The sequence below is a fragment of the Hordeum vulgare genome, chromosome 2H (genome assembly GCF_904849725.1).
Source record: "Hordeum vulgare subsp. vulgare chromosome 2H, MorexV3_pseudomolecules_assembly, whole genome shotgun sequence".
In the NCBI taxonomy this organism is placed as follows: domain Eukaryota; kingdom Viridiplantae; phylum Streptophyta; class Magnoliopsida; order Poales; family Poaceae; genus Hordeum; species Hordeum vulgare.
In genome coordinates, this window is record NC_058519.1 from 271,826,343 (window position 1) to 271,970,521 (window position 144,179).

Consider the following 144,179-nt stretch of genomic DNA (forward strand, 5'->3'; position numbering starts at 1 on the left):
CAAACAAGTCTTACAAGCTAGCGAAAGATTAAAATTGTTTGAGTACACACAGATGGAAAGGTAAAAGGCACATGGCCTGACTACCTACAGATCCTACCTAGGGCCCGATCGTAGCTGGGACACCAGCTACTCGTCGTCGTCAACGTCTAGATAGAACCCACCATTAGGGTCCTTAACAACCTCTGCAACAATTTATTATGCAAACGTGAGTACAAAAGTACTCATCAAGACTTTAGAATAATCTACCTACTCATGTAATGTATCAACAAGGAGTTGTGGGGTTTCATGCAGAAAGCCAGCTTTTGACTCTTGGCTAGACAAAGCTACATTTTTAAATAATTTTGAGAACTTTGTTTTCTCGCACACGAGTCCACTAACTCCACAACAATACTCCATCATGGAATCATTCCGTCACCCTACGGAAATGCCATCCACGACACTCACACTTATCTAGACATTTTTATGAGTAGCCATTATAGTTATCTATGAACAACATATGTCTCCAAGTAGTCCATATCCGCGGACGTGGCTATTCGAATAGATCATAACCATGCAGGGGTGTACTTCTTCACACACGCTCTCGCCACTTATCGCTATGTGCACGTCATGGACCTCGGCAACCTTCAAGCGGAAGCCCAGCGAGGGAGTCGGCCACGACCGTTAACCACACTAATACCTAGTCAAGGTTTATCGCCTATCTGAGGGTAACCCGCACGGAAGTCGGGCCGAGGTTTCCGTCACGGCCCCAAACAATGTGCGCAGGGTTCCCAAGCCCACCATCCGGGTGCCACTTGGTACACCGTGCCACTGCCTACCGCAACATAGCCCACCTCTAAGGTCAGCACTATGCACCGCCTCGAGCATGCCTATAAACACCAGAAACTACTTGCAACTCCTGGACCGAGTACTAAGCAATTAATAAGTCGAGAGGGTAAATTAAGTATCTCAATGTGTGGTAGTATCTAGTCTTGGATTACATACATGGAACTCAGTTCCAAAGGACGGTTCCAATGAAACAACCCGCCATGTACTCCTACATAGCCTTTCACCGGTACCTTTACCAAATCAGGTTCAACACACAACCTTTATTAACTGAACACATTCTCACGATCCTGTTCATCACCCAGATGACAGACCATACACAACTCTAAGCATAGCATGCATAGCAGGATAAGGCACATCATGGCTCAAGCATCTACCAGGTATGCTAGGTTGCAAGGTTCAGCTAATTACCGTGACAAGGACAGGTCATGCAAAGGGAGTGGGATCAACTAACGTGGTAAAAGCATTGAAAGAATTTTGACCTAATGCAATAAGTAAGAGCAGGAGCGAGAACATGGGATTTATCGGGATGATCAAAATGGTTGCTTGCCTTGTTGCTCAGCAGAGGGGTGATATCCGCCAGTCGGATAATCAGTCGTATCCGAAGGGGCGGGGCCTACCGAATAACAACATACAAATATTAACAATCATATGCAACAATCATGGTGCAAGATCATGGCATGAAAAGAAAGGTGATAAGACTCAATATGTTTGGTGAAACCTTAGTTTGCATCTGGTTTGAAATCCAAATTCAAATATTATTAGAAATGGCCTATTCATCTTAATTATTTAATTTATTTGACGTGATGCTGTTTCATAACTTTGTTTTTCTTGCATGAAAGTAGCACCCATTGTGTTCATTGGATTTTTCTGATCAATTTGCATATATTATTTGTCTCATTTGGAGTTATATTAAATATTCTATGAATTTCCAAAGTTTTGCAATTATTCTAGAATTATATTAAAATCAGAATTAGATTTATTGCATCAGCATGACATCAGCAGGTCAGCTAGCCATTGAAAGTCAAACCTCACTAGTGGGACCCACTGGTCAGTGACTCTGGCCAGTTTTAGATTAAGTTTAAACTTAAATATCTAATTCACAGAGCTGGACCCACATGTCAGTGACTATTTAACTGTTAATATAATTATTATTTTTATTTTGACAGAACTTAATTAGTTTGGGGGTTGGCCCCACTTGCCACAGGCTCAGGGGAGTCAACCCCACCGGCGGCGAGGCTCCGGCGACCACCAGAACGGCGGAGGGCCTCGGGTTTGCTATTCCGGTGACCAAACGAATGGCGCAGGGCACCAGGCGATCGGCCACTCGATCACAGCTCCATTTTAGCAAAGAAGAGGGGCTAACACCACCGGAGATGACGCTGGCGATGAGCCCAGCGGCTGCCGGAGTTCGGGCACCATCAGGATCATAGCTACAGGGCCTATCACGCACGGGGTTGGGCTCGTACAACACCTACACGATGCACTGAAGCTAACGGTGGCCTCAGAATGACCAGCTGATCACCAGAGGGCTACCGACGAAGAGGTCCCGCAGCGGATCTCGTCGGGCTCCGGTGGAATCGGGGCCTAGAGCTCGGGACCGAAGGGGAACATGAGGGGGAAAGCACCCTGAGCTCACAGGGAGTGCAGAGGCGACGAGAGTAGGCTCGGGGATGGTCTGAGGAGGGAGAAGGACAGCGGCGAGCTCCGGGGATCCAAGGAGGAAGACGACGGCGACAACTCGATGCAGGGCTCGAGGGCTTGCGTGGCTCACTGGGAAGCTTCAGGGGGTCGAGGCTGTTCTTCTGCGAGGTTCAGACAAGTCGGAGGAGGTTTGGAGCGACGGGGAGCTCGAGCTTGAGCTTGCTCCAATGGCGGCCGAGAGGGGAAGAGGCACAAGGGCGAATGAGGAAGGGGAGAGGATGGGAACGAGCTCGGGGAGGCTTATCCTCCCTCTCCATCTCATCCGGGCGAGCCAGGCACGCTCACAGGTGCGTGGCCGCGCCGGAGGGAGTGGCGGCCACCTCCTGCTCCGACTCGCGAAGGAGGAAGACGACAGAAGGGGAGGAGATGGGCCTGGGCCAAGGTGAGCGTCTAATAACCCCTTTTCCATTTTTTTCCTCTTTTATATTTCTCTTAAAACATTTCTGATATGGTTTTGTTTTATTTTTGTCTCCAAACTATTCCTAAACTAGTTTGAAACATGCTGAAATGTTATTTGGAATATTTCCAAATATATATAAAAGTTTCAACATGTCTTAAAAATTTGAAATATTTGAAATCAATTATATAGTTGATTTCAGTAGCTTTTACCTTTAATTTAAAATGCCAAAAGCACTTTGAAAATATATCTTACCCCTGATATTTTGTTTTCAAAATTTATGAGAAATGATGAGCTTTTCTAATGGCCATTTTGGAATATTTAATTTTCCAACAAAATTGAAAAGCTTTTGAATATAGAGTTGCTAGGGTTTGCTTTGGTTTTCTTTGCTTTGCTTTTGATTTCATTTCATTTTCTTGGATGCAATGAAGAAGACATGAGCACAAACTTGCTATACTCTAATAGGGATCAGGGATGTGACACTCGAAAACCATTGTGATCCCCTATACTTGTGGGTTATCAGTCATCTACTTCATTCTCTGGTTTTTGGGAGCATATCATTGCTAGTGTCATATCATTGTTGGCCCCCAAGATCAATCTATGGAGATCAACATCTACGAGAGGGGGGAATGCGTCTACATACCCTTGTAGATCGCTAAGCGGAAGCATATATAACACGGTTTATGTATTCAAACATTTTCGCGATCCAATCACGATCCGTCCCGTGATCTCATCATGATCCATCCCGTAATCCCATCACGATCCATCCTGATGTAGTGCCAAAGGGACAACACCTCCATGTTCAACACACATACAACTCGATGACGATCCCCACCTCCTTGATCCAACAAGCGAGTGGTGGAGAGGTAGATGAGTTCTCCATCAGCACGACAGCATGGCAGTGGCGGTGGTGGAGCTGTTCCGACAGGGCTTCGCCAAGCAATACCGAAACCGATCTAGTGGAGAAAAATGAACAATGGGAGAGACAAGGGTTGCGCCATGGGAGAGTCCCGAGCCCCCTTGTGCCTCTCCACATATATATAGGCGTGGGAGGGGCTGATGGCTTGCCCTCCACGCCCCTAGGGTATTTGGTTAAGGGGGGCTGGTGGCTTGCTCTCCATGTCCCCGGCCCCTTTGTGCCTCTCCACCTTTCATATAGTCCTTAATTTCCTTCCCCACCGATCACTATCCCCCTGTTTTAGGGATCTCGATCTTATCCTTGTGGAGAGTAGTAAAATTTCTATGCTTGTAGATCATGAAAAGAATGTTGTAGGTGATGGTCATATTGTTAAATTCATTCATGATGCTACTGAAAATTATTATGAGAGAGGATCATATGCTTTTACGTATTGCAATAATATCAAGTTTCCCCTCTATGTGTTGAAATTTTTGAAGCTATGCTTATTTTGCCTTCCTATGCTAGATGATTCTTGATACAATAAGTTGTTTGTTCACAAAATCCCTATGCATAGGAAGTGGGTTAGACTTAAATGTGTTAGTCATATGCTTCATGATTCTCCCGTTATGTTTCAATTCTTATCTTCTATGTCAGGATCATTGAAATCATCATGCCTAGCTTGAAAGGCATTAAAGAAAACTGCTTGTTGGGAGACAACCCAATATGCATCCATACTGTTTTTGTGTGTTCACATGATTAAGCTACTGTATTAATCATGTTTTATTGCCTTAGTTTCAATAAAGTGTCAAGTAAATCCTTTATGATTAGTTTGGGTCATACTTGTTTGATCATGCTGAAAAAGACAGAAACTTTGCTCTCACGAAATTATTTTTCATTCCCATCCAGAGAGATATATTGAGCAGATTCTTTTTTTCTGCTGATTTATATACAAATTGCCTTAATTGTCATAATTTTTTAAGAATTGTTGGAGGTGCAGAAGTATGGTTATCATTTAGATGATTACTGACTGTTCTGTTCTTGACAGATTCTGTTTTCAATGCATAGTTTGTTTGTCTTAGTGTTTCCGTAGATTATATTAAGTGATATAAATTGTGGAAATGATAAGATACAGTAGTAATTGTGTGGGAACATTTATGAATATTGTCTTGACAGTACCAAATGAATGATTTGTCTTCATTATACTAACCCATCTCACGAAGTTCCTTTAAGTTTTGTGTTGTGAAGTTCTCAAGTTTTGGGTAAAGTTCGGATGGACAAAGGAACAAGGAGTGGCAAGAGACTAAGTCTGGGTATGCCCAAGGCATCCCAATCCATATTCAAGGATACCAAAAATCCTAATCTTGGGGATGCCCTAGGAAGGCATCTCCTCTTTCGTCTTCAATCCATCGGTAACTTTACTTGGGGCTATACTTTTATTCACCACATGATATGTGTTTTGCTGGGAGCATCATTTTATTTTATTAGTACTTGATATCGGTTATTTATATTAATGTTTTGCATCATTTAGTTCAATAAAAATGTCAAGGATAGCCTTTACCATGCTTAATTTGCAAGTTTAGGAGTTGATGTTCCAAAACAGAAAGTTTGCTTGTAGTGCAAACATTCCCTAGAATTTTTTGTATGTCTGAATAACTTGAAATTTGGACACACTATGATCTTATAAATTCTCTACATCGTGGAATTTTTTAAGATTTTGTGGAGTCAATTAAGTATGGATCTTTCTGCATTCTTCACAAACTATTTTGTTTAGGCAGATTGCTATTATGTTTGGATTGTTCGCATATGTTTGCTTGTTTAATGATTCCATTTGAGGATGGGAGTTTTAAATATGCAGAGGCATTTAGTATTCAATGTCAAATAATGATTTTAGTTATTTTCTACAGTAGAGGATGATAAAGTTTTGCATTGATTTATACAAACATATCTCACGAGTTCTTGATTGAGTTTTGTGCGGATGAAGTTTTTAAGATTTCGGAAACCGTCATATGAGAGGAATTAAGGAGACACAAAAAGCTCAATCTTGGGGATGCCCAAGTCATCCCCAATCCATATTTCAAGAAGTCCCAAGCGTCTAAGCTTGGGGATGCCCCGGTTGGCATCCCACCTTTCTTCTACAACAATTATCGGTTAGTATCGGTTGAACCTAAGTTCTTGCTTATTCACATGTTTCGTGCTATACTTGAAGTTTTTTTATTTTGTTTGAATAAGGTACTTAGGATCTGAAATTCTTAGATGGGAGAGTCTTCACATAGCCCAATAATTATTCAACTACTCATTGAGCTTCACTTATATCTTGTGGAGTATTTGTCTTTTGCTCTAGTGCTTCACTTATATCTTTGTAGAGCATTCAAATGGTTTTATTTTATAGAAATAGTTGAAATCTCATGCTTCACTTATATTATTTTGAGAGTCTTAAACAGCATGTTAATTTTCTTAGGTTATGAATCTAGTGCTAATATGATGGGCATCCAAGAGGGATATAATAAAAACTTTCATATAGAGTGCATCGAATACTATGAGAAGTTTGATTCTTTGCATATAGTTATGAGATATAAAGATGGTGATATTAGAGTCATGCTAGCGAGTACTTATGGATTGGTAGAAATGCTAGTGGTAGAGTTTTTTATTCCCGTAGCATGCACGTATGGTGAACCGCTATGCAAGGAAGTCGGAGCATGATGTTTTTATTGATTGTCATCCTTTGTGTGGCGGTCGGGATCGCGCGATGGTTAACTCCTACCAACCCTTCCCCTAGGAGCATGCGTCTAGCACTTTGTTTTGATTACTAATAAAACATTCACAACAAGTATGTGAGTTCTCAATGACTAATGTGAGTCCATGGCCATTTTGGAATATTTAATTTTCCAACAAAATTGAAAAGCTTTTGAATATAGAGTTGCTAGGGTTTGCTTTGGTTTTCTTTGCTTTGCTTTTGATTTCATTTCATTTTCTTGGATGCAATGAAGAAGACATGAGCACAAACTTGCTATACTCTAATAGGGATCAGGGATGTGACACTCGAAAACCATTGTGATCCCCTATACTTGTGGGTTATCAGTCATCTACTTCATTCTCTGGTTTTTGGGAGCATATCATTGCTAGTGTCATATCATTGTTGGCCCCCAAGATCAATCTATGGAGATCAACATCTACGAGAGGGGGGAATGCGTCTACATACCCTTGTAGATCGCTAAGCGGAAGCATATATAACACGGTTTATGTATTCAAACATTTTCGCGATCCAATCACGATCCGTCCCGTGATCTCATCATGATCCATCCCGTAATCCCATCACGATCCATCCTGATGTAGTGCCAAAGGGACAACACCTCCATGTTCAACACACATACAACTCGATGACGATCCCCACCTCCTTGATCCAACAAGCGAGTGGTGGAGAGGTAGATGAGTTCTCCATCAGCACGACAGCATGGCAGTGGCGGTGGTGGAGCTGTTCCGATAGGGCTTCGCCAAGCAATACCGAAACCGATCTAGTGGAGAAAAATGAACAATGGGAGAGACAAGGGTTGCGCCATGGGAGAGTCCCGAGCCCCCTTGTGCCTCTCCACATATATATAGGCGTGGGAGGGGCTGATGGCTTGCCCTCCACGCCCCTAGGGTATTTGGTTAAGGGGGGCTGGTGGCTTGCTCTCCATGTCCCCGGCCCCTTTGTGCCTCTCCACCTTTCATATAGTCCTTAATTTCCTTCCCCACCGATCACTATCCCCCTGTTTTAGGGATCTCGATCTTATCCTTTTGGGATATGATCCAATTCATTTTAAGGGGGGGTCTTGATGCGCCTAGACTAGGGTTATGGGACTTTCCCCACTACCCTCGTCTATCTGGGTCCCCATGCCGGTGGGACCCACTCCGGAACCTTCTAGAACCTTCCTGGTACAATACCAAAAAATCCTAAACATTTTCCGGAACCCTGAATATGAATTACCATATATAAATATTTACCTCCGGACCATTCTGGAGCTCCTCGTGACGTCCGGGATCTCATATGGGGCTCCAAACAACCATCAGTTACCATCACACATAAATCAATAATAACCATTTATCACCGAACCTTAAGTGTGCAGACCCTGTGGGTTCGAGAACTATGAAGACATGACCTGGGACACTCTCTGGTCAATAACCAATAGCGGGACCTGGGTGCCCATACTGGCTCCTACATATTCTAGGAAGATCTTTATCGGTCAAACCACGATGTCAAGGATCCATTCAATCCCGTATACTCTTCCCTTTATCCATCAGTATGTTACTTGCCTGAAATTTGATTGCCAGTATCTCCATACCTAGTTCAATATCGTTATCGGCAAATCTCTTTACTCATTCCGTAATACAAGATACCATCACTAAATCCTTAGTCATATTGCTTTCCAGCTCATTGAGATGTTGTATTAACGAGTGGGCCCTAGAGATACCTCTCCATCATATGGGGTGACAAATCCCAGCCTCGATTCACGGCAACCCAACAAACACCTTTCGAGATACATGTAGAGCACCTTTATAGTCACCCTGTTACATTCTGACGTTTGATACACACGAGGCATTCCTCCGGTGCCTGGGAGTTGCATGATCCCATGGTTATAGAAACGAATACTTGACATACAGAAAACAATAGCAATAAACTCACACGATCACATGCTATGTTTATAGTATGGGTCTTGTCCTTCGGACCATTCTCCTAATGATGTGACCGCGTTATCAAATGAGAACTCATGTCTATGGTGAGGAACCTTGACCATCTTTGATCAACGAGCTAGTCCTTAGAGGCTCAATAGGGACAGTGTGTTGTCTATGTACCCACACATGTATTTGAGTTTCCAATCAATACAATTATAGAATGGATAATAAACTATTATCATGAACAAGGAGACATAATAATAACTAATTTATTATAGCCTCTAGGGAATATTTCCAATAGTCGCCCACTTGCACTAGAGTCAATAATCTAGTTCACCTCACTATGTGATTCACACCCAATGAGTTCTGGGGTTTTATCATGTTTTACTTGTGAGAGAGGTTTTAGTCAACGTGTATGAACCTTCCGATCCCTGTGTCCTTTGTAAATACCTATATCATATTGTGGATGCTGCTACCACGCTCCATTTGGAACTATTCTAAAGGACTGCTCCATTATACGAATCCAGTTTTCTACTCAGAGTCATCCGGATTGGTGTGAAGGCTTGCATCAACGTAACCCTTTACGATGAACTCTTTTATCACCTCCATAATCGAGAAACATTTCCTTAGTCCTCAAGTTACTAAGGATAATTTTGACCGTTGTCCAGTGATCCATTCCTGGATCACTCTTGTACCCCTTGAGAGACTTATGGCAAGGCACACATCAGGTGCGGTACAGAACATGGCATACTGCATATCCTACGGCTAAGGCATAGGGGACGACCTTCGTCTTTTCTCTTTCTTCTATCGTGGACGAGTTTTGAGTCTTACTAAAATTCACACCTTACAATATAGGCAAGAACTCCTTCTTTCACTGATCTATTTTGAATTCCTTCAAAATCTTGTCAAGGTACGTATTCATTGAAAGTTTTGTCAAGCGTCTTGATCTATGTGTGTAGATCTTGATGCTCAATGTTCAAGTAGCTTAATGCGGGGTTTCCTTTGAAAAACACCTTTCAAACAACCATATATGCTTCACAGCAAACTGATACATCCCAAACGTATCTATAATTTCTTCTTGCTCCACGATCTTTTGGGTGCCATTTTATATGTTTTCCTACACTTTTATATCTATTTACACGTATTTGGACTAACCTACTAACTCAGTGCACCAAGTACCGGTTTCTGTCTGCTGATGTCTGTTTGGAGGGGCTTTTAACCAAATTTCTAGAGCCCCAAAAATCCCGAGAAAAATATATATAAATCAGCGTGAAGAAAGCTTCCAGATCACCGAAGATGGGCCAGAGGGGAGCTAGGGCCTGCCCAAGCGACCACCCTGCACGGCCTGGCCCCTCGTTGCGCCCACAGGCCGCCTGGGTTGGCCCCACCTCCTCAGACGCCCTCCTTCGGCATATATTTACCCCTCCGATTGGAAACCCTTCAATCATATCCAGAATCGTTAATTTCTCCATTGTTCGGCCGCCGCAGCGCTTCCGAGATCGGGAGCATCAGGAGACCTCTTCTCGGCACCGTTCCGGAGGGAGGATTGACCTCTGGGAGCTTCTTCACCGCCATGGATGCTTCCCGGACGTGTCGTGTGTAGTCCTTCTTGGACCATGAGTCCATGATCAGTCAGTATGTGATGTCTTCTCTCCAATCTTGTGCTTCCATGATTAGCCCTTGTCAGCTGCCCTACATGATCAGGGCATCTATGTAATTTTCTTGCTATTGCTATGCTCGGTTTGCTGGGATCCGATGGATTATGAGATTATGTTCAGATTGTTATGAGTTATATATTTGATTGTACTTTTATATGTTCTTTAGTGATTCGTGCATGTCCTCCGTTGCTCTTTATTGCTTTGGCCGAGTGGTAGATTGTAACTCCAAGAGGGAGTGTTATGCATGATTGTGGGTTCATGCCCCCTGATGTCTAGCTTGAGTGACAGAAACATGAGACTAGGGATGTGTTGTTGACACTAGGGAGAAAACAACGGTGCTTGTGACCATGGTTGCAAGGATTGTTTACCTTACGCATAGTTCGTTAATGCACTTGTCCGTTGCTTTGAGTTTACACTTCGGGTGGGGCTTGCAACTTAATACCAGGGAGATGTTCTAGATAGATATCTCAAGGTGGATGATTAGTAAGTAGATGCTGATGAAAAACGGTCTACTTGTCTTGGCATACTTCCCATTTCTATTGAGCCTCTAACTTTCAAGTAGCATAATTACCATTGCGGTGCGTTCATAATTCTGTCAATTGTCGAACCGTAATTTGTTTACTCATGCATAGTTGTTTATCATCTATTGGGAGAGAGACATCACCAGTGAACATCATGTGACTCAGGTCCATATCACTGTCGGGACCCCGATCCTAAGTCATAAGAACCCATCTTGTAACACATCACATCACTTTGCGGCCTCACGCACGGTAAACTCAATGGCTGCCACCTTACCTTGGCCGGGACTGTTTGCGTCTTTTGGCTCACGTATATGAATATGTTGCTAGCGTTCAAACGACAAAGAACCCGGGTCGACATGACTAGTTATAAACCCAAGCGGTACATCCGTACAGGGACAGGCATACATAACCCAGCAAGGCAGGTGTCGATCAACAACGTGTGTAGACGAGTCGTAGCAAGCTACAAGGACTCCATTACACCGCGTGACATTTCCCCAAGGGGACACACACAACAGCAAAGAAGGATACACGCCGGTCAATCAATGTGTCTAGAACAGTAGCAAGCTACCAAGGCTCGATAGAAGCACAAAGAGGCATTTCCATGTAAAGAGTACTACTAAAGGCACACAACTAGGTGTCGAATCCCACACATATAATGCATTTCATAACATACACACAATATGCACGATATGTGTAGATACAACATGGCATCACAACATAACTCTATGACTCAAGCTTTTATTAAGGACTCATAAGAATCAACATAGTGTGATATTACAAACAGGGGTCTCGTGACCCGACACTCAAGTCATACAAACAACACGCAGAAGCAAATCATGTCTGGGTACAGACATCTACTAAAAGTGGCTGGAAGAGCCTAAAAAGCTACTACGACCCTACCAAAGGAGCCAGACCTCTGTCTGGGATTCCCAAGATATTCCGGTCAACATCAAACACATCGCGTAGAAACCTTTAAGCAGACTAAATCTTCTCTGCAAAACATAAATAAAGCAACCGTGAGTACAAAGGTACTCAGCAAGACTTACATCAGAACTATCTACATATGCATCATGTTTCAATGGAAGATTCGTGGGGTTTGATTGCAGCAAGCCAGCTTTGACTCTTGGCTAACCTGTACTATGACTACAAGTTCTTTCTTTGAGGTGGGATAGCGCACACGAGTCCACATATTCACTAATTCAGTACACCACTATGGATCCACTCTCGTCTCCCTACGAGAAAGCCTTCCATAGCACTCACATTTATCTTGCATGTTTTACAGTATCCATTTAACTTGTCTATGTACCACATAATGTTTCCAAGTAGTCCATATCCGAGGACGCGGCTATTCGAACATATTGATTCACCCCTGAAGGGGTATACTTCTTCACACATGCTCTCACCAGTTATCACCATGTGCACGTCATGCATCTCGTCAACCTTCAAGCGGAAGCACTGGCGTGGGTGTCGGCCACGACTGTTAACCACACAAGACCCTAGTCCAGGTTTATCGCCTATTTTAGACTGAACCCGCAAGGAAGTCCGGCCGAGGTTTCCTCTACGGCCCCAAACGATGTGCGCAGGGTTCCCAAGCCCACCATCCGGGTGCCACTTGGTACACCGTGCCACTGTGTATCTACCGCAGAGAAGCCTACCCCGTCAGGCAGAGCTAAACACGCCCGCCAACACTTTTCCTACAAACACCAGAAACTAATTGCAACTCCTGGACGGGGATCTAGGCAATTAATAAGCCGAGCGGGGTCATATTTCAGGGCCCAATGCATGGTAGTATCTTGTCTTGGATAACATACACAGAACTCAGTTCTTAAGGACGGTCCCAATGAGACAACCCACCATGTAATCCTACATGGCCTCTCATCGCTACCTTTACCAAATCGAATTCACACTTCTACTCTCACACTATAGGACATGAACACAACCATTCCGATTCATCATCCCTATGGATCAGACCCAACACGACTCTAAGCATAGCAGGCATTGTAAGCAAGCATGGATGAGTAAGCACAACAAGGCTCAAGCAGTTACTACTCATGCTAAGTGGTTTCAACTATTTACTATGACAAAATCAGGTCATGTAGAGGAATGGGTTCAACTACCGATAACATGTACGGTTGAATCGTGTTTGTCCTAATGCAGTAAAAGAGAGCAGGAGCGAGAGAGTGGGTTTATATCAATATGCTCAAGGGGGGTTTGCTTGCCTGACATGTCTGAAGATAGCAATGAGTCTTCATCAATGCAACGATCACATCGTCGGAAACATCGTCTACCAAGAGGGAACAACACCGGCAAACAAGGAAGAACAACAATTACTTCACGGGAATGCAACACTATGATGCATGCTCAAGACATGAAATGAAAGGTGGCATGGCTAATGTGGCTATCATTTCTTAAGTTGAAGTTGGTTTGAACTAGGATTCAAACATCACTTCAAGTTGGGTATTTTTCCAAGTACCCTTATAATTGATTCGACCTGACGCTCATAACAAATTGTTCCAACATGCATGGGGTTAGTATTTTGAGGTACTAATTTGCATTGACCAATGTTTGGTCATAACAATTGAAGTGGAATTGAAATAAGTATCAAATTCCATCTCCAAACTAAATATGAAATTTATCCTATTCACCATTTTGCCTATTTGGTGATGTTATTTTTTCAGACATGCATGAAAATGCCATATTCAGATTCTTTGGATTTTTCTGATCCTTTTTCATATATAAATTATTTCCATCAGACTTACAGATTATTTTCTATGATTTTTAGAAGTTTTAGAATTTTTTTGGAATTATAATAAATCAGAAAAGCTATTACTCCGTCAGGCTGATGTCAACCCTGCGTCAGCAGGTCAACCAGCCGGTCCAGGTCAAACCTGACCAGTGGGGCCCACTGGTCAGTGACCGAGAGGCTAAGCCCGCGCTGACCAGCCCCTAATTGGGGTTTGACCAGGCGTGGGGCCCTCTGGCAGCGTCTCAGGGGAGAGTGGTCAGTGGCTAATGGCTGGCCACGTCGGCCCCCACTGGAGGGTGGTCACCAGCGACCAAGCCCGCGGCGAGGGCTCGCCGGAGTTGCTCTAAAATGGCCTACGGGGCTCGGTTGGATCCGCAGAAGGCACTGGGGTGAAGCCCAGGCTCGACCGCATCGAGAGGGGGAGGAGCTGGACCAAATGGTCGCCGGAATCGACGCCGGCGACGAGGTCGGCGGCGGCTGCGGCTCGGGCGTCGTCGGGAGTGGGGTTGCGGGACACTGGCAAGCTGGGAGAGGGGCTCTACGGCATCTACAGAGCTCGAGGAGCTCATTTCTGAGCTCGGTCTCGCGAACGGGGTACCACAGCGACGGCAACGACATGGCCGGCGACGAGGACCTTCGGGCTCCGACGGCTAACGGGGTTAGAGGAGGGGAATGGCATCGGGAAGAGGGGGAATGGATTCAGAAGCTCACGGCGGATCCCTTTGAAGAGACGGGGTGGTCGGAGGGGCTCGGTGGCAGCAGATCGACGGCGGCGACCGACGGCTGGAGATGGGGAAGATGGTGACGAAGGCGATGACAAGGGGCCTCCGGGCTTGATTCTGTTGACGAGGAGGAGCAGGGCGTCGAGGCGGTCCTTCTGAGCTCCTCGGAGAGGCGAGGGGAGGCTGGAGAGGTGCCGGTAAGCTCGAGCCGAACTCGGCCATGGCGGAAGGAAGAAGAACAGAGGGGGATAGATAAGGGAGAGAGAGAGGGAGGGGCTCGATTTAGATGGCTCTCCCAACCTTATCCCACTCAGCAGGGCGGCGGGGAGCCAGGCAGGCAGGTGGCGTGGAGCCCTTGGCCATGCACCATGGCGAGCTTCTCCTCTGCCTTCTGGCAGGAGGAAGAAGACGCCTGAGCTAGTGGTGGGCTGGCCCAGACGACAGGTAAGTTTTTTTTTCTCTATTCTTTTCTGTTTTGCTATTTCTAACATTTGTTTTATTTGTTTTGGCTCCAACTAATTCAAAGAAAATAGCTAAACAACTCTGGGATGTTATTTGGAATATTTCCAACCCGTGTGAAGTTTTCAACATTTTATAAAACTTGGAAGTATTTGAAATCAATTAATTAATTGATTTCAGTGGCTTTTGAGTTTAAAATAACATGCCAAAAGTATTTTTAAAAAGAAAACCAATCCTGAATTGTGTTTTCCAAGATTTGTCAAAAATGATGGACTTTTATGGAGGCCATTTTGGGTTCATTGATTTGTCACCACTTTGAATTGTTTTGCATATAGAGTTGCTAGGGTTTTTCTCTTGTTTTTCCATTTCACTTCTAATGCAAGAATGAAGATATGAGCACAACCTTGCTATTCATCAAAGGGGTAACTAGGGATGTGACAATCACCACCATTGCTTAGACCTCCATCATTTACTGCTTTCATTTACTTTTCCTTTGCAATCACTATCACTATTCCCGCTTGTGTTTTGATCCTTTGCAAACTACAAGGCCAGAGAGATTGACAACCTCTCTCTACTCGTTGGGAGCAAAGGTACTTGTTGTGTGTGCAGGTCCACGTCTTCTTCTAGCGCCAGGGCAGCGGACACCTACTTTTCGATCCTCAGAGTCCTCCTGGTTCGATAAACCTTACAGTCTCCGTGTAAGGGAAACTTGTTGCTGACTACATCTCCACCTTCCCCTTGGGGTAACCAACGAGGGGTGAGAAGTATATTCATGAACTCATCATCAAGAAAGTTTCTGGCGCCATTGTCGGGGACTGCAGTCTTCAAGATAGGGGAGTTGCACACTATCTTTTACCTTTGCTTTTTTGTCTTGTTAGTTTTCTTTCTAGTTTCTTCCTTAGAGACTTATACCAAAAACCACAAAAAAATAGTTGCTTTGTTCTTGCTTGTTGCTGCTTCTATGGGTTCCACTGAAACCACCAAGTTGTGTGACTTCACTAGTCACAACAACAATGATTTTATCTGCACTCCTATTGCTGCTCCCTCCACTGGGCTACCTCCTATGAGATTAAACCTTCTTTACTGAACCTTGTTATGAAAGATCAATTCTCGGTGCTGGAGATGATGCTAGTTTGCACTTGAAAAAATTTGTTGAGCTTTGTGATATTTAAAAATATAAAGAAGTAGATGGTTATATTGTTAAAGTTAAGCTTTTTCCTTTCTCCTTGAGAGGAGGAGCTAAAGTGTGGCTTCAATCTTTGCCTAGGAATAGCATAGATTCTTGGGATAAGTGCAAAGATGCTTTTATTGGGAAGTATTACGCGCCTGCTAAGATTATCCAGTTAAGAAGTAACATTATGAATTTTAGGCAACTAGATAATCAACACGTTGCTCAAGCTTGGGAACATATGAAATCTCTTGTTAATAATTGCCCTAAACATGGTTTGAGTACTCGGATGGTTATCCAAACTTTCTATGCAGGATTGAACTTTACCTCACGGAATCTGTTGGACTCGGCCGCGGGAGGAACCTTTATGTCAACTACACTTGGTGCTGCCACAAATCTATTGGATGAGATGATGACAAATTATTCTCAATGGCACACCAAGAGAGCTCCAATAGGTAGGAAGGTAAACTCTGTTGAGGAGATCTCCTCCCTTAATGACAAGGTTGACATGATCATGACTTTACTCATTAAGCAATCTCCTGTCGATCCTCATGATGTTCCTTTAAATTATTTGGTTGCTCAAGAAAGAGAGAAAGTTGATGTTAATTTTATCTCTAGGAAAAACTTTCATAATAATGCTTATAGGAGTAATTTTGGTAGTAACCCTAGACCGTTCCCATCCAACAACTATGGGAACAACAACAATTATCCTAGCACCAAAAGCTCCACTTATGAATTAGCAAGCATGCTTAAAGACTTCATCACTTCTCAAAAAGCCTCAACAATACTGTAGAAGAGAAATTAGAAAAATTAGATAGTCTCTCTTTGAAGGTGGACAACATAGCTCATGATGTAGAGATGCTTAAAATTAGAACTTCCCCCTTGAGGAAAGGAAAACCACACCCATGAATGCTACCCAAGTCCAAATTAAGGAGAACATAAGAATGCTAGCCAAACTTAAGGATAGATGGGCTAGAGAAAAAGAAGAGGAAGATAGGATTAAGAGCCTTCCTACACATACTACCATTTCTACTATACAAGTTGTTGAGGATCACAAAACATTTAGCACCCGTCACACCCCTAGTCCCAATGGACCTATTAATGGTGATGCTAATACCTCAACTATAGGACAAAGAAGTTCCTTTGAATTTAGAGACTACGAAAAGAATGAGTTAAGATGACATTACCACCACTTTCATTAATGGTAGTAATCTTGATTTTGATAATTGTAGTCTTTCCGAAGTTATTGCCTTTTTGCAAAGAATGGCTAAAGACCCCCACACTAGTACACTCAATATTGCCTTCACCGAGCATATTACCAATGCTCTTATAGAATCTAGGGAGGAGAAGCTCAAGCTAGAGACTTCTATTCATAGGAAACTAGAAGATGTTTGGGATCCTATGGTCAAGATTAAATTGAATAATATCTCTTGCTTTGCTTTATGTCATGTTGGAGCTGGTGTCTCCGTTACGCCCAAAAGAATGTATCATATGCTTGATTTGAAACCTTATGATCAATGTTCTTTTGGTGTTCGTCTTGTTGATTCTTCCATAAAGAAACCTTTAGGGAGAATTGATTATGTTCTTATTGTTGTCAATGATAATTATGTGCCAGTTGATTTTCTTATTATGGACATTGAGTGTGATCCCTCATGTAAAATTATTTTGGGACATCCTTTTCTCTGCACCGTTGGTGCTATCATTGACATGAAAGAAGGGACCATTAGATTCCAATTTCCCCTTAAAAATGGAATGGAACACTTCCCTCGATAGAAGATTAAGTTACCTTATGAGTCCGTTATTCGGGCAACTTATTCTTATGGAGTTGATAATACTTGATCTTTTGCATCATCCCTAGCTCAAAGGCATAAATGAAAGCGCTTGTTGGGAGGCAACCAATTTGTTTTTACTTTCAGTTTTAGTTGTCTTGATGCTTGTTACAACTTTAGGAACATCATTATATCTTTATTTTCAAGCTTTGTGCCAAGTTTTAGCGTCCGATTGCAAGAAAGTTCAAAAGTTGTGACATGTTGTCCAGACACAGATTCTGTCTGCTTGGCGGATAAATTCGCCAAGAATCACCATATCATCTTTTTGATATTTATTGTTTTGACAGTACACTCTATATAATTGTCTTTCTGGCATCTTTTCTGAGTGTTTTGATTTGAGTTGCAAAAGTGCCCCGAAAAAATTATTTACTACCTGTTGTTCTGTTTTTTACAGATTCTGCCACGTTTTGGGTTTTATCATTTTGCAAATCTTAAGCTTGCTTTTCCTTTGCAAAAACCTTTTGGCAATCATGAGAAACAGTAGCGTTTCATGAAAATCATTATTTCCCGTAGATAATGAATAATTTATCATGGGTACTAATCACTCTAATCAGCTTATGATGAGTTTCATATGAAGGGAGTTTTCAAGTATGCGATGGAAGATGATGAAAGAAGATCCAGGAGTGTCAAGCGCTGAAGCATGGGGATACCCCCATGCACACCAAAGAAATATTCAAGGAGACTCGAGCATCTAATTTGGGGATGCCCCCGTGCATCCCCTTCTCTATCAACAATCATCAGTTCGTCCATCTCCATGCTATATTTTTATCACTTCATATGTTATGTGCTATGGTTGGAGTGTCCCGCTCTTTACTTTTTAGTTTTTCTTAGTTTTTCTTGCTGTTCATAACAAATCGGAACCTAGCCTTCCTTCTTTGGGAGAAAAACACGCTCCATTCCACTCTAGAACACAACATAGGTTTTCATGCTTATCTTTATTGTGTGTTCTCTATCGTCACATAGCTGCTGTCATGCTTAGCTCTTAACTTTCATGCTATATCTTTTCAAGAGCATTTATTTAGGTTGCGTTTGGAACTCTCTTGAGTTATCATGCTTATCTTGTTAAGAGAGTTGGCTCGTTGCACTGAGTTGTGTGTCTTGCATGAGTAGGTAATTGAGGTTGCTATTTAAGTATAGTAGTAACTTGCAATAGTTTTGAGGTATTGATTTGAGTAATGTTTGTACTATTGCTGCCAAGAGCTTGAGCCTATTAGTGAAATCCTCGTGTTTTTCAAAAACTAAAATATTAGTTGAGAACTCTAGCTACTAGATTGATCGCTAACTTGTGGAGGGGTCGGAATATATATAGTACCCTCACGTTACCATCGGTCGAGGATGCGCAAGGATAACCAAACCCCCAAACACTCCTCCTCGGACTAATGTGAGTATTCGATTGTTGGCACTTCCACCATCCATGTTTTGCTAGCCTCTTCGGTACTGTGCATTGCCCTTTCTCACCTTGAGAGTTGGTGCAAACTTCTCCGGTGCATCCAAACCCTTGGCATGATACGCTTTGTCATCATAAGCCTCATTATATATTTCCTGAAAACAGCCACCATGCCTACCTATTAAGGCATTTTCATAGCCTTTCCGAGATACATTGCCATGCAACATTCACCATCCCATGACTTGATCTTCATGTCATACATGCTTTTGCTTGCTCGAGCAGCCGCATGCTAGTTGGGCCTTTCCCTTATTATTGCTACATGACGCGCTAGTTTCATTGCATATCCTGCTACACTCGCAGAGGCATACATTTGCATACCTCATGATAGTTTTCATTTGTCTTTATGTTGAGTACTTCTTATAAAGTGTGGAGATCTTCTTTTTATTCTTGTAAAACATAGAGTGTTGCCCTTAAGTGAGGAAAATATCGCAAAGAGGACAAATGAAAAGATCCCAAAGAGGACAATGAGAGATAAAAAAAAGAGCCAAAGAGGCCACAAAAAAATAAAAATAAAAAAGAAAGAAAAAGGAAATAAAAAGAGAGAAGGGGGCAACACTATTATTCCTGTTGAAAGATCCACACTCGTACTCCATTGTGATATTTGTACTACATAGAGATTATCATTCATGCATAACTATGTGGGGACTATTATACTATAGAACTTGGCTTGTATATTCCAATTATGAGCCTCCTCAAATGAGCTCTAGGACTTCATGAGCAAGCAAGTTGGACGCACCCCCACTAATTCCATTGGAGAGTTTACCTTAGCTCCTATGTGCATCCATTGCATGGAAATCCCTACTCCTCACATCATATCTATCATTTGACTTTCTCTCGCCTATGGTTGTCCTCATTGATGTGAGCCTTTCATACTTTTTTTTCTTCCTTCCCCATCATTATTCTATTTTCCATCCTAAGTGCCAACATATCTTTCTTGCTCTCATCCATTGCATGAGTGCTCAATGTCGAAAGGGAGAGGATCATTTTGACTTGCGCGTGACTAGTGGTGTGGGGATGAGTCAAAATAAGATTTCGATGGAGATCAAGTGTGAGGTTTAGTAGATTGAGTTCTCAATTAAAAAGTATATTTTTATGCTCTAAACCCATCTCCCATTTCTTGCACGCAAACACCATTTGGAGACATTCGAGTCACGGACAGCGAGAGCTCTTGCACCTTTATGTTCTTACTTTGCTAATTTCAATACTAGATATAGACTCTTTCTTGTTATTGTCTTGACTTGAATTGCATATCTTACTTGCTTTACTTTGAAGTTCTTATATGTGTGTTAGTATGTCACCACAGGAATTGTTGTGTTATTATTTACCTACTCGAGGACGAGCAAGAATTAAGCTTGGGGATGTTGATATGTCCCAAACGTATCTATAATTTCTGCTTGCTCCATGATCTTTTGGGTGCCATTATTATATGTTTTGCTACACTTTTATATCTTTTTACACATATTTGGACTAACCTACTAACTCAGTGCACCCAGTGCCAGTTTCTGTCTGCTGATGTCTTTTTTGCAGTGGCTTTTACCAAAATTTCCAGAGCCCCAGAAATCCCGAGAAAAATATATAAAATTCAGCATGACAGAAGCTTCCAGATCACCGAAGATGGGCCAGAGGGGAGCCACGAGCTCCCGAGGTGGCCACCGTGCATGGCCTGGCCCCTGGCCGCGCCCACATGCCGCCTAGGTTGGCGCCACCTCCTCTGACGCCCTTCTTTGGCCTATATTTACTCATCCGATCAGAAATCCTTCAATCATATCCAGAATCACGAATTTCTCCATCGTTCCGCTACCGCAGCGCTTCCGAGATCGGGAGCATTAGGAGACCTCTTCTCGGCACCCTGCCGGAGGGAGCATTGACCTCCGGGAGCTTCTCCACCGCCATGGGCGCTTCCCGGACGTGCTGTGAGTTGTCCTCCTTGGACCATGATTCCATGACCAGTAGCTAAGTGATGTCTTCTCTCCAATCTTGTGCTTCCATAATTAGCCCTTGTGAGCTGCTCTACATGATCAAGGCATCTATGTTATTTTCCTGCTATTGCTATGCTCGGTTTGCTAGGGTCTGACGGATTATGAGATTATGTTTAGATTGTTATGAATTATATATTTGATTATCCTTTTATATTATGTTCTTTAGTGATTCATGCATGTTCTTCGTTGCTCTTTATTGCTTTGGCCGAGTAGTAGATTGTAACTCCAAGAGGGAGTGTTACGCATGATTGTGGGTTCATGCCCCCAGATGTCTAGCTTGAGTGACAGAAACATGAGACTAGGGGATGTGTTGTTGCCACCAGGGAGAAAACAACGGTGTTTGTGACCATGGTTGAACGGATTGTTTACCTTACGCGTTGTTCGTTAATGTAGTCGTCCGTTGCTTTGAGTTTACACTTTGGGTGGGGCTCACAACTTAATAGCAGTGAGATGTTCTCGATAGATATCTCAAGGTGGATGATTAGTAAGTAGATGCTGATGAATAAATGGTCTACTTGTCTTGCGTACTACCCATGACTATTGAGCCTCTAACTTTCAAGTAGCATTATTAGCATTGCGGTGCGTTTATAATTCTATCAATTGCCCAGCTGTAATTTGTTTACCCGTGCATAGTTGTTTATCGTCTTTTGGGAGAGAGAACATCATGTGAGTCCGGTCCATATCACCCCCATTTCTTACACCTCCATCATTTACTGCTTTCATTTACTTTTTTGTTGCAATCACTATCACTATTCCCGCCTCTTTTTTGAAGCTTTGCAAACTACAAGGCCAGAGAGATGGACAACTCTCTGTACTCGTTGGGAGCAAAGTTATTTGTTGTGTGTGCAGGTCCATGTCTTCTATTAGCACCAGGGCAGAGGACACCTACTTGTTGATCCTCAGAGTCCTCCTGGTTCGATAAACCTTACAGTCTCCGTGAAAGGGAAACTTGCTGTTGACTACATCTCCACTTTCCACTTGGGGTAACCAACAAGGGGCGAGAACTATATTCATCAACTCGTCAACACAATCCTACATAATTTAAAATAAACAATATGTCAACCACATATAATCATCAGAAACTTTGTATATGTCAACAATATCTCCTACTCACTTTCTTGGAAATACAAGTTTCTCATAAACTTTGTATAAACCCAAAAGCTTTGATCATATCATCATAGCATAAATTCCAACTCCGAGATGCTTTCTCCAGTCCATAGAAGGATTGTTAGAGCTTCCATACTTGCTAGCATCCTCGGGATCAACAAAACCTACTGGTCGTATCACATACAACCTGTCCTCAAGGAAACCGTCGAGGAAACAATGTTCTGACATCCATCTGGAAGATTTCATAATAGAAAAATGCAGCAACTGCTAACATAATTCCAATAGACTTTAGCATCGCTACGAGTGAGAAAGTCTCGTCATAGTCAACTCGTTGAACTTGCCGGAATCCTCTTTGCGACAAGTCGAGCTTTCTAAATGGTGACATTCACCATCGTCATCTGTCTTCCTTTTAAAGATCCATCTGAACTTAATAGCCTTACGACCATAAAATAGTTCTTCCAAAGTCCACCATCGCTTTCATGCGCTCCTGCCATATGACGGAATCCGAGCCCACCATCGCTTCTTCATAGATCGTAGTTTCATTGTTGTCCAAAAACATAACCTCCAAGACAGGATTACCATACCACTCTGGAGAAGAACGTTTGTTTGTCAACCTACTAGGTTCAATAGTAACTTGATCTGAAGCTTCCTGATCATCATCATTGGCTTCCTCTTCTATTTAGTGTAGGTGCGACATGAACAACTTCATACGCCTCGCTACACTCTGTTTGAAGTGACGGTTGATCAACCTCATCATGTTCCACCATCCTCCCACTCAATTCTTTTGAGAGAAACTCTTTCTCAAGAAAGGACCCGTTTTTCAGCAACAAATACTTTGCTTTCAGATCTGAGATAGGAGGCATACCCAACTGTTTTGGGTATCCTATGAAGATGCATTTATCCGCTTTGGATTTGAGCTTATCATGTTGAAGCCCTTTGACATAAGCATCGTAGCCCCAATCTTTCAGAAAGGCAAGCTCAGGTTTCTCCAAACTATAGTTCATACGGTGTCATCTCAATGGAATTACAGGGAATGTGGTTGTCTCTAATGCCTAACCCCAAACGATAGTGGTAATTCGATAAGATACATCATAGTATGCACCATATCCAATATGGCTCGACTAATACGTTTGGACATACCATCACACTATGTTGTTCGAGGTGGCATGAGTTGCAAAATAATTTCCACATTGTATACCAAACTCGCAACTCAGATATTCATCTCTACGATCATATCATAGACATTTCATCCTCTTGTCACGACGATCTTCAACTTCAATCTTAAATTTCTTGAACTTTTCAATAATTCAGACTCGTGATTCATCAATTAAATACACCTGTATCTACTCAAATCATCGTTGAAGTAAGAAGCATAATGATATCCACTGCGTGCTTCATCACTCATTGGACTGCATACAACAAAATGTATTATTTCCAATAAGTCACTTTCTCATTCCATCTCACTCGAAATGAGGCCTTCAGCCATATTGCCCATGTGGCATGGTTTGCATGTCTCAAGTGATTTGAAATCAATTGAGTCCAAAAGATCCATCTGCATGGAGCTTCTTCATGCATTCTATACCAATATGACTTAAGCGGTAGTGCCACAAGTAAGTCGTACTATCATTACTACTTTTTATATTTTGGCATCAATATTATGAGCATGTGTATCACTACGAACGAGATTCAATAAACCATTCATATCAGGCACAAGATCATTGGAGGTATTATTCAAGTAAATACAGTAACCATTATTCTCTTTAAATGACTAACAATATTGCAATAAACATGATCGAATCATATTCATGCTCAATGCAAACACGAAATAACACTTACGTTTAACACTAATCCTGAAGGTAGAGGGAGCGTGCGATGGTGATCTCATCAACCTTGGAAACACTTCCAACACACATTGTCACCTCGCCTTTAGCAACTAAACCATAGCTTTTATTCCATAGCTTTTATTTTGAGTTACTAACATTTAGCAACTGAACCGGTATCTAATACCCAGGTTCTACTAGGAGTACTAGTAAAGTAAACATCAATAACACATATATCTAATATACTTCCATTGACGTTGTTAGCCTTCTTATCTACCAAGTGTCTAGGGCAGTTCCACCTCAATGATCATTCCCCTCATCATATAAGCACACAGTCTCGGGTTTAGCTTCAACCTTGGGTTTCTTCATTAGAGTGACAACTGATTTGTCATTCTTGAAGTTTCCCTTCTTTCTGTTGCCCTTCTTGAAACTGGTGGCTTCACTAACCATCAATACTTGATGCTACCTCTTGATCTCTACCTTCGCGGTTTAAAACATCACGAATAGCTCAAGGATAATCTTCTCCATCCCTGGTATGCTATAGTTCAACACGAAGCTCAGTAGCTTGGTGGCATTGACTTTTGAGAACAATGCCAATCACTATCTCATCTGGAAGATCAACTCCGACTCAATTCAAGTGATTGTAGCACCCAGACAATATGAGCACATGCTCAATGACTGAGCATTTCTCCTTTTCTTTGAACGCAACGAATCTTGTCGGAGGTTTCATACCTCTTAACATGGGAACGAGCCTGTAATCTTAATTTCAGCTCTTGGAACATCTCATGTGTTCTGTGACATTCAAAATGTCTTGGGTGCCTCAGTTCTAAGACGTAAATCATGACACACTAAACTATCATGTAGTAACCAAAAAGTGTATGTCAGATGTTCGCAAGATCCAGAGACGACGCTTGGGGTAGATCACCGAGCGGTGCATTAAGGACATAAGCCTTCTGCACAGCAATGAGGACAATCCTTAGTTTATGGACCCAGTTCGCATAATTTCTCTATGATCTTTCAACTTAGTTTTGTCTAGGAACATATAAAAAACAGGGGAGCTACAACACAAGCTTATCATCTGCAACATAATTTTCAGAGACATTTTTGACTATGTGCATGAGAATGAGTTCAATTAATCATATTGTTAAAGAACTCCCACTCAGATTGACATCCCTCTGGTCATTAGAATGGTACATGCTCCAAATTCACCAACCCATGTCCGATCATCATGTGATATGAGGTGGTTTCAATGGTGAACATCTCCATGTTGATTGTATCTAGTATATGACACATGTTTGACCTTTCGGTCTCCTGTGTTCCGAGGCCATGTTTATACATGCTAGGCTCGTCAAGTTTAACCTGAGTGTTCCATGTGTGCAAAACTGTCTTGCACTCTTTGCATGTGAACATAGAGTCTATCACATTCGATCATCACGTGGAGTCTCGAAATGACGAACTGACGCAACGGTGCATAGTCGGGGAGAACACAATTTTATCTTGAAATTTTAGTGAGGGATCACCTTACAATTCTACCGTACTAAGAAAAACAAGGTGCATAAATAGGATTAACATCACATGCAAATCATAAGTGACATGATATGGCCATGAACTTGGGCCTTTTTATCTCCATCTTCAAAACACCGGCATGATCTTCATCGTCACCAGCACCACACCATGATCTCCATCATTGTGTCTCCATCGAGGTTGTCGCACAAAGCATGCTTGTACTACTATTGCTACCATTTAGCGATAAAGTAAAGCATTACATAGCACTTAATGAGTCACATGAATGTCATACAATAATTAAGGACAACCCTATAGCTCATGCCAGTTGGCGTAGCATCGACATGCAAGTCGATATTAACTATTACTACATGATCATCTCATACATCAAATATATATCATTATGTCTTTGGCCATATCATATCACAAAATACCTGGAAAAACAAGTTAGACGTCCTCTAATTTGTTGTTGCATGTTTTACGTGGTTTCTATGGGTATCTAGCAAGAACGCTTCCTACCTATGCAAAAACCACAACGGTGATATGCAAGTTGCCATTTAACCTTCTACAAGGACCGCCACTATCGAATCCGATTCAACTAATGTGGGAGAGACACACACCCGCCAGCGGTCTTTATGCAACAAGTTGCATGTCAATTGATGGAACCAGTCTCTCATACGTGGACGAGTAAACTTCGTCCGGGCCACTTCATCCCACAATACTGCTGAACCAAGAAAAGACTAAGGAAGGAAGCTATCTGAATATCAGCGCCCACAAAGCTATCTAAATACCAGCGCCCACAAACTCCTTTGTTTTCTACTCGTGATTTCATCTACGCATAGACCTAGCTCTAATACCACTGTTGGGGAACATCGCATGGGAAACAAAAAAAATCCTACGCTCACCAAGATCAATCCATGGACATCAACATCTATAAGAGGGGGAGTGCATGTACATACCGCTGTAGATCGCTAAGCGCAAGCATATATAACGCGGTGGATTAGTCGAACGTCTTTGCGATCCAATCACGATCCGTCCCGCGATCTCATCACGATCATCCAGCGATCCCATCACGATCTGTCGCGATCAAGTGCCGAACGGATGACACCTCCGTGTTCAGCACGCGTACAGCTCGAGGACGATCTCCACCTTGTTGATCCAGCAAGCGAGTGGTGGATAGGTAGATGAGTTCTCCGTCAGCACAAAAACATGGTGGCGGTGGTGGTGGAGCTGTTCCGACAGGGCTTCGGCAAGCAATACTGAAAACGATCTAGTGGAGAAAAACTAATCTATGGGAGAGACAAGGCTGTGCCATGGGGGAGTCCCAAGCCGCCTTGCGCCTCCCCACCTTTATATTGGCATGGGAGGGGCTGGTGGCTTGCCCTCCAAGACACTAGGGTCATTGGTCTCGGGGGGAGGAAGGAAATCCTTCATTTCCTTACCCACCGATCACTATCCCCCTTTTTTAGAGATCTCGATCATATTCTTTCAGGATATGATACTATTCCTTTTAAGGCAGATCTTGATGTGCCTAGACCAGGGTTGGGGTACTTTCCTGACTACCCATGTTCACGTGGGTGCCCATGCTGGTGGCCCCACTCCGAAACCTTCTAGAACCTTCCCGATCAATACCTAAAAATCCAGAACATTTTCTGGAACCTTGAATATGATTTCCCATATATAAATCTTTACATTGGGACCATTCTGGAGCTCCTCGTGACGTTTGGGATCTCATTTGGGACTCCAAACAACCTTCGGTTATCACCACATATAACTCATTAATACCCAATCATCACCGAACCTTAAGTGTGCAGACCATGCGGTTCGAGAACTATGCAGACATGACATGAGACACTCTTTGGTCAATAATTAATAGCGGGAACTAGATGCCCATATTGGTTCCTACATATTCTACGAATATCTTTATCGGTCGAACCACGATCTCAAGGATTCATTCAATCCCATATACTCTTCCCTTTGTCCATCTGTATGTTACTTGCCCGAGATTCAATCGCCGGTATCTCCACACCTAGTTCAATCTCGTTTTTCGCAAGTCTCTTTACTCGTTCCATAATACAAGATCCCGTGCCTAACTCCTTAGTCACATTGCTTGCAAGCTCATTGTGATGTTGTACTATCGAGTGGGCCCTAGGGATACCTCTCCGTCATCCGGAGTGACAAATCCCGGTCTCGATTAATGTCAACCCAACAAACACCTTCAGAGATACCTATAGAGCACCTTTATAGTCACTCAGTTACATTGTGACATTTGATACACACACGGCATTCCTCCGGTGCCCGGGAGTTGCATGATCTCATGGTCACAGAAACATATACTTGACATACACAAAATAGTAGCAATAAACTGACACGATTACATGCTACGTTTATAGTTTGGGTATTGTCCATCACATCATTATCCTAATGATGTGATCCAGTTATCAAATGACAACTCATGTCTATGGTCAGGAAATCTTGACCATATTTGATCAACGAGCTAGTACTTAGAGGCTTCACTAGGGATAGTGTGTTCTCTATGTACCCACACATGTATTTGAGTTTCCAATCAACAGAATTATAGGATGGATAATAAGTGATTAACATGAACAAGGAAATATAATAATAAGTAATGTATCATTGCCTATAGGGCATATTTCGAACAATCATTTGGAAGAGGAGATCCTCTTGATCATGGTCATATCTGCCACTATCTTCCATAGCTTAACTAATCCAGAAGAAAGATAAAACCATTTAGTATTCAAATTAGAATGCTTTCAATAAGGAAATTAGAATGCATTCAATAAGAAAATGGTCCATAACTTAACTAATACATCTCGAATAATCCAGTTAATGTATCATCGACTATTATCAAGAATACATCTTGAATATTATCATATAATATCACTAATACAACTCGAATATTATCGAATACTCCAGTTGACTCGCGGTTCGTGATCAAACTGATCACTCAAAGAGCTACCGCTTTACTGAGCCACGGGCGGTGGACACACAAAGAGAAGGAACCATCACAGGATCATAGCTCGTGTGAGATCCCTGAAGAACCTTCCAAGTATTGGAAAACCTGACGTCAAACCCAACCACGTAGGGATGGACGTTCCCATCCTCCTCCGTGACACGGCAACATGCCTCCTCCTTGGGGTCCGGCTGCCTCCGCGCCGATAGTGGCCCATGGGACCGCCACCAAAGAATATTCGGGTCGACGATGAGACCCGTATTCCTCACCAACGTGCATGCCCCGGAATATAGGACCTGCCAGTGCGTGCCCGACGGAGCCTAGTCCCGGACATGGCACCTCTCAAGCTGGTTGTCGCCGCCGATTCCACGATGAGGATGCTGGTCGGGCATCGTCGACTATATAGTAGATACTCATATTTAATAAACTTTAAATTTTTCCGAATAAGATATTAACATGTTTGGAATACATGAAAAACAAATTGAGCGTTTTCATGCATTTAATGATTGTTGAGCTAAATGATAATTAAAACAACTTAAACAATTAAAACAAAAAGAAACTAGCACTAAATCTACAAAGGACAAAAAGTTCTATTTTGTTTAAAATGAAAATTCAATTAATCCTGAAAAAACTCAGATTAAACCTACTGACAAAACAATCTAGTGCAAAACAACAATAAAAAGATTCACTAAAAATCTATTTTAAACTGAAGTTAAACTCACAAGTGGGACCCACTATCTATGACTTACTTAATTAGACAAGTTTTAATTTAACTAATCTAGTTAAGTAGCTAACATGGGCCAAGTAGTTAGTGTCTATTAGTTTAAATAATTAATTTTTAATTCAGTTTTACTTAATTTGAAGGTTCAACTGGTCAGTTGGGCCCGTGGGACCCACTAGCTATGACCCAGGGGTGATCCCAGGCCATCCACATTGGTGACCGGAGCCGGAGTAACTCCGGCGAGCCAAAACTGCAACGGAGTGGCTCGGGCCTTGCTGAAAATTGGCTACGAGCCACCAAATCGCCCGTGAGGGGTCGTGTTCGGACGACCGTGCCATCCTGCGTCAATCAGTGGCACTGGTTGGATCGGGGGCGGCCGGAATCGTCGCCAACAACGAGCTGCAGTGGCGCGTGTTCGAGTGAGTTCAAGGGCGAGGCTGCGGGGAATGCAAAAGCTTGCGAGGGTAGCAACGGGGCAACAATGGAGCCGCGACGACCATGGCACCGCCCCTCTCGGGCACCCCTGGGCACGGCGAAGGGGGCGAACAACATCCCAATAGAGAGGGGTAACAAGGCGGAGGTTCTCTGTGGGACCACACGAGGGCTCATCGGTGGTTTAGGAGTAGCAAGGGCGGCAAATTCGTCGGAGAGGAGCCGTCAGGCCAGAGGTTGAAGAAGACGTGAGCGGCTATGCGGGCAGCCTAGCGTCATCAATCTGAATCTTCTACCGGGCGGTAGCTACGAACCTGGACTAAAGGTACTTTAGTCCCGGTTCGTGGCTGCAACCGGGATTAAAGGGTGGCCTTTAGTCCCGTTTCTAGCCACGGGCAGGAGAAAAGGTCTGTTTTCGGTGCCAAATTAAGCGCGGGCAGGAGGACCTTTAGTCCCGGTTGGTTGTGGCAACCGAGACTAAAGGTTTTTTTATGATTTCTGTTTTTGTTTTTTTCTTTATTGTTTTTACTTTTCTTTCTCCTTACAGCCAAATATTTTGGGTTTTTGGGTGATTCTTTTTGCTTTAGGTCAAGAAAATTCTAAACTTTCTCTTCGTGTCAGTTGTTTTCAAATTTGAATTCTTTGAAATTTGTGTGAATCACTAGTTTTTGAATAACTATAGTTTAAAATTAGATTTTGAGTGATTTTTTTCCTACTGTTTAATATTAGAGCGCTTTATTACTATGTCCAGTTTGGGAATTTTTTGGATATTTTAAATAGGTGTTTTAATCAAAAAAGATTATGTTTAGCTCTTTTAGTTTTATACCCTTTTTCCCTTCATTTTACTTATTTGACAAATTAAATTTTACACATTGAAATTAATTCTTGTAAAAGACGTAACAATTATGAACTAAACCAAATGAGTTGATTCAAATTTTTGTTGATTCATCTTGAAGATTTCTCTCAACTATATAGTATCATTTTGAGAAGAAATTGCATAATTAATTTGGCACTTATTAATTTGAAAAGAACTACAAATGAACTCTGAAATGTTTGAAATTTAGCATGGTATCATAATTTCACCCACATAGCATGTGCTAATAAGTTGAGATGGTTACAACAAAAACTGGATGCACTTCGTGTACAAACTAGACAATCTGTTTCGAAATATCACGGTTTTGGACGAATACTCAAGTGTTACAAAGGCATTTCCTTTTTAAAGATTATTTCAACACAAGACTTTTTGTGCATTAGATATGCACCATTCAAAGCCACCTTATCAATTTTCAACCCTTTCCGACTTCATTTACTCTTTTTCATGCATCTAATTATTTTTTGAGCTCAATGACCCTGTAATTGAAAATCACTACAAATGAACGCCAAAAATGTTGAATATGGCATGGTTTCATCATTTCACCACATAACATGTGCTAAAAAGGTTAGAGGGTTACGGTAAAAATTGGATATGCACTTCGTATACAAACTCGACAATCTCTTTCGAAGTATCACGGTTTTAGACGAATACTCATCTATTACAAAGGCATTTCATTTTTTAAGTTATTTCCACCCCAGAATTTTTGTGGGTTCAATATGAATCATTCAAAGCCACCTCATCAATTTTCAACCATTTCTTACTTCATTTGCTATTTTCATGCATTTAATGACTTTTTTGAGCTAAATGACCCTGAAATTGAAAATCACTACAAATGAACTCTAAAAATGTTGAAATTTGGCATGGTATCATCATTTCACCCACATAGCATGTGTTGAAAAGTTGAGAGGGTTACGACAAAAACTAGATGCACTACGTGTACAAATTGGACAATCTCTTTCGAAGTATCATGATTTCGGACGAATACTCATATGTTACAAAAGAATTTCATTTTTAAGATTATTTCAACTCCAGACTTCTGGTGCGTTCAGTGTGCACCATTCAAAGCTAACTCATCAATTTTGAACCCTTTCTAACTTCATTTTCTATTTTCAAGCATTTAATGATTTTTTAAAGCTAAATGACCATGAAATTGAAAATCACTACAAATTAACTCTGAAAAGCTTGAAATTTGCCATGGTATCATCATTTCACCCACATAGCTTGTGCTAAAAAGTTGAGAGAGTCACGGCAAAAACTGGATGCACTTCGTGTACAAACTAAACCATCTCTTTTGAAGTATCAAGGTTTTACAGGAATACTCATCTACTATAAGTGCAATTCATTTTTAAGCTTATTTCAACTCCAGAATTTTTGTGCGTTCAATATGCACCACTAAAATCCACCTCATCACTTTTCAACCCTTTCTGACCTCATTTGCTATTTTCATGCATTTAATGATTTTTTCGGAGCTAAAGGACCCTAAAATTGAAAATGATTACAAATGAACTCTAAAAAGGTTGAAGTTTGGTATGGTATCATCATTTCTCGCACATATCATGTGCTACAAAGTTGAGAGGGTTACGGAAAATGCCCAAATGCCAAAACACATATGTACCCCAACTCTTACAAAGGTTCCCTCCAATTTGTCCAAAGTGTGACTTTCCACCTATAAGTCCACAAACTCACATCCCAGAGTAGGATCTTGGGGAATAATCTTTTTTTCTTCGTGTGTGTCCCTTTACGCCGTAACCATGGACAATTTTCATCATTTTATAGGATGCTTGGGTCAGTCTTCACTTCGAAAGGAGGAATTTCATGAAACTTTTCATAATTTTCTGACATGTCTGTCTTCTCCTCCACTCCCATGATGTTTCTTTTCCAAGAAAAAACTATATGGCACTTTGGCTCATCGTATGATGTATTTTCTTCCTTATCTTTTCTTTTCTCAGTTTGGTAGACATGTCCTTCACATAGAAAATCTATGCCACATCATTGGCTAGGACAAATAGTTCATTTGTGTACCTAAGATTGTTGACATCCATTATTGTCATTCCGTACCATGGTTCTTCCTTTAACCCACCTCATGTGAGATTGCCCAAAGGGATCTCTAAATCACGTCCATAGTTAAATTCCCAAATCTCCTCTATGTAACCATAATGTGTGTCCTTTGCCATATTGGTGTTTACCGCATAAAGCGGACACTACTATTTTGATTGGTGTGCTTTTTATCTTGGGCGATCATGTAAAATGTATTCCCATTTTTCTCGTACCCTTGGACAGTCAATAGAGACGAAGATGGTGTCCTAGACAACAAATATAGGTTATCTCTATCAGTGTTGTTACCGATGAGATATGTTTGCAACCAATCGCCGAAAGTCCCCATGTGTTCACGTAGAATCCAATCGTCACACTCCACCGGGTGTTTGGAGCATAGAGCATTGCACGAGCTAATCTACGGATGAGAGATGAAAGGACAAATTTGCTAACCTTTGTGAACAATTCGATAGATGGGGTGCCTCAAATCTTGACAAATCTTGGCAGGAATGGAGGATGAGCTTGAGCAAGGGGAAGAGAACAAAGGAGAGAAAGGAGGAAAGAGAGAAAGGAGAGCTTGGGTTCGGGCTGGACGAAGCACAATATATAGTGATACCTTAAGTCCCGGTTGCTGATACAAACCGGGACTAGAGAGGGATATCTAGTCCCGGTTGGTAGCACCAACAGGGACTAAAGGTGATTGGAGGGGCCCGGGCCTGATACAACCCTGTCACGCCCCCTTTAGTCCCGGTTGGTAACACCACTCGGGACTAGAGGTCACAAATGAACCGGGACTAAAGTCTAGGCGTTGGAACCGGGACTTGTGGTCACATTAGTCCCGATCCAAAACTCAACCGGGACTAATGATGTGGATCAATCGCCTATTTTCTACTAGTGAAGAACAATGCGTGCATCTAAGCTACATAACAATACACCTAAGATATACATGCCTTTACTGAGTCCATATACGATTTGCTTTTGCATGTGAAATACTCGCTTCTCACATTTAGTTTACTACTAGTATATGTAGTTCTAGCTTTTTAATGAGTAGATGGCATCTATACTTTTGAAATATTTGCATGCTATGTGGGGAATGCATGATCTAAATTTACACAGATTTGGAGATAAGCTAGATATATGGATTATCTAGAGAGAAAATATTTTATTTTTGTTGGTAACATGTGCAAATACACTATAATACTTCTAGTACATGCAAACCCAGGTCTTGACTCGGGACCATATGCACTTTATTTTAATTGGCCTCATAAATGGATGTACGGGTTAGCTAGAACTATATGTGTACCACGTGCCCCCTTTAAATAGTACTTCACATGCAAAATATTAGTTTCTCCAGTATCTAATTATTTGTTGATAATGCATGGGTCTTTATATATATTTTGTACGTGCAGTCTATTTGGGATACATTTGGTTGGTAAATATAATACCATTTACAATATAGTGGCATTTTGACTATATATCACCAACTAGGAATATTACTTTCCATGCATATGTCAGGATTTGAGGGATGTTGGATTATCTGCAATACTTACAGTGATGGAGTATTTGCAATGTTTGACATCATACTTTATGCTCATAAGTTTTTCTAGAGTGTTTTCTATATTCTACCATATTTTATACTCCTACGACATTGGAGTAATTTCTATCCATATGGGGGATTATCTTATGACATGTTGGTTAACTTCCTACATGCCACAATATTAAACTAGTTTTCTTGTAGTCCTGGACATATCATATACGGATATGTGACTAAGTGAAACTTGTCAAACATTTAAAGGTTTTGGATTTCATATGCATGAGAATATTTATCAAGTTTCACTTCATGTGTATTATTACTAGCATCATGTAGCAACTACGTGCCCATGTGTAGCATAACCAAATGAAGTAAGGATACCGGTGATGTACCCTCGCATGGAGAGCTCGTGCTCCGGAGCGCGCTATAGTGCCAATCCGCACTGTAGCCGCTCCCTAATCCAACTCCCCAACACCCTAGATCCTCCCCCTCGTGTCCCCCAAGACACCCTCGGCATCCGTGACATGGAAAACTCTCGCCCCCTCCTCTCTCTCCCACTCCTGGCCTCCCATCACACACATGCCGGCCGCCCGAGAGCGCCAATGGGCGACCTCGCATGCACGAGCCCATAGCTATCCCTCGCTCCCTCTCTTCCTTTTTCTGTACACATGCCATGCCCACGAACTCCTTAGACATGCCTCTGAGCTCCCTCGTGGCCCCTAGCCTCTACCGTGCCATGACCATGGACGCCGTCCATAGAGTGCTCATGCACCGGCCATTTGAGCCAGCCCCAAGCTCCCCTCCACACTCCCTTCTCTCCCTGTCCCTCCCTTGAACCTCCCAAATCACCCCATTTCCTTGACCAGAGCCCATTCGGCTGCTTCTGCTCAAGTTCGAGCTCCCCGATGCCTCCCTCCTCCTCCAAGCAGCACCAGGATCCTTCGTGCATCGTCGCAAGCCCCTCCCGCGCTTCATTTTCCTCTCTCGAAGCCAGATTCCATAATGGCTGATGTCTCAGTCAACCGTGACCTCCCACGGGACCTAATACCACCAGATGGATGTCGGGCTCCCTCCCGAGCACTCTCGTTATCAGAGCAACGCCGGAGATGAACTGTGTCGCCGGGGCGACACCGACGCACACTCGGCCACAACCTCCCTTGTCTCTGCTCTACTGTGTGGGAGGGGAGGATGAACCTGACAGGAAGAGCTCGCCCCTAAGCGATTGTGACCCCCTTTGGTTAAGTGGAGATGGGTTCTGCCTATGACCGCCTTCCCGCAGTGGAAGCGTACTCCATAGAGTACGTCTTCGATGTAGCCCTCCGTAGACGCGCGATGGAGTTGTTGGGCCGGCCGAGTGCACCTAGCTGCTATCTTCTGACCGTTGCATGGTTAAGCCTTTTGGTAAATTCTTTGAATTTTTCTTTTTCCATTGCAAAAAAAGCTCACAATAAATTCTAGGAAACTCCAAATTTGATGATTCAAATTTCTACATTCTGCTAAAAATGCAACCAATTATTTGGTGCAACTTCCATAGTTTTCCACCCCATGTTTCTGTCTTGTTTAAATTCAAATTCAAATTTGAACTACAAGGAGGCTCTTTGCAAAAATCCTAGAACCTTCGAATCATCTCCAAAAGAAGTGATTCAAACTCCTAGATGTCTATAAAATCATTACCTATTTACCTAGCCATGGTTACCATTTTTTACCATGCATTGATACTACTGGATCAAATAAATACCTCCTTTTCCCATTTAGTTCATCTTAGTAAAGTCATAGGAAAATCATCCGAAGTCCAAATCTAATGCAACCACTTTCTAAAATATTATAAAATCATGTCCTATTTGATGAGTTCATTCACTCATTTTTGTTAAAATAGTTTCCATAGACTTATTATAAAATATTTAATCCCCCCATTTCCACCTTTTGAAAATAATTGCTGATCCAACTCAAGTAGTACCACTTTAGGTATTTTTATTATGAAGAGACGTGTCCAAGAAAAATAAACCTCCTAATTATATAGCACTTTCATTTTCTACTTGTTGTGTTGCTTATTATGGTTGTTTCCGACGGTTGTTGATGAGGTATACGAAGTGCTCGGAGTTGGACCAGAAGCTTGTGATGTCCCTGAAGACCTTGCTGAGCTAGGAAAACAACCCTTTGACCTTGACTATGAAACCATTTTATGCATGTCATGTAGCTCTTTATTCCGTCGCATGGAATCATGATGAATCATTGACCGCCGTGGTAGGTGACCTCCGTTACTTTCCTCATTGGTACTTGCACTGAGCATGACCCTACCTTCCTATGAAGGTTGTGCGGGTGGGAAGTAGTTAGGATGCTAAGTAGTTTCTACGCAAGTGGGATGGGAATATGCATGGTGTAGGAAAAGAAATAATTTCGCATGGTGTAGGATGGGAATATGCATGGTCTAAGTAGTTTCTACGCAAGTCACTCTCTTGATATGGGGTCGCGGAAGGTCGGGCGACCATGGGCTGCTTTTACAGACACCGGGCACAGTGTTGTGCCACCTCAGGGATGGTACGATCTTGAGCGAGTCTTGTATGATGTATATAATGAGGACGTGGGCTAACGAGTAGACTCATTGTTTAGTGTCACTAGGGGAAAGGCATTGTTCGGGACCATAGCTCGGGTATGTAATATACCACGAGTCGTGGATGACATGGATGTTCCCGGAGTCTTGTGGGTAATGTGTTGTAGCGCCTAATATGCGATCCTATCCTTATTTTCGCATGAGGGCCTACATAGGGATAGAAGCACATCTTGTCATTTTGCAAGAATGGATATCGTTACAAGTACATGTACATATGAGATGAGTATATGGAATTTGCTTACACTGACCACAAGCTACAACATGAACAACACAATACCACAATATATTCAATCACCGCATAGAAGAGCAGGGTTCGACTACGGATGAGAACAAATGGTAAAAGAACGACGTCCATCCTTGCTATCCCAGGCTGTCGGCCTAGAACCCATCCCAGAGCGATGAAGAAAAAGAATAAGAAACTCCAAACTGAAAAATCGTCGCGCTCATGTCAAAGTATCGCTTTACCTATAAATCAACTATTGTTTTAGTAACCTATGAGACACATGGACTCATCAATCTCATTTCGAAAGGTATCATGACTAGCAAAGCTTAATGGGTGTGGTATGGTTAAGTGGGGAGGCTGCAGCAATCAACTAAGCGTTTATTTGAGTGGCTACCCTGAAGTGATCCTAAACTCCGACTTACGTCAAACATAATCCCATCGTGTCCTCTTTCGGATGAATAACTGATGAGAAGATAGAGTCACGGTTATGCACACAATTGGCAAGTTTTAATTAAGTTTACTTCAAGTTAGCTATGACCGGATGTTAAACAAAGTTTCCAAGTTTCCACATAACCGCGGGCATGGCTCTCCGAAAGTTTTAGACCTGTAGGGGTGCTCCAACTAGTCCATCACAACTACCACAAGCTACGTCGGAAACCTCGACCATAGAAAACCCGTGATCTCCTCGGATACCTCGTGGAAAATGTCAACCTCGAGATATCCCAAAGTATCCTCAGAATTCCTCGCAGAAGATGTTCGAGAAAGGTAAAACCATTCCAGCAAGGCCACCCGGTGTATCGATGATCCTGATAGGTGCCGCGTATCTCGTTCTCAGGCCACGACGGATGAGAGATGCGTACATTGTCCTGATAGAAGTCACTCAAGTTGCCCCTAGTTGGCCCCGCACAATGCTCTATAACTACCAGCACCGTCAGCACTAGCCCTCCCTGTATTATGTTGAATTACTCCTCGTGTGCATGACACCCTATGTTTTTCAGTATTATTATGTTGGCAAAATATAGTACCAATGTTGGGCCTTTCCGGGCTAGTTTTATCCCAAAACGAAAGTCAAGGGGGTCCCGATAACACCCCAAGCATGTTAGGAGCGCTCGATTATGGAACATAACTCTGTTACAGAAGTAACTAGGGAGCAAAATATGGAACAAAACACCAGGCTAGAAGTCCAAGCCTTCCACCATTTACCAAATATATAGGTGCATTAAATTAAATAGCAATAGTATGGTGATATAACAAGGAACCCATGTTTTCATATGGAAGCAAGTGCACCTGCAACTAGCAATGTTATAAGAAGGTTGACCAAGCGGTAACATAGCAAAGCAGGGGTTTGCTCGGTTGTGGAAGGGATCAGAAGCTTTTCATGGCAATGTTGGGAGCCTTATTAAACAGGTGGTAGGAAGCAAGACATAATGAAAGAACAAGGCAACTAGCATGGAATGCCATAGTAATGGTATCGAGGGAAATGATCATCTTGCCTGTGACCCCGCTTGGAAGAAGAACGAATCCATGAAGCAGAGGAACCACATAGTCCAATGAATCCCCACACTCTAACACGGTTGCGGAAATCTATCGAGAAGAAGCAACCAGGAAACAAGAATCAACACACAATAACACCACCACATATGCAAGACAAGATGCACAAACAAATATGATGCACATTAAGTGAAGCTCAGTATGCAGCTCGTTGCATATTGGGGAAACTCCATATTTGAATTATTTAGTTCACTCCCGTTTAGGTACACAACAATATTAAATGTTGTTTAACATGGCAAGAGGTGAATCACAATAAAGTACAGTATCTAGGCATTTTAAATGATGTCGAAAACAACATATAACATTTCCGAAATTACTTCAGATCTGAACTAAACACATTTTATATTTCTTAAACAACAAAATAAAGTGTACCATGTGATTCTACACGTTATTCCAGTCGATTTACATATATAGATCATTTAAAAAAGAGCTACAGTCAAAATGATATGAGCAACACAAGATCATATGCTACGAATGCAAAATGCATGCAAATGACAGCCACAACATGTTACAACATGGATGCAACGAGATATTATGAAGCTACATGATATTCCACACAAGTTTAAATCAGGACGAAACAACAAATAACAATTCTGGAAAGTCGCCGTATGTAAATTAAGATTAGGTACTGTTCTACGTATAACACAATTTTGGAGTTGGTAAACATCAAAATAAATTCTACCATGCCATTCTACACATTTTTCTAGACAAGTTTCATTTGTGGAACGTTTTAGTCGGAGCTACGGTTAATTAGTTACGAATTAAACCATTTTAACACGGCATTTACGCAAATTAAATGGAAACAACAAGTTAAATAATTTTAACATGGTTAAAATTGGATATTGTGAAAATACACTAAATTCTAAGAATTTTTTCATGTACAAAGTTTTTACATGCGACGCAAGGGTATTATGCTTTGAAATAAATCATTTTGATATGGCATCACAAAAGCCAATGCAAAGAGTAGGTTAAACAATTTTAAACATGCATGAAAGTGGGATATTATTAATCTACTTGAATTTTTGGACATTTTATATCTCTAATTGATTTTAATCTCGTGCATGGTTACTTAGTTATTAGCAAATTGAAAATATGCATTTTTCTGTAATTGCAGAAATTCATGGATAATTGGATAAATTCGCGAGGACTGGAAAAATGTTCATGGGCCGAAATAGAGGACGACCGAGGGGGTTCAAACGACGCATGATAACTATGATGTCCACTCAGCATCAAATATACAAAAGAGGGGGTGTATCTCACCCATGGGCTCGGCCCATTTGGCTGCTGCAGGGACGAGGCCGGCATGCGGAAGTGGCTGGGTGTGAAGCGTTTGCAGCCCATGCGAGAAAACCGGCCAGGCCGGGTCTGGCGCGGCGGATGTTGGGCCACGACTGGGCTGGAAGTTTACGCTGGCTGCCGGCACGCGTGGCCCATGCGAGGTCAACGCGTGAGGGGTCAGGGCATCGTCTTCTCCAACATTTAGAATAGGCATCCATGGCAGCTTTGATGATGGTACAATAATGACGACATGCGAGATCTGCAGTAGGGCTTCAAGGGAGCAGATCGGCCGCAACTTGCTCTGGACGGATCTAGCAAGGGATGATGCAGGGAAGCAGGCGGTGGCTCCGGTGGGGCACAGATGGCGGCAGGGTGCACTGCCACAGTGGCTCGGGGCAACGACATGGTGTCGGACTTACAGGTGATCCCCGAGGCCGAGGCTTGGAGGAGCGCGGGGTCGCCGGCAGGCGCGGCCGACGGTGAGGGGTCCCGATGCCCGACCGGCGCAGGCAGCAAGGTTTGGCGTAGATGGTGGCTGCGGGCAAAGTCTGGGTTGGCTGTGGTCGCGGGTGCGGTCCAATTCGGGCCCGGGGAGAGCCAGGCCTGGGCCTAGTAGGCTCACTCGAGGTGGGAGGCAACCGATATGAACGGGAAGCGCCACTTGGCGGCGGCGCTGGTGGCTGGGTGGCGCGGAGCCCGAGGTAGATGGAGCTAGGGTTGGCTGAAATGGGCGAGGGGGTCTATTTAAAGGCAAAAGGGCTAGGGTTTGGGGTTTTTAGTTTGATTTTTGACGGTTTGATGGTAATCCGACGGCTCCGAACGTGAGGGGTGGCTAGGTGGGCTGGGTAGGTTGTGTAGAAGGTGTGTGGGCTGAGATGAGAGGAAGAATGGTGGCCGATGACATGAGTTTAAAAACCGAAAATCGTCCTACGAATAAACCGATGACGGTACCACTACGGACGACTGTTTGGGTATCAAATAGACTCTGATTGTGATGAAATTTGGCACACGGCCTAACTACACTATAACAAGACCGAACGCCAACTTTGAACCCAATCGAAGAAAGTATATACATACTTTGAAAAACAATATTTAAATTATGTCGCGGGAGTGTGTGTGTGGTTGGTCTCTAAACGGTCAACGACAAAAACAGAGAGAACCAACAACTAATAATGGGTGCATGTTTTGAAAACCGATGGCAACGAAGTGCCGATGCAATGCGGATGATGCACGTGATGCAATGATGAATGCGACAACCAAACAGATCACTCGGCGACAACGGATTAAAAGGGGAATCTTCTACAGCGTGGTGTCAGGGCTGTTACAACTCCCCTACACTAACAAGATATCTTGACCCGAGATCTAAGAATGAAAAGAGGAAGAGAAAGAGGAAAGGAAGACATAAAACTTAGTTGCTTCTTTGACAAACAAGTGAAACCAACGATTTTCGAAAGTTGCAAAGAGATGAAGAATGACATGAGAAACAATCAAGAATTCAAAAGAAATTTCCGCAACACTTCGGTAGGAAATAGAGGCAAAACTGATAAGATGGAGAGAATAGACAAGAGGACACAACACTCTGGTTAAATGAATAAGCAAAGAAAGAACATGATCTTGACAAAATAAAATGATGGGTTGAAGAGAGCAACATCACAAAGAATCCGGAAGAAGAGAATAGAAAACTAGATCTTTGGAGGGAAATGAACGAAGAAGAAAAGCCAATTACTTCCACAATGAATTTGACAAGCATGCTTACAAGAATAATAGGGCAAAGTTGTTGGCAAGTAACAACGAAAAGAACAATCTTGGAGTGGACTTATGAAAACCATTTCAAAATTATGAGGTGACAACCATCCACTAACAAAACAAAGATTGCTTGGATGTAATAAGAGAGGCAAACTTCTTTCACCAAGAGGATACATTGAGAACTTGGATCAACGATAATCACCATAGCAGCAACAATCCTTAGAGTTTTTTTAAGTTGCCCAAGATATCTCAATGGAAGAAAGATGGGTTTAATTATATCATTCTTGAAACAAAATCTCTTCGAGACTCCTCATGAACCAAGAATGCTATAACACCACCTTGAAGGATAATGGAGGAAGATTTGCACTTTGAATGCAAGAGAATGGATACTTGAGGTACTCTAGAAGAATCTTGAAGAATACTTCTAGAAAGAATTAAATCCTTGAAGTACCTCCATGGAGAGCCGCTGGAAAAAAATAATGATGAATAGAAATGAAGGATGAAAAATAATAAGATTGAGGCCTTGCCAGGATTTAGATGAAGCTTCACGAAGAAATACTTGAGAAAACCTTGGAACTCGAGAAAAAGAAAGGATAAACAACTTCGAATCAAGATTTGGCATCATGAACGACTTCGGAAGAATGATTGAAATCACATTTGTAAACAAGAATAAGAATTATGTTACGCCTATCCTTCATCAAGTTAAATTGATGACAAGCAACGGATTTATCATACCAATTATTGTACTTGCGAAGATTGAGGAAAGATATGGGCACAAAATTGAAAAAGTCTTGGAAGAAACACCGGTAACAATTTGGAACGAAAGAGGATAATAAAAATGAACTAGGCTACATGAGGACAAGAGACCATGATTCGAATAGAGAATGCTTGAACAAGACACCAGTAAGAATTTGATGGATGAATGAAGATATACGAAAATGAAGAGATCATGATCCACCTAGAATAAAACTTGAATGAGGCACCAGAATAATTGAGACATGAACGAAGAAACATCAATTGAGAAGAATTTGTGAATGAAAGCTGAAAGCTAAGAATGAAAAAATCTTCTGAAATGATGGCCTTCGGAGGATCGAGAAAGAAAAGAACTCTGAAATGCACCGTATAGATATTAAAGGAATTTCTCATGATCGAAAAACAAGTTGAGATGATAGCACGAAGCTGAAACCGTGAATCTTTAAGAGAATGGACCAGATTTAAGCGAAACACTTCATCGGTCTTCGAGCTGAGAATGATGGCGAGAAACAACACCATGAATTACTTAGATACTCCGAAATAATGAATAACGAATGGTTGAGAAAACGGTGGAAATTAATAGGGAGCGACCTTGGAGAAGGAATATGACTAATGGAATCCATACTGACCTCGCAGTTCAAAAGAATTAGAGATCTCCGAAAAAGATTAAAGAGCCACGTAAGATCCTGGGAAAAGCCTGTGGGTTATGGGCCCACACAAATAAAACCCAAGTAAGAATGAGTTGCTTAGGAAGAGAGATATTGCGTCGGTACAAATTAAAAACTTGATGACGTGAGAACCTAAAAATAATTGAAATGATTTGAATGAAAAAAATAAACTTCTGAGATATCTTCAGTACTTTGGATAGAATAGAGAGAGATGAATAAACAAGAGAGGCTTGAATAATAATTTCCGCACGAATAAGCTTTGAATGAATGAAAAGATATGATGAACACCGAAAGCTTGAATTTAATTCAGCGCAGAAGAAAAACGGGAACAAAGAATGATGAATTCAAAACTCCTGAAAATCTTCAGAGGGAATCACGCGATACAACACAAAAGATAAGATACATGAACGATCAATGAATAGAAAGGAACTTGGACGAGAATTTAATCATAGAAGAAAAGGGAGGGAGGGTGGGTAAAAACAAAGACAACTTGGGGCAGATGAGACAAACTGCGGAAAGAAATCAGAGATTGATCTTGCAAATATTGGAGAAGATTGAATTATCTTGAAGAGAAGCACTCTGGATGGAAAAAAGAATTGACATGCCGACTCCGGTTTGAAAAGAATATATACGACAACTTGATTGAGAAAATAATTAATTAGCACTGACATAGACATATGAGAAAACCATTTAAAAAATATATCAAATCACCACTTGACATCAAAGCAACTCGAATTACCATAGCCCAACAAAATAAATATGAAACAAGCCAGAAATAAATATATGACATAGAATTTGTTTGATATTTTCGTGTTAAGGTTCACACATGCTCGATCGTACATTGTATTGTCATATTGAAATAACGCTCGAATATGCTCCCTAGTCGTAGCGAACTACAAGGCTTGATGTAGCATATGTGATAAAATATACCGAGACTATCCTTTGTAAGAAAGACCGTGAATAAACGAATCCACTAGATGTCGAACCCCAACCTCATATCATGCATTTGTTGAAATATAATCCTAGGTAACTACCTGAATTCCCATCTAATAACCCCCAATATTTCCTGGTTATGCAATCAGGTCCACGGATACAAGGAGTAAAATCCATTACTCAACTCCTAGCAGTAACACTACCCCTATAGTGTATCACATCCATGAACACATAACCAGATATCTCGGAAACTCATCTACCTCAGACCCTCGTAATCACAATGATACCAAGTATGGCAGTACATCCGGTCGCTGTCCACCAGTACTGGGATCCCAGACTCCTCTTGCCACTACTAGTATTGAAGCAATTTCGAACATGCTCTGTCCTAAGATACTAAGGAGACTAAACGATAATGAGTGTTACAAGAATCCCTTAGAGCTAAACTCCTCGATAATAGGAGGCACCAAGATCAAAATCCTGATCAGAACGACATCAAGGTTCCAAAATACCAGCGTGATACTAAAAAATTTTGAGCGAGAAGAGGAGTAGAATTAAAATTCATACGTCAAGATTTCTCACAAGAGCGTAGAAGTGGAATAAAATAGTAGACACAGAGTAGTTTTTCACTAGACTTGACTCGGCCAAGTTCCATCAATCAAGGCGGATCCTAGGTCGTTACTGCTATGATACCAACTTGTAACACCCAAAGATGTGATCCTATCCTTATTTTTGTACGAGGACCTTGATAGGTATAAAAGCGTATCTCTTCGTTTTGCAAGAATGGATATCATTACAAGTACATGTACAGAAGAGAAGAGTATATGGAATTGGCTTACACTCACCACAAGCTACAACATGAACAACACAATACAACAATATATTCAATCACCATGTAGAAGTACAGGGTCCGAATACGGACGAAAACAAACGATAAAAGAACAATATCCATCCTTGCTATCCTAGGCTGCCGGCCTGGAAGACATCCTAGATCAAAGATGAATAAAAAGAAGAAGCTCCAAATAGAACAATCATCACGCTCACGTCAAAGTATCGCTATACCTATACCTACAACTATTGTTGTAGTAATCTGTGAGCCACGAGACTCAACAATCTCATTTCCAAAGGTATCAAGACTAGCAAAGCTTAATGGGTGAGGTATGGCTAAGTGGTGAGGATGTGGCAAGAACCTAATAATTTATTTAGGTGGCTAACTTACGAGTACATAAGTAAGTGTGGGATGATCTACGCATAACGGACGTGAGCTAATCATGACCATGAAGTGATCCTAAACACCTACTTATGTCAAACTTAAACCCACTGTGTCCTCTTCCGGATGGAGAACACACGAGAACAGACAGTCAAGGTACGCACACAGTTGCCATGTTTTAATTAATTTCACTTCAAGTTTGCTTTGGCCGGGTGTTAAACAAAGTTTCCAAGCTCCCTCATAACCGCGGACATGGCTCTCAGAAAGATTTAACACTGCAGTGTTGGAAATATGCCCTAGAGGCAATAATATTATTAGTTATTATTATATTTCCTTATTCATAATAATCGTTTATTATCCATGCTAGAATTGTATTGATTGGAAACTCAAATACATGTGTGGATACATAGACAACACACTGTCCCTAGTGAGCCTCTAGTTGACTAGTTCGTTGATCAAAGATGGTCAAGGTTTCCTGGCCATAGGCAAGTGTTGTCACTTGATAACGGGATCACATCATTAGGAGAATCATGTGATGGACAAGACCCAAACTATGAACATAGCATATTGATCGTGTCGTTTTATTGCTATTGTTTTCTGCGTGTCAAGTATTTGTTCCAATGACCATGAGATCATATAACTCACTGGCACCGGAGGAATACCTTGTGTGCATCAAACTTTGCAACATAACTGGGTGACTATAAAGGTGCTCAACAGGTATCTCCGAAGGTTTGCGTTGATTTAGTATGGATCAAGACTGGGATTTGTCACTCCGTGTGACGGAGAGGTATCTCGGGGCCCACTCGGTAATACAACATCACACACAAGCCTTGAAAGCAATGGGACTAAGTGTAAGTCACGGGATCTTGTATTACATAACGAGTAAAGAGACTTGCCGGTAACGATATTGAAATAGGTATGCGGATACCGACGATCAAATCTCGGGCAAGTAACAGACCGAAGGACAAAGGGAATGACATACGGGATTATATGAATCCTTGACATTGAGGTTCAACCGAGAAGATCTTCGGAGAATATGTAGGATCCAATATGGGTATCCAGGTCCCGCTATTGGATATTGATCGAGGAGTGTCTTGGGTCATGTCTACATAGTTCTCGAACCCGCATGGTCTGCACAATTAAGGTTCGGTGACGTTTCGGTATAGTTGAGTTATAGGTGTTGGTAACCGAAAGTTTTTCTGAGTCCCGGATGAGATCCAGGACGTCACGAGGAGCTCCGGAATGGTCCATAGGTAAAGATTGATATATAGGAAGTCCTGTTTTGGTCATCGGAAAAGTTTCGGGCTCATCGGTAGTGTACCGGGAGTACCGGGAGGGGTGTCGGGGACCATCGGGAGGGGTGTCACGCCCCAAGGGGTCTCATGGGTTATGGGAAGAGATAAATCATCCCCTAGTGGTATGGAATAAGTTCCCACTAAGGCCCATAAGGTTTGAGAAGGAAAAAACACAAGGTGGAAAGAGTTTCAAGTGGGAAGGTGGAATCCTACTCCAAGTAGGATTGGAGTTGGACTCCTCCACCTCCAATTTCGGCCAAACCTTGAGGGTCTGAGGCTGCCTCCTCCCCTCCCTCCCTCCTATATATACTAGAGGTATTGAGGGTTCTCGAGACACAACTTTGCCACGTGCTGCTCGACCCTATACCACGCAGTTTTTCCTCTAGATCGTATTTCTGTGGAGCTTTGGTGAATCCCTGACGGAGTAGATCATCACCACCACCGGCGCCCGTCACACTGCCGGAGAACTCTTCTACCTCTCCGCCCCCTCTTGCTCGATCAAGAAGGTGGAGATCGTCATCGAGCTATACATGTGCTCAACGCGGAGGTGCCGTCCGTTCGGCACTAGATCGGAACGGATCGTCGGACGGATCACAGGACGGTTCGTGGGACGGTTCGCGGGGCGGATCGAGGGACGTGAGGACGTTCCACTACATCAACCACGTTTCTTAATGCTTCCTGCTATGCGATCTACAAGGGTATGTAGATCCAAATCTCCTCTGGTAGATGGACATCACCATGATAGGCCTTCGTGCGCGTAGGAAATTTTTGTTTCGCATGCGACGCTCCCCAACAGTGGCATCATGAGCTAGCTTCATGCGTAGATGTTATCTCGAGTAGAACACAAAGGGTTTTGTGGATGGTGATGTTCGATTTGCTGCCCTCCTTAGTCTTTTCTCAATTCAGCGGTATTGTTGGATTGAAGCGGCCCGGACCGACATTATTCGTACGCTTACGAAAGACTGGTTTCATCGCTTGACATGCTACCTCGTTGCATAAAGATGACTGGCGGGTGTCGGTTTCTTCAACCTTAGTTGAATTGGTTTTGACCGAGGCGGTCCTTGGAGAGGTTAAATAGCAATTTTCACATCTCCATTGTGGTTTTTGCGTAAGTAAGATGCGATCTACTAGATACCCATAGCAGCCACGTAAAACATGCAACAACAATTATAGGATGTCTAACTTGTTTTTGCAGGGTATGCTTGTGATATGATATGGCCAATGATGTGATGTGATATATTGGACGTATGAGACGATCATGTTGTAATAGTTAATATCGACTTGCACGTCGATGGTATGGCAATCGACAGGAGCCATGTGGTTGTCTTTAAACTAACGTTTGTGCTTGCAGATGCATTTACTATATTGCTAGGACGTAGCTTTAGTAGTAATAGCATGAGTAGCACGACAACCCCGATGGCGACATGTTGATGGAGATCATGGTGTGGCGCCGGTGACAAGAAGATCGTGCCGGTGCTTTGGTGATGGAGATGAAGTAGCACATGATGATGGCCATATCATGTCACTTATGAATTGCATGTGATGTTAATCCTTTTACACACCTTATTTTTCTTAGAACAACGGTAGCATTATGAGGTGATCTCTCACTAAAATTTCAAGACGAAATTTTGTTCTCCCCGACTGTGCATCGTTGCGACAGTTCGTCATTTTGAGTGAACATAGACTCAATGTTCACATGCAACGAGTGCAAAACAGTTGCACGCGCGGAACACTCGGGTTAACCTTGACGAGCCTTGCATGTGCAGACATGGACTCGGAACACAAGAGACCGAAAGGTTGAGCATGAATCGTATAGTTGATATGATTAGCATAGAGATGCTTACCACTGAAACTATTCTCGACTCACGTGATGATCGGACTTGAGATAGTGGATTTGGATCATGTACCACTCAAATGACTAGAGAGATGTACTTTTTGCGTGGGACTTCTTAAGTAATATGGTTAAGTGAACTAATTATCATGAACATAGTCTAATGGTCTTTGCCAATTACGATGTAGCTTGCACTATAGCTCTACTGTTTTTATATGTTCCTAGAGAAAATTTAGTTGACAGTTGATAGTAGCAACTTTGCGGACTGATTCCGTAAAACTGAGGATTGTCCTCATTGCTGTGCAGAAGGCTTATGTCCTTAATGCACCACTCGCTGTGCTGCACCTCGGGCGTCGTCTGTGGATGTTGTGAACATCTAACATACCCGTCTTTGATGACTACATGATAGTTCAGTGCACAATACTTAATGGCTTTGAAGCAAGGCGCCAAAGACGTTTTGAAAACGTCGTAGAACATAAGAGATGTTCAAGGAGATGAAGTTGAGATTTCATGCTCGTGCCCTTGTTGAGAGGTATAAGACCTCTGACAAGATTCTTTGCCTACAATGTAAAGTAGAAAATCTCAAATCGTTGAGCATGTTCTCAGATTGTCTGAGTACAATAATCGCTTGAATCAAGTGGGAGTTAATCTTCCAGATGAGATAGTGATGGTTCTCCAAAGTCACTACCACTAAGCTGCTAGAGCTTCGTGATGAACTATAAACAAATCAAGGATAGATATGACGATCCTTGAGTGATTCGCAATGTTTGACACTGCGAAAGTAGAAATCAAGAAGGAGCATCAATAGTTGATGGTTAGTAAAACCACTAGTTTCAAGAAGGGCAAGGGCTAGAAGGGATACTTCATGAAACGGCAAACCAGTTGCTGCTCTAATGAAGAAACCCAAGATTGAACCCAAACCCGAGACTGAGTGCTTCTGTTATGAGGGGAACGGTCACTGAGGTGGAGCTACCCTAGATACTTGGTAGATAAGAAGACTGGCAAAGTAGACAAAACTATATTTGATATACATGATATTGATGTGTGCTTTACTAGTACTCCTAGTAGCACGAGGGTATTAGATACCGGTTCGGTTGCTAAGTGATTAGTAACTCGAAATGAAAGCTACGGTATAAACGGAGACTAGCTAAAGGCAAGGTGACGATACGTGTTGGAAGTGTTTCCAAGGTTGATGTGATCAAACATCGCACGCTCCCTCGATCATCGGGATTGGTGGTAAAACCTAAATAATTGTTATTTGGTGTTTGCGTTGAGCATGAGCATGATTGGATCGTGTTTATTGCAACACGATTATTCATTTAAAGAGAATAATAGTTATTCTATTTGCTTGAATAATTACCCTCAATGGTTTATTGCATCTCGATCGTAGTGTTACACATGTTCATAATATTGGTGCCAAAAGATACAAAGTAATAATGATAGTACCACTTAGTTGTGGCACTGCCACTTGAGTCATGTTGGTGTAAAATGCATGAAGAAGCTCCATGCTGATGGATCTTTGTACTCACTCATTTTTGAAACGTTCGAGACATGCAAACCACACATGTTGGTATAAAACGCATGAAGAAACTCCATGCTGATGGAACGTTTGGATTCACCTGATTTTGAATCACTTGAGACATGCAAAATAATGCCACATGGAACAAGAAAGTGACTTGTTGGAAGTATTACATTTTTATGTGTGCATTCTAATAAAGTGTTGACGCACGCAGTGGATATCGTTATGTTCTTACTTCACTGACGATTTGAGTAGATACATGAGTATTTACTTGATGAATCACAAGTCTGAAATATTGAAAAGTTCAAAGCTATTTCAGAGTGAAGATTGTCGTGACAAGAGGATAAACTGTCTACGATATGATCATAGAGATGAATATCTGAGTTACGAGGTTTTTGGTATGCAGTTAAGACAATGTGAAAATTGTTTTGCAGTTCATGCCACCTGGAACACCATAGTGTGATGATGTGTCTGAACGTCATAGCCACCTCCTATTTGATATGGTGCATACTATGATGTATCTTATCGAATTACCACTATCGTTTATGGGTTATGCATTAGAGACAACCGCATTCACTTTAAATAGGGCACCGCGAATTTCCGTTGAGATAACATAGTATAGACTATGGTTTGGAGAAACCTAAGATGTCGTTTCTTAAAAGTTTGGGGCTACGACGCTTATGTGAAAAAGTTTCAGTCTGATAAGCTCGAACCGAAAAACGGATAAAAGCATCTTCATAGGATATCCAAAACAGGTGGATACATCTCCTATCTCAGATCTGGAAGCAATGTGTTTGTTTCTAGAAACGGGGCCTTTCTCCAGGAAAGGTTTCTCTCGAAAGAATTTAGTGGGAGGGTGGTGGAACTTGATGAGGTTAGTGAACCGTCACTTCAACCAGTGTGTAGCAGGGCGCACGAAGATGTTCATGTGGCGCCTACACCAATTGAAGTGGAAACCGATGATGGTGATCATTGAGCTTCGGATGAAGTTACTACAAACCTCGTAGGTCGAAAAGGTCGCGTACTGCTACAGAGTGGTACGCTAACCCTGTCTTGGAGGTCATGTTGTTGAACAAAAATGAACCTACGAGCTATGGAGAAGCGATGGTGGGCCTGGATTCCGACAAATGGCTGGAGGCCATGAAATCCGAGAGAGGATCCATGTATGAAAACAAAGTGTAGACTTTGGAAGAACTACTTGATGTTCGTAGGACTATTGAGTAAAGATGTATCTTTAAAAGGAAGATAGACGATGATGGTGATAAGTCACTATTAAAAAAAGCTCGACTTGTCGCAAAGATGTTTCCCACAAGATCAAATAGTTGACTATGATGAGACTTTATCACTCGTAGTGATGCTAAAAGTCTGTTAGAATTATGTTAGTAGTGGCTGCATTTTTTATGAAATATTGCACATAGGATGTCAAAACATTGTTTCCTCGATGGTTTCCTTGAGGAAAGATTGTATGTGATACAACCAGAAGGTTTTGTCGATCCTAAAGATACTAACAAGTATGCAAGCTTCAGCGATCTTTCAATGGACTGGTGGAAGCATCTCAGAGTTGGAATATACACTTTGATGAGATGATCAAAGATTTTGGGTTTGTACAAGGTTTATGAGAAACTTGTATTACCAAAGAAGTGAGTGGGAGCACTATAGAATTTCTGATAAGTATATGTGGTTGACATATTGGTGATCCGAAGTAATGTAGAATTTCTATAAAGCATAAAGGTTGTTTGAAAGGGGTTTTTTCAAAGGAAGACCTGGATAGAGTTTCTTGAACATTGAGCATCAAGATCTATGGATATAGATCAAAACTGCTAAACAGAACTTTCTAATGAAATGCATGCCTTGACAAGTTTTTGAAGGAGTTGAAAATAGATCAGCAAAGAAGGAGTTCTTGGTTGTGTTCTAAGGTGTGAATATGAGTAAGTCTCAAAAGCCTGACCACTGCAGAAGAAAGAGAAAGGACGAAGGTCCTCCCCTATGCCTTAGCCATAGACTCTACATTATGCATGTTGTGTACCGCACCTGATGTGTGCTTTGCCACAAGTCTGTTAAGAGGTACAGGGACTTATCCAGGATTGAATCACTGAACAGCGGTCAAAGTTATCCTTAGTAACTAATAGACTGAGGAATTTTTCTCGATTATGGAGGTGGTTGAAGATTTCGTCATAAAAGGTTACGTTGATGCAAGCTTTGACACTAATCCGAATAACTATGAGTAGTAAAACGGATTCGTATAGTAGAGTAGATATTTGGAGTATTTCTGAATAGCACGTAGTAGCAGCATCTATAAGATGACATAAAGATTTGTAAAGCACACATGGATCTGAAATATTCAGAACCGTTGACTAAAACCCCTCTCACGAGCAAGACGTGATCAGACCCCAGAACTATATGGGTGTTGGATTCATTAAAATCACATGGTGATGTGAACTAGATTATTGACTCTAGTGCAAGTGGGAGACTGTTGGAAATATGCCCTAGAGGCAATAAGAAATTAGTTATTATTATATTTCCTTGTTCATAATAATCGTTTATTATCCATGCTAGAATTGTATTGATTGGAAACTCAAATACATGTGTGGATACATATACAACACACTGTTCCTAGTGAGCCTCTAGTTGACTAGTTCGTTGATCAAAGATGGTCAAGGTTTCCTCGCCATAGGCAAGTATTGTCACTTGATAACGGGATCACATCATTAGGAGAATCATGTGATGGACAAGACCCAAACTATGATAAAAGCATATTGATCGTGTCGTTTTATTGCTATTGTTTTCTGCGTGTCAAGTATTTGTTCCTATGACCATGAGATCATAAAACTCACTGGCACCGAAGGAATACCTTGTGTGCATCAAACGTCCCAACGTAACTGGGTGACTATAATAGTGCTCTACAGGTATCTCCGAAGGTGTCCGTTGAGTTAGTATGGATCAAGACTGGGATTTGTCACTCCGTGTGACGGAGAGGTATCTCGGGGCCCACTCGGTAATACAACATCACACACAAGCCTTGCAAGCAATGTGACTAAGTATAAGTCACGGGATCTTGTATTACATAACGAGTAAAGAGACTTGCCGGTAACGATATTGAAATAGGTATGCGGATACAGATGCTCAAATCTCGGGCAAGTAACATACCGAAGGACAAAGGGAATGACATACGGGATTATATGAATCCTTGACATTGAGGTTCAACCGATAAGATCTTCGGAGAATATGTAGGATCCAATATGGGCATCCAGGTCCCGCTATTGGATACTGACCGAGGAGTGTCTCGGGTCATGTTTACATAGTTCTCGAACCCGCATGGTGTGCACACTTAAGGTTCGATGACATTTCGGTATAGTTCAGTTATAGGTGTTGGTAACCGAAAGTTTTTCGGAGTCCCAGATGAGTTCCAGGATGACACGAGGAGCTCCAGAATGGTCCGGAGGTAAAGATTGATATATAGGAAGTCCTGTTTTGGTCACCGGAAAAGTTTCTGGCTCATCGGTAGTGTACCGGGAGTGCCGGGAGGTGTGTCGGGGACCATCGGGAGGGGTGTCACACCCCAAGGGGTCTCATGGGCTATGGGAAGAGATAAACCATCCCCTAGTGGGCTGGAATAAGTTCCCACTAAGGCCCATAAGGTTTGAGAAGGAAAAAAACACAAGGTGGAAAGAGTTTCCAAGTGGGAAGGTGGAATCCTACTCCAAGTAGGATTGGAGTAGGACTCCTCCACCTCCAATTTCGGCCAAACCTTGAGGGTTTGAGGCTCCCTCCTCCCCTCCCTCCCTCCTATATATACTAGAGGTATTGAGGGTTTTTGGGACACAACTTTGCCACGTGCTGCTCGACCCTATACCACGCAGTTTTTCCTCTAGATCGTATTTCTGCGGAGCTTAGGCGAAGCCCTGCCAGAGTAGATCATCACCACCACCGGCGCGCCGTAACGCTGCCGGAGAACTCTTCTACCTCTCCGCTCCCTCTTGCTGGATCAAGAAGGTGGAGATCGTCATCGAGCTGTATGTGTGCTGAACGCGGGGTGCCGTCCGTTCAGCACTAGATCGGAGCGGATCGTGGGACGGATCGCATGACGGTTCATGGGATGGTTCGCGGGGCGGATCGAGGGATGTGAGGACGTTCCACTACATCAACCGCGTTTCTTAACGCTTCCTGCTGTGCGATCTACAAGGGTACGTGGGTCCAAATCTCCTCTCGTAGATGGATATCACCATGATAGGCCTTCGTGCGCGTAGGAAATTTTTGTTTCCCATGCAACGTTCCCCAACATGCAGGGGTGCTCCAACTAGTCCATCACAAACTACCACAAGCTGCGTCGGAAACCTCGACCACATAAAACCTATGATCTCCTCAGATTCCTGGTGGAAAACCTGAATGTCGAGATATCCCAAAGTATCCTCGGAATTCCTTGCACAAGACGTTCGAGAAAGGTAAAACAAATCCAGCAAGGCCGCCCGACGTGTCAACAATACCGATAGGAGCCACCTATGTCGTTCTCAGTTCTTGACGAATGAGCGGCACATATAGTGGCTTGATAGAAATCACCTGAGTTGCCCCGGGTTATCCCCGTACAGTGCTCTATTTAGGACCAGCACGATCAACACAGGCCTTCCGTGTATTATGTTGAATTACTCCTCCGGTTCATGACGTCCTATGTTTTTCAGTATTATTATGTTGGGCAAATATAGTACTAATGTGGGGACTTGTCAGACGAGTTTTATCCCAAAATGGAAGTCTAGGGGGTCCTTATAACACCCCAAGCATGTTAGGAACGGTCAGTTATGGAACATAACACCGGTACACAAGTAACTAGGGTTGCAAAGATGGAACAAAACACTAGGCTAGAAGGCCAAGCCTTCCACCTTTTACCATGTATATAGCTGCATTAAATTAAATACCAATAATATTGTGATATAACAAGGAACCCATGTTTTCACATGGAAGCAACTGCACCTGCAACTAGCAATGCTATAAGAAGGCTGAGCAAGCGGTAACATAGCCAAATAGGGGTTTGTCGGGTTGTGGAAGGGGTTAGATGTTTTTCATGGCAATGTTGGGAGGCTTATTAAACAGGTGGTAGGTAGCGAGACATAGTGAAAAAACGAAGCAACTAGCATGGCAATGATAGTAATGGTATCTAGGGAAATGATCATCTTGCTTGTGATCCCATTTGGAAAAAGTACGAATCCATGAAGTAGATGAACCAAGCAGTCGAACAAATCCTCACACTCTCGAACTCTTGCGGAATTCTATCGAGAAGAAGCAATTCGGAAACAACAATCAACACACAATAACACCAACACCTATGCATGACATGATGAACATAGACATATGATGCATGTCCGGTTTAATATGCAAGGCACGACAAAGCAGAAAAAATTATTACTATACATTAAATGAAGCTCAATATGCAGCTTGTTGCATATTGACGAAACTACATATTTAAATTATTTAGTTCACTCCCATTTTGGTACACAACAATATTAGATGTTATTAAACATGGAAGGAGGTAAATCATAAATAAACTACACTATCTAGGCATTTTAAATGAGGTCGAAAACAACATAGAGCATTTCCGAAATAATCCCATATGTTGGGAGGCCGGTTTGAGCATGGGGTCGCCGGCGAGCGTGGCTGGCGGAGAGGAGTCCCGATGCCCGGCCAGTTCAGGCTGTGAGGTTCAGCGCCTATGGGGGCTGAAGTCGAAGTCGGGGCTAGCTCTGTCACGGGCGCGATCTGATCCGGGCAAGGGCTAGATCTAGGCCTAGCGGGCCCACTCAAGGTGGGAGGCGATTGGGGTAGGGGAAGCAACCCTTGGCAGCGATGCTGGCGGCTGGGTGGCATGGATCCCGAGGTAGAGGGAAAAAGGGTTGCGTGAAATGGATGTGGGGGGTCTATTTATAGGCAAAAGGGTGAGGGTTTGGGGTTTTTAGTCCAATTTTTCACTGTATGATCACAATCGGATGGATCCGAACACGAAGGGCGGCTAGGTGGGATGGGTCGGCTATGTAGCAGGTGTTTGGGATGAGATGAAAGGAAAAATGGCGGCCCGTGACATAAGTTTTAAAAAATAAAAACATCCAATGAACAAACCGATGATAGTACCACTACGGTCAGCCGTTGGGGTATCAAACAGACGCCGATTGCGATGACATTTGGCAGGCGGCTTACCTACACTATAAAAAGACTGCACCCCAACTTTAAAACCAATTCAAAAAAGTTATATACACACTTTTAAAATCAATATTTAAATGATGACACGGGCGCATGCATGTTGTTGGTCTCGAAATGGTCAACGACAAAAACGGAGAGAACAGACAACTAATAAGGGGTGCATGTTTTGAAAACCAGCGTCCACGAAGTGCCGATGCAATGTTGATGATGCACATGATCCGATGATGAATGTGATAAGAAAATATATCAAACGGTGACAATGGAATAAAAGGGGCATCATCCGGAGTGTTGGTTCTGGGTTGTTACAGTTGTGCAACCTCTACAAAGTGTAAACTATTTGTATAGCCATGTCCACGATCAAGGACAGTTGGATGATCGCTCTTGGGCTACGTCCATTGTTGCAAAACTATTTGTGTGTGTATTAGAGAGAGAAATATGATACTTAAGCTAAGTCAATTGACTTAACACGGTGATCGAACATGAGATGTTCAACCCCTGCTTATATTGTTATATGTATTTTTTCATATGGATATTTGCAACCTGTTGATGCATACTTTTTTAAGTTGATTGATCATTTCCTTTCACTTAAAACTAGCTTTCTAGAAATTACCAACTTAGTGCTATATCTTGCATTGTTTTCTCCTTGTTCCAAACATGGGTTGCTTGCAAGTGCATTCAAAGTACTCATTGTCTTGCCACTGGTTATTTTAGTGGCCAGGCATGAGAGCACACACTACTAGGAGAAAGCCTAGTAGTAGCGCTTGATTTAATCATACCAGTAGCGCTTGTGGTAGTGCTACTCCTAACATGCTACAACTATGTTTATAGCAGTAGCGCTTTTCCATCCAGTGCTACTGGTAAGTATAGTTAGTAGTAGTGCATTTCCAGCCAGTGCTACTACTAACTATCTGTAGCGTTGCGCTGTAAAAAGCGCTGCTGATAACCCAGCGTTGCTACTAAACGCAAACCAGCGCTACTGCTAAGATTTCCTGCTTTCACATATTTATTCCTCCTCTACGTATTTGTGTTGTATTTGTGCATGCTCTATACATTAATTTTATCATATCATAGTAAACATACATTATTCTCATCATATCATACACATACAGTAATCTCGTCATACCATCATCATAATCATCATCATTATCCAACACAAATATCATCACATCTCGAAAATAGTGATAAAGAAGTTATGGCACACCCACAAGTTTCATCATCCCTATCTAAACCATGATGTATAAGAGAAGAGCAATCAGCATGACCAAGAGTGCGACTATGTAGTACTTCTTGAGGCACCGGTTTCGGTCCCTCTTTTGTCGTAGCATCCACCTCAAGTAACTATTTTCCGCTTTGGCTCTGTTGTCGAACCCTCTGTGGCTAGCTCCCGGGTACCTGTCCACCTGGGCCTGAGCGTCTGGCCAGTGGTCGTACACTACTGCAACCCTCCCAATGAATACGACATAGCAGTCCTTCGCCATCTTTGATCTATGTACCTGCGTTGTAAGTTGATGAATTGAACGATAATATGCAACATAATGTACTTGAGAAACACAAAGAGGCATAGTTAGCAAAATACAAGCAACCTGTAGTAAACATAAATAATGAAGTTCGTCATACACAAACTAATTAACTAGAGCAATGTATACGTTGATTCATCGAAAAGTGGTAGTACTAATTATAAACACACATTGTCATCATCAATCACTCCTCCATGTCGGTGTTCCAATCTTCACAGTCAGCGATGAATGACCCGAGCTTGTTGAAAGGATTCAGGTCTAGAAGATGAGCGCGTAGCAGTTCTTGGACATTCTCCCGCCTCATTGGCCCATGGAAGAACATCTCTATTTGTTTGACAACATCCGTCATGATTACTTGGGCAAGTGCACACTGTACGTGATGAAACTTAGCTCGGATTCGATGATCTAGTGTCCTTCCTATGGTTGTGGCCCAGTTGACAATGTCGGCATCGCCAGAAGTAGCTGACTTGTGAAGGTGTTGTTTATCCCTTCTGTACTCAATCATGTGATGCATGAGGTAGAATCCATCAGCCGTACTACTATTCGGTTGCTGGATGCAGTAGAAGTCGGTCTTATGGCCGAAAGCCGACACTTGATTCCTGTACTTTTTCACCTGGATATATCTACCAGTAAGGTTGAAGGTTAAATGGCACTATCGTGAACACTCTTTATGTGTGTGTAATCCTTTTCCTTGATGTTCTTCGCTGAGTCCATGTACAGAGCATGGGAGTATTGTGGTTACACACATACGAGGACAGCCCCCACCCCCCGCTGCGCAAAATAAGTACACCTCCAATTAGCCTCAATGCTTGCAAATGAATGATCAAAACTTACGAAAGGATATCCACGAATGACTTATGTGGGATGATAAGGCAAGAGAATCATTTCCTTGTCCTTATTAGCAACCATGAAATCAGTGTTATACTTGGTCGCATAGTCATGGTGCTCTTTGCAAACTGCTAAGAAGGTCTCGTGCATATAGTACAGGTCCGCGATGAAGATATATTCTATGTTCTCGCCCGTGATGATGTAGTTGAGATACAACACATATAGGCGGATGAACTGAAAATCCAGCTTGGTCATGTGGAACATGTGGTAGATGTAGTCAAGTCGCAGGATGAACTTATCCATGGGCCATCTGTCGATGTATGACATCGCACCCGGAACCTGAGCCGCGTAAAGTGGGTATCCTGGTTTTTCTATGCTGAGAAGTCTTTTCTCTATGGTGAGCACATAATCATGAAGTCTCCTTAGATCATTGTTCAATATGTTCTCTAGCGCTTTCTGAGGTAGGATCGGGTGGCCAATGACATGGAAACACTCTGCACCTACGACATGTATTATGTCTACCTCCGGGGGCTTCAAAGGCGGTTGACTGCTTGAAGCAACTCTGGCGCCTTTAGAGCCTTACTTCTCCGGTCTCCTCCTTCGCTTCTTGGTGGGTGGGGTAGTGAGCCCACCATACCTTCCCTAACCACCATCCCCAACATCGACGGGCCAATTACCAGTGGATGGACCCCATGTTGTTTTGTCGGATTTAGGGCTCCGCAAAAACCCTAAGGATTCGAACACTACGAAGTGTACGAAGGTCTATCCCTCCTCTGCTTCGCCTAGCCCACTACTCGAAGGAAATGATGAACGGCTTGTTTGATGGCGAGGGGAACACAGAACGCACCGGTTTACCCAGGTTCCGACCATTGCGAAGCGTAAAACCCGACTCCTGCTCTTGGTGGATTGCATCTCGCGGAGGTGGTGGGTGAACTAGTACAGTGCTCTCAAGCCTCTAGAGGCAAATGTCTATGTGTATTGTTCTACCGTCCGAATGAACCACCATTCTCAAGTATCCTACCCTCTCTATTTATAGCGGAGGCCCGGGTCCTCTTCCCTCCTAGCTTCGGCAGGAAGGGATCCCACATCAGCAAATTTCAAAGGGGAACAGGGGAACATACTCCCCTGCCCAAAGATGGTCTTCTCCCGCAAAGTAATTGTCCGCGCCACAGAGATGGGCCCGTGGGTGAAGTTTGCCCTACTGGTGGGCGGCTGCGGCTTTGTTGCGCCAGAAGGGAAACCTTTGGAAGATGCTTTTGGAAACCCTGTAAGCTCCCGCCTCCTTTGTATCAAAGGGGAAACCGACCCATCCTGCCATCTCCTGCTTGCCTATCCTTTCCTGGCGTCACCCTTGATTCCTAAGGTTCGGTCTTGCCACGGAATATTCGCCGCTCAGGAGGGGTCCTAAGTAGGCCCCCCACGGGTCATGATGCTGCTCCTCCTCGTGAGGGTTGGACCCTCACGAGGGCCTTTCCTTGAACTGAGCCGGGCCCGTTGGTTTGCTCTAGTGAGGCGGGCCCGCCTTAGGCCACAGGCAGGCGGGTTTGGGTACCCCCTATCCCAGAACGCTGATAGTAGCCCCAGGCCCACGGACTGCTCGAGTTGGCTTCGGGGTGGAGCCTCGGGGGGCAGCATGAGACGTCGTGGGCCCTCAAATGCTTGTGGGCCATGCCGGCGACCGTCACACGGCTGGAGTATGGTTCTCCTTGTCCTCTATCTCTGCCCCCTTTATTAGGTGCCCTGCTTGTATATTTGGTGCCTTATTGCTTTCCTTCTTCCGTACTCGCCTTTCTTCTTAGGTCTTCGACTCCAACCGGCTCCTCCTAGATCTAGCGCCGCATAGTTCCTTGCCAGTCCAGCAAACGTGCCCGGCTTTTCCGCTCATGGACTGCACACTCTCCAAGGACACGGATCTTGTCCCAGTGCTTCCATGGACCGCGACCGAGTCGAGTGAGCACATGCAGACCCTGGTTTGGCCTGGCGCCGCAGAGTAGCAGCCCACGCCTGGGGCTGTATACCCCTTCTTCCTTCAAAGTATTTATGCTGCGTTGGTGCAGCATTTCTCCCGATTCTCCACCGCTGTCTTGGACCACTATGGGATCCAAGCCCTTCATTTCCAGCCGAACTCCATCTTTCTTCTGTCCACCTTTGCCTTCTACTGTGAGGCTTTGATTGGCGTGCAGACTTCGGTTGCCCTCCTCCACCACTTCTTCAGCCTACGCCTGCACGACGGCGCTCACTTGTCGACATGCGTTTCCTTCGTGGCGGCCCAGAGCGGCAATGTGCTCTTGAATGCCGAAGAGAAGGTGAAGAAGTTCAGGCACCCCTGGGTCCTTATGTGTCTCAAGGATACCAACCCCCAGCTGGAAGAACCAAAGGAGTTGCAGGAGAAGACCTCCGCATGGAGCTCGGCTAAGCTCTCTGACCCTCGGGCTATGCCCGTGCTGGAGCGCTTTTCCCGCAACATCAGCGCCAAGAGGCTGACGGGGGGAATGATAGTGAAGGAGTTCCTGGCGCAGCGCTTGGCGCCTCTCCAGGCACATTCCACACCTATGTGGGAGTACCGGGCTGGCGATGATGGGGTCTGGCTTCGGTCCCGGAACCTTCCCACAGAGGACCTGAGCAGGGTCTTGGCGATTTCGTTGTGCGGTGACCCTAGCGACCTTCCTGAGGCCCTCGGTCGGTTATACCATCGTGAATACCAGGCCGATCTGGTCGCTGCGATGCCTGTCTTCAACAAGCGGGGGCTCCTCCCGGCTGAAGGCTTCGGTCCGGTGGAGGTTTATTCAGCGACACCTCCGGTGAAGTGGGCTCGGAGAAGACCGTCGATGACCGTGCGGCGAGCGTGCCTCTCCCGTCGCAATCCGTTCTTCTGCGCAAGCTCGAGGATGATGGCGCACGGGTGATACCTCCGCCGAGACCCCCTTGCTCCTAGCCAAGGCCTCCAGGGGGCTTGTGCCGACTCCATGCGCCACGTGGTCTGCATGCATGCACACTTGCCAGAAGCTCGGGGCTAAACCATCCCCGACGCAGCCCTCTTCTGTCGGCGGGAGATCCAAGGCGCCGAGCTCGCCTCCCTCCATGGGGGGGGTGTTTCCTCTGGTGTCGCTGGGGCGGAGAAGAGGAAGAGATGGCGCGATGTCAAAAAGTAAGTTTCCTGCTTGGGCACGCCTTGTGCACCTATTATCCGTGCTTGCTGATTTAGTACTTTTTGCTTGACGTCCCGCCAGTGGAAGAGGAAGAAGAGGAAGAAGACGGTCATCGAGCCGAAGGCGACTCCCGACGCCTCGCCTGCTCTCGTCAGCACGTTGCCGTCTGCGGGTGGGGAGGAGGAGGTTTTTGGGGCGGCCTCCTTGGCCTTGGTCGTCAAGCCCCCTGAGCCCTCGAAGCATCCTGAGGTGACCGTGGGGATGCCACTGCCCGGGGGCCAGGCCTGTGAGGGTCCTCAGGCTCCGGAGGTGTTGACGCCCGCAACTTTTCAGCGATCTTCAAGGCCCTTTGTTATTTGCGACTTTGCTCCTCCGGCAGCGCCACCTGCGCCAACGTTGAAGACTCTTCAGGAGGAGGTCTAGAAGACCTCGGTGCTCACCCAAGGCCACTAGTAGAAAATGGCCCATTTGTCCAGGTTCCAAAGGGCCATTAGCCTCGGTTCTGGAACCGGGACCAAAGGGTCGGGAGTAAAGCCCATAACCTTTAGTCTCGGTTCCTTTACTAACCGGGACCGAAGGGTCTCCATGTGTCCTCGCCGGGTAGCCCGGGCAGGAGGTTCTTTAGTCTCGGTTGGTCACACCAACCGGGACAACAGGGCATCTACGCGTCAGCATCTGGCCGGAGCTGGGGTTTTTGTTTTTTGAATGGGGGGAGGGGGTGGGTTTGGGGGGGGGGGGGGGTTGGAGCGTTAATTTAGTGGTTTCATATTGTGTTAGCTAGCTAATAGAGAGAAGTGTCCTCTGTTTCTCAATGCTTGGTCAAACAACAAGTTTTTGTATATCTATCCGACACTATTACATATATACAATATAACATCTTTTACAATTAATCCAAAACATCATCTAATTAAGATCCAATGACAAATACATATGGCATTTTCCGTCTTTAGGTATGACGTGGTCAACAAAGAATCCCGCCAATTCCTCTTGAATTTCTCGTATGCAATCATATGGTAGGAGTTGATCCCGCATCTCGCAGATCTAATTTAAAGAAGGGGGTCAATACATGCATATATATGATTAAAACTCAACACAATTGTGAATATTATTTATGTACTTGAAATTGTTCTCACAGAAGACCCGCTCATAGGTCGAGTGGCGAATGAACTCACATACTTAGTATGCACATAAAACAGTGCCTTCTTTCTGGTACATACATTTTACGAGAATAGAGTTCAATCAAACTGATAAGCAGGCATGGTAATGATATATTGATGAAAATTTGAATCAATTAGAGATGCGCGGAACTAGCTAGTACTACTTACTTTGGGGTGCGTAAATCTCAACTCTTTGTTTAGACCGGGAACCAAATTGGCGAAATTCGTCCAAACCATGCCAGGCAAAGAAAATGATTACTTGATATCAGGAAATTAACGAAAGTTGCATGGTGATATGGTCTCGGTATATTGACTGAACATACTTCTTGAGGATTGCAGTAATGTCCTCATAATCCTCTTCGGCTTTATGTTTCGAGTCTAAGATATTTACTTCTGCCCTGCTAACGTCAATTGATAGCAGAATAAAGTGGTCTCTGCGCATGCATATATAGCTCATCAATTAGATTACTTAATTAACCTCGAGTAAGCGAAACAGAGTTCACAGAGAAGACAACAACACTCACTTGAAGTTGTAAGGAAAGATTATTTGCACTTTTTTTATGTATAAGGAACGAGTTTAGCAAGTTCTCCTTGGTCTCTTTGATTGAGTTTCGTACCATCAATTCATTTACGGCATCTGGGCTAATGAACCCAACGTTGATGATTCCTGCTTTTTTAATTCGACGATCTTCAATCTGCATAATATAAATAGCGAGGATAATTATATATACATGCAATTAACGAGCTAAGCTAGGGACTTACCTATAGAAGTAATATTTACAGACAGTAGGAAGCCATGAGTTGTTTGTCGAGGGCCAGTTGATTGTATAACTGAAATAACTCCTCAAATTGAATAATAATCATGGGAGTCCAATGAATTCATGCTCTAGTTTTAGTGCCACATACATAGCTTTTTTCCCAGACTCCCTGCAGGTTTTCATGTACCACTCATGCAGTATGTGCATGATCATTGTTAGAGCAGGATGACCAGGTTTGACGAGAGGCTTCCCGTGCACGTATTTATGTTGTTCTTTTGTTACATCATCCCCCAAATAATCATCAGGATTGGTACTGGGCACCATCTCCGGATGATTAGCGATGACGATATTGAGCTCGGGAATTGTTTTCCCACTTGTTCGTTCTGCTAACCTTGCATCACTAGAAGTTGTTCCCGACCGGACCGCTTGTGCATATGTCTTTTTAAGAATGTCGTCATAGTTGGAATCTGGCGGAGCCGATGGTGGACGTTGCAGTTGATTGATAGTGCAATCCACTCTCACCGGATCTTGGTTCTCCTTCGGAGGTGGAGTTTTCTTTGCAAAATGGGCCCTCAATTAGGCACGACATATCTCCTCGTTTTCCTCCTTGGTCCTCTCATATGGTAACTTTTCTAGAGGCTTGAGACATGGACCGAATTTCCCGCCTCTGCTTGTACTGCTAGCCGCCGGAGAGAAGGAGGCGTATCTCTTCCGCTTGAGAGAAGGAGGCAGACTGCTCTCACGCACCGGAAGAGCCGGAGCGGCGGTGTTTCTCTTCCGACATTGCCGACGAGGCAAAGGAGGAGGCGGACTTCTCTGACACGCCGGAGTAGGCGAATGAGGAGGCGAAGTGCCCTCACGCATCGAAGGAGCTGGAGAAGGAGGCGGAGGGCCCCGATCACTTGCCGGAGGAGGAGGAGGAGAAGGAGGAGGGGGAGGAGGCGGAGTGCCCCGACTCGTCGTCGTCGGAGGAGGAGGCGGAGTGCCCCGACTCGTCGTCGTCGGAGGAGGAGGTGGAGTCGTCCAGTTTGGAAGCTTGATGAACTCCTTCTGACATAGACATGTACTCCCTACAACACGAACCAGCTGAATCTCCCCTTCACCTGTAGGGTGGTCCAGATCAAGCTGCTCAAAATTCTCCATTACTTGATCCACCATCACAACAGCATAGCCATGTGGAATCGGAAGACAGTGAAAAGTTCTGTTGGGTTGAGGAGGTTAAATAGAGCCGACAGCCGCCATGAAAGTGAGGTTCCGACATTTTAACATAAGCTCGGAACGTTGAGCCTCCATGATAGTATCCACGGGGTAGCTAGGAGCCGTGAAGTCGTGTTGAGCAGGCCTCATGGAAGCCACGCTGCTTCTCCGTTGAGATGGTGGGGTACCTTCTAGGATAGCTTCGTGCCGCTGAGATGGTTGGCCGGCAGCTCATTGGCTCTCAAGTTCCTCTAGTTTTTGTAGTCTTGCTTTGATCCGATGGATGTCGCTCAGCTCCGCTTTCCTCTTTCTCTCACGACTTCTGTAACTGTCGTGGGTATATGTCTGACAGTAGAAGTACGGGGTACAAAAGTATATGGCCAGAGCCTTAGCTACGACGAGGATGTATGAGTTCAGGCCCCTCTATGGTGGAGGTAAAATCCCTACGTCTCAGTGCTCTTGGGAGCTTTGTGTCGAATGTGTTAAGGGATTACAGCAAGTGACAACCCCAGTACTAGTGGTGAAGGGCGGCTTATATAGAGTGCGCTGCCCTTCATAATGGCCCGGTGGACAGGGGTGGAATATTGTCGAGTAAAGGCTGGTGTTACCGGTAATGTAAGCCTTAAATGCTAGTTATGGTGTATGAAAATGTACGACCGTTGCCCTCCTGGGAGGTTACGACGTACAAAGTGGATTCCAGTCAGTGCGTTATATATGCTCCGAGTGGATCGTCGCCGACTAGATGATGCGGGCGTCCTTAGTTCAGTCGGAACTGTCTAAGGGCCTTGTCCTCTATGAAGGGTAGTCCTTGAGTAGGACCTATAGGGCATACCTATGACCTTGCCCTGGGAAAATAACCCCATCATTAGTCCCCGAATGGATCGGGGTTGGAACGATGAAGTGAAGTACGGAGTTTGGAGCTGACTGGTATTGAGGTGATCTTAGCGTTGTCTGCCTCGATCTATTTTATCTTTGTGGCAAGTGATCCGAGTGAAAATGCAAGCGAAACGAACCGTGATGGACCGATTACTTCCGGGGAATCTTTCGACGTGACCGGTCATACTGACAGCGCCGGATTTTCCGGGATCCTCAAATTTCGGTTGCCGCGCGCTCAGCGGGGATGACGACACCGCCATCGAGTAGATTTCGACTCCTCGATTACCGCGCCGTGATCTTCTCCACTAATCTTGCAGCAGTCGGTTGGGAGGATAAGATCTTGGGCCCACCTGTAGGTGACTCAGTCGGAGGCCTATTAAAGCCTTCCCGGCGGACCTTCCTGTTGTGCTACTCGTCCTCCTCCCATTGATCTCCCCCCCCCCCCGCAACTCCCTGCACACCTCAAGACACCTCCTTCCCCTCCTCCTCTGCGGATTCGTCGCCCTCCCCATGACGAAGGGGCAGACCAGCAAGTTTGAGGCATAGAAGAAGAAGAAGGGGGCGGCCTCCACTCAGCGGCGGCAGCGGGCGTTGCCGGCGGGCTGGATCCAAGGGGACTTCCTCCCCTCCACGGTGAGGGAGAACGACGTGCTGGAGCTGGTGGACCATGGCATGGTCGTCAACAAGTCTTGGAGGCTGCCGGAAGGCGAGATGGAGGCGACGCCGAAGGAGGGGGAGCGCGTTTTGCTGCTCAGCCACGTGGCCAGAGGTTTCTCCCTGCCTCCCCATCCTTTCTTCCGAGGTATCATGAATTACTTCGGGGCGCAGCTCCATCACTTTCCGCCGAATGCGATAGCTCATCTTTCCGCATTCATCACCCTCTGCGAGGGCTTCATCGGATGTCCTCCCCATTGGGGGCTCTTCAAATATGTTTTATCCGCTAGATCTCAAACTGTTAAGAAGCTTAGCCAGTCTGATGATAAGACACACATCCTCCAGCTCTGGGGGGTTAAGGATTTAAGAAGAAAACGAAAAGTAGTTATCCCTCCCTTCAGCTATCCGAGTCGGTTAGGAACTGGCAATCGTCCTGGTTCTATTGCCGGGACATTGCCTGCCTGAATGCTTCGAGTGGGTTACCACCCATCAGTTTAGACCGTCTGGGCCCTCCCAGGAAGCTAGCGCTCTCTAAGGGAGAAAGAACCCATATCCAGCCTTTGGTCGACGCATCCAGCCGCTCCAGGCCCGAGACCACGCAGTGTGGCATTACACGGGGCCTTCGGATACCACTCGGTCCCATCCTGAAGACGTGAGCGAGGAGACCATGGGTGCGTGGGTCCACAACATCACGGGCACATGTGATAACCCCGTGGGAGCTCGGCGGGTGAAGGCCTTCCGCGCACAACATCCTCCTCCGAATGAGGTGAACACACGTTGTCGAGTGCTTTTAACCTTCTTAGTTTTATTGCTTTTCTTGTCTCGCTGACTGACGTTGCCGACTCTGTTTTGTGCAGGAGTGGACGAACTGGCATTCTGCAGTTTCAAACATGAATCCGGTCGAGGAAGAAGAAGGCAGAATGGAGGGTAGCGCGGGTAGTGTCGAGTACGTCTTTGACAATAGGGAGACGGAGGAGGAAACAGAACAGGAGGCGGAGGAGAGTGAAGAGCAGAGCTCGTCACCCTCACCACCAGAACACCGAACCAAGCACCGTCATGACCCTGCTGTTCCGCCGGCTCCTCCCGTGCCCCGAGTGCTCGGAGTCTGTAGAGAACCAGGGGTTCTTCTGCCGAGCCCGTGGATCAGCCATCCAAGGTGGCTAAACCCAGCGGGTCTAAGCCTCGGAAAGGTTTGCCCTGGATGAGGATCGTTGTTCCGGTCGCCTCAGCGTAAGTATCTTTGCTCTTCCATCTTCCTTCAATATCCGATTGGACTCTTCTTTTTGGGAATTCATGTTTACCCGTCGAGTGGATTTCACTCAACAAAGTTGCTACCTTCGCCACCTCTCTGCCGCGTCAGGGTGACGATCCCATGGACACTGATAACGCCGCCATGTCCCAGCAAGGTACGTTGTCACAACTCCGAGTGCTGTCTTTGATCTTGACCTTTTTCTGTATTTTTATTTTGTTCAGTCGGGCTTCCTTCGGAGGTGATCCATCTGGACGACGACGACCAAAGGAGGTCAGAAACAGCTTTGGCGCCTGTCCCTGGGGTTATCCAACCTGCTGCCAATCCCGCCATGAACGTGCCGCCGACTGGGACGGTGGCCCTCAAGGCGGAACCGACTGGAGCAGAGCTTGGGATGCCCAGGGAGCTCGGCATACCTAGGGCGCCTTCTGCCATGCCGGGTCCGTCAGCTGTTCAATATGATGCACGACACCTCCCGGAAGATCAAGTAGGAGCTGCCAAGGACGCCATGGTACAAGTGGAGCTGATGGTGGGCGACGCCAAGGGAGCATATGACTCCGTTGCGTCCCTGTACAAGAAGAGCTTGGAGCTTCGGGATGATATCCGAGTAAGTGCGCTAGTAAGTGTTTACATTCCTCTTGGTGCCCACTGGGGTTTCAGCGAGATACTCGGATACAGTAGGTTGATTTTCAAGTGGATTCACTCCGAGTGAACCCAGTGGGTGTCGTCCCCGAGACTTCTGCCCAGTGCTTGCACCGGCAGTTGTCTTTATACGTATTTTCCATAATCTCTACAGATCAGAGCTGATCTGCCCGGATGGTACCAGTGGGGGCACACCGAGTGCATCCACTGGGTATAGTCCCTGAGAGTAGTGTTACTCGGGTCGAGTAATAGTAATCTCATAGTGTTGTTGGTTTGCTATGGATCTCAATGGGACCGACCTGTTCGAGCTTCATACCAGTGGGGTCACTCTCAGTGAACCCACTTGGTGTAGTCCCGGAGACCGCTGTCGATTGCTTGCATCGGCAGGGGTCTGAAGAATCTTGAGTTTTGATTGTTTTGTCATATTTGCCGAGACTTTTTCCTTGTTGAATCTGGTTGATCCTCCCTTTGTGTCTCTTTGACAGAAGACTTGTGAAATGGGATCGGCCTATAATGCTCTGAGGGTTGAGAAGACTCGACTTGCTGCCGACTTGGAGGTAACTGCGAATGATCTGGCTGGCATGAAAAAGGCTCTCGCTGAATGAGAAAAATCTTTGGAGGAATCTCAGGAGACTAACAAGGCACTGCTAGCTGAAGTAGAAAAAATGAAGAAGGAGAGATCTAAATGGATGGGCCAGCTAAAGTTAATGAACACTCGGTGCAGAGCGCAGGAGAACTACGTCGGCGACCGGGCGAAGAAGATGGTCGCACTGCTGGGTGGTAAGTTTCTTGCCGAGTGCTCTTTGACTTTGGAGTTAACTCCGCGCTTATTTTCTCTCTGTCTTTTCTTTGCAGATTTCTGTCGGGACGTTGAAGCCGAAACTTCCGAAATTGAATGGTCGCTTGGGCAACCATAAGTTCCACTCGGTGATGAAGCTAACCGGGACATGTTCCGATTGAATTCCCGCCTTAACAAGGTGGGTCCTTTCATTGGTCGCCTGAGAGGAGTTGTCGGCCGAATTGACAAAGAGCTGTGCCCTGAAGATGACTCCCGGAATGAGATAGAGAGGTTGATGACTCGACTAGAGGATGTTCCAAGAAGAGTGCAAGCATGGAAGAAGTCTGCCGCTCGGCATGGCACAGACGTGGCGCTGTCTCTGGTCCGAGTGCATTGTAAGGAAGCCCACGAAGACAAGCTGAAGACGTTGCAGGTCGCCAACACCAAGAAGCTTTGATTTGAAGACTTTATGGAGACCTTCCTCGACACAGCCACTCGGATTGCAGATGGGATCGACCTCGACACCTTCGTGGAGCCTGCCAGCCCCGGCGATGCTTGATTGACTTTATGCTGAACGCGCATTTACCTCGGTATGCCGAGTGTAGTTTGTATTAAACTTTGGCCACTGTTGTTGGCCGGTAAATTCGTTGCTCAGTGTGGATAAACTTGATTCACACCGAGCCGACTGATCGTTGAACACTATTTGAATTCGAACCGGATCTTTTGCTCTTCTTTCGCTGAGTTTTTTTTGACACGATTTTGGCTCGTGGTTTTTGTTTAGGCGACTCAACTAAGCCTCCTAGTGTAACTTGTGTGCCCACTCGGAGGAAGCTTTTTACTTAGGCAACTCTGGTTCGCAGCTAAGTCTCCGAGTGTGACTTTTGGTGCACACTCGGAGCAAGTTGTTTACTTAGGCGACTCTGGGTCGCAGCTAAGTCACCGAGTGTGACTTTTGGTGCACACTCGGATCGAGTTTTTACTTAGGCGACTCTGGGTCGCAGCTAAGTCCCCGAGTGTGACTTTTGGTGCACACTCGGAGCAGGTTCTTACTTAGGCGACTCTGGATCGCATCTACGTCTCCGAGTGCGACTTTTGGTGCACACTCGGAGCAAGTTTTTACTTAGCCGACTCTGGGTCGCAGCTAATTCCCCGACTGTGACTTTTGGTGCACACTCGGAGCGAGTTTATACTTAGGCGACTCTGGGTCGCAGCTAAGTCCCCGAGTGTGACTTTTGGTTCATACTCGGAGCGAGTTTTTACTTAGGCGACTCTAGGTCGCAGCTAAGTCCCCGAGTGTGACTTTTGGTGCACACTCGGAGCGAGTTTTTACTTAGGCGACTCTGGATCGCAGCTAAGTCCCCGAGTGTGACTTTTGGTGCACACTCGGAGCGAGTTTTTACTTAGGCGACTCTGGGTCACAGCTAAGTCCCCGAGTGTGACTTTTCGTGCACACTCGGAGCGAGTTGTTTACTTAGGCGACTCTGAGTCGCAGCTAAGTCCCCGAGTGTGACTTTTAGTGCACACTCGGAGGGAGTTGTTTACTTAGGCGACTCTAGGTCGCAGCTAAGTCCCCGAGTGTGACTTTTAGTGCACACTCGGAGCGAGTTGTTTACTTAGGCGCCTCTAGGTCGCAGCTAAGTCCCCGAGTGTGACTTTTACTGCACACTCGGAGTGAGTTGTTTACTTAGGCGACTCTGGGTCGCAGCTGAGTCCCCGAGTGTGACTTTTAGTGCACACTCGGAGCGAGTTGTTTACTTAGGCGACTCTAGGTCGCAGCTAAGTCCCCGAGTGTGGCTTTTGGTGGACACTCGGAGTTAGTTTTTTAGACCGGAGTCTGCAAACGCGGAAGAATTATGAATCGGCAAGAAATCAATCCGCTTTGTATTACTTCGATGACATTTGTTCTTTACATTGTCTCTGTCGGCGTTTATGTGTAGAAGTGCTTCACTAGATCTCCATTCGATGCTCGTGGCTCGTCCGTCTCCCTTTCGAGGTTGTAGAGTCGATACGCTCCGTTGTTCAACACCTTAGAAATGATGAACAATCCTTTCCAGGTGGGAGCCAACTTGTGTGGTCTTTGTTGATCCACTCGGAGCACAAGGTTGCCTGCTTGGAACATGCGGCTCCTGACGTGCCGCACATGAAATCACCGTAGATCTTGTTGATAAATTGTTGAATGGATTAATGCCATCTCGCGCTTCTCTTCTAAAAGGTCAACTCCGTCTTGCCTGGCTTGCTCTGCTTCGGCTTTGGAGAAGAGTTGGACTCGTGGAGAGTTGTGAAGCAAGTCACTCCGAAGGACCGCCTCTGCTCCATAAACGAGGAAAAACGGGGATCACCCTGTCGATCTATTCGGAGTTGTTCGGAGGCCCCACAGCACCGAAGGCAGCTCGGTGACCCATGCGCCGGCGGCATGTCCAACTTCCCGCAGGAGTCGAGGCTTCAAACCTTGATGAATGAGTCCATTTGCCCGCTCCGCTTGTCCATTTGTTTGGGGGTGCACAACGGATGAAAAATCCACTCGGATACCTTGGCCTGCGCAAAAACCTTTGAACCTGTCCGAGTCAAAGTTTGTGCCATTGTCAGTGATTATGCTGTGTGGAACCCCGTATCTGGTGATGATGTCTCTGATAAATTTGATGGCCGTAAGGGCATCAAGCTTCTTGATAGGCTTGGCTTCAATCCACTTGGTAAATTTCTCGACTGTATCTAATCCCCAGCAGATGGGTGAATCCTCCTTGGCCTGTTCTGAATGGTCCGACTATATCTAATCCCCACACGACGAATGTCCAAGAAAGGGGAATTGTCTTCAGCGCGGACGTTGGCTTGTGGGACTTGTTTGAATAGAACTGACAACCCTCGCAACGGTCGACTATATGTTTTGCCATTTCATTTGCGTGCAACCAGAAGAAACCAGCTCTGAACGCTTTGGCGACGATTGCCCTTGAGGAGGCATGATGACCGCAGGTTCCCGAGTGAATTTCTTCCAAAATTAACTGACCCTTCTCAGGAGAGATACACCGCTGAAGGACGCCTGAAACACTTTCCCTGTATAACTCGTCATTAATGACGGTGAAGGACTTCGACCTGCGAATGATCTGCCTAGCTTGGACTTCGTCTTCCGGTAACTCTTGCCTCAGGATATACGCAATGAATGGCACAGTCCATTCGGGAATGACAGCTAGAATCTCCATGACCAAGTCAACAACAGCAGGAACCTCGACTTCAGTCTGATCTGTTGAGCTCTTGGTTGCACAGGTTCCTCTGTAAAAGGATCTTCTTTTACCGAGGGGGGTGTAGGTGCTCGAGCCAGTCGTCACTCGGGACAGGCCTTCGTGTGAATCCAAGTTTTTCCAATTCATCTACTGCTTGGTTTTTCAGTCGGGGAACATGGTGAAGTTCCAGAACTTCGAACTTCTTTTCGAGCTTTCTTATTGCGTTGCAGTATGCAGTCATGGTGGGGTTCCTTACATCCCACTCCTTCATTACTTGATTAACCACTAGATCTGAGTCGCCATAGACCATCAGGCGACGGACGCCGAGTGTGATGGCCATGCGCAACCCGTAAAGAAGAGCTTCGTACTCTGCTTCGTTGTTGGAAGAATCAAAATGGATTTGCAACACGTGCTTGAGTTTATCACCTTTCGGGGATATGAGCACTACGCGGGCGCCGGAACCATTTAACATCTTGGACCCATTGAAGAACATGGTCCAGTGAGCCGAGTAGATGTGAGTCGGTTGCTGTTGTTCTACCCATTCTTCTATGAACTCAGCAAGAGCTTGAGACTTTATAGCTTTCTTGGCTTCGAACTTGATGTCGCAGTATAGCATCTCCATCACCCACTTTGCCACCCGGCCTGATGCGTCCCGATTGTGGAGAATTTCCGACAACGGAGCATCAGATATGACAGATACCGAGTGACCTTGGAAATAGTGAGCCACCTTCTTTGCAGTCATGTAGATCCCATAAATAAGCTTCTGATAATGGGGATACCTCTGCTTGGAAGGAGTCAGGACTTCGGAAACATAATATACTGGCCGCTGAACCTTGTACGCTTTGCCTTCTTCTTCGCGTTCGACTGTGAGAACGGTGCTGACGACTTGATTTGTAGCCGCGATGTACATAAGAAGGGGTTCTTTACTGAGCGGGGCAGTAAGAACTGGCTGGGTGGAAAGCAGGGCTTTGAGGTCGTCGAATGCGATTTGGGCTTCGTCTGTCCACTCGAAGGTATCCGATTTCTTCATGAGTCGGTACAGAGGTAACGCCTTCTCGCTGAGTCGAGCGATAAACCTGCTCAAAGCCGCTAGGCAACCTGTGAGCCTTTGTACGTCATGTACTCTTACCGGCCGCTCCATTCGAACAATGATCCCGATCTTTTCGGGGTTGACATCGATCCCTCGTTCGGAAACGAAGAAACCGAGTAACTTCCCGCTGGGAATGCCAAATGAACACTTGGCTGGGTTGAGCTTGATATCGTACCTACGTAGGTTGGCGAATGTTTCTGCCATGTCAGTCAGCAGGTCGGAACCTTTGCGTGACTTGACTACGATATCGTCCATATATGCCTCCACATTTCGACCAATCTGGTCTAGGAGGCATTTTTGGATCATTTGCATAAAAGTTGCTCCTGCATTTTTCAAACCAAATGGCATAGTGATGTAACAGAAGCACCCGAATGGGGTGATGAAAGATGTCTTTAATTCATCTGGAACATACAGACGGATCTGATGATAGCCTGAATAGGCATCAAGGAAGGATAAGCGCTCGCAACCCGCAATCGAATCAACGATTTGATCAATGCGGGGGAGCGGGAAGTGGTCTTTCGGATAGACCTTATTAAGGTGATTGAAATCGATGCACATACGGAGAGACTTGTCCTTCTTGGGCACCATGACAACATTAGCAAGCCACTCGGAGTGGTGTACCTCGCGAATGAAGTTGGCTGCCAGGAGTTTGGCTACCTCCTCTCCGATTGCTTTTCTCTTGTGCGCGGCGGACCGACGCAGGCGTTCTCGGACGGGCCGAGCGGCATGATCGACATGCAGTCGGTGCTCAGCCAACTCCTTGGGTACACCTGGCATGTCAGCAGGCTTCCTTGCAAAAATGTCCCAGTCCTCACGGAGGAATTGGATGAGCTCGGCTTCCTATTTTGGATCAAGGGTGGTGGAGATGTTTGTTGGGGCGACGGTGGCATCCGTCGGGTGGATGCTTACTTTCTTCGTGTCTCCCGCCGACTGGAATGCGGACTCGGAAGCTGGCTTCTTTGAACGCATCAAGTCGGCGGGGTCGGCAATCTTCTTGTACTCATCTAACTCGAGTACAGCCATCTGATGGTCCGCAATTCTCGACCCCTGCTGCAGACACTCCTCGGCCCGCTGCCGATTGCCTGTGACAGTAATCACGCCTTTGGGTCTAGGCATCTTCAGCTTCAAATATACGTAACATGGACGGGCCATGAAACGTACGTATGCCGGACGGCCCAGAATGGCATGGTATGCACTCTCGAAGTCTACCACCTCGAATGTTAACTTCTCTTTGCGGAAGTTCTTGTCAGAGCCGAAAACGGAATCCAACGCAATCTCGCCGAGTGATTTGGCCATTCTTCCTAGGACGACTCCATGGAACTGCATACTGCTCTCGCTAAGTCTGGACATCGGAATGCCCATTCCCTTGAGAGTATCGGCGTACATGATATTCAAGCCGCTGCCGCCATCCATGAGGACTTTGCGCAGCCTAACTCCTTCCACCACCGGGTCAACGACCAGAGCTTGCCTCCCTGCGGTGGGTACGTGTGCTGGATGGTCTGACTGATCAAAAGTGATTGCAGTCTGTCACCACTTGAGAAACGTGGGAGTGGATGGAGTTGCCATGTTTACCTCCCTGTTGACCAGCTTCAGTCGACTTTTGCTTTCTACATCAGCAAAAATCATTAACGTTGCATGGACTTGAGGGAACGGATCCTCCTTGTCCTCATCATCTTGCTCGGTGTCTTTCTCACTCGGCTGTCCTTCACCGAATCCTTGGATCAGGAGGCGACACTGCCGAGTGGTATGCCTCGGCAATATGACATTGCCTTCTTCATCCGTCTTCGTGTGGATTGGACACGGTTGATCTAGGATGGAATTTGCTGACTGTTTCTTCTTAGGGGTGCACTGTTGTTTCCCCTTTCCTTTGAACTTAGCGTTTGTAACGATTGCTGCCTCTACTTGCGGAGTGGATTGAGCTTTCTGTTTCTGCTTCCGACTGCTGTTCCCATCTCCGTCGGCGACTGACTTATGTTTGCCGCTACGTATGCGGTCCTCCTCTTCGCCATTTGCATAGCGCGTGGCTATCTCCATCATCTTGCTCATGGAGATGTCCCATGTCCGACCAAACTTCAGGTATAGATCTCTGTACCGAACGCCTACCTTGAAGGCGTAGACTGCTTGGTGTTGTGTAACATTCTCCACCGTGTGGTAGAGGGTTGTCCAGTGCTGGATAAAATCACGCAGGGGCTCGTTTTGCTTCTGGACACAGTGCTGAAGCTCTGTGAGACCAGCAAGGCGTTTGCACGTACCCTCGAAGGTCCTGATGAAGACTCGGGACAGATCTGCCAAACTGTAAATGCTTGATGGAGCTAACTGGTTTAGCCAAGCTCGAGCCGAACCGTCGAGCATCAGTGGGAGATTGTTCATGGCGACATGGTCATCTCCGCCACCGATCTGGACCGCCACTCTGTAGTCGTCTAACCAAGTTTCTGGTTTGGACTCTCGTGTGAATTTGCTGATTCCCGTCGCCAATCGGAAGTTGGGAGGTATGTCAGCTGAGCGGATGGCCCGACTGAAGCACTCGATACTAGAAACAATGGTCCTGCTTCCACTCGGACGGTCTCTATCGTGACCATCACGGTGGGCTCAACATCTATCGACCTTCTTCTGAGTGATATACCCTCTTGCATCAGGCCTTTGATCATGCGCGCCACCGCCCGAACGATGATCATCGTAATGCCGGGGTTCGTAAGGCCCACTCCGCGGAGGAGTACGCGAACGACGAAGATCTTCGGGATGACACCAAATGGAAAGCGGATTCCGACTCGGGTCCCTGGAACGGCTGCCCCCTCTGCGTCGCTGGTGAGAGTCGGGACTGAAAACCGACCAATGTGTGTTCGCTTGAACGGAACTGTTGTGGATCTTGTTGTGTGACTAGGAGACCACCGAGTTTTGCTGCTGCGTCGTATGTAACAAGGCACGGATCTGCTCGATTCCTCTACTAGTCTCCGAATCAGTCGGCTGGAGAGAATCAGCTATCCTGGCGGCTGCAGCCAAGTTGAGAATGGGTGTGCGGAACACCTCGACTTTGCTCTAGCGAGTGCGTCGACTGGAAGAACGAAGGTGCTGACGACGAGCGCCGGATGATTCTCCGGACTCACGCTCATTCCGACCAGTCCCAGGGGGACTTCCATGGGAATTGGCCATGAGTACTTCAGCTGCAGGCCCGTGACCCTGATACTCGGAAGGTAGTTCAGTCGGAACTGACTCCAAGCACTGGGATGACGGCGGGACCACGACCAATTCGAGCACCGCCACTTGAGAAGACATGTTTTGTCGCGCTAGGGCGTGTCGCACCCAACGATGGAGCCGCGAATGACCGGATCGTTTGTTGCGGCGCATGACGGGGGTGAAGATCGACACCGGGGTCGATGGCTGGAGAAGAAGAACGCCGCAGGAACTGGCGATTGATGTGTGGAGTAATAGTACTAGATGCAGACAGTATCAATCTACTTGTCTTGGACGTGATGCATATATGTATGATCATTTCCTTAGATATCATCATGACTTTGCACGTTTCTATCAATTGCTCGACAGTAATTCGTTCACCCGCCGTAATACTTGCTATCATGAGAGAAGCCTCTAGTGAACACTATGGCCCCCGGGTCTACTTCACATCAAATTTTCAGGTCTACACTTTTACTTTGTTGCACTTTCCACCTTCAGATCTCAGCTTGCAATTAATCATGAAGGGATTAATAACCCCTTTATAGCGTTGGCTGCAAGTTTGTTTGTTTTTGTGTAGGTACGTTGGAGACTTGCCTTGATACTCCTACTGGATTGATACCTTGGTTCTCAAGCTGAGGGAAATAGTTACTGCTACTGTGCTGCATCACCCTTTCCTCTTCAAATGAAAAACCAACGCAAGCTCAAGCGGTAGCAAGAAGAATTTCTGGCGCTGTTGCCGGGGAGTATCAAGTCAAGAATAGTCTTCCTCCAACTTGTCAATTTCTGGCACCGGGGACTATTCTAAGTGAAGCTTATCCAAGTAACTATCGCAAACTCATCTCTTGAATTCACTTTTTTTTTCTTTTTGCCTCTCGTTTTCCTCTCCCCCACTTCTGAAAAACAAAAATTACAACAATATTTGCCTTTTTCGTTCGCCCTTTTCTTGCGTTTGCCTTTCCTTTGCTTGTGTGCTATGTGCCTTCAATATGCTTGCATCTTCACTTGCTCAAAATCTATTGATATGGATCCTCATCCACTTGCTAATCTCTTTAAGAGATCCAATTATGTTGAACCAATTATTAGTGAGTGGAGTGCACTTGACTATCTTTATGAAGTTTTTCTTGAGATGCGTGAATCTGAAAATTGTAGTGATTCACGAGGGCTCCTTGAATGAAAAGCATGATTGCAATGGTTTCACGAGGGCTCTATTAATATCAATCATGCTAAAAATATGCAAAACTGTAAGCTTGGGGATGCTAGTTTTGCTTTGTCCATACTTGTTGCAATGATCATGATTGGGGTAATGATTTTTCTTATGATCTTGAAAAGTTTTTTAAGCCTCATGATGAATATGATATTTGCAATAATATTGAAAGTGGGTTTGGAGAAGTCATGACTTTAGTGGATGATAATCCAACTATTTTTTAAGAGCGTCAACTTTGCATGCATGTGGATCATGAAAGGAATGTCCTATGCGACAGCTATATTGTTGAATTTGAATATGATCCCACATGTAATTGTTATGAGAGAGGAAAATATTGTGGTAGAAACTTTCATATCACTAAATCACCTCTCGTTATGTTGAGATTGTTATTGTCTCTTTCTTCTTCCTTTCATATGGTAACTATTCATTATCTTGACAATCTGTTTTCCTATAAAATGTCTATGCATAGGAAGTATGTTAGACTTAGATATGATTTTCACATGCTTTATGATGCTCTTGTTGTGCTTCAATTCTTGTCTTTTGTGTGAGCATCATTGAATTATCAATGCCTAGCTAAAAGGCTTTAAAGAAAAGCGCTTGTTGGGAGGCAACCCAATGAATAAAATTATTTTTGCTTTTCACTTTATATTTTGTTGTGTCCGCACCATCATAATTTTGTTATTATTGTGTTTTTTGTGTTTCTTTTTGTGTTTGTGCCAAGTAAAACCTTTATGATTAGTTTTGGTGATGGTTGTTTGATCATGCTAAAAAAGACAGAAACTTTCTGCTCACGAAATTATTTTTATTTCCTATCCATAAAGAGCTTTTGAGTTGATTCGTTTTGCTCCTGAATTATATGCAAATTTCCCTAATTGTCATATTTGTTTAGAATTTTTGGGATACCATAAGTATACGAAGTATACAAATTGCTACAGACTAGTCTGTTTTTGACATATTCTGTTTTTGTTGTGTTGATTGCTTATTTTGATGAACCTATGGATAGTATCGGGGGGTACTAGCCATGGAAAAGTGAGAATACAGTTATCTAACATCAATCTAAATAGAAATCAAGTTTACTTCAGTAGCTAAAGAGTTGGTAGTTTGTTTTCTTATTCTAATGATATCACGAGTTTCTGTTTAAGTTTTGTGTTGTGAAGTTTTCAAGTTTTGGGTGATGTTCTCATGGACAATGGGATAAAGAGTGGAAAGAGCTTAAGCTTGGGGATGCCCAAGGTATCGCAAGCTAAATTCAAGGACACCAAAAAGCCTAAGCTTGGGGATGCCCCGGGAAGGCATCCCCTCTTTCGTCTTCAATCAATCGGTAACGTTACTTGGAGCTATATTTTTATTCACCACATGATATGTGTTTTGCTTGGAGCGTCGTGTATTATAGGAGTCTTTTCTTTTTGTTGTGTCACAATCATCCTTTCTGCACACCTTTTTGAGAGGGACATGCGCTCATCGTGAATTTGCTAGAATACTAAATGAGCTTTACTTATATCTTTTGAGCTAGATAACTTTGTTCTAGTGCTTCACTGAAATCTTTTTAGAGCATGGCGGTGTCATATTTTGAAGAAATAAAACTCTCGATTTTCACTTATATATATTTTAGAGTGCTCTCTCTAAGTATCTTAGTAATTGGCGTGTGCTATGAAAGTAGTCCTAAAGATGATATAATAAAAACTTCCATATTCATGTGCATTGATTAGTAAGAGAAGTTTGATTCCTCACAATTAGTTTTGAGATATGGTTATGGTAATATTAGAGTTATGTTAGTAGGGTGTTGTGAATCTAGAAATACTTGTGTTGAAGTTAGTGATTCTCGTAGCAGTCACGTATGGTGAACCGCTATGTTAGGAAGTGAGAGCATAATAGATTCATTGATTGTCATCCTTTGTGTGGCGGTCGGGATCGCGCAATGGTTAACACCTACCAACCCTTCCCCTAGGAGTATGCGTTTAGCACTTTGTCTCAATTACTAATAAAACTGTCGCAAAAATTATATGAGTTCTTCATGACTAATGTGAGTCCATGGTATAGATGCACTTTCACCTTCCACCATTGCTAGCCTCTCTAGTGCCGCGCAACTTTTGCCGGTGCACAAACCCACCATATACCTTCCTCAAAACAGCCACCATACCTACCTATTATGGCATTTTCACAGACATTCCGAGATATATTGCCATGCAACTACCATCGTTCTGTCTCATGACTTGTGCCGTCACTTTCATATTGCCATTGCATGATCGTAAGAAAGCAAGCGAGATGTTTCAACGTCATATGCTAAGCTAGATCGTTGCACATCCCGGTACACTGCCGCAGGCATTTCCTATAGAGTCATCATTGTTCTAAGTATTGAGTTGTGAGTAAATAAAAGTGTGATGATCATCATTATTAGAGCATTGTCCCATGTGAGGAAATAAAAAAAAGAGGCCAAAGATGCCCACCAAAAAAATGAAAAGAGCCCAAAGAGCCCAAACAAAAAAAAACAGAGAAAAAGAGAGAATGGACAATGCTACTATCTTTTTCCACACTTGTGCAACAAAATAGCACCATGTTCTTCATGATAGAGAGTCTCTTGTTTTGACACTTCCATATACTAGTGGGAATCTTCGTTATATAACTTGTCTTGTATATTCCAATGATGGGCTTTCTCAAAATTGCCCTAGGTCTTCGTGAGCAAGCAAGTTGGGTCCACACCCACTAGTTCTCCTTTTGAGCTTTCACATACTTATAGCTCTCGTGCATCCGTTGCATGGTAATCCCAACTCATTCACAATTATATCTATTGATGGGCATCTCCATAGTCCATTAATACGCCAAGTCAATGTGACCATCTGCTCCTTTTTGCCTCACAACCTCCACCACACTCTATTCCACCTATAGTGTTATATCAATGGCTCACGCTCATGTATTGCGTGAGAGTTGAAAAAGTTTGAGAAAGTAAGAGTGCGAATACAATTACTTGGCCAATACCGGGGTTGTGCATGATTTAAATTCGTTGTGTGGGGATGACGGAGCATAGCCAGACTATATCATTTTGTAGGGATAACTTTCTTTGGCCTTGTTATTTCAAAAGTTCATGATCACTTTCCTAGTTTGCTTGAAGTATTATTGTTTTCATGTCAATAGTAAACTATTGTTTTGATTCTTACGGATCTGAACATTCATGCCACAAGAAAGAAGTTACAAAGGAAAAATATGTTAGGTAGCATTCCACATAAAGAATTTAGTCTTTATCACTTCCCTACCCGAGGACGAGCAGGAGTTAAGCTTGGGGATGCTTGATACGTCTCCAACATATCTATAATTTTTTATGGTTCCATGCTATTATCTTGTCAACTTTGGATGTTTTGTATGCATGAATATGCTATTTTATATCTTTTTTGGCACTAACCTATTAACTCAGTACCAAGTGCCAGTTCCTGTTTTTCCGTGTTTTTGACCTTTTTCAAAGGAGAATATTAAATGGAGTCCAAACGGAATTAAACCTGCAGAATGATTTTTTCCATAACAAAAGACACGCAGGAAACTTGAGAACCAAGGCAGGAGACCTCGGTGGAGGTCACAAACCACCCAGGCCGGGCCTTGGGGGGCTAGAAGGCTTGTAGGCTCCCCGTGGATGCTCTACCCTACTCCTTCTGCGTATAAATTCTCTAAAAATCCAAAACCACCAAAGAGAGCTACGAAAATACTTTTCCGCTGCCGCAAGCTTCTGTCTCCGCAAGATCCCATCTGGGGTACGTTCTGTTGCCCTGCCGGAGGGGGGATTCGGACACGGAGGGCTTCTTCATCAACACCATTGCCTCTCCGATGATGCGTGAGTAGTTCATCACAGACCTTCGGGTCCATAGCTTGTAGCTAGATGGCTTCTTCTCCCTCTTGGATCTTCAATTCACAGTTCTCCATGATCTTCATGGAGATCTATCCGATGTAATCTTCTTTTGAGGTGTGTTTCTCGAGATCCGATGAATTGTGCATTTATGATGAGATTATCTATGAATGATATTTGAGTTTCCTCTGATCTCTTATAAGCATGATTTCATATCCTTGTAATTCTCTTCGAGTTGTGGGTTTCGTTTGGCCAACTTGATCTATAACTCTTGCAATGGGAGAAGTGCTTGATTTTGGGTTCATACCATGCGGTGTCCTCACCCAGTGACAGAAGGGGTAGCGAGGCACGCATCGTGTAGTTGCCATCAAGGGTAAAAAGATGGGGTTTATATCTATTGCATGAATTTATCCATCTACATCATGTCATCTTGCTTAAGGCATTACTCCGTTTGTTATGAACTTTATACACTAGATGCATGTTGGATGGAGGTCAATGTGTAGAGTAATAGTTGTAGATGCAGACAGTATCGGTCTAATTGTCTCGGACGTGATGCCTATATGTATGATCATTGCCTTAGATATCATCATGACATTGTGTGGTTCTATCAATTGCTCAACAGTAATACGTTCACCCACTGTAATACTTGCTATCATGGGAGAAGCCTCTAGTGAAAACTATGGCCCCCGTGTCTGCTTCACATCATATTTTCAGCTCTACACTTTTACTTTGTTGCACTTTACACCTTCAGGTCTCACCTTGCAATTAATCGTGAAGAGATTGACAACCCCTTTACAGCGTTGGGTGCAAGTTTGTTTGTTTTTGCGCTGGTACTTTGGAGACTTTCCTTGATACTCCTACTGGATTGATACCTTGGTTCATAAACTAAGGGAAATACTTACTGCTACTGTGCTGCATCACCCTTTCATCTTCAAGGGAAAAACTAATGCAAGCTCAAGAGGTAGCATCTGGTCCCACTGGAACACGTCTGTGGTTCCCTTGATCCGATCTGCAGAGATGACCATCGTCCCAGGTGGAATCCCGCTCTTGTAGCCGCATCGTCCCAGGCTGAATCCCGTTGCTGCCGCTCCTTATTCTACTCCGGATCCTGCCGCCAGACGACGCTCAATACCGTTGCTGCCGCTCCTTGTTCCAGGGCGGATCCCGCCGCCAGACGACGCCCTCGCCAGATCGGGCTTGGATCGGGATGCTGGATCGGGCTGCTGCCTCGCTGGATCTCGCCACCACCCTCCCGATCTCTCCCGTTGACTGATTTTGCGATTGGGATTCGCCTCCGCGCCTTGATTTCATCCAGCCGACGCAGTTTCCTGCCGATGCAGCCTCCAGATCGAGTCTCGCCCTCTGCTATCGACGCGGTTTCCCCCGTTGACTGATTTACTTTCCTAAAAAATGTCTACTACATTTGGATATGTTGTTGTGCCTCGCTGTTCGCTGATCTTCAATGGTACTAACTACACCTAGTTCACTGGCTTCATGCGCATTCACATGCGTGGCATTCGTCTGTGGGGAGTTCTCTCTAGCGAGGTCTGTTGTCCGCCACCACTAGTTCCTCCTGTGGCTCCCACTCCTCTGACTCCACTGGTTCTTCCCGCAGATGCTCCTTAGGCTGCGAAGGATGCGGCTAAGGTTGCTGATGAGGCTGCTATTCGTGCTTATGATGAGAAGGTTTTAACATATGAGGAGGCTCTTCAAGTGTATCATGGTGCTCTGTCTGTTTACACCTAGTGGCTTGATGATGATGCCCGTGCTGCAGCTGTTCTCACTGCTAGTGTTCTGCGTCAGTTTGCCTCTGAGTTATTGGGCCTTCCTACGGTCTTTGAGATGTGGACTCGCCTTCGTCAGCGCTATGAGCCCTCTGGTGATGTCTTATACCTCTTTGTGGTTCGTCAGGAGCATGCTCTTAAGCAGGGTGACTCTACTGTTGATGACTTCTATGCACAGAGTTCTGGTATATGGCGCTAGCTTGATTCTCTCCGCAGTGCAGGTTGTCGTAGTTATCCCTGTTGCCAGGCTATCCAGGCCGATTTGGAGTTTCATCGCGTCTACGAGTTCCTGTCTAGGCTCCGTAAGGAGTTTGAGCCTCGCCGTGCTCAGTTGTTTGCTCGTGGTCGTATTTCCCTCATGGAGACACTTTGCGAGATTCGTGCTGAGGAGACTCGGTTATGTGGTGCTGGTTTGCTGGAGGTTCCCTCGCTGCTCGCTGCTCGGGCTCTTTCTACGCCACCTGCTGCACCGACCCCTTCTCGCTCGAGTGCTCCGCCCCTCTTGCCCACTCCTTCTGGAGGCTCAGGTCGTCCCCGTCCACATTGTGGCTACTGCAACAATGATGGTAATATTGAGTCCAACTGCTACATGAAGAAGAAACACTTGCGCAAGGCGCGATCATCATCTACAATGACCTCGTCATCGACCTCGACAGCTTCAGCCATCACTTTGACTCAGCAGGATATTCTTAGACTTAAGCGTCTGCTCGCTGCTTCAAGTTCTTCCTCGACGGATACTGCTGGTTCTGTGACTGAGGCTTCCCGCAGTGAGCAACCACCTTCTACACAGTGAGGTACATCCCCATGGGTTCTGGACTCTGGAGCTTCCTTTCATATGACTTCTAATTCTTCCACTCTATCCTCTCTTCGATCGCTTGATTCTCCTGTTCATGTCCTCACCGCTGATGGTACTCCCCTTCCTGTCATTAGTAGAGGCACTCTTACCACTCCTTCTTATTATGTTACTGATGTTGCTCATGTTCCTTGACTTACCATGAATCTGTTTTCCTCAGGTCAACTTGTTGATTCTGGTTGTCGTGTCATCCTTGACCTTGACTCCTATTTTGTCAAGGACCGTCGCACACACACTATAGTTGGGGCTGGTCCTCGCCGCCGTGATTCCGAGGGTCTTTGGGAGTTGGACTGGCTTCATGTTCCTTCCGCTGCCCACTATATCGCCAGTTCTTCCGCTTTGGTCGCCTCGGCTACCGGTTCCTTCTAGCAGTGGCATCATCGACTTGGTCATCTGTGTGGTTCTCGTTTGTCATTGTTAGTTCGTCGACGTTTTCTGGGGTCTGTCTCAGGAGATGGATCTTTAGAGTGTCAGGGTTGTCGTCTTGGCAAGCAGATTCAGTTACCATATCCACATAGTGAGTCAGTGTCTAAGCGCCTTTTTGATTTAGTTCATTCCGATGTATGGGGTCCGGCTCCCTTCGCTTTGAAAGCGGGTCATAAATACTATATTATTTTCATAGATGATTTCTCTTGTTACACATGGCTTTATTTCATGACTTCTCGTACTGAGGTGTTGTCCATTTATAAGCGTTTTGCTGCCATGGTTCATACTCAATTCTCTTCTCCCATTCGCCAGAAGATATTATTATTGTTCTCCTCTCCCGTTGCAACGCACGGGCATGCTTACTAGTGATATATAATGCAATAGATCTCAAGAGGCAAAAAGGTTTTCTTTCAGTTAGAACCAATAATCATCTTAATACATCTTTAATTTACTCTCGAATACATCTCTAGTATAATATATATATGAACAACAATATACACGGGCGGCGGCGGCGACAAGCAGAGCACGTGCAGAGGAGGAGCTCATCGGGGCCGACTGGCTCGGGGCGGCGACAACGACAGGCTCGGGGCGGTGAGGGCGACGGCCTCGGGGGCGGCGACGACGACGGGCTCGGGGCGATGGCGACGGGCTCAAGGGCATCAACGGCAACGTGCTCGGGGCGTTGAGGGCGGCGAGGAGGACTGGATCGGGGGCGGCGGTGATGGCGACGTGCTCGGGGCGACGGCGATGGGCTCGGGGACGACGGCGACTACGACGAGGACTGGATCGGTGGTGGTGACGACGAGGACTGGCTCGGGGGGCGGCGGCGAGCAATGTGAGAGTTTTGGGGGAAATTTCGACAACTCCCGCCTATATGCAAAAACCTTATGTCCCGGTTGGTGGCCCGAACCGGCACCAATACCACCCTTTCTTCCCGGTTGACTCAAGAAACTGGGACTAAAGGTCAATTTTCAGTTGCCAAATGGCGGGGAACAAGATACCTTTACTCCCGGTTTGAGGAACCAACCGAGACGAAAGGGTGCCATTTCTCCTAGTTTGTGCCACCAACCGACACTAAAGTTTGTCTCTGGTCCCGGTTTGTGCCACAAACGGACATGAAAGGCCCGTGCCTGGCATAGCCGTGGTGTGGTTAGATGTTTAGTCCCACCTCGCTAGCCGAGGGAGAAGTTGGTGGTTTATAAGCGCTTGTGCGCACACTATAACGAGCTCCTCTCATATGCAGGCTTTCGGGCCTAAACTGTCACTAGCTGTTGGTGTTTCTGCGGGCCTGAATCCTAGCCCAACTGTCTAGTTGGGTTTCTAGTCGTATTCAGGCCGTGGTGGCCCATTAGTTGACATTTTTTTAAAGAATACAATTTTTTGTTCCTAATTACTATTTTTAAGTGATTATTTCATTTTTTGGAATTATTTGAATTCCAAACCTTTTGTGTGTTCAAAATGCACCATTCAAAACCACATCATCAATTTTGAACTATTTGTGACTTCATTTGGTATTTTTCATGCATTTATTGATTTTTTTTTGCTAAATGACCCAAAAATTCAAAAGCGCTACAAATGAACTCTGAAAATGTTGAAAGTTGGCATGGTATCATCATTTCACCCACATAGCATGTGCTAAAAAGTTGAGAGGGTTGCGGCAAAAACCGGACGCACTTCATGTACAAATCGGACAATCTCTTTCGAAGTATCAGGGTTTCATATGAAAACTCATCTGTTACAAAAGGGATTTCATTTTTTGGACTTATTTGAACTCTAGACCTTTTGTGTGTTCAAAATGCACCATTCAAATCCGCTTCATCAATTTTAAACTATTTCTGACTTCATTTGGTATTTTTCATGCATTTATTGAATTTTTTGAGCTAAATGACCCAGAAATTGGAAAGCACTACAAATGAACTGTCAAACGGTTGAAAGTTGGCATGGTATCATCATTTCACCAACATAGCATTTGCTAATAATTGAGAGCGTTGCGGCAAAAACTTGACGCACTTCGTGTACAAATCGGACAATCTCTTTCGAAGTATCAGGTTTCATACGAAAACTCATCCGTTGCAAAAAGAGATTTCATTCTTTGGAACAATTTGAACCCCAAACCTTTTGTGTGTTCAAAATGCACCATTCAAAGCCACATCATCAATTTTCAACTATTTCTGACTTCATTTGGTATTTTTCATGCATTTATTGATTTTTTGAACTAAATGACCCAGAAATTGAAAAGCACTACAAATGAACTCTCAATAGGTTGAAAGTTGGCATGGTATCATCATTTGACCCACATAGCATGTGCTAGAAATTTGAGAGGGTTGCGGCAAAAATTGGAAGCACTTCATGTACAAATCAGAAAATCTATTTTGAAGTATGAGGGTTTCATACAAAAACTCATCTGTTACAAAAGGGATTTCATTTTTTGGAACTATTTGAACTCCACACCTTTTGTGTGTTCCAAGTGCACCATTCAAAGCCGCTCATCAATTTTCGACTATTTCTGACTATATTTGGTATCTTACATGCATTTATTGAATTTGTTTTAGCTAAATGACCCAGAAATTGAAAAGCACTACAAATGAACTCTAAAAAGGTTGAAAGTTGGCATGGTATCATCATTTCACCCACATAGCATGTGCTAAAAAGTTGAGAGCATTGCCGCAAAAACTTGACGCACTTCATGTACAAATTGGACAATCTCTTTCGAAGTATCAGGTTTCATACAAAAACTCATCTCTTACAAAAGGGATTTTATTTTTTGGAATTATTCGAACCCCAAACCTTTTGTGTGATTAAAATGCACCATTCACAGCCACATCATCAATTTTTAACTATTTCTGACTTCATTTGGTATTTTTCATGCATTTATTGATTTTTTGAGCTAAATGACCCAGAAATTGAAACGCACTGCAAATGAACTCTAAATAGGTTGAAAATTGGCATGGTATCATCATTTCACCCACATAGCATGTGCTAAAAAGTTGAGAGGGTTGCGGCAAAAACTGGACGCACTTCGTGTACAAATCGGACAATCTCTTTCGAAGTATCAGGGTTTCATACGAAAACTCATCTGTTACAAAAGCGATTTCATTTTTTGTAATTATTTGAACTCCACACCTTTTGTGTGTTCAAAATGCACCATTGAGTGCCACATCATCAATTTTCCACTATTTCTGACTTCGTTTGGTATTTTTCATGCATTTATTGATTTTTTAGCTCAATGACCCAGAAAATGAAAAGCACAGCAAATGAAGTCTAAAATATTTGAAAGTTGGCATGGTATCATCATTTCACCCACATAGCATGTGCTAAAAAGTTGAGAGGGTTGTGGCAAAAAATAGACGCACTTCGTGTACAAGTCGGACAATCTCTTTGGAAGTATCAGGGTTTCATACGAATACTCATCTGTTACAAAAGGGATTTCATTTTTGGAATTATTTGAACCCAAAACCTTTTGTGTGTTCAAAATGCACCATTCAAAGCCACATCATCAATTTTCAACTATTTCTGACTTCATTTGGTATTTTTCATGCATTTATTGATTTTTTGAGCTAAATGACCCAGAAATTGAAAAGCACTATAAATGAACTCTGAATAGGTTGAAAGTTGGCATGGTATCATCATTTCACCAACATAGCATGTGCTAAAAAGTTGAGAGGGGTGTGGAAAAAACTGGACGCACTTCGTGTACAAATCAGACAATCTCTTTCGAAGTATCATGGTTTCATACAAAAACTCATGTGTTACAAAAGGTATTTCAATTTTTGGAATTATTTGAACTCCAGACCTTTTGTGTGTTCAAAATGCACCATTCAAGGCCACATCATCAATTTTTAAATTTTTCTGACTTCATTTGTTATTTTTCGTGCATTTACTGATTTCTTTTGAGCTAAACGACATAGAAATTGAAAAGCACTACAAATGAACTCTGAATAGGTTGAAAGTTGGCATGGTATCATCATTTCACCCACACAACATTTTGTGTTTGCGCCAAGTAAGACCTTTGGGATAGACTATGGTGTTTGCAATTTAATTTTGCTGAAAAAGCAGAAACGTTTGACCTCACGCCAGGAATTTTTTTAATTCACTGGAACATGATTTTGATCTCAATTTTTTACACAAGATTCATATACAATTTACCCAAACTGTCTTAATTTTTTTATAATTTTTGGAGTTACATAAGTATTCGAATTATACAGATTACTTTTGACTATTCTGCTTTTGACAGATTCTGTTTTCTTTGTGTTGGTTGCTTATATCGATGTATCTATGGGTTGTATCGGGGGGTATAAACCATGGAGAAGATGGAATACAATAAATATTACACCAATATGAATAAAGAATTAGTTCACAACAATACCTAAAGTGGTTATGAATAAAGAAAGAGCTAAATAACCATTCAAATTTGGAAACTCTATATAATGGCACAAACAGAAACTAGATATATATAAATTGGTCCAAGCAATACCTAATAATACATGCAAGCAGTTATGAACACTACTCGTCTGAATTTGAATCTGAATCAGAATGTCCCAAAGCTGGTTCTTCGAGGTGACGTTGGCCATATCTCATGATACTAATCTTGCGGTACAACTCGTATGCAACGTATGCATCTTTTGCTACATACTCCAGGTTGATAGGGTCAAGTGGGGTCTTCCCCCACTTCTTGTGCTGAGACTTCGGGAAAGCCGTCTTCATATCATGGTACTCCTCGTCGATCAAGGCGACTGCCATATCATCCATCGAAGTCCTCGGATAATCAAGCTGGAATAGGCCTTGGAGATCAATGTGGCACTCAACGGGTATCTCAATACCAAAGCTACGCCTCGTATTCGTCGTGTCCTTCGTTATGTCAATGCTAGTAAAACCTATGTCGTTGCGAAGGAAGTCCATGAGTTCTGGACAATGGTTGTCACTACTACAACATCAACAAATTAAAATGAAACAAATGTTATATACTGCTGCAACAAGGAAATATTTTTCAATACAACTAAAGAGAAATTTATCATAACGATTCAAATGGAACATATTGCTATTCTGTGCAATTTTCATATCCTATGAATTGACCTTGATAGGATTCCAATATTGTAACATATTGCTATCCGATGCAATTTTCAAATCCTATGAATTGATCAAGAAACCCGGAATTATCTATCCAATAAAACATATAAAGATACTGCATATTGCTATCCAACAGAACCTAGAGAGATCAGTATATGCAATTTTCAAAATCTTTGGATCAAAGGAAGCCGCAAAACTTACCAATGAAAAATTATTTCACTATAACTACAGAGAAATTAATCTTTATAGGATTCCAATATTGTAACGTATTGCTATCCTATGCAATTTTCATATCCTATGAATTGATCAAGAAACCCTCAATTAACTATATATCCAATGGAACATATATAGAAACTGCATATTGCTATCCAATGGAACCTAAGGAGATCAATATATGCAATTTTCATAACCTTGGATCAAAGAAATCCTATGTTGTAATATATCCAATGTAACCTAGGGAGATCAATATATGCTATCCAATGGAACCTAGGGAGATCAATATATCCAATCTTGTAACACATATTGCTATCCTATGTAATTTTCATATCCTATGAATTGATTAAGGAACTCTCAATTAACTATCCAGTGGAACGTATATAGAAACTCCATATTGCTATCAAATGGAACCTAGAGAAGATCAATACATGCAATTTTCATAACCTTGGAACAAAGAAAGACACAAAACTTACCTCACCCATTGGAAGATCAAGACATGTTGTTTGAAACACAGCTGTATGACGGCAACACATTGATGGTTGGACATGAACTCCAGATCAAGCCCCAAGAAAGGGTCATGCTCCGGCGCGGCGTCAACCCACTCCCGGAACCGTGACAGAAAATTTGGCACCACCCTGCTCTCATTTGTGTATCCGACCCTAAGCTAGGTCGTTCCATGTGCGAGAACATCTCCGGTTTCATATGTCATGGTGTAAGAAGAATGGAAGAAGAGAGGGGAAGAAGAGAGGAAGAAAAAGAACAGAGGAGAGGAGAAGAATATAGAATGGCGATAGACTCTGCTTCAGTTGCAGTTTTCATCGCTGGAAATGAAATGGGAGGGCGAACCGTTTGGACCTTTAGTCACGGGTTGGACGACAAACCGACACTAAAGGGGTGATTCGAAGGGTCGCCACCCCGGTTTGATCCACCAACCGGGACTAAAGGAGGATACAAACGGTTGTACGAACGCCAGCCACCACACCTTAGTCCAGGTTTGATCCACCAACTGGGACTAATGGGGATACAAATGGTTGCCGACCTATTAGTCACGGTTCTTGACTGGAACCGAGACAAAAGGGGTGAGACGAACCGGGACCAATGTCCCACGATGCCCGGCCGGCACCCTGGCCTCACGAACCGGGACCAATGTCACCATAGGTCCTGGTTCGTATGTGAACCGGGACTAATAGGATTTCAGGACCTAGACCAAAGCCCTCTTTTCTACTAGTGGGCGTACTGGATGCGGCCTTCACCGCCATGAGTGGTGTCGCAGATGAAATGAAGAAGATAGAGGAAGAGGGCGAGGCCGCCCAAACCACGTGTGAAGGGGCGCTGAAGGAGGTTAAGGCGGTTGTCGAGTGTTGCGAAGAGCTGGAAGCCCACCTGAACGCCCTCTAGGAGGAACATGCCGACCTGGTCGAGCAACGGCGCTTGCAGGAGGACGAACTTAAGTCCCGCGAGGCCAAGCTCGCTGCCCAGGAGGAAGAACTGTCCCGGAGGGCGAGCTGCATGGGTACGGAGCAGGAGCGCTTGGTGGAGAGGGAGAAGGATGATACCACGAGGAAGGCACTCCTTGAGGTCTAGGAAAAGCTCTCGCCGTGACCGAGAAGGGGAAGGCCGCTGAGCTGGCTTGTTTTCCCGACATCGAGCTCGGGCTTCGCAAGGCGCTCCACTCCCTCTGTCGTGACAAGTTTGATGAGCCTCTGGCCACCCCGGAGGACGACATCGCTGCGCTCGCGAAGGGGCTCGTCGCGCCGCTGGAGGTTGCCGTCACACAGATGGACAAGATCTTGGACAGCGAATGCCGCGAGCTCTTCTTCGCGGCTGCGACTCGCGTCTTCAGTCACCTTCATCTTCGCGACCCCGGGTTCTATCTGAGCTCCTGATCGTGTCGGTCCCTCCTAAGGCCCGCGACCGCACCGCGGAGGCGGTGAACGGTCCTTTGGAGGCGCTGGTGAGGAGGTTTGCCCGCGTCGCGGCTCCTTCGTCTCCATGTACCACTGGAGCCGATGATGGGGAAGACGATGCCTGTGACATCGACGACCAGTCCCCTACGGAGAGGGTGACCGGCGGCGGCTCCTCCTGATTCTGTACCCCTATTATCTTCCTGCAATGCACATCGTGCCTCTTGTAGGCATTAAACATATTTCCCTTTTTATGAACTTGGCCATGGTTTGTAATAATTGAATGCTTGAATGTTTTCCCCGCTTTGTCCCAGTCATGTTTGTTGTGTTACTCTGCGTCGGCAAGGGCCGCCTTGCGTGTAAGTTCCCGCGATTGAAGCGACCGGAAACCAAGGACTGACCAAAGGGGGAAGGGGCTACAAGCGTAGTTAGGCTCCTCAGTCGCGATGCTCAGGAGTCCCCCTTGACGCGCGAGCTGCCCTCATGAGGAGAACGCGGCGAAGATTTTGAAACTCGGGACACCTTCAACACTCCGCGGTTGTAGGGCCCACCCCGCGCATACCTCCCTGCGATTGAACCGATCGGAAATCAAGGATGGACCAAAGGGGGGAGGGGCTACGACCGTAGTTAGGCCCCTGAGACGTGATGCTCAGGGGTCCCTCTTGACGTGCGAGAAACTCCGATGCTCCTCCTAAGAAACCGATGATATAAGACTCTTGAACTCCTTCAGCAGTCTGCGTCTGCAGGGCCCGCCCCGTGCGTACCTCCCCGCGAGTGAACCAACTTGAAAGGATGTCTCAAAAGGGAAAGGTGCTACGGGCGCAGTTCAGTCTCCTGAGTGGCGATGCTCCGGAGGCCCCCTTGAGGTACGAGTGACTCCAGTGTTCTTCCTAAGGGATCCGAAGCGATTTGTCTTGCATACTGGGCTCTGCATCGGCAGGGCCCGCCCCACGTGTACCTTCCCATGATTGAACAATCCAAGGATGGCCCAAATGGTGAAGGGGCAACGGGCAGAGTTAGGCCACCGAGTCGCAATGCTCATGGGTCCCCCTTGACGTGCGAGCGGCTCCGTACCTTCAGCAGTTTGCCCCACGCGCTGGGCGTGGGCGAAGTCATGGGTGGACTACGCTGATATCCTTGCCGGATGAGGGTGTAGCCATTGACGGGCTTTGTTGGAGCCAACTGGGGGTGTAGTCATTAGTGGACTGCATTGGTGCCAGCTGAGGTCGTAGTCATTGGCGGACTATGTTGATTGCCCCTATCTGTACCCAGCATGGAGCATAGGTCTTCCACGAGGCATGGGATGGACCCCTCCGTGTCCTCGGGGGGCCCTATGCGTATACAACCTTGGCTCGTTATTACGTGAGAGTGTGACGGTGGGGGTGTATCAGGGAGGTCGTGAGGACACTATGGCCTCGCGATTGTCCATACCCCCGATGCATTGGGGCCTGATCTTCTCCCCAGCACAGAGCATAGGGCTAACACTAGGCGTAGGATGGACCCCTCCGCGTCCTTGGGGGACCCTGGGCGTATATAGCCTCAGCTCGTTATTACGTGAGAGTGTCACGGTGGGGGTGTATATGGGAGGTCACGAGGATGCTATGGCCTTCCGAGTGTCCCTACCCCCAAGTCATTGGTGGACTGAGTTGATTTTGTTTGGGTCATTGACGAACCCTGCTGACTTCTTCTCCTCTCGGAGCGAGGCTGCGTATCTGCCGACCGCCCGACAATATAACCAAGGAAGAACGTTAGGATGCCAAACAGGTGAAACTGAACAACGAAACGATGCATAAACAAAAGTAGCAGACGGAGGAGTGTCCGGAGCTAGGGGAGGCCACATGTCCCCGGGGTTTCCCTTAGACGGGGCGAACCAAAAAGTTAACTGGGTGCGGCCAACAAAGAGTCACCTGATCCAAGAGGTGGGCCGTGCCGCTGAAGTGCCGAAGGCTCCGCCGTCACTTGATCTCTTGTCTCTGTGGTCGCGACCCTCACGGCTCGGGGCCTTCGCTTGGCCCGAGAATTTCCTACTCCTCCTCGCAACGCCCCAGCAGGCGCGGTACGAGTATGGCCTGCTGGAGCCTCTGGTAAGTGGCAGCCGCATTCCCCAGCTCGAAGGGCATGAAGGCATTGGCGCCCGGGTTCTCCCACCGGTAGTTAGTCAGCGTAGGCCAGAAGGGGCCGCGTGTTGCGGCTAGGTTGGTTGCGGACGCGTTAATGCAAATGCGACTGTGATTGGTGGTGCACGGCAGTCACCGAACGCATGGTCTGGACCTCTCGAAGTTCTCGGATTGCTCTGATGATGGACTCGCGAGAGCTGGTCAGACGTGCCCTAGAGCGCACCCTCGGCATGTGCTCGAACGCTACCTCCGCCTCACTGATCAGACTAGGGGCCTCCCCGGTGGGAGCCCCCAGCTCTGACCCAAGAAGGGTGCCGAGCGCGCATCCTATGCGATGGGGGGCAGGGCCCCGTCCCCGGGCACAAAGTCCGAAGCCCCGAGGCACTCTGTGGGGAGGAGCTCCTTCTTCTTCTTACTTAGGTCCTCGCGAGGCAGCTCGTCTTCTTCATCGTCTGAGTGTTCCATCACCGCCGCGTGGTAAGCTTGCTCCAGTGCATAGATGGAATCCTTCTCGTGACAGGGGATGGTGATGGCGCCGCTGCTCCCTGGCATCTTGAGGACATTGTAACCATGGTGGACCACTGCCATGAACTTGGTGAGTGCTGGGTACCCGAGGATTGCATTGTATGGAAGGTGAATGTGTGCGACGTCGAAGACGATGAACTTAGTGTGGTAGTTCTGGCGCTCGCGGAAGGTGATGGGCAGATGCACTAGCACAATGGGCATGGTGGACCCCTCTGTTACTCCTAAGAAGGGCTTGGTCGACATGAGTTTCTCAAACGGCCGCTAGAGTTTCTGAAATGTCTCGACTCAGAGGACGTTGAGCCCTGCTCCACTGTCAATGAGGGTCTTGGTGACGAGCACATTGCTGATGGTCGGGGTGCACATCGTTGGTAGCTTGCCAGCCATGAACGAGCACCTGAGCTGGTCGCTTGGGTCGAAGGCAATGGTGGTCTGGGACCAGTTGAGGGGACGCATTGCTTCTGGCCTTGGGAGGGCGGCATTCACCTCCCAGGCAAACTGCTTGAAGGCGCAGTTGGAAGCTGGGGTCTGTGGGCCACCCAGGATGGAGGCCACCTCCCTGGCCTCCTGGAACCCCCCAGCCCCATCGTCCTTCCTGTCTTCATCCCTCCTCCTAGGCTGCAGAGGCAACGGGGGCAGCCCGGCCTCCCGAGGGTGAGCCTCACAAGGTTGGTCGCACCGCTGCCACTCCTGAGGATTATCACGCTAGCGGTCCTCCTGGGGCTGGCCACGCCAGAACTCCTCCTAAGGCTGTGCACGCCACCCCTGACGTGGCTCACGGTCATCCCAACGGCACCCATTGTGGCCTCCTGTGCATGCGTTTCTTCTGTCGAACCATTCGGGTGCCTGTTGAAATGCTCAGCACAAACCAAACGGAGTTTTCACATTCACAGGTATCATGACCGCTGGTGCCACGGAAGATGCACGTCGGCCCACCTCCAGAAGGGCGCTCTCCCCCTCGGACATGCTTTGCCTCAGGCTCGGCGGTGAGCACCACTGGGGCCTTGCGCTTCACCTCCTTGGCTTTGGCTTTCTTCTCTTGTGGGTCCGCCGCGTGGAGCCCGAGGAGCGACAGGCGTCCTTCTTCAGCCTTGGCGCATTTGCTTGCCAAGTTGAACATCTCCAGTGAGGTGCTCATTTCATCGTTCATGGCGAGCTCTTCCTTCATCCTGAGGTCGGTGACTCCGTCGGAGAAAGCCTAAATGACGGCATCGACTGATGCCTTGGGGATCTTGAGGCGCATAACCGTGAAGCGTTGTATGAACTTGTGCATGGTCTCTCCCTCCTGCTGCTTGACGCGTCGCAGGTCGTTCAAGGTGGGAGCGTGGTCGTGGGTTCCCTGGAAGTTGGCGATGAAACGCTCGCACAGGCCATCCCAAGAGGTGATGTTCACCTTTGGGAGGTTGAGGAGCCACGAGAGTGCGCCGCCCTTGAGCGCCATTGGGAACCAACATGCCATGATCTTGTTGCCTCCTCCTGCCGCCCTGATGCTCAACGTGAATAGTTGCAGGAACTCAGCCGGGTCTTGGGTGCCATCGTAATGCGGGGGCAGGTCGGGCTTGAACTGGAGGGCCACACAGCGGGGTAGAGCTCGGGGGCTATAGCGAAGCACCCCACCAGTCCGACGGGTATGGTACGTGCGGGGGCCGTCGGGTCTTGTTTCTCCAAGGGGTCTGCTTCGCGCAGGGCGCGGTCTTGACGCGGAATCTGCAACGCTTGGGGCGTGCACACATTGGCGCAGGGCTGGTGAATCATCTGGTAGCTCGCCTCATCTCCGAGCCCCGCCCTGGGTTCACGAGGTCCGGCGCGGGGTCTCGCTTCCTGCCCGGGCTCGGGGTCCGGAACACGCCGCGGGGATGGGGGTGGCGCGTCTTGTTCCTCGTTGTTCGCCATGGACGGCTAGGGTCGAAGTGAGCTGGAGAGCGCCGGTGAGTCACCGGCGGCGGCGATGAGCTCCTCGATGCAATGGAGCCAATCGTCATGGCGGTCTGGAACAGGCCGGTGACAGAGCAGGTCGATGGCCATGGCATGTGCGCAGTGTCTGTGGGGCATCTCTAGCCGAGCGTGCGATGCCGACCCCGAAGGCGTGGCGAGCGATGGAGTGGCAGTGCGGCCGTCGACTGGCTCGGTCACCGACTGGGAGGAGCCCTGTTTCTCTTGAACTTAGGGGCCGGTGGCAGCGTTCACCACGGGCGACGGTGACCGGCGCACGCCGGCGGCACCGACGGGTGCAGTCTAAGTGATGCGGGTGGTGCGGCGTTCTGCGCGAACCCGCCGAGCGGCAGCCGTCGGAGCCGTGGAGCTTGGTGAGGGCGGAGCTTGGAGGAAATCTCGACATGTCCCTACCTGGCGCGCCAAATGTTGGATTTCAGGCTCCACAAAAACCCTAAGGTTTCGATCAGTGGGGAGTGTATGAAGGTCTATCCCTGCTCTGCCTCGCCTAGGCCACTAATCGACGGAAACGACGAAGGACTCGCTCGATGGCGAGGGGAACACCGAACACAACGGTTTACCTAGGTTTGGGCCGCTGCGAAGCATAAAACCCTACTCCTGCTCTTGGTGGATTGTCTCTCGCGGAGGTGGTGGACGAATTAGTACAGCGCTCTCGAGCCTCCGAAGGAAAATGGCTAGGTGTATTGTTCTACCATTCGAATCCCCCTCTCTCAAGTATCCTACACTCTCTATTTATAGCGGAGGCCCGGATCCTCTTCCCTCCTAGCTTCGGCGGGACGGGATCCCACAGCGGCCAATTTTGAAGGGGAACAGGGGAACATGCTCCCCTGCCCAAAGGTGGTCTTATCTTGCAAAGTAGCTGTGCACGCTGCAGAGACGGACCCGTGGGTGACGTTTGCCCTACTGGTGGGCGGCTACGGATTTGTTGCACCAGAAGGGAAACCATTGGACGATGCCTTTGGAGACCCTATACGCTCCCGCCTCCTTTGCACCAAAGGGGAAACCGTCCCGTCCTGCCATCTGCTGCTCGCCTATCCTTTCCAGGCGTCACCCTTGAATCGTGAGGCCCCGCCTTGCATCGGAATATCCGCCGCTCCGGAGGGGTCGTGAGGAGGCCACATGCGGGTCTTGGCGCTCCTCCTCCTCGTGAGGCTTGGACCCTCACGAGGGCCTTTCCGTGAACTGAGTCGGGCCCGTTGGTTTGCTCTGGTGAGGTGGGCCAACCCTGGGCTACAGGCAAGCGGGTCTGGATACCCCCCATCCCAGAACGCCGATAGTTCTTGCTGGGTAGGGGCAGCATCTGGAGGCATCACCTATAAGGATCGCATGAAGAGAGACTTTTAACAATCAGCTGTAGGATGTTCTGGCTCCGTCAATACAGGCATCATCAAGTCATATCCATGCTCATAGTGTGAGTCATACTCCCGAACATCGACCTTAGGGTCATCAGCATCCTCCTTGATGACACCATCAACATTTCCTTCTTCGACGGGGGTGACGTCATCTCGCACTAATGCAGGCTCTCCCTCGCCTCGTCGTCCTCTATCAGCCACCAGAACAGGTGCATGTCATTGGGTAGGTGGGGTGGTGTTCACATGATGTTGAAGAGTTGTCGTTGGTGTGCTACCGGGCGCCTCGACACGAAGGTGAGTCTTCGGCGAAGGCAAGATCCATCTCTTGCATGCGCTAATCTGTTAAGGGGTCTCGTCGTCATCGACTGGTGTTGGAAGAGGCAAATCCTTGAAGCCCACTTTGACACTAGCGATGGAAACTTTGAAGATGCCATGGGGCATCTGTCGGTTATGGAGCATGCGGTCCTTCGGCTTCATGATCGTTACCTTTCCCACATCCACCTTCTGGTCGTTGATATTGTACAGTAGGGTACACGGGTTTTTATCGGCCTGCGAAGACATGACTACGACATCACACATCCGAAAGGCAACTAAAACGGAAGACTATAAAGATATGATGGTGAAGAGTGTATGAAGCATGACTACCGTGATGGTGTTGAGCTCAGCCAAAGTCAAAGCACCACCGAGCATGGTAAAGACAGAGGACGGGCTGCTAAGAACTGGAACGGGAAAAAGTACGGGAGCATGTGCGGTTGCGTGAACAGGTGCTGGTTCTACGATGTTCGCTGGATTGCTCCCGACAAAGTAGAGAAGAGGAAAGTCCTCTTGCCCTTTTTCTGGATTCCTCTTCACAAACACAAAAACTGCCGGAACCAATTGGTCCAAGGAAGCTGCCACTGCTACAATGACCTTATCTTCGAGTACCTTGACTAGCTCTTCTTTGCTCTCATCTTTGCTCTGATTGACCGCCCGCACGACCTTCTCGTCAACGGTGTGTTGAGTAAGCTGTCGTCTCTGCTTTTTTCCTCTGGCTTCTCGTGGTAGCACTTCATCCACTAGGCGCCATCTCCGACGCCATGCACACGCCCATACTATGGAGGTTTGTCCACCGAGACATCTTTCAGTATGTTTAGGGCCCTGTTGAACGGGTTGTCCCACTTGGGCCTCGCTGATGACTGAGAGGACTCGTCGCTTTCGGCTCCCTTTTGTGCTGCACTTTTTGGAAAAGGAACATGGATGGTTTACAAATGTGACAAAACTTGTTGTCGAATTGATTGGAAGCTAAGTAATATAAAGTGGTAATACAACCATTACCTATAGTCTCATGAACTCCCTCGTGTTCGGGTCGATCCAAAAGATCTTATTGATGGGGTGCCATTGTGTGAGGCCCTGATCCAGTCACGCTCCTGTGGGTCGGTGAACTCCGCCAAGGGGTCTGGGGTTCCATGACTTTCTCATTCGGCGTCCTCCTTGGCCCATATATACGTGCCTCTTCCCCTCGTAACCACGTATTCCGAGGTGGTAGGCAGGCTAGTTCCTTGCCTGGGGCTCCTTCATTTTCTTCGAGGTTTTCTATGCTTCTTCTGTAGCGCAAGTCTCCTTGAATTTTTCGAAGTCCTCTTCCGTTAGTATCGAATGGTCAGCATGAATCATGGACCATGGTTCATTATTCACAATCGATTTTTTCAACCTTACTTTCCAGGCGGACAAGGCGATGGTGAACGTCACCATTGCCTTGTTGTTTATCTTTGTCATGAGTTCATGCGATGGAAGTTTTTTTTCAGTCCGCCCGGGGAACAAGAACCTATTATGCAACTTCGTTAGGATCGTGTGCTCCATATGTGGTATCTTCTTTAACTTTTCGTCGTTGATGTTATTGGTTTCCCTAAGAATGCATCCTAGTTGATTGATGTAGCACTTGCGTGCTCCCTCCGGTGCCATTGGCTCTAATTTTGTGGGGTGCATCGCCGTGATCACAATTTGTCCGGTGCTGAGCTCGCTTGGTTTTCTTTCCCTCTTCGGCTTTGGTCTTTCACCGACTACGTCAGCATCATCGCTGGTCTTGGTGCCAGTGCCCCTATCACTGTCGGTGCCAATGTCGGTGTCGGGGTTGGTCCCACTGCCACCCTGCATCCGCATCTGGTATTCATCCAAGTAACTAAAATAAAGTTTTGCTTCCTCAAAATGGTCTTCTTCGAGGCGACCCTAACCCCTGGCTTCGTCGTGGCTAGCCATATTAAATTCCTACGAGTATGTAAGTATAACAGTTTAATTCTAGGCCGAATAACATGAATAATAAAAAAGGTCCCATATTTGGTCGGAATGTTGATTCATTCCCCTTTTCGGCAATTCCCGGGAACTCGATATGTCCTTGTTTCTAGCACAAGTCATGCTGAAATTCATGGAAATTTTCGGCATGACCTTTTCTGAAAACTGGACATATGGAGCGCCTGAAATATGCCAGAATGGAAATGAATCAACATTTTGAAAAAACATAGGCCCCTTGTACATTCCCGCAAAACTTAGCACAAACTTAGCAAGAAAAAGTGAGAATTAACACAAACTTACCAAGCACAAATTAGCTTTATTGCATTTGACAATCAATATATGTTGAATTAACACAAACTTAGGAAGCAAAAGTGAGAAACTCACTACTGTTTTCTGCATTAACACCAACAAAAGGATGATATTCGTAGTCTTCATTAATTTATTAATAAACTAATTAGTTAATTAGTTGGTTAGTTAGCTCATTCATCATCTTGATGAAATATGTATGTGCCCTTTTTCCTCTCCAAATTTTAGATAAGTTGTTCGAAACCGTTGGCTGTCTAATTGAAACCTAATATGCCTACTTACATGAACTTTACAAACAAGAATGACTTATTTCACCTTCTTTACACAATATTCAAGTGTGAACCATAGGATTTTTTCCTTCTTTCTAGTTAGCCCATCAAAAGATCTTCAAAAAACATATCTTGATTTTCTTATTAACGTGTATCTCAAGATGACATCATGAACCATAAACACCACCCAAAATTTTCTTATTATCAATTCATTAGTGTAACCATCAAAACTATCCTAAACACCACTATCTAAACATCAAAAATTCATTAGTGTAATCATAAACACCACTCGAACCAAAAACACCATTTGAACATGAAAATATGTACATTAACCACAACCAGATCACCCACAACCCCATTTTTCTGCTGCTTCCGGTGAAGCTGATAGGCACCACCACCACGACCATGCTGCTGTTGGTGAAGATGATATAACCGGAGTGGGGGAGGAAGGACGAGGGGGCGGGGGGCTTACCGAAATGGGAGGGGAGGGGGCGGCGGTGCCTGAAGGGGGGCGGTGGTCCTTGCAGCGGGCAGCGGTGCTTGGAGGGGTGGCGTGAGATCGATGAGGAGGAGGAGGGGTGCGGGGACGGGCGAGCAGTTCTCCGGCGGGAGGCAGCGGCCACACAGAGCACGTACGGGACAAGTGGGAGAGGCGGGAGTGGAGAGAGAGGGGGAGTTACGGAAATTTTGGTGCCGACATATCAAAAGATAGCAGTAGTGCTGGATTGGTACCAGCGCTACCGCTAAGTTAGGAGTAGCACTGGCACTAATCCAGCGCTACTTCTAAATGCCCTAGGACATATAGCAGTGGCGGTGGATTAGTACCAGTGCTACTGCTAACTTAGCGGTAGCATAGGTACCAATCCAGCGCTACTGCTAACTTTATCACATTCTTTTTACTATTTTTCTTTATTAATTTAATTTTATTATTTTTCTTTTATTTTTATTTTTTTTCCTTTCCTTTTCTGTTTACTTTTCTTTTTCTTTTGTATTGCTTTCTCCCTTTTGTTGTTTTTATCCCGGCGCCTTGCACACAGTCGATGACGAGAACGTCTCCCTCCCACACCGTGCGAATATTACCAGAACCATGTGTTGGTTCATACACAAAATACGTACATATACAAAAATGATTGTTTCTCAGCTACGTCGAAGATGTTTCACATTGAGCTTCTTTCCTTTCTTATTCGTTGTCCCGATTCTTCTTTTTTGACACCATGGCGTACGATCTTTCTTAAGTACTGTAGTCTTCATTCTTCTTTTCATGTATGCTTCATCGTCAACATCATCTTCCCTCATCGGGTTGCCATATTGGTCATAGTTTTCCTCGTTGGCGACTCCATCCATTCCGGTGATGTCCCTTTTGCCTCTCCTCACGACAACATGGCTAGGATTGGTCGGGTCGGTTATGAAGAAGCATTGTGTCACGTGCTTAGCGTGTATCCATGGCTCAGTTTTGGCGATGACATTAACATTCACGGTAGCGCTCTTTGCGTCGGGTATAGACATGGTAGTGAAATCCTTGTTTTCTCTTACGATGGACTTAGCCCACTTGACATGGAACATCGTAGCCCTTCCGTAGAATCTTTCCATTGTATCGTTGGAGTCGGTCACGCATTCAGTCGTCACCCCTGAGTTCTGGTAATGATTGTCCATGTGTTTGGCCTCCATGTAGAACACGTACCGTTGGAGTCGGTCACACATTTAGTTCGGGCATGGGTCCATGTGCTAACATGTGTGTGACAAACCCGTCCACACTGCCCTCTTTCGGGGGATTAAAATGAACCTGCTCTTTGAACCAAGGCAAGAAAGTGGCGTTGTGCTCTACAATAACTTCATCGTCTGTCTTGCTCATACCTTGATCATTGTATTTCTTTGCGATGATTTATTTGTGCAGTATCACATAATCATCTACCACATCTAGGTGTTGTAGCACTACTAAGTTGCCCTGTCAAAGTCGTCCCGTCGATCTGAGTAGTCCACATGCAATTCCATCCGACCGTTGTTGTGACCCTCTCCTCTGAGCCTCCCATGGTGTTTGTTGACGAGCAAACAACCAATAGGGTCTTCTTTGCCTATATAGTTCTCGCAAAAGGAGATGCACTCTTGGGTCAGATACCCTTGGATGATGCTCCCCTCGGGAGGGGACATGTTACGAAGGAATCCTTTGATGACCCCAGTCATCCTCTCGAATGCCATCATGCTATCAAGAAATGCCAGACCGAGGTCGATGATGTCGTCCACGATGTGGACACACAAATGCACCATGATGTCAAAGAACGCGTACGGGAAGTACATCTCAAGCTCACACAGTATGACAACGATCTCTTCCTGTAGCCTTCAGAGCTGCTTCACACTGATGGAATTTCGAGAGATAACATCGAAGAAGTTGCACAGACTAGTAAGAGTCTCCTGGACGTGCTTGTCCATATACGGGTTAATACTATTTCCGGGTTGTTTCGGCCCTTGAATCAGCATGGTCATGTGTATGTACTTTGTCTTCATGCACTTCCATGGGGGGAGCATGTACATCCATACAAAGAAGGGCCATGTGCTAAGGTTGGTGCTCTGGTTTCCAATCGGATTCATGCCATCGGTACTCGCACCAAGCTTGATGTTCCTTGCATCTTCTCCAAAAATTCCATATTCGGCAATGAATGCTCTCCACTGGCTGGCATATGTAAGGTTTCTCAGCTTTGGATCATCTCCATCATCGGGCTTCATCCTCTCCACGTGCCCGCACATAAGCTTTGCTTTCCGATGATCTACGAAATACCGCTTCACACGGGGAGTGGTCGGAAAGTGCCATACAAATTTCTGAGGAGCTTTCTTTCCTCCCTTCCTGTATCTAGAAGAATTGCACACTGTACACCTAGTTTTTTCTGCATGCCCCCGCCCCCGATAAATGATGCAATCGTTGATGCATGAGTGGTATCTAATGTGCGGGACATCAAGAGGGCAAACAATTTTCTTCGCCTCCTCGACACTAGTACGACACAGGTTCATCATGAGGGCAATATTTATTACGTAGATACTTCAAATGCTCATCGAGGCTTTTGTTTGTCCATTTATTTTTGGCCTTCGTCTTTCGATGTTCAAGCGTGAAACTCAAGAGGTTAACCTCGAGATCGCAACCGTCATATAATGGAGTCTTCGAGTCTACTTCACGTTGAGCCAGCTTGGCCTCCTCTCTAGACGCAACTCTATTGCTAGTCGTACTCTTGCGAAGGAGGTCTCGAACATGAGGGTCCTGCATGACTGAAGTTAGATGCATCGAAAACTATGGCGTGTCCGTCGCCTCTTCTCCGCCATGTCCGGACTCTGCCTTGCAGCCGTGTCTGGATTCTTCGCCGCTGCTGACTCTGGACTCTTCCCCACCGCGATGTTCAGACCCTTCCCCACCGTCGTGCTCGGCGCCATCGTCTTCGTGTTGATCGGTCATCTCTTCATCTAGTCCCATGTCGTTATTCCCTACCATGTGGATGTCGTCGTCATCATCTTTACTTATCCATCGAGTATAATCATCCATGAAACAATTGATCAGCAAGAGGGTCCAAAATTAATCCTTCTTTGCATCCTGTACACGGACATCTAATCCTTCTCCGTTTATTTGCATACATGTCCATCAGTGTGAATTGCAACTATCGCTCCACCTTCCTTGCAGTCACCTTCATGACTGCAGGATATAACAAACAAAAGGGTTATAAATAACATGCATGCATGCATCAAAGTCGATCATATAAAAATTTGGCATGACCTTGCCTAAAAATAGGACATATCGAGTTTGCTTGAAATTTGCCGAAACGGAAATAAATCGACATTTCGGCAAAACATAAGCAACTGAAGGGGCATGTTGATGACGAGTTGATGGATATACTTCTCGCCAGTTGTTGGTCACCCCAAGTGGAAGGTGGAGATGTTGTCAGCAGCAGATTTCCCTTACACGGAGACTGTTAGGTTTATCGAACCAGGAGGACTCCGAGGACCAACAAGTAGGTGTCCGTTGCTCTAGCGCTAGCAGAAGACATGGGCCTGCACACACAACAAATAATTGTGCTCCCAACGAGTTCAGAGAGGTTGTTAATCTCTCCAGCCTTGTAGTGTGCAAGGGATCAAAACACAAGCGAGAATAGTGATAGTGAATGCACCGGAAAAGTAAATAAAAATAGTAAATGGTGGAGGTGTGAACAATGGTGGCAATATGGACCAGAGTCCCATGATGTTCACTAGTGATGTCTCTCTCCCAAAAGACGATAAACAACTATGTTGGATAAACAAATTACAGCTGGGTAATTGACAGAATTATAAACACACCAAAATGCTAATCATGCTACTAGAGAGTTAGAGGCTCAAAAGTAATGGGCAGGACGCCAAGACAAGTAGATCATTTATTCATCAGCATCTACTTACTAATCATCCACCTTGACATATTTATCCAGAACATCTCATTGGTATTAAGTTGCGAGCCCCACCCAAAGTGTAAACTCAAAGCAACGGGCAACTGCATTAACAAATTTTGCGTAAGGTAAACAATCCTTGCAACCGTGGTCACAAGCACCATTGTTTTCTCCCTGATGGCAACAACACATTCCCTAGTCTCATATTTTTGTCACTCAAGCTAGCCATCAGGGGGCATGAACCCACAATCATGCATAACGCTCCCTCTTGGAGTTACAATCTACTACTAGGCCAAATCAATAAAAAGCAACGGAGAACATGCATGAATTAATCAAGAACATAATATAAAAGGAGAACCAATTATATAACTCATCACAATCTTAACATAATTGCATAATCCATCAAATACAAGCAAACCAATCATAGGAATAGCATGAAAATTACATAGATGTCTTGATCATGTAGGGCAGCTCACAAGGGCTAAGCATTGAAGCACAAGATTGGAGAGAAGACATCACATAGCTACTGGTCATGGACTCATGGTTCAAGGACGACTACACACAGCACGTCCGGGAAGCATCCATGGTGGTGGAGAAGCTCACGGAGGTCAATCCTCCCTCCGGCAGGGTGCCGGGAAGAGGTCTTCTGACGCTCCCGATCTCGGAAGCGCTACGGTGGCAGAACGATGGAGAAATTCGCGGTTCTGGATCTCTTGTGAGTGTTTCCTGCCCGAGGGGTAAATATAGGCCAAAGGAGGGCATTATAGGAGGTGGGCCCCACCCAGGCGACCTGGTGGCCCGGCCAGGAGGGGGGCCGCACATGGAGGCCACCTGGGCAGGCCTACCTCCCCTATGGCCCACCTTTGGTGCCTCGTGAAGCTTCCGTCATGCTGATTTTTATATATTTTTCTCAGGATTTTTTGGGATCTGTAAATTGGGGTAGAAGTCCTTGCAAAAAAGACATCAACAGATAGAAATTGGGACTGGGTGCACTGAGTTAGTAGGTTAGTCCAAATATGTGTAAAAAGATATAAAATTGTAGCAAAACATATAACAATGTCACCCAAAAGAGCATGGAACAAACAGAAACTTAGGAAGCAAAAGTGAGAAACTCACTACTGTTTTCTGCATTAACACCAACAAAAGGATGATATTCGTAGTCTTCATTAATTTATTAATAAACTAATTAGTTAATTAGTTGGTTAGTTAGCTCATTCATCATCTTGATGAAATATGTATGTGCCCTTTTTCCTCTCCAAATTTTAGATAAGTTGTTCGAAACCGTTGGCTGTCTAATTGAAACCTAATATGCCTACTTACATGAACTTTACAAACAAGAATGACTTATTTCACCTTCTTTACACAATATTCAAGTGTGAACCATAGGATTTTTTCCTTCTTTCTAGTTAGCCCATCAAAAGATCTTCAAAAAACATATCTTGATTTTCTTATTAACGTGTATCTCAAGATGACATCATGAACCATAAACACCACCCAAAATTTTCTTATTATCAATTCATTAGTGTAACCATCAAAACTATCCTAAACACCACTATCTAAACATCAAAAATTCATTAGTGTAATCATAAACACCACTCGAACCAAAAACACCATTTGAACATGAAAATATGTACATTAACCACAACCAGATCACCCACAACCCCATTTTTCTGCTGCTTCCGGTGAAGCTGATAGGCACCACCACCACGACCATGCTGCTGTTGGTGAAGATGATATAACCGGAGTGGGGGAGGAAGGACGAGGGGGCGGGGGGCTTACCGAAATGGGAGGGGAGGGGGCGGCGGTGCCTGAAGGGGGGCGGTGGTCCTTGCAGCGGGCAGCGGTGCTTGGAGGGGTGGCGTGAGATCGATGAGGAGGAGGAGGGGTGCGGGGACGGGCGAGCAGTTCTCCGGCGGGAGGCAGCGGCCACACAGAGCACGTACGGGACAAGTGGGAGAGGCGGGAGTGGAGAGAGAGGGGGAGTTACGGAAATTTTGGTGCCGACATATCAAAAGATAGCAGTAGTGCTGGATTGGTACCAGCGCTACCGCTAAGTTAGGAGTAGCACTGGCACTAATCCAGCGCTACTTCTAAATGCCCTAGGACATATAGCAGTGGCGGTGGATTAGTACCAGTGCTACTGCTAACTTAGCGGTAGCATAGGTACCAATCCAGCGCTACTGCTAACTTTATCACATTCTTTTTACTATTTTTCTTTATTAATTTAATTTTATTATTTTTCTTTTATTTTTATTTTTTTTCCTTTCCTTTTCTGTTTACTTTTCTTTTTCTTTTGTATTGCTTTCTCCCTTTTGTTGTTTTTATCCCGGCGCCTTGCACACAGTCGATGACGAGAACGTCTCCCTCCCACACCGTGCGAATATTACCAGAACCATGTGTTGGTTCATACACAAAATACGTACATATACAAAAATGATTGTTTCTCAGCTACGTCGAAGATGTTTCACATTGAGCTTCTTTCCTTTCTTATTCGTTGTCCCGATTCTTCTTTTTTGACACCATGGCGTACGATCTTTCTTAAGTACTGTAGTCTTCATTCTTCTTTTCATGTATGCTTCATCGTCAACATCATCTTCCCTCATCGGGTTGCCATATTGGTCATAGTTTTCCTCGTTGGCGACTCCATCCATTCCGGTGATGTCCCTTTTGCCTCTCCTCACGACAACATGGCTAGGATTGGTCGGGTCGGTTATGAAGAAGCATTGTGTCACGTGCTTAGCGTGTATCCATGGCTCAGTTTTGGCGATGACATTAACATTCACGGTAGCGCTCTTTGCGTCGGGTATAGACATGGTAGTGAAATCCTTGTTTTCTCTTACGATGGACTTAGCCCACTTGACATGGAACATCGTAGCCCTTCCGTAGAATCTTTCCATTGTATCGTTGGAGTCGGTCACGCATTCAGTCGTCACCCCTGAGTTCTGGTAATGATTGTCCATGTGTTTGGCCTCCATGTAGAACACGTACCGTTGGAGTCGGTCACACATTTAGTTCGGGCATGGGTCCATGTGCTAACATGTGTGTGACAAACCCGTCCACACTGCCCTCTTTCGGGGGATTAAAATGAACCTGCTCTTTGAACCAAGGCAAGAAAGTGGCGTTGTGCTCTACAATAACTTCATCGTCTGTCTTGCTCATACCTTGATCATTGTATTTCTTTGCGATGATTTATTTGTGCAGTATCACATAATCATCTACCACATCTAGGTGTTGTAGCACTACTAAGTTGCCCTGTCAAAGTCGTCCCGTCGATCTGAGTAGTCCACATGCAATTCCATCCGACCGTTGTTGTGACCCTCTCCTCTGAGCCTCCCATGGTGTTTGTTGACGAGCAAACAACCAATAGGGTCTTCTTTGCCTATATAGTTCTCGCAAAAGGAGATGCACTCTTGGGTCAGATACCCTTGGATGATGCTCCCCTCGGGAGGGGACATGTTACGAAGGAATCCTTTGATGACCCCAGTCATCCTCTCGAATGCCATCATGCTATCAAGAAATGCCAGACCGAGGTCGATGATGTCGTCCACGATGTGGACACACAAATGCACCATGATGTCAAAGAACGCGTACGGGAAGTACATCTCAAGCTCACACAGTATGACAACGATCTCTTCCTGTAGCCTTCAGAGCTGCTTCACACTGATGGAATTTCGAGAGATAACATCGAAGAAGTTGCACAGACTAGTAAGAGTCTCCTGGACGTGCTTGTCCATATACGGGTTAATACTATTTCCGGGTTGTTTCGGCCCTTGAATCAGCATGGTCATGTGTATGTACTTTGTCTTCATGCACTTCCATGGGGGGAGCATGTACATCCATACAAAGAAGGGCCATGTGCTAAGGTTGGTGCTCTGGTTTCCAATCGGATTCATGCCATCGGTACTCGCACCAAGCTTGATGTTCCTTGCATCTTCTCCAAAAATTCCATATTCGGCAATGAATGCTCTCCACTGGCTGGCATATGTAAGGTTTCTCAGCTTTGGATCATCTCCATCATCGGGCTTCATCCTCTCCACGTGCCCGCACATAAGCTTTGCTTTCCGATGATCTACGAAATACCGCTTCACACGGGGAGTGGTCGGAAAGTGCCATACAAATTTCTGAGGAGCTTTCTTTCCTCCCTTCCTGTATCTAGAAGAATTGCACACTGTACACCTAGTTTTTTCTGCATGCCCCCGCCCCCGATAAATGATGCAATCGTTGATGCATGAGTGGTATCTAATGTGCGGGACATCAAGAGGGCAAACAATTTTCTTCGCCTCCTCGACACTAGTACGACACAGGTTCATCATGAGGGCAATATTTATTACGTAGATACTTCAAATGCTCATCGAGGCTTTTGTTTGTCCATTTATTTTTGGCCTTCGTCTTTCGATGTTCAAGCGTGAAACTCAAGAGGTTAACCTCGAGATCGCAACCGTCATATAATGGAGTCTTCGAGTCTACTTCACGTTGAGCCAGCTTGGCCTCCTCTCTAGACGCAACTCTATTGCTAGTCGTACTCTTGCGAAGGAGGTCTCGAACATGAGGGTCCTGCATGACTGAAGTTAGATGCATCGAAAACTATGGCGTGTCCGTCGCCTCTTCTCCGCCATGTCCGGACTCTGCCTTGCAGCCGTGTCTGGATTCTTCGCCGCTGCTGACTCTGGACTCTTCCCCACCGCGATGTTCAGACCCTTCCCCACCGTCGTGCTCGGCGCCATCGTCTTCGTGTTGATCGGTCATCTCTTCATCTAGTCCCATGTCGTTATTCCCTACCATGTGGATGTCGTCGTCATCATCTTTACTTATCCATCGAGTATAATCATCCATGAAACAATTGATCAGCAAGAGGGTCCAAAATTAATCCTTCTTTGCATCCTGTACACGGACATCTAATCCTTCTCCGTTTATTTGCATACATGTCCATCAGTGTGAATTGCAACTATCGCTCCACCTTCCTTGCAGTCACCTTCATGACTGCAGGATATAACAAACAAAAGGGTTATAAATAACATGCATGCATGCATCAAAGTCGATCATATAAAAATTTGGCATGACCTTGCCTAAAAATAGGACATATCGAGTTTGCTTGAAATTTGCCGAAACGGAAATAAATCGACATTTCGGCAAAACATAAGCAACTGAAGGGGCATGTTGATGACGAGTTGATGGATATACTTCTCGCCAGTTGTTGGTCACCCCAAGTGGAAGGTGGAGATGTTGTCAGCAGCAGATTTCCCTTACACGGAGACTGTTAGGTTTATCGAACCAGGAGGACTCCGAGGACCAACAAGTAGGTGTCCGTTGCTCTAGCGCTAGCAGAAGACATGGGCCTGCACACACAACAAATAATTGTGCTCCCAACGAGTTCAGAGAGGTTGTTAATCTCTCCAGCCTTGTAGTGTGCAAGGGATCAAAACACAAGCGAGAATAGTGATAGTGAATGCACCGGAAAAGTAAATAAAAATAGTAAATGGTGGAGGTGTGAACAATGGTGGCAATATGGACCAGAGTCCCATGATGTTCACTAGTGATGTCTCTCTCCCAAAAGACGATAAACAACTATGTTGGATAAACAAATTACAGCTGGGTAATTGACAGAATTATAAACACACCAAAATGCTAATCATGCTACTAGAGAGTTAGAGGCTCAAAAGTAATGGGCAGGACGCCAAGACAAGTAGATCATTTATTCATCAGCATCTACTTACTAATCATCCACCTTGACATATTTATCCAGAACATCTCATTGGTATTAAGTTGCGAGCCCCACCCAAAGTGTAAACTCAAAGCAACGGGCAACTGCATTAACAAATTTTGCGTAAGGTAAACAATCCTTGCAACCGTGGTCACAAGCACCATTGTTTTCTCCCTGATGGCAACAACACATTCCCTAGTCTCATATTTTTGTCACTCAAGCTAGCCATCAGGGGGCATGAACCCACAATCATGCATAACGCTCCCTCTTGGAGTTACAATCTACTACTAGGCCAAATCAATAAAAAGCAACGGAGAACATGCATGAATTAATCAAGAACATAATATAAAAGGAGAACCAATTATATAACTCATCACAATCTTAACATAATTGCATAATCCATCAAATACAAGCAAACCAATCATAGGAATAGCATGAAAATTACATAGATGTCTTGATCATGTAGGGCAGCTCACAAGGGCTAAGCATTGAAGCACAAGATTGGAGAGAAGACATCACATAGCTACTGGTCATGGACTCATGGTTCAAGGACGACTACACACAGCACGTCCGGGAAGCATCCATGGTGGTGGAGAAGCTCACGGAGGTCAATCCTCCCTCCGGCAGGGTGCCGGGAAGAGGTCTTCTGACGCTCCCGATCTCGGAAGCGCTACGGTGGCAGAACGATGGAGAAATTCGCGGTTCTGGATCTCTTGTGAGTGTTTCCTGCCCGAGGGGTAAATATAGGCCAAAGGAGGGCATTATAGGAGGTGGGCCCCACCCAGGCGACCTGGTGGCCCGGCCAGGAGGGGGGCCGCACATGGAGGCCACCTGGGCAGGCCTACCTCCCCTATGGCCCACCTTTGGTGCCTCGTGAAGCTTCCGTCATGCTGATTTTTATATATTTTTCTCAGGATTTTTTGGGATCTGTAAATTGGGGTAGAAGTCCTTGCAAAAAAGACATCAACAGATAGAAATTGGGACTGGGTGCACTGAGTTAGTAGGTTAGTCCAAATATGTGTAAAAAGATATAAAATTGTAGCAAAACATATAACAATGTCACCCAAAAGAGCATGGAACAAACAGAAATTATTGATATGTTCGGGACATATCACATGTCACTCACACAAATCCCTTCATATTGTAAACACACATATTCCCATTATTGAAATCCATAACTTTTTACTCACCTATATCCCGAGAGAGATTGTGCACAGCGAAACAAATAGCTAGATCTAGTTGTTGTGAGGAGAGATGACTCTAGTTAACTAGTAGAGAGGGAGAGAGATGATCTAGCTAGATCTACATGTATGGAAGGACGGAAAGCCAAATAAATGTTGAAGATAGAGTTAGAAGAGGTCATTTATGGAGGAGAATAAGGTTGGATGGGGCATTAATGAATCCATGCGTAACGAGCCTTCCTAATAGAGTAATACTCATCATCGATAAGCACATAAACCAATCAGCACCATCAATTGACCATCAATAGGAATGACGGAAAATGATAAGTACTTGAACAGGAGGCGTTCTCATGAGAATGTACATGCTTATGAAAATTAATATCTACATGCTAATACTGGTAAACCTAGAAAGACTACTCTATAGTCATCCTCTTTTCTGTTATTCTGATACTCAATAAGGTTCATGATATTTAAACTATAATATTGGTCAAGTGTAGAGAATCATATCAACTTTGTACTCTGCAGTGTAGCTCTGCTAGCAGTTTACACTAAACGAAAACAAAATGTGAAGTAACATCATAAATAAACACGTTTCTAGTGGTATGTGTTTTTCTCAGTGAAGACATAACGAATTCTATAAAACCACATATTTAGAAATATACTCTGCAGGATGAAAATGAATAGATGCCATACAAAATCAATATAATTACAACACCAAGCGAGCTAGCTTACATATCAGGCTACAGAGGTAAGCATTTCATTTATTCTAAAATGTTTCCATAGACCATAATAGATTGATGCAATAACACACACCTAAAGTAGTAGAGTGAATAATAAAGGGTTCAAAAGCAATAGTTTATGTGTAACAGAAAGAACATTGCATACATTTAATATTCCAATTTAGAACTAGAAATGTTGATAGAAAATCAAGTTAGTGTTTTCTACAGTAACTAAAGAAAATAATTAACATTTTTTGTGAGTTTTAAAAACTCGTGAAAATATGCATATCGACTACCATCATAATTTGTTGTTTACTGTCATGCACCTACGAGAATTAATGCTCACTACTTGCAGGTATACATGTGAGATATAGACATATGTGCTCCAAATTATATACACCTCTAAATGGAAATTAAGAGAAATACCACCTCAAAGTTTCTGGGTGATTGGACAGTAAGGAATCCTGAATTGCTAGCAATTGACCTAATTTTATACTAGTTATAGACACGTGTGTTGCCACGAGATAATAAACAAGGGACAATTATATTTGAGCGCCTAGTTGTGTGACACCCGTTTGATATGCCCCTAAATTCAAAGAACCCTCATTTCTGTCCAAGCTCGTTTGCTCCTCTTATGCGTTTGCCCTTTGACCGTGTGACTGTCACTTTGAAAACTTCATAACGAATTCATAATAACTCAGAAAAATTCAAATAAGATATCAAAATGTTCAGAAAACATCACCTATATCTGCATGTCATTTCAATTCATGACAAAAGTGCTCGAAAGTCCACATCTGAATTTGAGCTCATATGATGTCACCATGAATAGTATAATCTGAAAAAAATTAAATGAAATTAAAGGAATTCTAAAATTTTAGTGGAAACATTGTCAAATGTTTTGGGTCATTGCAAGTTTCATCACGGAATGACATTCATGGAAATCGTGAAAACAATTGATGCTCCAAAACAAAAGCATTGTGGAGTGTTGATTTTGTTTTTTTCCACAACTTCCACAAATGTCATTCCCTAATTAAACTTTGCACTATCTCAAAAGATTTGTCCATGCTTGGTAATAAAAATTTCAGATTTTTTTTGACTCTCTTTTTAAAATTTTCACATTGGGTGTATCACTTTTTGTCCATGTGTATGGATCACTTTTTTATCCATATGTGTGTGGATCACTTATATTTAAGAACACATAACTTATATAGTTTGATGTTGGATTTCTAATTCAAACCTTTAATGTAGAATATGTTGAAAAGTGCATCATACTGTACATGATTCCATGTTTCCTTCAAAACTATGCTCCCGGCAAAAAAGTGCAATGCCCTACTAGAAATAACTTGATTAATTTGATATACAAGACATTAGGTAGATTAGACAAGTTTGTATGTTCCTAGTGTAAAATAAAATCATACTACATACTTGCTCCCTCCTTACTTTAATAATGGACATTTATTAGACATTCTCATAATGTAAAAAACATCTTATATTAAGTTACGTAGGGAGTATTAATTATGTTTAATGACAGTGTATTTCAGTTTTCTGGTTGTTTTTGCATTTACTCAATTGCTTTCATGGTCACTAAAGAGATTATTGTCTCGACTCAATGGCTAGATAAATATCCTTAACTAAGAAAAAAATCAGAAATCTAAATGACCATATTATTTACACTGATCCCTACAGAATTTCAAATGGTCCATTCTTTTCCAGCATGACCAGTATCACATGGAGGTCACCATGGTGCCGCCTGTCTCATTTCTAGCTTTCAGTGTGTGCTACCTACTTGCAGCAGTAATTCTCCATCTGTAGTGCATGCAGAACATCCATCATTTTTGTTGACCTAGCAGAATCATTACACCATTGTTGTGCTTTACCTAGCAAAATGTTAACTATGTACTATTTGGATTAGTTTTCTATTAATTCCTATAGTGATTGGCATACCAGCTAGTTGAAACGAAATAGAGAGATTCCCCAAGGATAGAATGCTGGAAGCAAAATGCAAAAATTTAAGGAATAACTTGAAATAATCATATACTATTATTTAATCCAAATAAATCAGGCGAAAAATATACAGAAACTATTTGTCCATTATTTAACTGATGAAGATTAGTAAAAAAGCAATTTGCAGGGTTTCGAGACCCTTTGCATCAATGGAATGAAAAAGAAGGCGAAAATGCAAGTAGCAAGAACGAAGGATTGGAGACCATTACCTTCGGCTTTGCTTGCCTTGGCATGATGTGATCCTCCCATGTGGTGTGCACGATGTGATGATGATGGCGGTTCCACGGCCTAAGGGGCCAGCCTGATTATTCTCGATGAGTTCCTTACATCCCCAGGCCCCGGGTCGATGGATTAGTGCATGACCACTGCGCAATCCGCAATAGTAGCAAGCAGGGCATCCTTCGGCGATGTTGCGCATGTGATGGAGGTAGCGGGACACGGGTCCGGGCACCATGGGGCCACCGTCTCACGATACAACAACACTGGTCCCAAAAGGTAGCCGCATGCGTCGGCAAGGTGGCTCCGTGAGTGGTGGAACCTCCATTGGCGCCGGTGTAGCGAGATAGAGGAACAAGCGTCCAGGCACCATGGGGCCACCGTCATATGATCCAACTGCACGGGTTCTCGTCGTAGTGCGGGTGCTGCAGAGAATTTTGTGATAAGAATCCCGACGACGGGAGCGCAGGGTATGGTACAGCGGCAGCAGGTAGATCACATTGAGGAAACTGCTAAAGAAGGGTGGGCCGAAGATGTTGTTGGCCGGAAAAAAATTAAAGAAGGACATGTAGCAAAGGGCGAAGAAGCTCGTTCCTCAGCTGGGCTCTTGCACCTCCGGGTGGTGTCGCCCTTGAGCTAGATCATCTCTGATCTTGACAAGTAGTAGTAGAGCAAGCATAGGTTTCGAGACCACAACAAGAGCAACCAGAGCTATCGCCCTCCGATGACCATGGGGTCTGCGACTCTGCAGGTGCTACATACGAGGAGACAACAATGGGGAAGTTGTTGCTGGAGCGCTGTGCTTGGAGCAGTGGAGGGTGTGGTGTGCATCATGGTTTATATGATGATGGAATTGCACGATGTATTGATCAGGTGCAATCACACGTATATATGATGTATAAGGTGGGCCATGACCTCAACTATATAAGGAACTAGGAGGTGGGACAAACACACAATATGCACATAACATATATACTCAGAGCCCCCCCTCCCTCCGGAAGTTGAAGCGTCACCACTCCTAATACAAAGACTGGATTGGAACTCCTCGAAGGACGCCATGGGCAAGCCTTCGATCATGATACCCGCAAATTATTGGGACGTGGGAACGTGTAATACATGAACATGGACAAGGGCCACCTGTTCCCGAATAAAATGACTATCAATCTCAATGTTCTTGCTACAACGATGATGGACCGGGTTGGTAGAGAGGTATATGGCTGATACGTTGTTGCAGTAGACCATCAAGAAGAAGCTGACGAAGCCATGAGCACTCGGCAACGACATTCCCCACGGGGTGATACTAAGCCTCAGCGCTAGATCATGAGACCGTAGGCTACCGTTTGGATGACCATGAAATGAGTGATGGCCCAAGGAAGACACAGTAACCCAAAGTGGATCACCAGGTGTCAGGGCAGCCAACCCAGCCAACATCGGTGTAGGCAGTGAGGTCGGTGGAAGCGGAGGCATACAACGTGTTGCCAAGATCCATAGAGCCCAAATATAATGGAGGATCCTCTTGGCGAAGGCCCAATGAAAATTTCGAGGAGCATTCATATGAAGACACACCTGTTGGACGACATATTGAAGCTCCGGTCGACTAAGGATGAGGTACTATAGAGCACCAACAATGGAGCGATAAAACACAACATCTGAAGCAGGATAACCTTCAGTAGGAGAGAGCTTGGCCTTCGTGTTGGCATGCGCGCCTGCGGATTTTCAATTAAGCATTCCAGCACGGTCAAGAAGCTCATGAGAATACTTCTGTAGGTGAAGGAATGAACCATCAGGACGACACACCGCCTCAACACCGTGGAAGTAATGCAACAGATCCAAGTCCTTGATGGCAAACTCAGCGCGAAGACGGTCAGTGAGCCGACTAAGAAGTCCAGGCATGGATGCTGCCAGAATGATGTCGTCAACGTAGTGGAGTAGATACGCAGTATCGGTACCCTGGTGATAGACAAACAACAAAGCAACGGAGTGTGTACAGCGTAATCCGAGATGACAAAGAAACATCGCGATGCGCTGGTACGAGGCGCGAGGAGCCTGCTTGAGCACATATAAGGAGTGTGAAAGCATGCACACGTGATCTGGATATGTCAGATCAACAAACCTCGTAGGTTGCTGACAAAAAGCCTGCTCCTAGAGATGACCATAGAGAAAGGCATTGGAGACGTCAATCTCGTGTACCGGCTAGGCACGAGAGACCACAAGCTATAAAATAGTGCAGATCATTCTCGGCTTAATGACTGGAGCGAAAGTGTCGCTGATGTCGATGTCGACACGTTGAGAGAAGCCACGAACAACTCGCCGCACCTTGTAGTGGTCAAGGGTACCATCCGCACAGAGCTTGTGCTTGAAAACCCACTTGCCGGTGATCACGTTATGTGTCGGGGTCGGGGAACAAGCTACCAACTCCGGTTCCGCTGCAATGCATCAAACTCCTCCAACATTGCCGCCACCTAGAGCGGATCACGGAGAGTAGCTCGAACAGTGGATGGTAAGGATGATGGAGGAGAAGTGGATGCCATGCAAACATACTCATCCAAAGCATATCGTGAGCTCATACGAAAGACGCGCGCACGAGCGTGGGTAACCGGACCAACCAGAGGACCTGCGGGACCAGCCGCACGTGGCGGGGATGACACGCCAAAAGGCATCGACTCCGCGGGCGAGGCTGGCTCGTCAGCCAACGGCGGCACCGCAGGCGAGGCCAGCTCATCGGGCGACAAGGCCGTCGAGGCGTACGAAGCCGCAGGCGAGGCCTGGATAGAGAAGGCCTCCATGGAAGAGGAGCCTGAGGCGGTGCTGGAGAGCACAACACGCGAACCAGAGGAGTCCGACGCGAGGGAGCCGTGATGGAGCACAAAACCACGGGGCGAGCTGAGGGGCGCATGTGAGCGCCCTGGGGAGGAGTCAATGACCCGACGCCGTCAATGGTTGGTGATGAGGGAACATCCGGAGGCACCTGCTGAAACGGAAACACACACTCATCAAACTAAACATGCCGGGAGTTGAACACACAATGGGAGGCGGGATCATAGAACTACTATCCTTTGGAGTTGGGAGGATAACCAATGAAGAAGCATGCAAGGGAGCCTGGTGCAAATTTGTGAGGCGTGGTATCGAGGATGCGAGGATAACAGAGAAACCAAAAGATGTGCAGACCATCATAAGAAGGTTACATACCAAAGAGTAAGTTATGGGGTGCATAGTTCCATCGCGGTCGACAAGGCTGGAGATTAAGGAGAAGCGACACGGTAGAGAGGGCATTCGATTAGAAGCGGGGTGGTAGCATGCAACAAAAGTGTGCGAATGTAGTCGCTAAAAGTGTGAAGGATACGTTCGGCGTGAACATATTGATGGGAAGTGTACGAGCAAGTGAGACGAAAAACTGTGCCATGAAGCAAGAGAAAATTGCGGAACGCGAGATTGTCAAACTCTTTTCCATTGTCAGTCTAAAGAGAAAGGATGGGACGGCCAAACTGCATGCTGACATAGGAGTAAAAAGCCATCAAAGTGGAGAGAGCGTCCGACTTTCGTCCTAAGGGAAAGTCCACACATAATGGGAGTAATCATCAAGAATAACGAGATAATATAGATAGCCCGAATTACAAGAAACTAGAGAGGTCCACAAATCACTATGGATTAACTGAAAAAGGAAAAGAAGCAATGGTGGTGGAATTATTAGACAAAAGGTGACCGTGTTTGCCAACGCGACATGCATGAAAAGTATTGTCCTCAATCCTATTACAGCTTAAACTGAAACTCCAAAGGATATGACGAAGAGTGATGGGGTTGGGATGACCCAAACGAGCGAGCTAGTGATCGACACCGGCGTACAGAGCAATTGAAGGGGTGGTGGCCGAGGACTTTGGATTGAGTGAATAGAGACCGTCTGCCGGACTATCACATCGGTGAAGTACCATCCTGGTTCGAGCGTCCTTGACACAAAAACCAAATTTGTCAAACTCAACAGTCATAGGATTTTCACAAGCAAGATAACAAACAGAAAAAAGATTTTTAATGAGGTCGGGTGAAACAAGAATGTTAGATAAATATAGTGGCATGGAAGTAGAAGGAAACGAGGTGTGCCCAACATGTGTGATCAGGAGGGTTGAACCGTCACCGACGGTGATGCAGGTGGTGGTTTTGATGAGATAGAAAAAGGTAAGATTATCAGCATTAGCAAACATGTAAGCAGTAGCCCTAGTGTCCATGTACCAGTCACCACCACCGGTATAGGTGTTGGGTGAAGGATCATTGTAGAGCGCGAAGAGAAACTTTGGGTCCCATGGTGCCAAAGGTAGCGTGGATGGAATGGAGACACCATGGGGGAATTGTAGGCACCGGTGAGCTAGGGTGGTCGAGGAGGAGGGTACACTCCGTACGGCTGTGGCGCAGAAACATGTGCCTCATGGGCTAGGGACACGACACGGGAAGGTTCGGCGCTGGCGGCCGAGGAACCAGCATGGTGTACATGTTTACGACAACCGTCCACGGGTTGCAGCCATCTGCCAAGGTCGGAGGGGGTTGTTGCGCCTGTTGCTATGGACAAGGGGCTTCTACTGCTAGTAAAACCTACCGCGCCGGCTGCCCTGGCGACGAGCGGGAGAAAGCGCGGGTGGTGGCGGAGGCGCGTCGAAGGGGGTCGGTGGGAGGGGCAGTAGCGGCGGCTGGTGTTGCGGATGGTAGGGCACGGGGGCCCTCTGCTGTTGAGGAGCAACGGGCGAGGTGGCGGGCCGTCGAGAGTGGTGCTAGCAGTGAGCGTAGTATGCATGCCCTGACTCTTGACTTGTTTCATCATGCGTTCCTCCAGCCGGAGATAGGACACAGACTTGGCGAAGGAGAGCTCGGTGATGAGGAAGATGTTAGCCGCGGCATGGACAAAGTCTTTATTGAGGCCGATAGTCGGCATGCTGAGAAGGGTATCATCATCAATTTTCGCGCCAATGTCTATGAGCTCGTCAACAAGGGTCTTGAGACAAAGACATTACTCTTCAACGAAAGAGTTATCTTGGTGGGACCCAAAGAACTCTTACTGCAGAAAAACATTGTGTTGGAGGCGATTGTTAGTGAAGAGGCCGTTCACCTTGGTCCAGACAGCCTGGGCATCATCACCGTCGTGCACGACTGTATGAAACAGGTCTGGCGAGATGGTGTGGAAAATCCAACAGATGTGCGTGGCGTCGATGGCGGACCACTCGTGATGACCGAGCACGAGTATTGAGTCAATGGAGCCATCCATGTGGTGAAGGAGGTTGTACTCCTGGAACCCAAGGGAGAAGTAGTTCTTCCAAGTTTAATAGGAGAAGTTCGTCTGCAAGATGAAACAGAACCCGTTCGTGGATGTTGAGGTTGCGGATGGGAGTGGCGTCGGGAGGGATTGACGTCGGCGAACGGGTTGGATCCGGAGGACATATCAGAATCCATGATGAGAGGGTGTGGCGGCGGTGGAGATAGGGAGGACGGTGGCGGCGACGGGTGGGTGATGAGGCGGCAGCGATAGCAGTAGGGTAAGGCGATGGAGGCGTGAGAGAAGCACGGCAGCAGCGGGTGGATGATGCGGCGGCGGCGATGCGATGGAGGTGTGGTGGCAGCAGCGCTCACTACTGGAATCTGCTGGTTTGCCGACAGCCAGAGCTGACGGCAAAGGACAGCTTAACTGATGGCAAAGGCTTTGCCGTCAGTGTGCCGTCGGTAAAGGTACCGGCCAAGATTTTATCGGCGATCACCTTCTTTGCCGTCAGCTGAAGGTCGACCGATGGCAAAGACTTTGCCATCAGCTTTGTGGCACGGGCTGACCGCAAAGAGCAGTGGCGGCAACGGCACAGGCCGAGCTCTGTTAGAAGGTTAACGGCAGGCTTTGCCCACAGCCATAGCAAAGCTGACGGCAAAGCCGAAACTCCTAGGTCCCCTAGGTCCCCTCTTTGCCCACAGCCGTCTCAAAGCTGACGGCAAAGCCGAAACCCCTGGGTCCCCTTGGTCGCCTCTTTGCCGACAGCTGGAGCACAGCTGACGGCAAAGCCGAAAATCTGGAAAATTTGGTATTCCCAGAGTTGCCAGGATACAGAGGCTGCCACCACATGTCTTCTTTGCCGTCAGTCCACCGATGACAAAGCCTTTGCCGTCAGTAAGCTGTAGGCAAAGACCCTCTGTGCTTTTTTCATATTTGTTTCTGTTAATTCCCTGCATTTGCAAAACATAGATAGAAACATCAACATACATATATTTGCCCAGCCCCTAAACAGCACCACCAGTGCATCACAAAGTGCAAACAGCACAACACAAGTGCAAACAACACGAATATATGTAATTAAAGTGCAAACAAGATCACAAAGCATCACAAGTGCATCCACAAATACAATTGCATTACAAAGTGCACCTAAGACTACACAAGTGCATTACAAAGTCCCTCGAGCATCCATCCATATGCCATGCTGCTTTATCAAAATCTGCATAATGAGAAAGAAGTTAGAAGAAGAATACAATAAGAAAGAAGTTATCTAAATTAAGCTAAGCAATTAGAAGAAGAAGTGGAAGAAGAAGAAGAGGAAGAAGAACAAGAAGAAGTGGAAGAAGAACAAGAAGAAGATAGAGAAAAAGAAAGAAGAGAAGTTATCTTTTTCTCCTCTTTCTTCTTCTCTTATTTCTTCATCTCTTGTTTGTTCTTCTCTTCTGGTTTCTTTTAAAACTTTCTAAACTAATTATGTCATTTTTGAGCTCTAATATCAACTAGAATTTACTAAGCTAACTAAACCATGGCTAATATCAACTAGAATTTACTAAGATAACTAAAGCCTGGCGTAATCTAAGTTGATCTAAACAATAAGAAGAATAAGAAGAAGAGGAATAACTTACCGAATGTCAAGAAATGGAGGAGAAGTTGCATCTCCGCTAGTCGCTGGGTTGCTAGGGCTCTCATCAGGAGAAGTAAAGGGATCGTGGGATTCAACTCTGGAATGATGCTGCAACAAGGCAAGAGTTAAAATATGTGGTTAGCACGGCGACAGACAATGGTATAAGACCGTGCAAGGTTGGTCATTGAAAGGGAACTCACCGTTCCCACCGGAGAAGGCATCGGCGGAGGGGGTGGCAAACCTTGCTTCTCACACATATCCTGCAAATTAGTTTTCGAGGAGTCAAAGAAATAGCCTTGTTGCGTCTCACACATAGCCTTGCTTCTCACACAACTGACTTACCGCAACGAAGTCGTGCATGGCCTTCGCATGGGCATTATTGCGTGCCCTCTCCTCGTCAAGCAACCTCTGCGTATTCCGGTCCCTCTCCTCCAACAAGAGCCTGGTGGCCTCCCTCTGCTTCATAAGTGCGGCCTGCAACCACTCCTCAAAAGGAATTTTCATCATCCATCCAGGGACAAAAGAATGAAAGAAATAATGAAGAAAACTAACCTCGATGGCAAGATCAACTGGCCTCGCGCGTTGCCGTATTACAGGAGCGGAGCTCGTTTGCCTCGACTTGATCTGAGATAGAGTCTTAGTGATAGGGACAAAGCCATCACACATGGCCAGCGTGCCATGACTCTTACCGCCACCAGAGATCATTAACGCCTCTGGATTGATACGATTCTGGCTCGGGTCAAAGTCAGGCCCTCGGAGCTGTTTGACCACCTCAGAATAAGACGTCATCTTGTTGTAGGCGGACAGGCTTGTGAACGCCGATGGCCCGTCCCCCTCAGAATATGCCTTCGCCGTCTTGTACGAGCCCTTGTGGGCCATGCTAAACGCGGCGTATCCCTCAGGCTCGGGCTGGTTATTGTGTTTGGCCTACACGAAAAGACAAAGAATTAGTACAACAAAAATCATGAACGAACGAATTATTGATGAAACAAAACAAGGCACACATACCCATTTTTTGGCGTATTGCTTGATGTTGGCATTGCCTTGGTGGTGTGGCACACCAACCAATTGGGCACGACGGTCCTTGGCCATAGTGTGGGTGCTCAACCAAGCCTCTGTGCACCACCTGTCCGCTATCATCTCCCAACAATCCATCTTATCGGCCAACCATCTCGGGGGCACCTATGGATGTAAGTTAATGAAGAATGAAACTAAGTATTATAACTAAATAGACCTAACTAGCCCTAAGAATTGATCTTTGGAATGTACATACCTCCATGTACTCGGTCTCATCAAGGAAAATCTTTCGACATTCAGTCTTTGTCTTCGGCTCCCATTGCTTGGCGTACCAATCTCGAATAGCCTGAACACGCAGCTCGTGCCTCGTGTTATTCAATAAACTCTTGCACTCTTTCACGAGGTTTTTCTTGGCCGCCTCCTCCGTCCCCTCCTCGACCCTAAAGTAACTCTGCAATTATGCCAAATAGATGCACAGATGAATAGTGAAATGATTTGGAAGGAAATAAAAATATATAACATTGTATACTTTTTATTGGGTAAAATAATAGTTACCCAAAAATCAGCCAACACCTTGTCGGCCACGCTCACGCAAACAACACCATTGACATGTGTGTTTTCTGGGAGCAGAGCGGCTTGGTAGTGCTCCCACTTGAGTCCTGGCTCAGGAACCATACCCTCACCGGGCAACTGCACTATCCCGGGGAAGTGCTCCTTAAGTAAAGCACCAAGGAGGCAGTTTGGATTCCGGGTAATCTGCGGGTAATCCCACCCCCTACATAATGATAAGGCAAAGACATTAGCTACTTGGTGAAATATAATGATATAAGGTACACAATATATATCAACTTCTTCTCGCCATCTGGCTTAATGAACGCCCTGTGCAGCAACTCCAATCGGTTTGGAACTCGTGTCATACCACGTTGGTAGACCGACTTGCTGGCAGCCCCCTCAGCCTCTGCCTCAGCCCCCTCCGCCTCAGCCTCCGCCTCAGCACCCTTCGCCTCAGCCTCCGCCTCAGCACCCTCCGCCTCAGCCCGCTCCGCCTCAGCACCCTCCGCCTCAGCCTCCGCCTCAACCCCCTGCATCGGTGTCTGCTCCTGGACGGGAGGATCCCGCACCGTTGACACCCTCGTCTGCAAGGGTGAAGTGGCTGAGACAGAAGTAGCCGAGGGCGGTGGCGACTGGCTCCTATCATGCAGCCTCCCTCTCCCACGACCACGTCCTCTGCCTCTCTTCTTTCCTACGCCTCTCCCACGGGGCTCCTCAGCAAAGCTCTGCAACAAAGTTCTCCGTAGGTGCCCAGGTGCTATCCTCAACTTATCCCCGCCTTCCATGTCTCACCACCTGTAACGATAAATAGTTAAATAATTAGTATAAATTCAAGGACAATAATTAAATGAACAATAATAAATACATGAATAATTCAACTAATAATTCAATAATTAAACAACAATGTTTGGATGCATACAAAGTACTAATAGTCTGGATCATCTGTCTCTTCTCCATGGTCAATTGAAGCAAAATCATCATCAGTATCACACGTGTCGGCATGACTAATATCGTCATCGGGTTCAGGGACATCATGTGGAAGGCCTTTTTGTAACCGATCAAGCTTTGATAGCTCATCGGCATTGGTAACTTCTTCTACTTCCACTTCTTCCTCATCATCACGTGAGTCTTGTTCCTCCGTGTTCAGGGTGGACGTAGAGCAGGTTCGGGTACGACGTCTGACACCACGTGATTCTTGGAAGAATTCTCCATCATATGTTATTTGTTCAATTTGAGGTTCATAATCGTCTTCATTTGGGGGAGGTGGTCTAAGATGTGGCGGCACATCGAACACGACATACCAACCTTCTAGGTTCTTAACACTTTGACGACAGTATGGCAGATAGAAAACTTGGGTGTCCTGTTGAGCCACAATATAGACATCGGCACCGCTTAACTGCCTGTCTTGTCGAATTTCGACAATCCCAAGATGTTCATGAGTCCGTCTTGTGTTAGTAGGATCGAACCAATGACATTTGAACACAACAACGTTCGGAGGATTTTCACCATAATAATGAAGTTCGTAGACTTCTTAAAGTCTTCCATAATACTCGGCACCTCCCTCGCCTATAGCAGAGACACCGGAATTGTTTGTTTTTTGACCGGGCATTGAAAGCTCTTTGCTAGCAGTACGAAAGCGATACCCATTGATGTCGTACTTCTGAAACGTACGAACCTTAAAGTCAAAACCATTAGCTATTTGTCTCAATTCATCGTCGACTTGCTCATCTGAATTAGCCTAGAAGTTAAGAAAAGATAGAGTTTGGTGTGTTACTCATGAGTAATAGCAACAAAGGAAATCACTTATTATATATAAGGGAGGTACCTTTTTTTGAACCAAGAGATGAAACCGGGATAGCCGCCTCCTGTCTTTTCAAGAAGTTCATACTCGAGAATGGATTCTTTTTCGATTGCAACACCATTCGAGAATTGTTCGACATATCGACTGTATCAATTAATAATAGTTGTTAGACACAAAACTTGTTAAAAGTTGCGAAACAATGTATAGAGCACTTACTCGATGTATGGCCAAACTTCTGTTAAATTGTTCAATATATACATCGTTAGTGTGCGCCACTCCTCGACGCACAGCAACTTTGGTTTTCCCACACCAGAAGGTGCGAGCTTCCCTTTGAAAAGGCTGAGATTGGATTCACGTCGTTTGGGGTCGCCCAGATTGTACCGAGGCTTTGGATTATGCAAGCTGTGCATAGTGGCATCATAGTGTGCTGTTACGAAGTTTGCCGCCTCCTCGGTAATGAACGCCTCGGCCATCGATGTTTCAATTCTACGTTTATTTTTACAATTTCCTCGAAGTGTCTTCTACATTCTTTCAGTTGCGTAGCACCAACAAGTTTGCACAGGGCTACCCAATCTTGCCTCGGTTGGGAGATGCAAAATCATGTGTTGCATCGGATTAAAGAAGCCCGGTAGAAAAATCTTCTCTAACTTGCAGAGCAACTCAGGTGCCAACTCTTCCATGTCATCTATCAAGGCATGCGACAACTCTTTAGCACAAAGAACACGGAAGAAATAGCTCAACTCGGCCAATACTCGCCATTCAACCTCGGGGATATAGCCACGCAACATCACCGGCATTATCCGCTCAAGCCATATGTGCCAATCATGACTCTTGAGCCCAAAAATTTTCATTTTTTCAACGCTCGCTCCCCTCGCTAGATTCGCAGCATACCCATCGGGGAACAACAACTTTTTTTGCACCCACAAGAGGATTTCCCTTATTGCTCCCTTCTCAAGATTGTACCAGGCAGGTGGTTTGGACCAATTTTTTCTTCCTTTCGGTTCTCGCATGTTTAGTGATGGCCTATCACACAGAGTCTCCTGGTCAACTCTAGCGTTTGTATTATCTTTGCCCTTATCAGTGCCGAGAAATGTGCCAAGAAGGGCCTCGGCGATATTCTTTTCAGTGTGCATCATGTCAATGTTGTGTGGGAGTAAGAGGTCTTCGAAGTAGGGGAGATCCCATATGCATGGCTTGTGGGTCCAGGCGTGTTCCTCATTATAACCCAAGACATACCCTGGACGGTTTGGATCAGGCTCCATAGATTTTAACTGTTCATTAATTTGTGCCCCCGTCAACGCCGGTGGTGCTGAGTGTTTGACAACTTTACCTTTCATGAAATTCTTCTTGTCTTTTCTGAATGAATGGTCCATAGGCAAGAACTGTCTATGCAAGTCAAAGCAGGAATACTTCCCACCCGTCGGCAACCAATGAAACTTAAGAGTTGCCTTGCATTGTGGGCATGGGAACCTTCCATGCACACACCAGGCAATGAAAAGCGCAAATGTTGGCAGATCATGCAACGAGTATTGGTACCAAACATACATTTGAAAGTTCTCTTTCTTAGCTGCATCGTATGTGTTGACCCCATTCACCCAAGCTTCTTTCAAGTCATCCATTAGCAGTGGCATGTACACACTCATATTCTTCCCCGGGTATTTTGGCCCTGGAACTATCAACGTCAGAAATATGTGCTTTCTTTGCATAACGGATGATGGTGGAAGATTGAGGGGAATGACAAATACAGGCCAGCAACTATATTGGGTAGCCTTCATACCAAAAGGATTGAACCCATCGAGGCTGATGGCGATTCGACAATTCCTTGGTTCTTTAGCTTTTTCCTTATGTATACTATCGAATGCCTTCCATGTGTCACCATCTGAAGGGTGTACCAACATCGGAATTCCGTGTTCATCTAATTCTTTCCTAATTCCATGTTTGTGCCATGTCATCTGTTTTGTTGTTTCTTCGAGCATGTAAAGTCGTTGAAGTCTTGCTAGGATCGGCAGATACCGTAGGACACTCACGGGGATTTTGCTCTGCTTCTTCTCACCTTCACCGTTTTCTACCTCAACATATCTGGAGGACTTGCAAAATGGACAATATGTTTCGTCTGCATACTCTCTCCTAAATAAGGCACATCCCTTCTCTCAAGCATGTATCTGCTCATACGGCATCTTGAGTGCACTAAGGATTTTGTCTGACTCATATAGGTTTGAAGGCATAATATGACCTTCTGGTAGAAGGCGCCCGAATAGGGTCATCACTGAGTCAAACAGGTCTCTTCCAATGTTGAACTGGGCTTTCAGAGCCATTAATTGTGCGATGGCATCTAGCTGAGAAATCTTATTGTGCTCGTGAAGAGGACGTTTTGAAGACTCCAACATGGCATAGAAGGTTTTCGCGGATTCCTCCATCTCTTCGTCCTTGTTCCGAGCATCATCAAAGTCATTCACCATGTCTTCAATCCGTGTACCATAATCATCGGTGCGCCGACGCAACACCTCGTCTCTGTTACGTTGGGTGGACTCACCATGAAATGTCCACAAGGTATAGCCGGGAGTAAAACCACGCATCTGCAGGTGTTTACCCATTACATCCTTTGTCTGTCGCGAATAATTCTTGCACTTAGTGCAGGGGCACCATGTTTTTGGCTGGCCTTTAGAAAACGCTGTTTCCATGAATTCATAGGTTTTTCTCAACCATTCATCGGTCATATCTCTCTGACTATGGTAACCGGTGTACATCCATTCACGATCAGTCATTCTGGCAAGCTAGCTACATAGTATCCACATATAAAACAATATAAATTACCAATTCATCAAGTATGTTAAATTAATTATGGCCATTTTTTAATCATGGTTAATACATTGAGATGCATGGCATGCACACCTACCAGCTACTAGGTAAAGATGGGTCCTAATCCCACCCGAGTATGTGTAGATTGGGTCATTTCACCATGCTCTGCTCCCGACCCAACGCAAAATTTCGGCAGCACCTCCCCGTTGTTCTCCTGATACACGTCTCGGCAACTAACCGAGAGGATGTGTACCCGGAGAACAACAAGGAGGAGCTGTCGAAACTCTGCATGGGATCCGGAGCAAAGCGTGGGAAACGACCCAATCTACACATACCCGGGCTATCCATGGATAATGTTGGACAATTCGAAAGAATCACCATTATAAATGTGCAAATGCATGCATATTTATGACAGGAACCCTTTTGAACGGGAGACGCATATTGGTTACGCAACACCTTTGCATTTTAATACTAAAATTACCTAGCTAGATAGTGTCATCAGCACGAAGGCCGGAACAGAGCAAAATAAAGGGGGTGGAGGAGGAGTTAACAAATGTGCTCACTTTCGAATGCAGGGGAGGTCGTCGAAAACCAATCCCTCGTAGAGTAGCTACTGCACATTTAAATGCACTCAATCAACACAAATACGCACTCGCGGTAATTAAGCTAACTAATACTAACATCTATTATTAATAATTTATTATTCAAGTTTTGTTACTCTTCTCTTCTTCTATTTCTTTTCTTTTTATTATTTTCTTTCTATTGCTAATAGCTAGCTAACTAATACTAACAGCTAGCTGACTAATACTAACAGCTAGCTAACTAATACTTACATGTACTAAAATCTATTGCTAACTAAATCAAACTAAAAATCTACCACTAAGTAATTGCTAACTAAATTTAACTAAAAATCCACTACTAACAGATCTAACTAAGGCCTCCTTTGATTTCAAGTATTTTTCATAGGAAAAACGCAGGAATGCAAATTCCATAGGATCTAACTAAGGCCTCCATTTCAAACGTTTCATTTGTTTCACATTCATGTACTTTTCCTCTGTTTTTCAATCCTCGGTTTTACACATGCATCTTCTATTCTTAAATAGTTGCAACCCACAAAGTATTTTTCCTAAGCATGCAATGCTTCTACACCAACAAACCATGCATTTATGCCACATAATTAATCTACAATCCCACTAAATATATTTTCTATGCATGCAACCCTTTTCTATTCTTAAATAGTTGCAACCCACAAAGTATTTTCCTAAGCATGCAACGACTTCCACACCAACAAAACATGTATTTTCCTAAGTATGCAACGACTGCCAAATCACTAGTTCCGATAGTTTTCCTACATTTTTCCTATTCCCATGTTTTTGCGATCCTGTAAATCTATGAGGCCCTCACATAGAAAAAATAAACTAAAAAAAGGGGAGGAGGAGCTCACCGGCCAGTCGGGGTGGGGCTGGCGCGGGGCGGGGCTGTCGCGGGGCAGAGGCGAGTAGGGGCGGCGCGGGGCAGAGGCGGGTAGTGGCGGGCGCGGGGGCAAGGGCGAGTAGGGGCGGCGCCGGCGAGTACGGGCGGGCGCGGGGCGGCACCGGCGAGTAGGGGCGGGGCGGGCGTGGGGCGGCGCAGGACGGGGCGGCGCCGGGCGGGGCGGGTGCGGGGCGGCGCCGGCGAATAGGGGCGGCGCGGGGCGGCGCAGGGCGGGGCGGCGCAGGGCGAGTAGGATCGACGACGGCGGCGGGTCGGGAGAGCAGGGTGGGAGAGGTAAGTGAGAGAGAAGAGGGGTTAGGTCGTGGCATGGGGGGATAAGGCACGTGGCTTTGCCCTCAGCCAGCTGTCGGCAAAGACACGCAATAGTCTTTGCCCTCAGCTAGCTGTCGGCAAAGACAGCCATTAGTCTTTGCCCTCAGCTGGTTGTCGGCAAAGACGGCCCCCGTTAAGCACTGGTCAAACGTGCGACCGGGTTAGCCCCCTATGCCGTCAGCCTCCCTATGCCGACAGTGTTTTTGTCCTTTGCCGTCAGCTGGCTAACGACTTAGATAAAGCGGGCAGTTAAGATTTTCTATGCCGTCAGCCTCTCCTATGCCGTCAGCATTTATTTTGGCTGAGGTCAAAGTCTCTTTGCCGTCAGCCCCGTGAAATTGCTGATGGCAAAGCTAAAAGTTGTCGGCAAATTGCTGACGGCAAAGCTGAAAGCTGACGACAATGTTGAAAGATGAAAGCAGTAGGGGAAGGCAGCGGCGAAGCAAGGGAGGAGCGATGATTGTAGGTAGGAGAGGCGGCGGTAGCATGGCTGGAGTGGAGGCGCGTGATGACGAGTTGATTGATATACTTCTCGCCCCTCATTGGTTACCTCAAGTGGAAGGTGGAGATGTAGTCAGCAGCAGATTTCCCTTACATGCGGACTGTAAGGTTTATCGAACCAGGAGGACTCCGAGGATCAACAAGTACGTGTCCGCTGCTGTGGCGCTAGCAGAAGAAGTGGACCCGCACACACAACAAATTACTTTGCTCCCAACGAGTATAGATTGGTTGTCAATCGCTCTGGCCTTGTAGTTTGCAGAGGATCAGAACACAAGTGGGAATAGTGATAGTGATTGCAACGGAAGAGTAAATGAAAGCAATAAATTATGGAGGTGTTAACAATGGTGGTGATATGGACCTGAGTCACATGATGTTCACTAGTGATGTCTCCCTCCCAAAAGACGATAAACAACTATGCATGGGTAAACAAATTACAGATGGGCAATTGACAGAATTATAAACGCACCGCAATGCTAATCATGCTACTAGAAAGTTAGAGGCTCAAAAGTAATGGGCGGTACACCTTGACAAGTAGATCGTTTATTCATCAGCATCTACTTACTAATCATCCACCTTGAGATATCTATCCAAAACATCTCGCTGGTATTAAGTTGCGAGCCCCATCCAAAGTGTAGACTCAAAGCACCGGACAACCGCATTAATGAACTTTGCGTAAGGTAAACAATACTTGCAACCTCCGTCACAAGAACCGTTGTTTTCTCCCTGGTGGCACCAGCACATCCCCTAGTCTCATGTTTCTATCACTCAAGCTAGACATCAAGGGTCATGAACCCACAATCATGCATAACGCTCCCTCTTGGAGTTACGATCTACTACTCGGCCAAATCAATAAAAAGCAAAGGAGAACATGCATGAATTACCTAAGAACATAATACAAAAGGATAATCAAATATATAACTAACCACAATCTAAACATAATCTCATAATCCATCGGATCCCAGCAAACCGAGCATAGCAATAGCACGAAAATTACATAGATGCCTTGATCACGTAGGGCAACTCACAAGGGCTAATCAATGAAGCACAAGATTGGAGAGAAGACATCACATAGCTAGTGGTCATGGACTCATGGTGCAAGGAGGACTACTCACGTCACGTCCGGCAAGCGTCCATGGCACTGAAGAAGCTCCCGGAAGTCAATCCTCCCTCCGGCAGGGTGCCGGGAAGAGGTTCTTGACGCTCCCGATCTCGAAGCGATGCGGTGGCGGAACGATGGAGAAATTCACGATTCTGGGTATGATGGAAGGGTTTTCGATCGGAGGGGTAAATATAGGCCAAAGGAAGGCGTCCGAGGATGTGGGCCCCACCCAGGCGACCTGTCGGCGAGGCGAGGGGCCAGGCCGCGTAGGGAGGCCGCTTGGACAGCCCCTGGCTCCCCTTTGGCCCATCTTCGTGCTTCGTGAAGCTTTTGTCATGCTGATTTTAATATATTTTGCTCGGGATTTTTGTGACTCTGGAAATTTGGGTAAAAGTCCTTGCAAAAAGGACATCAGCAGAAAGAAACTGGCACTGGGTGCACTGAGTTAGTAGGTTAGTCCAAATATGTGTAAAAAGTATAAAATTGTAGCAAAACATATAACAATGTCACCCAAAAGATCATGGAACAAGCAGAAATTATAGATACGTTTGGGACGTATCAGCGCAGCACCGGCAGGCAGGAGCTAGGGTTTAGAACCCGGGAACTGATACCATGTATGCTGATGGAATTGCACGATGCATTGATGAGGTGCAATCGCACGTATATATGATGTACAAGGTGGGTCACGGCCTCAACTATACAAGGAACTAGGAGATGGGCCGCAAACACAATATGCACATAACTTATATACTCAACATGGTTGAGCTTGAGCATTGGGATGAATAAACATGGAGTGTCGGTAAGCAAGAATTTTGCCTCCGCGAGGCTGATGGTACTACCGGTGGCCAAAGTCTGTGGCGACCGAAGGACAGGGATGCACTGGGTGGTCGTGGAAGAAGTGGTATGGATGGTTCATGTTTGGGGAGAAAGATCGGGAGATACAGACTGAAAGGTGAGGGGAGGAGGTGGAGATTGTGTGAGTTGTTTCATTTTTTCAGGTGTCATCGAACATGGGTTGTTCCCTTCGATCTTTTTTAGCGCGCACTCGTACGAATGGAGGTCGAACCATCACGACAAGGACAAGGACAACAGATTCCTCTTTAATAGTAGAGAGATTCCATAGCTACAAAGAAACGATAACAGTGAATACACCAACCAAACATTATATATATTGTATAAGTAAAGAACTTTGATTATATCATGCAAGTTCTATTACTCTCGGAATTGAAGCTAAGAGAAGAAAAAAAACCTTGGCGTATAGAATCATAATTTTATCCAAAACAGAAGAAAACTAAATATTCAAAATCCCGCATAAATCAAGATGCAAACTTGCTAAATATTGCACTAAATCACATGTTTTATATATGATTAGATATACAATAGACCGGTGACAACGTACCACCAATTACATCCATCAATACATATGAATCTAGAACTATCTTTGTGCTTTGCACACATAAAACTTATAGCATCTGGAATCTGCACATATGTATACTTCTTTCTTCTGTACGGTGTACCAAAGATTCATGTGCAAAACCAAAAAAATTGGCTTTCTAATCTAGATGTTCCACTTAATAAACCCAAGAGGCCTACATCAAATAATGCTTTCATAAACATGCAAGGGACATCCCTATATAGCAGTTGCTTCTACTGAATCCCTATCTACCAAAAGCCTCCTCTCATAAATAAATGCAGCATGGCTCTAGTCCATCCGCTCCAAATCCTCTGCATGAGTTGTTTCTGTTAGAATAAATCCGAAGCACACCGTCAATCATTCAAGGATCAAGCAATCACACGAGCACGACATTGAGATTTGTTAACGAGGTTCACCGATATGGCTACATCACCGGGGCATGACTACGGGCGCTCCTTCCCGTGACACTGTCATAATACCGCACCCTGGCCGCCTTGGGCACCGGCACACGCCGCCGGCTCCCCCTGCACACCTGTGCTATTATGTTGTCATAGGTTACATCGTGTGTCTAGCCCCGCTATATATGAGAGGCCTATGATACAAGTGTCCTATTAGGACACGACCCCATATCCTGTCTAAAAACAATACTACTGAGAGTCCAACTGTAACCTACCGTGTACACAATATTCGACACAACTCTAACAAACTCCACCTTGGCGAATATTCTCCACCACCTTGAATTCGGCGGTGCGTCAAACTTCCATGTACATTGGACTTGAGCTTATCCATGAACACCGCTACTACTCCAAAGACTCCATGTGATTCCACCTTGCAACTTGTAGTTCCTTCTTTTCCTGACCACAGTCAACGCTCAAACGAAATTAAGCTCCACGTTACTCTAGTTGCGCTCCCAACGTCCAGCGTATCCAACACCATCACATACCGATCCCTGACCTGCGTGAAAGTGAACAACTCATATGTTGGGTGTCACACATAAGAGTTACCTGAACTCAACATCATCGCTCTTCCTTGACCGTCCGTGTGAAACTTGAAGGAATTTCACCATTGCTTGTAGACATCCCGAGTCAAATTCGCAGTTGTCTCACCACATGTATGACCACCAGAGCCCTGGCCCATCTCAGTGCCCATGCATACCGCACGCCTCGTCGCAATTATTGCATCGAGCCTCCGCTGTCCCGGTCGAGTCTCAAGGGTCGCGAACCGACACCACTCAACCCCCACTGCAGAGTACCACCGATCATCACCGACCGATGACGAGTATCACATTTCCATCAGACCACCGAGCTCCAGTCCAAACCACATGTCACTCGCTTTTCCCGCTGAATAGGCTGCGATCTCCGGATCCTTACACCGTAGCCCCTCAATCCTGCTCCACCTTCAACATGACTCCATGGTAGATGATTAGTCCACCCTGCGCCATGTATACTTCAAGCTCCGTGTGTACATTACCTTGAATCAACCCCGCGCCATAGTCTTGTCGAAACCACACAAGCCACCAGGCCTGCACCACGTGTTTCCACGCCCAGAAGTCGGTCACCATCAGCATCACGCTCCTACGTCGTCGTTGCCGATCCCACCACCGTCTTCTGTATCAACTGACTTGCGTCGATCCTCAGACTTTTCAGTCCAACCGATCCGAACTCGTTCGACTACATGACACACTCGAGGCTCCCAAATCGTCCTTCACGAATTTCGATGTGTCACACGATAATTCCATCTTAGCTGGCTTGACTTCCCGCAATGCCTTTAAATATCTCTGTTGCGCCAACAAATCTTTCACCGTTGTCTGCCGTAACCCAAGGTTTTCAGTCCCGTCGAACATCTCCACCTCAAACCTGATGCATGATGACGTGATGATTCTTCATACGGCTGACCTTGTGAAAGTTAACATTGGCCTCAACTCCGGATGCTAGCAATTACCTTGTCAACGCCTCCTGCTAATTCCAATGGATATCAACGTGATGGATTTTTCCTTACCAATACTATCAACTGCTGCCTTGTGTCTGTCGTACACGAGGACCTGGTCCTCTTTTCTCCCCTAATAATAAAGCGTGCAGCGCTCCTGTCGCCCGCCGTCGGTCATTTTGAAGAAAAGCCCTCGCAGTTTCAGTTAATTAACCCGCAGTCCAACTTTAATTCAGAACGAACCGTTTTCTGTCCTTTTGCAGAAAAGTCCTCACATTTTAGATAATCAACCCGCGGTCCATCTTTTAGTCGGTGCCGAACCGTTTTTTGCACTTTACAGAAAACTCCTTGATGTTTCAGGTAATCAACCCGCCATCCTTATTTAAGTCAGCCGAAACTTTTTTTGTTTTAACAAAAAAACCCTGACTTTTTAGTTAATCAATCCATATTTTATCTAAAACAAAATTATCCATATCTTTTAAACCGTAACTCCGATTTTAACATGTTATATATGAAATTTGATTGAAAAATGTGTAGAATCTAAATAGGATGTTATTTTTAGCTGTTGAATACTTCTTAAATATTATTTTTGGTGCAAACTTAATCTGTAATGCACTATCTTTTTTTTCTCCCTTTCCGACGACCATACGAATTGCAATAAATATCCATTAAATTAAAACCAAATTGAGAGGAAAGAAAACATCGTTAACCACACATGCACACCTTTGGAAAATCTCGTGAGGAGAAACAACATTTTTCTCATCTTAATCCGAGTGATTATACATTCAAACGCGTTTTCTTTGTGTGAGCACTGAGGCCATCGTCGACAACACAAATCTGCTAATATATTACGTTCAAAGCGTGTGTTATTTTCTCTTCCGTTGCAACGCACGAGCTTTTTTGCTAGTTTCTTTAAACATATGCAGCTCATGCACGTATCAACATCTCCGGCGAACCACCAACAGTGCCCGTAGCCTGGCCCTTCCAGCCTTGTTCCAGCCGCGCGTGTGGTGGAGTCCCTCGGCCGCACGACGATGCCCGACTCGGTCGGATCGCCTAGCTGGTTTCACGCATGCCTAAGCCTGGACATCCATCGCTGCAACGATGCACGCAAATCGGGTCCGAGCCTCGTCGGGAAATTCGCCCAGAAATACGACACCTGCCCATAAGTCGATGATGTTGCTGCAATACGCTTGCCCGACCGATCTAATCGCCGCCCGTCTCGCATGGTGCTACCTCACGCTGTCACGAACACACGCCTCCTGATTGCTCTCTTGGATCCGACGATGTCTACCAATCGCTTCCGTCCGCTGCTAGCCGACGATGATCACGACATCGAATCTTCCTCCTCTAGACCAACAACATCATCGACTTATGGGCAGGTGTCGTATTTCTGGGACCTGTGGGTTATCGGCCCACATGTCTCAGAAATACGGCACCTGCCCATAAGTCGATGACGTTGCTGCAATACGCTTGCCCGATCGATCTAAATCGCCGCAGGTCTCGCATGGTGCTACCTCATGCTGTCACGCACACGCGCCTCCTGAGTTTCCGACCCACATGCGTCAACAGGCCCAACCGGAGAGCAACACCGACTTATGACAGGCCTTGGGCCCTCTCCCCCCAAAAGACTAGCCTGTTAGGAGGGGACACCCTCACCCTTATAAGTCGTGTTATGTCTCCTTCCACAACCGATGTGGGACTAAACCCAACAATCTCCCCCTCACACATCGGTCACCCATGGGCCCGCTAACACCAGCGTTCCAGCCCACCTACCATGACCGACCACTCGTGAGTTCACCGAGATTTATTCCGGGCACCTTGGCTCTGATACCACTTGTTAGAATAAATCCTAAGCACATCGTCAATCATTCGAGGATCAAGCAATCACACGAGGACGACATCGAGATTTGTTAACGAGGTTCACCGATATGGCTACATCCCCGGAACATGACTACGGGCGCTCCTTCCCGTGACACCGTCATAATACCGCATCCTGGCTGCCTTGGGCGCCGGCACACGCCGCCGGCTCCCCCTGCACACCTGTGCTATTATGTTGTCATAGGTTACATCGTGTATCTAGCCCCGCTATATATGAGAGGCCTATGATACAAGTGTCCTATTAGGACAGGACCCCATATCCTGTCTAAACACAATACTACTGAGAGTCCAACGGTAACCTACCGTGTACACAAATATTTGACATAACTCTAACAGTTTTCACTCGGTAGTGCAGCAGCTCCAATTGAATCTCGCTGGCATTCACCTATTTCTGTCGTTTTGCATACCCATCATGGCCCAGAAAAGTATAGGTCTTTTCAGCATGCTGCTGCGCAACTGGTATGAAAATACTTCCACATGGTTCATATACATACTTCTCAATCGGCTGCATAAAAAACTCAATTTTCCCCGATCACATCACTCTTCTTTGTATAGTGCGTTCTTCGCTGAGGTCGCTGCTCTCTGGAATGGTGGGATCCAAGGTACCTAGGAGACAACTGCCCCAGCTACCCATGCTATTTACTCACCCACCGTCGGAGTTAACCGGTGGCGTCCTCGTAGCATAGTGAAGAGGCTCCATTGTGGTATTGTTCTTGTTCATCTCCTCTAATAGAGTTCCACTGCTTGCACAGAGAATGGCAAATGAGTAGAAAGAGCGAGTAGATTCGTACCTATTTATCGGTTGCGTCAAGGACTCCAAACTCATCGGAGCGCCTAGTCACCCTATCACAGGAGGTTTCTCCACACATTCGCGGTTTTCAAGATCCAAGCGCGGTAGGTAGCGCATAGCTACACCCTGTGACCCAATACTGCATTTACTGCATCCACTACCGTCGTTACCGAACACCACAAGATCTGATCCACGGATCAGGATGCCGGCCACATGTTGAGCCACAACCATATCTCGCTTCGTCTATGGCAGGCAAACATTCGTGCAAACAAGGACCCATTAGTTAGGTCCATGTATTCATGTATATATCAATTTCTCTATTTCAGATGGACCCTCAACCTTCATGGTGCATTGAATATGACGAATCACAAAGGTGTAGCAAACGGGACAGATACCAAGATCGTGTGTGCTCATGACTGCATATTCGACGTCCGAATTGAGAACATCTTTATTAATGACACAGAGTGTACAATGTACAATTTTGTCCATTCTATTGACTATGAAACAAATGTTTTGTGTGATCATACACCATTAATGAAATTATCTTATGAACAACTAGATTAACAAAGAGAATAAAGAAGGACTTGCGAAATAACGGATGAGAGCACATTTCAGTAGGCAGATGAAAGAGGTACACATGATATCAGTCCTTGAACCACCTAACTATCATTTACTACAAGCTTTGGATCTTTAGTTGCATAAATCACGAGGCTCTGGTTTTAGTTAGATTTAAAAATTTTGGACCTTCAGAAAACAAATGTACCAACGATCGAATGTACGTTGTGTGCATGAGCTGTGCATCGGGATTGACGGTGTCAACGACCTTGGTGTCGGGGTAGGGGCTGGTGGTGATCTGGCCATAACGTCCTAGTGAAGTAAAGAGTAACATGTTTTAAAAATTGTAACAAGCATCTGCAAAAGAAGTACAACTATATGTAGATGATACACTTATTTTGCATAATGAATTATTATTGATATTTGTCCATTATCCATTATTATCATACAATTCTTATGTCTTTTCTCTCTAAATATGCAAATTACATCACTAAGAGGGAAATATCTAGAAACAAGATTTCTGGACCGGAAAAACGAGAAGAAGGAAAAGAAAAATCAACTTTCTCCAAATGACCTAAAATCTTACAGAGATTTTTTCTGAAATATTTAAGAATTTCTGGGTCAAAAATTATACCGAAGAGGGGCCACCAGATGGGCACAAGCTAACAGGGCGCCCTCCCCCTGGTCGCCCCGTGATAGCCAGCTGGCCCCAGCTGGCCTTGTTGCGACTATCTTCCCCTATATGGTGTGTTTTACCCTAGAAAAATCATAAGTTATCTTTCGGGACGAAGCGCCGCCGTCTTGAGGCAGAAACTTGGGCAGAGGCCCTTTCTCCCTCCGACAGAGAGATTCTACCAGGGGAATTCCTCTCTAAGGGTGGGATATCGAAGCCATCGTCATCACGAACACTTCCCCTTTCGTAGGAGGACCAATATTAGTACTTGTTTCGGAACAAGATAACATTTGTACCATCATATTTCTTAGACCTTTCTTGAATACGATTAATGCTCAAATTGATCGTGCTACCGAGAAGGTTAAAGTGAGCTTTGGTTATATTTGTCATGAGTTTAACTTCTCTAAATTTAGAAAGGAGCCACATCAAAAAGAATTACCTACTAAGGATGAAATAATTTGTCTTGCTTCTATTGATGTACCTCCTATAGATCCACTAGAACAATATTTTCTAGACCATGAGAAAGATATGCATTTGAATGAAAGAAACGAAATAGATAGGATACTCCTTGATCAATAACCTATCCTTAAGCATAATTTGCCAATTGAAATTTTAGGTCATCCTCCTCCACCCAAGGGAGATCCCGTACTTGAGCTTAAGGATTTACCTAATACTTCAAAATATGCTTATCTTGATGACAAGAATATACATGCTGTTATTCTTAGTGCTAACCTTTCAGAACATGAAGAAAGGAGATTACTCAAAACTTCAAAGAAGTACATAGCTGCTATTGGATATACTCCTGATGATCTTAAATGCATAAGCCCCACTCTTTGTCAGCACAAGATTAATATGGAACCTGACGCTAAACCAGTTGTTGATCATCAATACTGTCTCAGCCCTAAAATGAAAGAGGTGGTAAGAACTGAAATACTAAAACTTCTGGAACGAGGTATAATCTACCCTATTGCTGATAGTAGGTGGGTGAGTCATGTTCATTGCGTTCCTAAGAAAGGTGGTATAACTGTTGTTCCTAATGATACAAATGAACTTATTCCATAAAGGATAGTAACTAGTTATCGAATGGTTATTGATTTCAAAAAATTGAACAAGCCCACTAGGAAAGATCATTACCCCTTGCCTTTTGTTAATAAAATGTTAGAAATATTATCTAAGGACACACACTTTTTTTTTCTTGATGGTTACTCTGGATTCTCTCAAATACTTGTGTCAAAAGAGGACCAAGAGAAAACTACCTTTACTTGCCCATTTGGAAGTTATGCTTATAGGTGTATGATGTTTGGTCTATGCAATGCACCTGCTACCTTTCAAAGATGTATGACTTCTATATTCTCTGACTTCTCTGAAAAGATTGTTGAAGTCTTCATGGATGATTTTTCCTCTTATGGGACTTCCTTTGATGACTGATTGAGAAACCTTGATCGATTTTGCTATGATGTGAGGAAACTAATCTTGTCTTGAATTATGAGAAGTGCCACTTTATGGTACATCAAGGTATAGTGCTTGGGCCTAAAATATTTGAACGTGGTATTGAGGTGGATAAGGACAAAGTTGATGCAATAGAGAAAATACCTTGCCCAAGAGATAACAAAGGTCTAAGAATTTTCCTTGGTCATGTTGTTTTCTATAGGCGTTTTTGTTGGGGAACGTCGCATGGGAAACAAAAAATTTCCTACGCGCACATAAGATCTATCCATGGTGATGACCATCTACGAGATGAGAGATTGGATCAACATAACCTTGTAGATCACTAAGAGGAAGTTTATATAACGCGGTTGATGTAGTGGAACATCTTAAATCCAAACCGCAGCCCGTCCCGCGATCTTATCACGATCCGTCCTGCGATCCCATCACGATCCATCCCGATCTAGTGCCGAACGGATGGCACCTCCGTGTTCAGCACACGTACAACTCGATGACGATCACCGCCTTCTTGATACGGCAAGAGAGGAGGAGATGTAGATGAGTTCTCCAGCACTACGGCGTGGTGGTGGTGGTGTACTAATTCAGCAGGGCTTTGTCAAGCTCTACTGAACTAATCTAGAGGAGAAAACGACCTACATAGAGAGAGAGGGCAGCACATGGCTTATTTGGTTAGGGCTGTCCTCAAATCCTCTACTATATATAGGAAGAAGGGAGGGTAGGCGGCAGTCTCAAAATCCTCAAAGGGTTCGACCGAAGTGGAGGACGTGGAAGAGTCCACCTCCAATCCTACTCCTAGTAGGACTCCTCCCTTCCCCACTTGGGTTTCTTTCCTTCCTACCTCCTAGCCGCATTGGGCCTTAGTAGGGTGTTCGGCCAGCCCACTAAGGGATGGTCCACGTCCGCCCACAGCCCATGAGACACTTTGGGGTGGATGGGCCCACCTGGTGGACCCCGAGAACCCATTAGTCACTCCCGGTACACTGCCAAAAATGCCCAAAACTTTTCCGGAGTTCAAAAACCACCTTCCTATATATCAATATTCACCTCCGGACCATTCCAGAGATCCTCATGATGTCTGGGGTCTCATTAGGGACTCCTAACAACCTTCAGTCACCAACATACATAACTAAATAATACTGAAATGTCACCGATCCTTAAGTGTGCAGACCCTGCAGGTTCGAGAACTATGCACACATGACCTGACACATTCTCCGAGCAATAACTAATAGCGGGATGTGGATGCCCATATTGGCTCCTACATATTCTACAAAGATATTTATCAGTTGTACCTTTATGTCAAGGATCCAGTTAATCCCGTATACAATTCCCTTTGTCCATCGGTATGTTACTAGTCTGAGATTCGATCATCGGTATCTCTATACCTAGTTCAATCTCGTTACCAGCAAGTCCCTTTACTCGTTCGGTTATACACGATCCCGTGACTAACTCCTTAGTTACATTGCTTGCAAGGCTTAATGTGATGTTGTATTACCGAGTGGGCCCCAAGATACCTCTCCATCACACGGAATGACAAATCCTAGTGTCACTACTGAAATTCAGAAATTTGTCGTCTGCCATGGCGAACGGCAAAGGGGTGAACCACTGACGGCAAAGGCTTTGCCGTCGGTCAGCACACGGCAAAGTAGTCGGCAAAAAAATCCGGTGAAGAGGTTCTTTGCCGTCTGTTTTTTTAAAGTGGATGGCAAAGAATCTTTGCCGTGAGGGGGCATACGGCAAATTAAATGGGACGGCACATAAACCAACGGCCCCGTTAAGTGTTAACGGCATGCCTCCTCTCTTTGCCGTCTGCCATCCCCCCTTTGCCGTGTGGGGGCAGACGGCAAAGGGGAGAACCAGCCCCCTCTCTCTCCCCTCTTTCTTGTCTGCCATCCCCCCTTTGCCATGTGGGGGCAGACGGCAAAGAGGGGAGAGAGAGGGGGCTGGTTCCCCCCTTTGCCATGTGGGGGCAGACGGCAAAGGGGGGAACCAGCCCCCTCTCTCTCCCCTCTTTGCCGTCTGCCATCCCCCCTTTGCCATGTGGGGGCAGACGACAAAGGGGGGAACGAGCCCCTTTTTATTTTATTTCTTATTATATCCAGCATTTTTCACAATAATCAGAATATATATATATATATTTGACATAAATAAATTTCTTTCCGTACTCATAACCATATTAAAATAACTTTCATCCATAGTACATACATATTATGCAAGTTCCATCCGTAGCAAACCATATATTACACCAGTTTCATCCACATGCATACAAAGTTTCGTATATATCCGTATACTACAATAGTTTCAATACAAGCTTCCATGAAGCCATGTTACAAGAAATCATCTTTAAGCATTCCATCAATATAATCAAAGCTTCCCGTGAAGTGAATGCAATCTGCAAAATGACAAATAAGAAAGTTAGAAGAATAATACTAGATGAAGAAGTATATAGGTTATTTCGGAGAGAAATTAGCTAAGTATAGGCTATTTAATAGCTAAGTTAGGTGGAATAGGTCATCTTGGAGCTACATAGCCTTATTATGTAATTTAGGAGAGAACTTAGCTAAGTATAGGTCATTCTAGAGCTAACTTGGATAAAATATGTCATTTTGTAGCCAACTAAGATTATTAATCCATTTTGACCTTATTATGTCATTTTGGAGCTAAATTAGTCATTTTAATGAGCTAACCAAGGTTCTTATGATGTTTTTACCTAACTATGCTAATTATGTCGTTTTGGAGGATAATTAGCTAAGTATCTCCTTGTTGGGGAAAATAACCTACGTAGAAGAAGAAAGAGAAGAAGCAAGAAGAGAAGAAGAAGGAGAAGAAAAAGAAGAAGAAGGAGGAGGAGGAGAAGGAGAAGAAGAAGAACAAGAAGAAGAACAAGAAGAAGGAGAAGGAGGAGAAGGAGCTTCTCTCCTCCTTCTCCTTCTCCTTCTTCTTCCTCTTTCTCCTTCTTCTTCTCTTCTTCTTCTTCTTCCTTCCTTTCATTTTTCCTCTTTCTTCTCCTCTTGTCCCCTTCTTCAGGCTAAATTAGCTAAGAATGCCTTTTTGGAGCTAATTATGTCATTTCGAGGATAATTAGCTAAGTATAGGTCATGTTTCATTAAATAGACCATTTTGGAGCTAACTAAACTAATTATGTCATTTAGGTGGAAGCCTAGCTAACTATAGGTTGTTTCGGAGCTAACTTGGGTAAAATAGGTCATTCCGGAGCAAACTATGCTTATTAAGCCATTTTGGATCTAGCTAGGCTAATTATAGGCCATTTAATACCTAAGTTAGGGGGAATATGTCATCTTGCACCTACGTAAGCCTTATTATGTCATTTAGGATAGAACTTAGCTAACTATAGGTCATTTTTATATTAAATAGGTCATTTAGGAGCTAACTAAGCTAATTATGTCATTTTGTAGGATAATTAGCCAATTTAGTCTTTTTTGGATGAGTCTAAGCTACGTAGAAGAAGAGAAAGAGAAGAAGCAAGAAGAGAAGAAGAAGTAAAGGAAGAAGAAGAAGGAGGAGGAGGAGAAGGAGAAGGAAGAGGAGAAAAAGAAGAAAAGAAGAAGGAGAAGGAGAAGGAGGAAGAAGGAGGAAGAAGAAGGAAGAAGAAGGAGAAGGAGGACCTCCTTCTCCTTATCCTTCTTCTTCTCTTCTTCTTCTTCTCTTCTTCTTCTTCTTCCTTCCTTTCATATTTCCTCTTTCTTCTCCTCTTGTCCCCTTCTTCGGGCTAAATTAGCTAAGAATGCCTTTTGGGAGCTAATTATGTCATTTTGAGGATAATTAGCTAAGTATAGGTCATGTTTTATTAAATAGACCATTTTGGAATTAACTAAGCTAATTATGTCATTTAGGTGGAAGCCTAGCTAACTATAGGTCGTTTCGGAGTTAACTTGGCTAAAATAGGTCATTCCGGAGCAAACTATGCTTATTAAGCCATTTTGGATCTAGCTAGGCTAATTATAGGTCATTTAATACCTAAGTTAGGGGGAATATGTCATCTTGCAGCTATGTAAGCCTTATTATGTCATTTAGGAGAGAACTTAGCAAACTATAGGTCATTTTTTATTAAATAGGTCATTTAGGAGCTAACTAAGCCAATTATGTCATTTTGTAGGATAATTAGCCAATTTAGTCTTTCTTGGATGAGTCTAAGCTACGTAGAAGAAGAGAAAGAGAAGAAGCAATAAGAGAAGAAGAAGTAAAAGAAGAAGAAGAAAGAGGAGGAGGAGAAGGAGAAGGAAGAGGAGAAGAAGAAGAAAAGAAGAAGGAGAAGGAGAAGGAGGAAAAAGGAGGAAGAAGAAGGAGAAGGAGGATCTCCTTCTCCTTCTTCTCCTCCTTCTTCCCCTTCTCCTTCTCTTTCTTCTTCCTCCTCCTTCTTCTTCTCTTCTTCTTCTTCTTCCTTCCTTTCATTTTTCCTCTTTCTTCTCCTCTTGTCCCCATCTTCGGGCTAAATTAGGTAAGAATGCCTTTTTGGAGCTAATTATGTCATTTCGAGGATAATTAGCTAAGTATAGGTCATGTTTTATTAAATAGACCATTTTGGAGCTAACTTAGCTAATTATGTCATTTAGGTGGAATCCTAGCTAACTATAGGTCGTTTCGGAGCTAACTTGGGTAAAATAGGTCATTCTGGAGCAAACTATGCTTATTAAGCCATTTTGGATCTAGCTAGGCTAATTATAGGCCATTT